The following is a 132,429-nucleotide window of genomic DNA, read 5'->3' as shown; positions in this document are numbered from 1 at the left end:
GGTGGGGGGGTGGGGGAGGGCGAGTGGGGGGGTGGGGGAGGGCGAGTGGGGGGGAGGGGGGGTGGGGGGTGGGGGTGGGGGAGGGCGAGTGGGGGGGGGAGGGGGGGTGGGGGTGGGGGGGTGGGGGAGGGCGAGTGGGGGGGTGGGGGGGGTGGGGGAGGGCGAGTGGGGGGGAGGGGGGGTGGGGGAGGGCGAGTGTGGGGGAGGGGGGGTGGGGGAGGGCGAGTGTGGGGGAGGGCGAGTGGGCGGGAGGGGGGGGTGGGGGAGGGCGAGTGGGCGGGAGGGGGGGGTGGGGGGGTGGGGGAGGGGGAGGTGGGGGGGTGGGGGAGGGCGGGTGGGGGAGTGGGGGGTGGGGGGGTGGGCGAGGGCGAGTGGGGGGGTGGAGGTGGGAAGGGGGGTGGGGGGGTGGAGTGGAGGTGGGGGCGGGGGGTGGGGGTGGGGGCGGGGGGTGGGGGTGGAGGTGGGGGCGGGGGGTGGGGAGGTGGGGGGTGTGGAGGTGGGTTTGTGGGGGGTGGAGGTGGGGGTGGTGGGGGAGGGGGAGTGTGGAGAGTGTTAATAGACAGAGCCTAGTTCTTGGTCTCTTGGAGCTGTCTGTGCCGGTGGTGTCTTTACTGACTGGCCTGCCCAGATCAGTGACGTTGTAAAGAAGAGGAAATGCTTTATTTCTCTGGCACCTTTACGACTGCAGGACATCCCAAAGAGTTCTACCTCCGCCCCCGTGTTTATTTGAAGTCACTATAATGTTGTAGGAAAGCAGCTGATAAATTGTGCACAGCAAATTCTCACAAGCACCATTGCAGTAATGTTATCGTGTTTCTTGAGCCATTAAGTGTAAACGTTCTCGAGGACTTTTCCCCTGTTCTCCGAATTCGTTCCATGAGATCTTTTATGCACACATGACCTTGGTATGTCATCTCTTCCAGTGCAGTAGTTAGCCTCAGGTTGTGCTCGATTCCGTGTCTCTGAAGCTTGATCCCAGTCTTCTGAATTAGAGACAAGTTGCAAGTGATCTGCATACACTTGTGCTTTCATCCCCACGTTTCAAAGCCATGCCCACGCACACAATGTGACTCCTTCCTGCACAAGTTCCGGAGCAAGTAAATTGTTCATTGCCATTCATCAATCTTGAATGTTGGTTAAATTATGTTTTCCTCGTTTACAATATATTTTATAATCAATAAACAAAAGTGTTCAAAGAAAACCATTTAAAATGTGTCTTTAGAAGACTAATCTGTTGACCATAATGATACTGTGGTAAAGATGCATCCAAGACTGCCAGGGCAGGTAACATCTTTTCACTGACTTTCTGTTCAAAACGAGCGTAGAGGGTGTTGAGCTCACCGTGGAGGGATGCACTGTTGAGTAGAATCGCTTACAACATTGCTTTGTAGCCTGAGCAAGTGTGAAATACGTTTGGGCAATAAATACTGGCTAACTAGAGATGACCTCATCCTGTAAATGAACTTTTAAAAAAGGACTGAACAGTGGTAAATGAAATTCATTCAGGGCAACTGAGGTGATACACTTGCAGGACAGATAAGGCAAGGGAATACGTGAATGGTGGCACACTGGATAGCACCAAGGATGAGAGGGTCCTTGATAAGTATGTCCAAAGATCCCTTAACATAGTGGGACAATTAGACAAAGTGGTAAAGCAGACATATGGGATACAGTTAGAGTAATGTGTGCAGTCCTGAAATCCATATTATGGGAGAGAAATGACAGCACTGGAGAGAATGTAGAGGAAATTTAGCAGGATTTTGCCTGGGCTGGAGAGTTTCAGTTATGAAGAGAAATTAGACTGGGTTTTTATCCTTCCTTGGCACCGAGAAATCTGCGGGAGTACATGATTGATGTGTAAAATAAGTCAGGCCATCTACACAGTAGACAAGAAGGATGGTAGAGCAGAAACCCTTGTAGCTTTGAAGAAGTATTTAAATGTGCACCTGCAATGCCAAGGTATACAAGGCTATGGGCCAAGTGGTGGAAAATGGGGTTAGCATAGCTAGGTAACAAAGTGTGGAGCTGGATGAACATAGCAGGCCAAGCAGCATCTCGGGAGCACAAAAGCTGACGTTTCGGGCCTAGACCCTTCATCAGACCCTCTCTGATGAAGGGTCTAGGCCCGAAAGGTCAGCTTTTGTGCTCCTGAGATGCTGCTTGGCCTGCTGTGTTCATCCAGCTCCACACTTTGTTATCTTGGATTCTCCAGCATCTGCAGTTCCCATTATCTCTGATACAATTAACATAGTTAGGTGGTTGTTTTTAACTGGCACAGACTCAGCGGGCCAAACAGCCTTATGAGGAAAGATTGGACAGTTTGGGCCTGTTTCTACGGAAGTTTGGAAGAGTGTGGGGTGACTTGAAGTATTTAAGGTCCTGTATGGTCTTGACATGGTAGACGTAGAAAGGTGAGTCCAGAACTAGAGCACTATTTGAAAATTAAGTGTCAATGTTATAGGATGGAGATGAAGAGAAATCCTCTTCTGAGGGTTGTGCAAGTTCGGAACTGCCTCGGATGTTAGTGGGGCTTTGGGCTTTGAATATTTTTAATGTGGAGATAGTTATAGTTACTTTCTACACAAGGGAATCAAACATTATCATGAGTAGATGGAAGTGTGGGGTTCAAAACACAAACAGGTCAGTAGTGGTCTCATTGAATGGGGAGAACATGCTTGAGGGGGCTGAATGGCCTAATTGCTCTTAATTCTTTTCTTAGATTTGCTCTGCTTGTTCCACCACAGAACGTTACAGAAGACCTGGATAAAGAACGTCCTATTGAATGCCCTTTAGACCGTGAGGAACTCGGGAGGAGTACTTGGTCTTTTCTACATACAATGGCGGCATATTACCCAGACAAGCCCACCAATAATCAAGAAGAAGACATGAAGCAGTTCATTTCTTTGTTCTCAAAATTCTTTCCATGTGAGGAATGTGCCGAAGACTTGAGACACAGGTCAGTGTTGCATAATTAATTTTGCATTTTGTTTTCACAGTTATTGGGAGAATCCCTTCACCACCTTTTCCATGCTCATTTCTCCCCGGGCTAATCTGGAATAAAATAGCATTAAAGCTAATTAAAAGGTAAAAGTTAATCTGGTACTGTAACCTCAATCTCAACATACTAACATAAATACTCAAAATAATTTGTGATAACTGGGGCAGTGGTTAGCATTGCTGTCTCACAGTGCCAGGGACCCGGGTTCAACTCACGCAGACGGTCACCAAGGGTGGAATTTGCACGTTCTCCCATGTCTGTATCAGTTTCCTCTCTGTGCGTGGTGTGCAGTTTAGGTGGATTGACCATGCTAAATTGCCTGTGGCGTCCAGGAATGTCTATACTAGGTGGATTAGCCTTGGGAAATGCAGGATTACGAGGATAGGGTAGGAGTCTCGGGGTGCTCTTTAGTAGGCTGGTGTGGACGCGATGGGCTAAATGGCCTGTTTCTACACTGTTGGGATTCTGTGAGGTGATCCCTATTTTAATTTGCTCTGTTATTTAATTTATCCTCTCAGCTATTTAATGGTTTTATCTGCGCAATTTTTATGAAGGATTACCTCCCTGTCTTTTTACCTAAGTTTGTAGTAGGCTCATTTGGCTTTTTGTTTATATTTTGCTTCCACTGTCTAATATAATTTGCAAAAATTCACATCACTAGAACCTGATCCAGTTTATTAAATCAAAAAGCAAACATTTGACAGGGTCGTTTGGTGAATGTAAATCTCTTGAGCCAAGCAATCACTGCCTCGTTTGCTGAGTTCAAGGTGATTAGCCAAAAGATGGGACACTCCTCCAGGATGTGCAGCATTTTTTTGCATCTCTTTGCAAGTGTACAAAGGGTTTGTACTGAAATCCCAGCTGTGCAGTTGGCTGGACAGAGGCCACGAGCTGTCTTTAATCAAGGACTACGCTCTCCATGGTAGTTCAAAGCCTGCCATTCAACAAATGTGGTTTGTCAGAAGGAACTTGTTAATGTAGAATTACAGGCTTCCCATGTTCCCAAACACTGGTAGATCTTGTTCAGGGAGGCTACTCCATACGGGGTGTTGAAATGGAACCTGGACACTGAGGTAGGTTGAACAGGTCACCACAAAGGAGCAATTAAGGTGCAGCAGGTATCATCACTCCTTGTGGAGAAGGGTCCCAACCCGAAACATCAGATTTCCTGCTCCTCTGCTGCCTGGCCTGCTGTGATCCTCCAGCTCCACACTGTGTTACCTCTGATCCCAGCATCGGCAGTTCTTACTATCTCAAGGTACAGCAGGGCTGGCTTTAACAAACTTGAGATTTTTGCAGCCAGTGGACGTGTGGGCGAGTGATGTCTGCCAAGACAGGAAGCCAGGGGTTTGTTTTTATTCTTTCGCAGAGTGCGGGCATTGCAATTGCCCATTAGGAGTCAATCATTTACTGTGTGGACTGAAGTCACATTTACATCGCACCCAGGTGAGGATGGCAGGTTCCTTCCATAAGATCATAAGACATAGGGGTGGAAGTAAGGCCATTCGGCCCAACGAGTCCGCTCCGCCGTTTAAATCATGGCTGATGGCCATTTCAACTCCCCGTAGCCCTTGATTCCTTGTGAGATCAAGAACTTATCGATCTCTGCTTTGAGGGCGTTGAATGCCCTGGCCTCCGCTGCACTCCATGGCCTGGTTCCCTAAAGGACTTTAGGGTACCAGGCAATCAACTCTTAATTCCAGATTTGTTATTGAATTCACATTCTGCTCTCTGCTGTGGCAGGGTTTCCTCGGAATGTGACCTGAGTGTCTCGATTAGTACTTCCCTGGTAACATCACTAGGCTAGCACCAACCCTACTAAGCGGAGGGTTCCAGTAAGGATGTACATTGTAGTGCTCGATTGAGTGAGATGGATGTCATGTCAGCTTTTTCCAGCTATCTTGCAGTTCAGTTTTCACTCACTCCCTCTTTTCCTGAAGGGCAGTGACCATTGTTGCAAAATGCTAAATGATGCTTTGTTCCACCAGAGGGCCAAACACAGTTCAGCTCATTTAATCTTCCCTGATAACAACACAGGTCTGCTCAGCAGTAATTAGAGTCATTGAGTTCCACAACACAAGATGAGACCCTTGGGACACATTGAGTCTGTCTGGTCAAAAAAACCCATCTAACTACTCTAATTCTGTTTTCCAGCACTTGGCCCACAGCCTTGTATGCCTTTACATTGCAAGTGCACATCTAAATATTCTTCAATGTTATGAGGATTTCTGCCTTTCCTGCCCTTCTAGGTTCCCAGCATCCTGGGGGTGAAAAAGTTGTTCCTCACATCCCCCTAAACCCTCTGTAGCCCTTCTCTCAAATCTGTTACCCCCAGACATTGATCCCTCTGCCAAGGGGAAAAGTTGCTTCCTGTCTCTGCCCTCCCTAATGTTATACATCTCAATCATGTCACCCTTCAGCCTCTTCTGCTATAAGGGAAATAACCAGTCTGCCCAATCGCTCATGACTGAAACTCTGCAGCCCAGACAATAACCTGGTAAATCTCTGCATCCTCTCCAGTTCATTCATGCCCCTCTTATAATGTAGATTTCAGAACTGCACACAATAATCTAGCTATGGTCCGCCCAACATTTTATACAGTTCTGGCATAATTTTTCCACTCTTAAACTCTTGGCTAACAAAGGCAAGTATCTCAAGCTTTCATAGCCACTTTATCTATGGTCTGCTTCCTTAAGTGACTGATAGACATGAATGCCAAGGTCTGGCTGATCCTGGGTGCTAGATGGCAAAAATAATCCCGTTCCTGGCTGTTTCTCTCCCCACCCCTCCCTCCATCCCTCCCTCCCTCTCTCTCTCTCTCCCTGCAATGTAAATGGCAGTGAAAACAAATGGAAAATACTGCTGCTATGGTTCAGCATGCCCACCCCCTTGAGTCCAGAATCCTTTGCACCTGTGTGATGGGATTGCTGCGTGCCTGAAACAGTTACATTTATAAAATGCACACAAATAACTTGTGGGTGATGTGGTTTGTTGGAGGCTGACGCTTGAGAGGTAATTGAGTGGTTGTGAGGTGAACGCTGTTTGATATAGCCTGATGGCTGACGTTTGGCCAATAGAGGTTGTGTTTTATATAAATGGAAAAGCTGGTGGCTCAGAATTTGGTGGTGGCAGGAAGGGAGCTGCATGATACAGTGTGACTGCTTTTCGTTTGATTATTGATTTGATTGACCAGTACTGTTCTTCTGGGAAAAAAAGTGATGTGGTTCTCTGGTTCATATTAGCAAGCTCTGCAGGATTGCTTCTATGCAGTGTAGCGGTGTCAAGGCCAATTGACATAAAGACTTTGCACAGTGAAACATTTAGCAAACCTTATTTTGGAATCCTTGCATGATGCTAGTCTTGTTCTTCCACTATGATAGACTGAAGACAATGCCTCCAGACACCAGCAACAGATACAAACTTTCGCAGTGGATGTGCCTTCTCCATAATGACATTAGCAAACGAATAGGAAAACCAGAATTTGACTGCTCCAAGGTGGATGAGCGATGGAGGGATGGATGGAAAGATGGTTCATGTGATTGATTTTCAAAAGTTCTCATTTTATTTTGACTCTGACCTACTTGATATTTTTCTCCCTGATCTTGAAAACATGCTGTTTACTCGGTTCGATTCTGTTGAAATTACAGAATATGTTACCTTAATTTTCCCCACTTATTTCTACATTCTTGCCTCACTAGTCTCAAATTACCCAGATGATCGCTCAACGTGCTCCCTGATCTGGAAACATGGGAGACCAGTAATGGAATAATTTCACTTTAAATATTTGCTGTTATCTCTTTATCCTCTAGGGGGTGCAGTTGCTTCAGGATAGTGATTTGTTTCTGTGGGAAAGTCTTGCTTCCTGATATTTGAAAATGCCATCCAAATGAAGTGATAATTTCGAATGTTTGTTTAATTTTGATGTTAAACAGGTAATACCGAGTTAGATTGGCACAGGGAGAATCACAAATATCTTTGATTGGCTGAGCACTAATAAACCAAGCATTGGGTAATTAGCTTTCGGAATACCTGTCAAAGGATATTTATAAAATGCCAATTCATTAGTAAATCTGAAATAGTTGGGATGAAGTAATTCTGATCTCTGTGAAATGACACCAACAGCAAACAGAAACAAATTGCATCAATTGAATAAGGTTTCTTTCTCCACAAAAGAATGACATTTTGTGCAACTATTTTACATCTGTACTAATATATTTTCAAGCCTAGTCTTGGACTCCATGGATTATATGTGACAGTTAATGTTGGTGTTACAATTAGATATGTTTGTGATTGCAATGAAAAGCAATTTTAAGACATTGCAATATGTGAATTGTGCAATTTATGCACCACCTATCATCTATCGCAGCGACTTCACATTGCCTGTCGTTGCATTAACAGTTCTAAACTATCAAAGACATTTTTAGATTCATTCCAAGATTTTGAATAATTATACGACTTGGAGAATATATGTCTGAAATATGCCTTATGATGAAACAGTAGATGATCCTTATTGACAGGCTACACTTCCAGAGGCTTTCATCTGAATATTATACCTTATCTTAACAGCTGAACGACAGTACAGATATAATGGGATAATGTTAAAACAAAGGAATGGAGGACTTGTATAAAGCTCAGATAAGTTGCAATAAGGTATTTGCACTAAATTTATACAAATGCAACTTAACTGGGCTGGTAGTAGAGTATCTGCTAGGATTGGGAGTTTGAAAAACTCAGCTATCAATCATTATCAAAAGATTATTTCTTTAAATGATCATACTTAATGTGTCTCTAAGGTCTGTATGTAGCATCCTGTTGGCGTAAAGTTTCATTTCTGGGAGGAAGTACACTCTGCAACACACTGGATGTTAAAAATCAGTCATTTTGAATCCCCAGCTGTGGGTGCAGGAAATTAATAAAATTTAAAATTATTTTGTAAAAATATGCAAAGCTGTGTATGCTGCAGCTTGTAGTTATTTACTGGTAATTACGCATAGCATGTTGTTTTCAACTGCTAAAAGGCTTCTAATGATTTGTAATTATTTTGTGAATTTGTTTGTCATGAGTTACGTTGTGTTGAGTCTAGGTATGTGCACATTATCTTGATGGATTAGCTGAATTGACCTCTGTGTTAAATATGACAACTGAGCACCACCTCAGTCGGTACCTGAAGCACACTGAGAGTGGAACTGTGCTGTTTGATAATATTGTGTATACCTTTTTAGGTGATAGTCTGCCTATGTTTTATATATTCACTAATATATAAGCAGGAAAGTGTAGGAGGGTTGGTCATTTACCATAAGGCGTTGACTGGCTTAGACAGTACACCTTATGAGATTGCCACTGGACTTGGTGGTAGAGAAGGCATTTAAATGTTCTAAGCAAAATGGGGGACCTGAAGAACTGTTGCCATTGATATATTGACGAGACCCTAAAATGTGCAGTTAAAAATACATGCCCCTCCATTTTAAATCAAATGAGTAGATTGTGGGAACTCAATGTTCATTGACGTTCACTATAATGCCCAATTTAGGACATGAGAGAAAAGCTGTCAGTCTCCATTTTGAATGCTGGTCCATCATTTAAGGGAATTCACTATTGCTGAGTTCAAAGTTGCTAAAGTTCTGAAAGGTTTGGCATTCTGCACTCCATACTATGGCATTCTTGAGTACTAGGCTTCAGTCACTGCATTACCTTGTTCTTATTGCAGCAACTTAAAAGTACTTTTTTAATCTTGGTGTACCTTCTATGTTGATCATAAGCCTACAATTGGAATTTGTTAGAGTTTTGAATAGTCAATGTGTTTAAGAAAGACCGAAGTAAGATATTCAATATTGCGCTAATTTTGAAGAAGAGAGCACAAAATCTAAATGATAGAAGCAGTTGCACGCAAACAAAATTCTTGTTACTGCTGTGATACTTGAACATACTGTAATATTTGGACGGAATGTTTACTTTTTTGCAAAAAGTCCTTGTATGTGTTCTGAATTTGTCATATAAAAAAACAAGGGTAGCCCATCTGTAAATGACTAACTTTATTTATGAACAATATAATTATTAATGTACCTGTCACATCAGATTCTGTACAGTGTGATGTGAGAGAAACCCAGTGCATAAAAGCCAATACATTCTCAATTTCTTCTTCTGTTTCCATTCTAAAATCTATCTTAGCAAATGAGAGTTCTTTCAAAAAAATAGAATTACAGGTTTTATTTATTCAAATAACAGCTACTTACAATGAGACCATTGTTCCAAGATTTTGATTTGAGGTGTAAACAATTGAAATAATGCTGTTTAAATTTAGTATGCTAGATTATGAATTTAAGATTAACAGATGGACAGTTTTATTTGATTTTCCTCTTTTGGAAAACCAACTCTTTTCCTGACTTAGCTGATTTTTAAATAAGCCCCAATATCTGTGCCTCAAACATACAGCCATTGACTGCTCTCTTTAAATTCTTCATAACCCCATCACTTCCCTTGGGTGTATCTGGATATCTCTCTTTGAGGTTTATTTACGTGGCCTATATAGCTGTATTGTATATATCCTAAGACCATGTCTGGGACATATTTTGAAGCTGAATGTCACCAGCTCTTTGTTCTGAGTTGGGAGATCAGTCTTTTTTTCCCTTCTGGATTGCTGTATTAAGTTGTGCCAAATAGGAAAGGTAAATGCTCAACTGTGAAATGGGGTTTTCAACTGAATAAACTCGACAACATAACCCAGAACAAGTTCAGCGCTCTACAGCTTTCTGGACTCAACGTTGAGTTCAACAGCCTTCAATTACATTTGATTCCATTTTGTTCTTTTTGTTTAATCCTCCAATTTTTGTTTTGCAGGGTTTGTCTTGCCTAGTTTCTTTTTTCATTCCTACAATATACATTTCAGAAGGTTTTTATATCTTAAAAAAAGGTCATGCTTCGTGTAATGTAATACTTACACCCAAGTCTTCCTGACAAGGGTGTTGTTTGGCCATCCCACATTGCAGACTGTTGGACAGTTTCACCCAGAGTACTATTAGTCATGATTTTGATGCAACAATGGTAATGGAATATTTTATATCTAAAACTATGTATTTATTTCTGCATTCCTGTTTTGGGTTGGCATTTGCTCATCTTTATAGGAAACTGGGAGACAGCTCACATAACATTAAAAATCCTTTCTTTGTCATATTTAATTCATAGTAATCACAATTAAAAATGAAATCTCCACCAGAGGAAACAATGGTTGTATTGGTTGGTAGTAGCTTTTACAGCAACAGGAAAACAGAATTTATTCGTTAGGCAGATTGACAATGATGATTTGAAGACTCAAAGAGGAAGACCATGTTGGAAATTTAATCAGAGTCAATTGTTCACTCAAAGTATTGCAGATTAAATAAATTTTCTGCTGAGCAGTTTCTATTTCATGAATGATCGTAACAATAGGCTGTGTGATGTAGTTATTGTAATAATTTTGTTTCACCTATGCAGATGGTTCCTTAGTAACCAAACTACCACCAATGAACAGGAGACCTACCTTAAATAATTAAAAGGGATGAGAAATTACAACTGTTGAAATAATGACAGAAGTGCTTTCATTTCTGCTCCTTTTTGAACAAGTCCTATGTCACCTTAATTGTGAGCACATTTTTGGATTGTTTATTGAGTGTGAAAATGAATAAGAATATTTCTTCATATCCCATGTCATTAGCAGATGTCTTGGAAATTATTGAATGTGTCAGTGTCGCTTATGATTATATTTATTTATTAGCTGGAAACAAATAAATAATGTTCAACAAGTCCTTGGCATTTGACTCATCTCTGTCAGAAGGAGATAGGTAAAATTCCGGTCAACGACAATAGTCTGAGGTCTTCTCCCATTGCTATTAGGCAGCAAGTTGCAAAATTTTGATCCTGTGATAATAGAAACTTTGCAACAATCAAGTAATTAAAACTACCAGAGATAGTAGGAACTACAGATGCTGGATAATCTGAGATAACAAGGTGTGTAGAGCTGGATGAACACAGCAGGCCAAGCAGCATCCACTTCCCCGGTGCACATTCACTCCTCACCAGTCAGTCCTGCCAGTGGAACCTGCTGAAGTAGCAGAGGGCGCCCACAGTCTGCAAGGAACTTAATGCTGCTACTCAGTCAATAAGCAAATGGCTCTTTTATTTTATGAAATGAAATATAACTACTTGACCTGCTAATGTATACTTGCCCAAGGATTTTTAATATTCTGTTGGCCTTTCTCTCCACTTTTCCCCCTCTCACTCTGCTGGCAGCCTGTGATAATTCAGGCCATGATCTGAACAGCTGTCAACTGGGGACTGTTTATTGCCTGCCTGACAGTGTACTTTGTGGGACAGGCTGTTTTTTAATAGATAAATCTCCCCTGCTTTTAAAGAACTGCTTGCTATTCTGATGACACCTATTCTATCACTGTTGTGGGCAGACAGCTGTCTAGGCCCAGAGTGATACACAGACTGAGGCAGTGGTTGGGGGGGTAAACACTGCCAACTTACATCTCCATTGGATGGAATTAAGTCTTATGCATCAAGTGGAAACTTTTATCAGTGTCTAGAACATAGAACATCACAGCACAGTACAGGCCCTTTGACCCTCTATGTTGTGCCAATCTGTCATACCAATCTCAAGCCCATCTAACCTACACTATTACATGTACGTCCATATGCTTATCCAATGATGACTTAAATGTACCTAAAGTTGGCGAATCTACTACCGTTGCAGGCAAAGCGTTCCATTCCCTTACTACTCTCCGAGTAAAGAAACTACCTCTGACATCTGTCCTATATCTTTCACCCCTCAATTTAAAGCTATGCCCCCTCGTGCTCGCCGTCACCATCCTAGGAAAAAGGCTCTCCCTATCCACCCTATCTCAGCCTTTTGATTATTTTATATGTTTCAATTAAGTCATCTCTCAACCTTCTTCTCTCTAATGAAAACAGCCTCAAGTCCCTCAGCCTTTCCTCATAATACCTTCCCCCATACCAGGCAACATCCTAGTAAATCTCCTCGGCACCCTTTCCAAAGCTTCCACATCCTTCTTATAATGCGGTGACCAGAACTGTACACAATACTCCAAGTGCGGCTGCACCAGAGTTTTGTACAGCTTCACCATAACCTCTTGGTTCTGGAACTCGATCCCTCTATTAATAAAAGCTAAAACGCTGTATGCCTTCTTAACTGCCCTGTCAACCTGGGTGGCAACTTTCAAGGATCTGTGTACATGTACACCGAGATCTCTCCGCTCATCTACACTACTAAGAATCTTACCGTTAGCCCAGTACTTTGCCTTCCGGTTACTCCTACCAAAGTGCATCACCTCACACTTGTCTGCATTAAACTCCATTTGCCACCTCTCAGCCCACCTCTGCAGCTTATCTATGTCTCTCTGCAACCTACAGCATCCTTCATCACGTTCCATAACTCCATCGACCTTAGTGTCGTATGCAAACTTACTAACCCATCCTTCTACGCCCTCATCCAGGTCACTTATAAAAATGACAAACAGCAGTGGACCCAACGCTGACCCTCGTGGTACACCACTAGTAACTGGTCTCCAGGATGAACATTTCCCATCAACTACCACCCTCTCTTCTTTCAGCAAGCCAATTTCCGATCCAATTTGCTATATCTCCCACAATTCCATTCCTCCGCATTTTGTACAAAAGCCTATTGTGGGAAACCTTATTGAACGCCTTGCTGACCTCTCATCTACGTGTTTGGTCACCTTCTCAAAGAACTCAATAAGGTTTGTGAGGCATGACCTTCCCTTCACAAAACGGTGCTGACTATCCCTAATCAATTTATTCTTTTCCAGATGATTATAAATCCTATCCCTTATAACCTTTTCCAACACTTTACCAACAACTGAGGTAAGGCTCACTGGTTTATAATTCCCAGGTTTGTCTCTACTCCCCTTCTTGAACAGGGGAACCACATTTGCTATCCTCTAGTCGTCTGGCACTATTCCCGTAGACAATGACGAGTTAAAGATCAATGCCAAAGGCTCGGCAGTCTCCTCCTTGGTTTCCCAGAGGATCCGAGGATAAATCCCATCCGGCCCAGGGGACTTACCTATCTTCACCCTCTGTAGGATTTCTAATACCTCTTCCTGTGAACCTCAATCCCACCTAGTCTAATAGCCTGTATCTCAGTATTCTCCTCGACAACATTGTCGTTTTCTAGAGTGAATACTGTTGAAAAATATTCATTTAGCACTTCCCCTATCTCATCTGACTTCACACAACTTACCACTACTATCCTTGATTGGGCCTAATCTTACTTTTGTCATTCTTTTATTCCTTAAATACCTATAAAAAGCCTGAGGGTTTACCCTGATCCTATCCGCCAACAACTTCTCATGTCTCCTCCTGGCTCTTCTGAGCTCTCTCTTTAGGTCTTTCCTGGCTACCTCGTAGCCCTCAACCGCCCTAACTGAGCCTTCACATCTCATCCTACCATAAGCCGCCTTCTTCCTCTTGAAGAGAGATTCCACCTCCTTCGTAAACCACAGCTCCCGTGCTCTACAGCTTCCTCCCTGCCTGACAGGTACATACTTATCTAGAACACACAGGAGCTTTTCCTTGAATAAGCTCCACATTTCTAATGTGCCCATCGCCTGCAGTTTCCTTCCCCATCCTATGTTCTCTAAATCTTGCCTAATCTCATTGTAATTGCCTTTCCCCCAGCTATAACTCTTGCCCAGTGATATACACCTATCCCTTTCCATCACTAAAGTAAACATAACAGAATTGTGATCGCTGTCGCCAAAGTGCTCACCTACCTCCAAGTCTAACACCTGGCCAGGCTCATTACCCAGTACCAAATCTAATGTGGTTTCGCCCCTTGTTGGCCTATCTACATACTGTGTCAGGAAGCCCTCCTGCACACACTGGACAAAAACTGACCCATCTATCGTACTCGAACTATAGCGTTCCCAATCAATATTTGGAAAGTTAAAGTTCCCCGTGACAACTACCCTGTCTCTCTCACTTCTATCGAGAATCATCTTTGCTATCGATGTCTGTCTAGAAAACAACAGATTCGCGATGAGAACAGATTGGCAATGGTTGTTTAAAACTACAAAGGAGGAGGCCAAGTCTGAGGTCATTAGTGAGTTTATTATTGATGAAGGTACAGTTACAAGAAAATTTTCAAAGTCGTTTGATAAAATGCCACATAATAGACTTAGTCATACAACTCAGAAACAGACCCTTCGGTCCAACTCCTCAATGCTGACCAAGCTTCCCAAATCAAACTAGCCCCATTTGCCTGTGTTTGGCTCATATCCCTCCAAACTTCTCATAATCATAAGCCTATTCAAATGACTTGCAAATGTTGTAACTGTACCTGACCCTACCACTTCCTCTGAAAGTTTCCACACAGCGTGGTTTGTATGTGGAGTGAAAACTTGCCTCTCGGGTCTCTTTTAAATCTTTCTCCTGTCACTTAAAAAATTAGTCATGCAGTTTTGAACTACTCCATCCTAGAGAAAAGACCTTTGCTTTTCACCTTATCTATGCCCCTCATAATTTTATAAACCTCTATAAGGACACCCCTACACTCCAGTGGAAAGAGTCCCAACCTATCCAGGCTCCCCTTATAACTCTCACCCTCCATTCCTGTTCACATCCTGGTGAATCTTTTCTGAACCCTTTCCAATTTAATATCCTTCCTACAGCAAAATTTGGATTAAAGGAGCAATGACTGTGAATACAATTTTTTTAAGGGACTGAGAGAATGTAATAGTTGCTCATCAGGCTGGAAGGAGTAATGATGCCTCCAGGGATAGGTATTAGAATCACTGCCCTTTATTTTGATATTGTTGATCTAGATATGGATGTGGGCCAGCAGTTTGGAGAAGAGACAAGTTTTCACTGGTGCTCAGCAACAAGGATGCTCATAGTGGATTAACAGAAAACATAGACTTATGAAAAAGAAACAATTAGCAGATGTAATTCAGTGTTGGGTAGTCTGATGCATTTTTATAGGAAAATTTAAATTGTACTATCTTAAAGCCTGCTCTGTTAATAGATCCAGGGAATCTCGTACATAAATTCTTGAAGATTGGGGGACAAATTGATATGGCAGTTTTAAAAAAGTGCATACAGAATTGTTGTTCTGATTAAACCTCAGCTGGAGAATTGTTTGTTTTCTTGTTCATGAGATATGACCATCACTAGCAAGGCCAACACTTATTGTTCATTCCTAATTGCCTTTGTGCCTGTGGTAATGTACAGTGCAGGTACATTATCAGCACTACTAGTGATGCTGAAAGAATGGTGGTGTTCTCCTCCCACTTGTAGAGATATGGATTTGGAAATTGATGTTGAAGATGTTCTGGCAAGTCTCCTACTTTGAATATCACGCCTTGGTCCATCTCTTTCACATCTCCTACAAAATCATCATTCCCTGCTGTGCTCCCAAGTTCAATGAAAATGTTTAAAAACTAAAGGTATCTGCATTGCTTTCCAGCCTTGGCCCTTAACAAATTGCTTCTTCTGCAATTTCAAATTCATCTCAACTCATTGTGCTCTTTCTCCTTGGAGTTCATTGCCCCTAAATCTCTCCGTCTACCCAAATTCCCCAAGCCAAATACGTTGTCATGCTCCTTGACCTTGCTATGTCACATAGCCTCCCATCCATTGTGGATCATTTTAATCAGCCTATTCAGGCATATTACATCACATATCTGGGAGAGGTAGGATTTGAACCTGGGCTTCCAGGCCCTGAGCTGTGGAAATGACTGCAAGATTCTAATCTCCTTCCGTGCGATCAGTCTGAAAAGACCACCTCATTACTTTCTTGTTTCACGTGTTACTTTCCACCTACACCTTCCCTCCTCTTTAATGCTCCAAACCTACATTTGTTATTGTTCTGACCCTGGAAAAAGACTACTGTCCAATTCACTTTACTTTTCAAATTCATTTTCAAATTCCCAGTTGTCTAGTATTTGACCTTTCACTTTTCGCTGCATCTCTCCAGTTAAATTTGCTCATTTGTATCCTCTGACATTTTCCCCTTGCTGTGCTGTATGGTTCTGTACACGTCAATCATTGTCAGCACGCCAATCGCAGTATTGACTTCCAATTCTGGAACTGGCTGCCATACATAGAGTCCCATGTGGCTCGGATCAAAATTAAGAGTGAACGGTGACCTGACTCTCCCCTCCACCTCACCTTCACTAAAATGTCACAAACATTGTCACTTCTCCTAACATTTTCCTTTTAAGCACAAGCTGCTCGGATATATGGGGATGTGGCAGACAACTGGTTTATTCATCCACTGTTGGACCACATAAAGAACAATCTGATTCTGTTCTCATACGAAACTACTCAATATTCCAGGACCATCCTGGCACACACAACAACCCTGGGCTTTGTTTCCCAATTGCAAACCTCTTGCCTCAGCCCCCTCCTACACCTCCGTTAGCCAGTGTAAGAAGCTTGTGACTCTGTCACTAAGATTGGGGCCGCCCGTCCATCTGCTGCTGCTGCTGCCATCCTGGAGGAGAGTGGGAAAGAAAATAATACTTGATAATGAACACATTTGTAATACTGTAGCTCAATTTTGAGCTTTGCAAGCTGCGCCAGTACGTCACTTGCAGGTTGTTTTTTTCCTTCGGGGAACCCTAGATCACTGTTACCCTACATCACTGGACCAAACGTCCTGTAAAGTTCTTGCCTTAAACTTGCATCTTTCTCTAGTTTCTTTCCTAATCCTGCTTACAAGCTCTTTAGGTCCATGAGACTCAGATCCTGCACTGTCTCCACTTCCAATGTATTCCAAGGTTCCTTCAACACCAACCCAAGGAAACCTAACCAGATAAATAGAAAGTGGGACATAACACCAGCGCTTCGTCGGAGGCTCACTAATGATGTTACCTAGAATGGTGATGAAACGTCTGAAAACTAACCTTCCAGGTCAGCGAGCAAACTCACACCCAGAACCTCAACCTGAGCTACCAATCTTCTCAAAACTCCTTCAACACCAACTTACAAATCCCCAATCTCTAATATCCAGAAGAAGAAAGGCAGTAGACACGTGGGAACATGCGCATATATATTCCACTTCAAGCGAAACAGCATTCCTAACTTGGAATTATGTCCCTTGTTCCTTCATTGTTGCTGGATCAAGAATCTGCAGTGCACTCCACAGTAGCTGTCTTTACACTGCATAGACTGCAATAGTTCAAGAAGGCAGCTCAGTATAACTTGTGAAGGGCAACCAGTGATAGATGACAAATGCTGGCCTTATCAGTGACAATCCCATCCAGGAATGAATATCATCAGATCTTCTCTACTTCTCTGTCAGCTTCTGGTGACAGGAATCTTATCTGGCCAACTGGTTTTCATTGATCATTTCAAACAGCTTAGGTGAGAGTACTTCTGGGTTTTTTTTAAATCTGTGGAGTGCCTGTTGTCTGGGTTTTACAAACATAAAACAGGGTCATCAAAACAACACACCTGTATACATTGATGGATAAGGAAAGATTACCAATCAGGGTGTTCTTAGAGCAGTCAAACATATTTATAAGGTAATTGCATTCTAATTGACATACAACAAATGTATGTTTACCAGTAACTGCGAAACTTGTTTCTGCAGCACATGGACATGCTTTTTTCAATCCGTTATTTGGAAGTGGATTCATATGGAGATCCTCTTGCCTGCCTGAGCCAATATAAGTCTCCCCAAAAGCTAATATACCTGGTAATTCCTACCTCACCCATCATGTGAAATGTTCACCATGTTTATAGCCAAAACTACTCCAGCATCTCTTTCATAAATTCTGTTTCTGCAGACTATCAAATTGTCATTCATTAAATTTAACCTCATGAAACACACTGTTTCAAGCAATTGTGGGTTACAATTCAGGGCAGGCAAGACATTTCACACCATGTTAACAGATATTTCCTAAAAAGCACTAATGAGTCATGTTGAGATATTTTTGTCAAGGTCTTCATAAAAAAATTGTCTTCATTTGCTGGGGATTGGACACGTCAGCTGTGCAGTAATTTCTGGTGTTGCTGGGATTGTTATTCCTATGTCAAGGAGGCGAAGAGGAAATTTAATAGAGATGTTGGAAATTATGAAGGACTTTGTTGAGTAAATGTTTGCAGGTGCATCAGTAAACAGAAATGGGTCCCGACCCGAAATGTCAACTTTCCTGCACCTCTGGTGCTGCCTGGCTTGCTGAGTTCCTCCAGCTCCACACTCTGTTGTCTTCCATCAACATATTCCTGTTTACCATGATCTACAAAAGCTGATCTTGTATAAGAAAAATCTGGAGTATTAGGTGACTTGCTACTATATATTTCCAGTGTTTGAATTTTCATGGAGTTCTAAATACCCATCTCTCAGCCTAGACCTTTGATCAAGGTAATGACTGAATTTACTAGTTAGTGAGCATTTCCTGGCTACAACAACAAAGACATGACTATCAGTGAAAATTCTGTAAACAATATGAATGGCCTTCAGGATGAGAATTCTATGGCGTGTCATGCACTCCTGAATCCCTGAAGCATGTCCACCATTTACAAGATGCAAGTGAGGAGTATGATGGAACACTCCCACTTGTCTGGATGACTGCAGCTCTTACAACACTCGAGATGTTTGAAACCATTTTGGGCACTTGATATACACCCCATCCACCTTCAATGTTCATCTCTTCATCACCAGCACTGCAGATATTGCTAAGGCTCCTGATTCAGCACCCGTGACCTCTGCCATTTAAAAGGACAAAGACAGAAGATTCATGGGAGCACGATCACTTGCAAATTCTTCTCCAAGTTACACACCACACTAACTTGGACATATAGAGTCATTGAGTTGTATTGCACTGAAACAGACCCTTCGATCCAACATGTCCATGCCGACCAGGTATCCTAAATTAATTAGCACCATTTGCCAGCATTTGGCCCATATCCCTCTAACCCCTTCCTATTCATGTACCCATCCAGATGCCTTTTAAATGCTGTAATTGTACTTCCTCTGGAATCTCATTCCATACACACACCACCCTCTGTGTGAAAAAGCTGCCTCTTAGGTCCTTTTAAATCTTTCTCCTCTCACCTTAAACCTATGCCCTCTGTTTTTGGACTCCCCCACCACAGAGAAAAGACCTTAGCTCTTCACCCTATCCATGACCCTCACGATTTTATAAATGCCTATTTGGTCATCCCCTCAGCCTCTGATACTCCAGCGAAAATAGTCCCAACCCTGGCAACATCCTTGTAAATCTTTGCTGAACCCTTCCAAGTTTCACAACATATTTTCTATAGGAGGGAAACCAGGATTACACACAGTATTCTGAAAGTGGCCTAATCAATGTCCTGTACAGCCGCAACATGACATCCCAACTCCTACACTCAAAGCATTGATCTAAAAAGACGAGCATACCGAGCACCTTCTTCACTATCCTGTCTGACTGACACTCCACTTTCAAAGAACTATGAACCTGAACTCCAAGGTCTCTGTTTTCAAAAACACTCCCCAGAACCTTACCGTTAAGTGTATAAGTCCTGCCCTGATTTGCCTTTCCAAAATGCAGCACCTCACGTTTACCTAAATTAAACTCTGTCTGCCACTCCTTGGCCTGTTGGCCCACCATCCCTCCCCCTTTGTAGTCTGAGGTAACCTTCTTCACTGTCCACTACACCTGCAAGTTAGGGGTCATCTGCAAACTTACCACCTATATGCACATCCAAATCATTTATATAAATGATGAAAAGCAGTGGATCCAGTACTGATCCTTGAGGCACAGCGCCAGTTACAGGCCTCCAGTTAGAAAACATTGCTAACTGGTCTACCGTGAATGCCTTACTGAAGGCCATTATAGATCACGTCCACTGCTCTGCCCTCATCAATCCTCTTTGTTACTTCTTCAAAAAACTAAATCAAATTAGTGAAATACAATTTCCCATGCTCAAAGCTAGGTTGACCATCTCTAATCAGTCCTTGCCTTTCCAAATACGCGTAAATCATGTCCCTCAGGATTCTCTCCAACAACTTACCCACCACCGATGTCCGGCTCAACAGTCTATAGTTCCCTGGATTTTCCTTAAATTGCGGTACCACATTAGCCAACGTCCATACAACTAGCACCTCACCTGTGGTTATTGTTGATACAAATATCACCCCCCCTACTTCTCACAGAGTTCTAAGATACACCTGATCAAGTCCCGGGGATTTATCCATGTTTGTGCGTTTTAAGACATCGAGCACCTCCTCCTCCGTAATATAGACATTTTTCAAGATGTCGCTGTTTAATGCCCCACATTCTCTGTCTTCCCTATCCTTCTCCACAGGAAACACTGATGCAAAATATTCATTTAGTATCTCCCCCTGCCATTCTATGCATAGACGGCCTTGCTGATCAGTAAAGGACCCTATTATCTCTCTTATTACTCTCTTGTCCTTAATATATTTTGTAGAATCGCTTTGAATTCTCCCTAACCCTATTTGTCCAAGCTCTCTGATGTCCCCTTTCTGCCCTCCGGATTTCCCTCTTAAGTGTACTCCTACTACCTTTATCTTCTTCCAGGGATTCATTTGATCCCTGTTGTCTGTACCTGACGTGTGCTTCCTTCTTATTGACCAAAACCTCAATTTCTTCAGTCATCCAGCATCCCCTACACCTACCAGCCTCGCCCTTCACCCTAAGACGAACTTATGCTACCTCATTTTTGAAGGCTTCCCGTTTTCCAGCCATCACTTTACCTGCGAACATCCACCCCCATCAACTTTTGAAAGTTCTTGCCTTGTTTGGTCAAAATTGGCCTTCCTCCGATTTAAAACTTGAACTTTTAGATCCAGTCTATCTTTTTCCATCACTATTTTAAAACTAATAGAATTATGGTCATTGGGCCCAAAGTGCTCCCCCACTGACACCTTAGTCATCTGTCCTGCCTTAGTTCCCAAGAGTAGGTAAAGTTTTACACCTCTAGTAAGTACATCCACATACGGAAGCAGAAGACTTTGTTGCGCACATTTTACAAATTCCTCTCCGTCCAAGCCTTTAACACCATGGCAGTCCCATATTATTGTCATTCCTTATCGTTGCAGGATCAAAATCCTGGAACTCCCTTCGCAGTGGCAATGGCTGTTAAGGAATTTTTAAAACAATCTCTCTTTGTGCTTTAGTTACCTCAACCCTTCCTTTAATGACCTTTTTTAATTATATTACAAAATATTTCCGGCTTCTCTTTTATGTCAGCTCCTAATGCAGCCTCATACTCTGTTCTAGTCCCACCTTATTTGTTTTTACATTCTATCATCTGTCGTACGTCTCCACTTATTGTGAAACTCCACAACTGTCACAGCCTCCTTATTGACTGTCTAATTTTAACCTCCCCAGATCTTCAGTCAGCCAATTTGGCAGGTCTGCAAGGTTTGACACTCATTCCATTGCAAGCAACAGCCAAAATAAGAAATGACACTCGTCTTGGCGCTCAAGTTCGTGTTTCACAGAAATATTTTTTTTAAGAAAAAGAAAACATACTGTTTCACTCTTGCTGTTGATAAACACCAACCGAACCCCTGCCCTACCTCCCCAAGAACACATGCTGGAGTCTCGCTCAGCTGCTTGTGGCGGTGACGCGCTCGTGTCCGTGCACGCGCGCTGGGAGTGCGCGTCCCTGAGAGACGGACGAACACACACACAGACAGACAGAGAAGAGCTCAAGATGGAAGGAGGTGCATACGGAGCTGGCAAGGCAGGCTCTGATTTGGATCTCGTCTCATTCCTCAAGCAACCCCAAACCATCCTCCGCATCCTCAGTTGGGTAAGGCAAGGCGCTTCAGAAATGCAAATCCTGCGTTTTTTTTTAAAGAAAGAAATGTATTGCTTTTACTTGAGATAAATGTCAGTGCAATGTGTAGAGCATGAGAATTGTAGACATCACTTGTCTGTCTGGTGGGGATGACAAGCCCAGGTACTGTAGTTAGATCCACTCAAAAAAATATAATCCCCAAGGTAAAATTTAACCTCCTCCTCCTCTGTCGTTCAGATAACAGCAAAGGGATGTGAGATGTCGAGATAATTGTTATTAAAAACGTATATCTGCTCAGCCAGAAGCATATTGCCGTACCCTTCATTCCTCGTTCAATGTGGGGGGAAATGTACCCACAGCTCATTTTTTCTTAAATTTCTTGCAGTTTCCATTCGTCTCGGGGATTAATCTCTCAGGTTATTGACATGTACAGTTTCTTGCACGAGATTCATCAGTCTTCCGGATGTGAATTACACCGTGTGTTATTTTTTAAATATTATAATTAAAACGATGTTTATTCTTAACTCCACAGACGCTGGGGAAAATTCAGTTTCACTTCTGTATATTTCAGTGGTTGGGGTCTCGGGGGAGTTTTAGGTTACCAGAGTTAATTTTTTTTCTCTTCTTTTATAGTGAAAGGGGAAACCGCTTCTGTCAGCTGCTTGTACTCCCTGTTGCTGGATGTGTTCACATTTCACGGTGCTCGGTGCATGTGTGAATTCCCCTTTCTCTTTTCGCATTCCCCAGACCAATGCCCATTACTGTTAGCTCTGCAATAGCCGGGAATTCCTTATTTATTAGTCAGTACAGAGAGTTGTCAACCCCTCAATTTAAAACAGATTGGCAGCTTCCAGCCAGTGGATTACAAGATTGCAATCGTATAGTTCAGACAGTGTGGTGAAATCCCTACAGCGTGGAATTAGGCCAATCAGCCCATCGAGCCCATACCGAATCTCCCAGCGGCAATCCACTCAGAACCACTGCCTTACCCTATCCCTGTAACCCTGCATTTCCCATGGCCAACCCACCTAGCCTGCACATCCCTGGACACTATGACCATTCCACCCAAACCGCACATAGAGCAATGCAGCATAGAAACAGACCCTTTGGTCCAACTTGGACATGCCAATGTCCTAAATTAATCTCGTCCCATTTGCTAGCATATCTCTCTGAAGCCTTCTTATTCACATCTTTGGACCGTGAGGGAGAAACTGGAGCACCCAGTGGAAACACACACAGACATGGGGAGAATGTATAAGCTCCACACAAACGGTTGCCCAAGGGTGGGATCAAACCCAGGTCCCTGGCACTGTGAGGCAGCAGTGCTAACCACTGAGCCACTGTGTTCACATAAACAGTGAACGTAACTGAGCAGAGTCTTCATAGCCATCTCTGTGTCTGTAATTTCTCTCACCACATCTCCCTCAGCATGCTTCTTAAGCACGGGGGCTTCTAGATACTTTTTTAGTCAACCTGTTTGAAGATTTTGTTATGTACCTCTGAAGTAGGTGGGACTCAAACCTGGCTCTCCTAGTTCTGATTGTGCCTGGGTGCTGCTCCCTCTCTGGAGTAGGAGGTCCAGTTTCAACTCCCACTTGTGCCAGAGCTGGGTTATAGAATATCCAAATAGATTAATTAAAAATAATTTGAGTGTGTTGTGGCATAGTGGTAGTGTCTCTGGGCTCGAAGGTCCAGGTTCATGTTCCAGCTGCCCCAGAGGTGTGTGTAATGACTTGTGTGGACAGGTTGATTTTAAAAAAAGTCTCATTTTTAATGGTGTCCATTGATTTGTTCTCCTTCTTGTAATATACTTTACAAGTTTCAACTGTGTCCATGCTGTTCTGTTTTTACCCGGAGCCCAATTATTTTGTTTGTTCATTCAAGTGGGAAATGTTTCTTGAACGAGATAGGCAATTAGATACTACTGAAACTCCCTGTGTTACTAATTTATTGTTTCAGTTTTACACAAGTGGGAGTGTTGCCCAGTACATTCCTGAACAGGGTTTTGTGCATTGTTTCCCCATTGTGTTCTTAGTGGTTGATACAAAGTTTATAATATGTGACTGTTAATTGCATGTCACTGGTGCCAGGTTAGAATGTGCCCTGTATCCTGTACAGGATTGTATGTACTGTCAGCAAAGGATACACTCATGTCCTATACTTGCTCCTGCAATGTCTAAGCTTGCAGTCATCACAGCAACATGCACACAATTTACACACTTCTGCTGCTGAAATCAATCCATTACGATCAAAATCTGAATGTAAATCCTAGTTTTCATTTACATTGTAAAGCTATGCAGGAAATTTGACTCGACTGAACCAGACAGCAACAGCTTTCTAATAAGCAGAGCGTAGGATGGATAGGTGAAGTGTGGGTTGAACAAGTAATGGAATAGGAAATAGATTCTATTGACTGTGCAGCTTCCAAGCTCTGCACTCCTATTTGACTAATTATAAACCAAAAGAGCCAACAAAACGTTGCTGAATTGAGGTTTGTTTTATGTCACTGCCACTTGTACCTCTTGCTATTAGTTATAAATCCTTCCTCATAGAAAGATCTAGTACAGTATTTCACACCATTTGCATCAGATTAGACAAAACCAGCAAATAATGAGAACTACTCACAATGTCTGCTGATTACCCACAGCTTCTGCTCATGCATTAAGTTCTATATGTGAGGGCTAATTTTGGAGGTTTTTTCCCCCTATTCATTCACAGGACGAGGACTTCACGGGCTGGCCAGTGTTTATTGTCCATCCCTAATTGCCCTCTGGGGTCAATACCACATTGCTGTGGGTCTGGAGTCACATGTCGGCCAGACCAAGTAAAGATGGCAGTTTCCTTCCCTAACTGAAGGGCGTTAATGAGTCAGAAGTATTTTTCCTGACAATCAACAATGTTATCATTGGACTTTTAGATTTTTTTTCCTTTAATTGAATTTAAATTCCACTACCTGCTAAGGCAGGATTCGAACCCAGATCCCCAAGACATTCTCCAGGTCTCTGGAATAGTACCACTAGGCCATCACCTCCCATAAACAGTTTGTAACAATTGATGGGTTCAGCCAGCATTGTTGGAAAAGATTTCATTTTGGAGGAACCAAAATGATCAGTGTATTCTCAATCTGGGACTGCATTTAGACTCATCTTTTTTAACAGTGCCACCTGAATAATGATTTCTGATTTTGAACAGCATCCAGGAGAAGATGTTTTGCCACACTGTTCTGCTCTGTGAATGCACATTGTGTTGCCAAGATTGACAGTGATGTCAGCTAAGCGTGGCCGCTAATTCTGATCCTCTCTAGCAGCCTTACACTGTGATCGCAGGCATAGAAATCTGTCAGAGGTGCAAGAGGTTAAATGTTTTACATTGAAAATTCTCCCTTTTCACCATTACATTGTTCAGTGATTTGAACTAGAATTAGTCTACATAAAAGCAATATTGCGGAATGCCAAGGGAGGTCATGGAATGGCTACATGCTGGCAGAGTAGAATCCAAACAAATGTGAACCAAATACAATTTGATGACTCGTGTAATGCATGAAACGCCAGGAAAATATTTGATCGGCAGACCTTTTATTTTGCTTAAAATTCATTGGTATTAATGTTGGGAATTTTCACCTGGTGAGTAATTTATAGTTTGAAAACATGATGTTAAAGATTCCCAACAGAGCATCCCTGTCAGTCCAATATTTTGTGCTTGACATCTCTTTTTTTCCATTCCAGCCTCTCCTACTCTCTCTCCTTCAGTATATTTTTTCTGTTATTCAGCTTTTCAGTGATAAATCTTTTTAAACATTTTATCATTTAGTCATGTTATGTTAATAGTTAAATTTCATGTGTAATTCTGATTCTGGGAATTGTTTAAACTTTATTTGAATGCTTTATTTAGTTTTGTTCATACTCCGAGTGAACAAAAATTAACAATTTATGCCTTAGTTCCTGTTTTGTTTTACCTTGTTTTATTCCTGCCCTGTCGTTATGTGGCCCTGCTCCAAAGTCAGACAAAACGCAATAAATTATAAAGAGTGAAACTAGAAAGTCACAGGATAATGAAAGCTGTGTTTTTTCCCCCTTTGCGCAGAACAGCTCCTCTTGAGGTTGGAAATGAGCTTTTCAAATTAACAGAGACTAGCCCACTGTCTCGTGTCCGACTATTCTGTGACACTCAACTGCATTTCTCTGACACCCTTATCATAGCTGTACTGAGGTAATGAATGACACACTACATGACATCGTGTCATCCTTGGTGCAGTGATAGCACTTTTGCTTTTGAAATGGCTGTAAGTTTCAAGCCCTGTTCCAGGACAAGCGAATACAACTTACGCTGACAAGTCATTACCCAGTCCAACACACAAACCAGCCTTCCATCCATTGACCCTATCTACACTTCCTGCTGCCTCAGGAAAACAACCAGTACAATGAAAGACCCTTCCCACCCTGTTCATACTCTCTTCCACCCTCTTCTGTAGGGCAGAAGATATAAAAGTTTGAATATACATATGAACAGATTCAATGATAGCTTCTTCCCCGCTGTTTTCAGACTTTTGAACAGACCTCTCAAATTTTAATGTTAATCTGTCTCTCTGGCTGTCTTCTCTTTGGATGTAACACCATATTCTCACTCTCTTCTGTTACCCTGATGCACTTTGTATGACCGTCTCGCGCACACAAAACAGTATCCCAGTACATGTGACAGGAGTAAATCAATCTGCAGTGAAGGAGTGCTGGAGGCACCAATGAGATCTCTCAACTTCTCAAGTATGGATACAATAGCACTATTTGAAGAAGGGCAGTGAAATTCTTACAGGATCATAGCTAATATTTATTGTTGTTTTTAATTCACTCATGGGACAAGGGCGTCACTGGCTGGACCATTGTCCATCCTTAGTTGTCCTTGGGAAGGTGGGGGTGAGCCGCCTTCTTAAAGTGCTGCAGTCTGTGTGCTGTAGGTCGACCCACAATGTACTTAGGGAGGGAATTCCAGGATTGTGACCCTCTGCCAACATCATCTAAAATTGATTTTTTTAGAATCTGGTTTCCATTTGAAACATTAAAATGAACTACTACCTTTAGCTACAGAATGACTGTAAATAATTGACCATGACATGCTTTGGAACGTCTTGAGCTGGTGAAAGGCCCAATGAAAATGCAATTTATTTCTTAATTAAATTTCTCTGATCTACTGCATGTAGTAATGAGTGTAAAATTTGAGAAATGACCTGAAAACATACTTCAAACAGTTGTAGAATATTTGTATTGGCTCTCAACTGATCCGCAAGTGTGAATAGGAGTGTTCTGAATCAGTGATTCTCCTGTAGCAGTTATAGGTACTTTAGTCATCGTTAGTTAAACCTCTGGTTTCGTGCAACTGAAGTAATTGGCGACAGTTTACAATCAATCAGATAGTCAGTTCCAGGTCTGAATGATTCATGTCTGTGAAATGTGAAGCTAGGGAGCAAGGCCTGAAGCCTTGGAGTCCTGACTCCAGAGATTCTCAGAGAGTAATACCAGAGACAGATAGATAGCATTACGAAGTGGAACATCGTGTTTAGATTGAAAGGCGTTTGGAAGATATGAAGTTTGGGACATCAGTAGTGGGGGTAGTGAGAAACCTAGAGAAATATGACAGAAAGCATTGTACCGGGCATGAATGTGGGCCATAACTCGGAATAAGAAGCAATTGGAGTGAGGTAGAAAGCACTAAATATGGGCCTGAATATCCAGGACTGGCTGGGAGCCCTTGTCTGATTTCATAAGAAACTCCCCTTTGCTGTCCCCTCCTGACCTTCAGCTTGGAGTTTTTTTTTCTATTTGTTTTGTGGGAAGTGGCTGTTGCTGGCTGGGCCCAGCATTTCTTGCCCATCCCTAGTTGCCCTTGAGCAGGTGGTGTTGAGTTGCCTTCTTGAACCGCTGCAGTCCTCCTGCTGTGGGTTGACCCACAGTGCTGTTAGGGAGAGAATTCCAGGATTTTGACCCAGTGACAGTGAAGGAATGGCGATATATTTCCCAGTCAGGATGGTGAGTGGCTTGGAAGGGAACTTGCAGGCGTTGGAGTTCCCATATATCTGCTGCCCTTGTCCTTCTAAATGGAAGTGGTCGTGGGTTGGAAGGTGCAGTTTGAGGATCTTTGGTGAATTTCTGCAGGGCATCTTGTAGAGGGTACATACTGCTGCTACTAAGCACCGGTGGTGGAGGGAGTGAATGCTTGTGGAAGTAGTGCCAATCAAGCGGGCTGCTTTGCCCTGGATGATGTCAAGCTTCTTGACCTACTATTAGACAACAGTTTTAGGCCGCTCTTTGGGTAGGAACATGTCTGATTTCCTTTCCTGGCTTTGGGATCTCATTGGTCTCTGCTAGCCATGGTGTGTTAGAGTTCAGTGGAGGGAGCCTGAATTGCCATGGCAATGTGCACATTGTAGCCTGTATAGAGTGATGGTAGAGGCTCCAGCATGCTTTCTGTTACACAGCTAGTCAGGATCATCTCCTGCTGTGATTGCTTTCGTGGTGAATGCTGGAAGGATTTGCTGATTCGGACTCAACCTGCTTGCCTGCGTTGTAAACCCCTCTTCAGGTTTCCAGTAGGGACAGGTCGGCCAGATGGACCTCAACCAGTCTGAATTCCCTGATTAGGGCGGTTAATCTGGGTCAATCAGGGAGCCCTGGCTGACAGATTATAAACAGGAGTCTCTGGGATTGTATTCACTCGAGGGACTGCCTCTGAATTGGCTGGTCAGAGGCCATGTACTGTGCACTTATAAATAAAGGGTGACTTGGTGATGTGATACCAGTCTCTGAAACTACTCCACAGACTTGAGCCTGGAGCTTCTGGCTCAGAGGTACGGCCCCAGCCCTTACACTTGAAGACCTCCTTAGATGATGCAAAAAGCAAACCACTACATGATTAAACCTTCGTTATGCAACTGGCTTGATGCAGTTAGCATGCACCAGTCAGTAATGTTAGACAAATCTTGGTATGTAGAATTTTTAAAAAATATGTATTGATATTCAATAAACTGTCATCATGGCCACCTTGTGAGGAAGAGAGTCCCAAAGTCATGCACCCCTCTGAGATCGTAATCCTTATCGCCGTCCTTAAAGCCGTGCGCTAATTTTAAAAGTGCCCCTAGTTCTGGACTGACCCACCAGAGAAAATCATCCTTTCAACTCCAATCCGTGAGTAACATTCTTTGAGTTGTGTTGCTTGTTAGTTCAATAAATTAAGTAACAACTTTTAGTAACTATCTTTACAATATTATAGAGAAAGTGGAAAGGTTCTGTGCATACATTAGATAGAAGCAAATGGCTCCCTTCCAGATTGAATTAATTAAAGTCTTCATACCCACTTCCAGTAACCTCAAGGGTGAATTATCTGTTGTCAGATTCGCCTGAAGCCTCGCTGTTATGCCGCCAAATAGTGAAACAAACAAAATCTAGCCGAGCTATCTGTCAGATTCTAAAAGGAACTATCAGCTCAGAACATTCCCTTTCGTTAGAAAGATATTTTTAATGTACGCTGAAGAGAATTGGAAATTGGATAGTGAGAGGTCGTTTGAATGGATTCAGACTGGGCGAACAAAACAGAGAAGTGCGGATGTTGGAAATCTGAAACAAAACCAGAAATTCCTGGAGAAGCTCAGCAGAACTGGCAACACAGAAAGCAGAGTTAATGTTTTGAGTTTGGTGAGAACTCAGAATGTTCTGCAGATGGGTCCTAGACGTAGAGTCACAGAGATAAACAGGACGGAAACAGACTCTTTGGGCCAACTCATCTGAGCTGTTAACCCTGCTTTTTGTCTTCACACCTGCTGCTGCCAGGCCTGTTGAGATACTGTACCCATTTCTGTTTTTGTTAGGGGAACCAGAAGTTAGAATGAATTAAAGACATCACAACAGATTGGAACATGTGGAAATCAGCAGAAGATTTTTCTTTGTTTTATTCCCTGAGTTACAGGACTTGTTACCATACTTTATGGATTAATGCATTAAAAGGAGTTTAGGGAGGGTTTACTAGTCTGGACTGAGCAGATTACCTCGCTAACAGGTTGGGAATGCATCCTCTGGAGTATTGAGGTGAATTAATTGAAATGTAAGATTTTGAGGGGACTTGACCCGGTAGATGTTGAAAGGATATTTACTCTTGCGGGAGAATCTAGGGCTAGGGATCATAGTTTAAACGTAAGGAGGTGCCCATTTAAAACAGAGATGAGGAAACATGTCTTTTCTGCCTGGCATTTGTGAGTCTTTGGAATTCCCTTCCTCAAAAGGCAATGGACGCAGAATCTTTAAAGCAGAGCTAAATAGATTCTTGATGTCCATGGGGATGAAAGATTATGAGGAATAAGCAGGAAGTAGAGTTGAGGTTAAAATCAGATCATCCCTGACTTCACTGAATAGTGTAGCAGTCTCCAAGTGCTGAGAGGCCCACTCTTGCTCCTGATCATATGTAGGCTTGCTTTATTTCTGGTTGTAAAACAAAGGGAAAATTGACAGCAGCTGGAATTCTGCCTTCTTCATGCTAACCATTCATTCCTGACAATTTTGCTTTAATGTGGCATAGAGAGAGATGCTCTGGGATAGAGAGAAATGTGGTAGTAAGAGAATAGTGGCCTCACTTCTCTGACTTACTGGAGGCTCAATACAGTTGTACAGGTAACAGTCAGCCTTTGCATTTGCCAGGCTTCCTTCAAGTTCCTTCTGCTTAGGTGCCAACTTTTTCCTGTGCTGTGGGATGTCAGTGCCATTGTAATGAGCTGAATTTGAAGCATAGTTAAGTTTGGGTCACCTTGAATTGAGTACACTCTCAGTGACCCATCTTGCAATCTAGTGGAGCAATGGAATAAAATCAATCCTAAATTCACACACTTAATTTAGATGAACTTACAGACCTGTCTGTTATGGAAAACAGTGAATGTGATGAAGATTGATTTACTATTGTCACATATACATAGGTGCAGTACAGACAGACCATGCCATACAAAGTAAATTAAGGTAATCAAACAGAGCGAAGAATATACAGCGTTACGGCTGCGGAGAAGGTGCACAAAGAGCGAGGTCAACATTTAAAATTGATATTTGAGAGGCCCCTTCAGAAGCCTAATAACAGTGAGGAAGAAGCTATTCTTTAATCTGTTGGTACATGTGTTTAAGTTTTTGTATCTTCTGCTTAATTAAGAGTATAACAATGTTGGCTGCCTTCCTGAGGCAGCGAGAAGTGTAGATGGAGTCAATGGATGGAAGATAACAAGGTGTAGAGCTGGATGAACACAGCAGGCCCAGCAGCATCTTAGGAGCAGGAAAGCTGACGTTTTGGGCCTAGACCCTTCATCAGAAATGGAAGGTTGGCTTGTGTAATAGACTGGGCTGTGTTCACAACTCCCTGTAGTTTGTTATGGCCCTGGGCAGAGCAGTTGCCGTACGAAGCTGTCATGTATCCAGATAAGAATGCTTTCTATGGCACACAGCTTGTAGATACTCCAAATATTTGATCATTCTCATTTTGGATCTTTTGATGGGGACTCATAAATTCATCACTGTATGTAGTCCTTGTGTTTTTGGATCCTCATCACTAAATGGTATTTTTTTTTGCAATTGTTGACCAACTGCTAGAAATTACATTTGTGAATGTTTTTTAAAAATATGATAGAAATTTTAATTCAAATTTTTTATCAGAGCTCTTTGAAATTTGAATTCGATTTTATTGTGTTCATCTACCAGTTAACAATTCTTAGCCCACCTGATAGTCACACACAAACGTAGTGATGGAGAATATTGTATTTGGTCACCTCATTGAAAACCAAGTAAAATTAAGTTGTAAAATTCTAGCTGCATTAGTCAATAGGAGAGCTCTGAAGGGATTATTCTTCTTCACTTCAGCACCTGCAGACATGTCTGACCCACTGCAACATGACCTGAATCATAGGTAAGGCAAGGAAGTAGGTTACAGCTCTGTCCTAGCCAGAATCAAAACCCATGCTTTAACTACACTCCCTAGCCTTCCAAGGAATCCAAGTTACTGTAGCAATGCTCATTTGGGGCTATGGATAAAGATGATAGAGGCTCCAATTACTTACCAGCACATGGCTGACCAGGAATCTTTCACTCTTAGCATTGGTGTATGATTTAAGGAACTACTAATTGACACTGAAGCTGTTTGGCTGCATTATGAACAGCCATACAGTCCTGGAGGGGGATTCAAAGCCAGAGCATCTAGCTCAGAGGCAGGAAAACACTGCCTCCTGCATCACAAGATCTTTGAGTGTTGGATAGAATTATGTAGACAATACAATGTAGATTGCTTGCCCTAATGGATCTGTGCTGGAGTTTATACATCGCATGTAAATTCTCCCACTCTATCTCATCTACCCTTAAAATTCTTCAAATTATTTTGCCCTAGTGTGGCTTTTCTAATGCACATATTATATTCACCCCAACCTTGTAGTGAATTCCATGTTCTTGCCATTTTCTGTACCAAGACATTCCCCCTCATGTTCAATCTTCCTGATTTTGAGTGAAAGAGCTTCAGGAAGTCTAACCTTATATAACCTCAGTGTTGGTGTCGTATTTATGAATTGTATTTCCACATTCTTGAGTGCCCCTCTGTCCTTCCCGATAATATTGCAACTTACTTTGTACCACAAAAGTCATTAGTTTTGACAACCTGTTTCTATTCATCATGTATAAATATCGGGTTCGGTAAATTTTACTGCAATGAATTTTATTTAAAACAGTGAAAATAGTGATGGCCTTACTGTAAAGTGTTAGTTTTGGATAAGTCACAGAATATTCTGGAACTTTTATAATCATTAATATACCTTAAAATTGCTATACAAATGATGGAACAATCTCTGAGTCAGAAATAATTTCAAGCCATGCCACAGAAACTGGGCCGCTACAATCAATTCTGACATTTCAGTGCAAATTTGAGGGATTGGGTTATTTAAAGAAGAGTAAAGAAGTTCTTCCGGTGTCCAACCTTTGTCCCTCAGTCAAGATGTCAAACACAGATGAAATGGCAAGGTATCTCATTGTTGTTTAAAGCACTTGGTTGTGTTCAGAATGACTGCTAGGCTAGTCCTGAAAAGTGCTGTTTGAATGCAAATCTTTTCCTTCTGTGTTAAATTGCTACATAATCTGTGTGGCAGTGTCAGATTAACACAAAATCCCCCGAGTTTAGGGAATGTTGCCTGAGCTCAATATTGACAGTTAACACTCCATTAGAGTATAAAAAAGCACAGAGTGAGGTAAATACATTCAAACGTTATACAATCTGCCCAATCTTATTGTTACAACTGATAAGGGAAGAATGCATTGTCTCCTTCGATTCCCACTCCTCCATGGGCTACAACATTAATCTAATTGTTATACCCAGTTCCTGATATGGGCAAACTGTGTATGCCTTTTCTATATCAGACTGAGAATGAAAAGACCCCTCAACCAGGCTTTCTTTAATAAACACAAACTTTTGGATTTGATTTGAAACCAAAACCTGTTCAATGAAAATGCTGAACGATTACACTCACAGTTTGTAATATGAAACTACAAGTATTTACCCTGCTAAATAACCCAAAACGCCCCAATACCGATACACATTCACAAAAGGAGAACGTAAGTGGCTTGTCTCTGCAGAGACTAACTTGGGCAGGAACAGAAAAAATAATGGTTAGTTACTGAGAGAAAAAAGAAGTGATAGTGTGAGATGTTAGGGGGCTGGTGTTGTGGCACACAAGGATGGGTCACCAGGCGCATGCAGTTGTTTGAGATTTTGGCAAATACGGCTCCTTCAGGCAACACATTATCGAGAAGTCTTCCCATCACTCTTCAAAAGCACAGTGAGCTTTCACAATGGATTCGCAACAAGGTTGTTCCAGAAACTGGAGAGATGAGCTGGGCAGCTTTTCCTCAGTAACCTTCTCTCTCTACCCTCCAAATGAAAACCAAGCAGAACACTATCCCTACAAGCCAACCATAAAATGTAGTCAGTTGGTTTCTAAGAAGAAAGTGCAAGCAAGAGATTGATGTCATAATTCCCCACATGTCCTTCATCTTCTTTAAAATCAGACAATCTAGGTAACTCCAGAGAACCTGAGATTAGTTAATGTTTCCATAATCCTTCAAAACATAACGACTCAAAAATAATTAGAAACGAAGCCTTCATAATAACGTCTTAATTTAATATACAGGTATTTAGTATCATAATGGATGATTGTGCTGAAATTTCTGCCCGTCCTACCCAAACTTAATTGTCTTTCACTCTGTTGCTGCCAATTTCCACTAGCCAAAAGAAATGACCATCCAATGTGATGCTTACAATGGTTTATGGCAGATTGTTTGTAAATTCTACTTTGTTGTTCTGCAGCAGCAAGAAGAATTGCACTTGAACATCACAATTACCTGTTGCATTGCTTTGTAATTCACTAATTGGACCTACATGAAATGAACAGATAGCCATTAGTAAACTTTGTTTGAGAGCAAAACAACTCATCTGAGGCTGGGATAGTAGGAACTGCAGATGCTGGAGAGTCTGAGATAACAAGGTGTAGAGCTGGATGAACACAGCAGGCCAACCAGCAGCAGAGGAGCAGGAACGTTGACGTTACGGGCCAGGACCCTTCTTCAGAAGAAATTTCTTTTTCTGAAGAAGGATCTCGGCCTGAAACATCAGCCTTCCTGCTCCTCTGATGCTGCTTGGCCTGCTGTGTTCATCCAGCTCAACACCTTGTTATTTCGTCCAAGGCTGATTCTCCTTTTACAGTCCTTCATCAGTGTCAAATCAATTCTTTTTCTCATAAAGGTGAGGATAAAATATGGCATTGGTTAATGACCATGAATTATGATTGGGTTTTAATATTAAGTTGGTTATTTTCCTGGCCGCTCCACTTTGAATTTCTGGATTCATTCTTGAATAGGCTATGGTGTACCTGTGATTTGTACCAAATAAATTGTAAGTGGATGCATTATAAGCCCTGAATTTAAAAGGACCTTCTACTGATTCTAGGTTACATGAGTATGCAGACGAATTAGGTCAGACCTGACAGTGCGAGCTTCTAAACATCACAACCAGTTTTTGCAAGGTTCACTGTCTGCTGCCATTGAGAAAGAAAAGTCCAGGCAGCCTAAGTGACATTTTAGCGAAAATGTCAGGAAGCAGCACTAAATGAGGTGTAGTCAGTGCAAATAGTTAAGCACCTTATTGTAAAAGGCACATGGGAAATGAGAATATCATGTGTGGAGGTTTCTCCTGTAATGTGTGTTCTGCCAATGCAATTTGGCTGTTACACGATTGACGAATAGGGAAATGGTATTTGTAAAACGCAAACTTGTGTTGGCTATGACACGCTTCAATTGAGTATGGATTGTACGTCATAAACCTCAAATATAACATCTCACAGAGAACAACTATCTTATTAGGAAAATATGCGAAGTCTTACTTTGAAGAGTTTATGCTGAAGAGTTTGAAGAGTTTATTTAAAAATGCAGCTCATTTAAGTAGAAGAATGGACTCCAATGCTAAATTAATGGTATAAGTTATTCAAAAAAATGTATACTTTAAAGTAATATGAGTGCTGTTAAAACATGCACCATTGTGTGTAGTAGTTTTGCCTAGATTTCATTACATATTTAATATCAGAATTTTTGAACGTGCTAATGGAAATCATTTATACCAAAAGTTGCCTGTGTTACAACCTGCTGTTTTCCAGCACTATTTTGAATGCAATGTTACTCACCACTGCTCACCTCTTTTGGATCATGCTCCCACTATCATGCAGTACTGACCATTGCTGGGATTTCCAGTGGCAGAACTCAGATATTTAAATCCCAGCTGTCACTTCATAGCAAATACCAGGTCAGATTCGTAAATGTATTGCCCCTTTGCAGCATCACCCGTCCGAAAAACTGCCATTGTAACTGCAGCTATAAGAATGAAGCTACACAGGCAAGGAAGAATTTTGGGAAATATAATTGTTGTGTGTCCTTTGTGCCCCAACCCCTGCTTTTCCCATAGGCCCTATTATTTATTTCTTTATTATTTATTTCTATAGTGCTATGTTGCACTGAAACACAACTATTGTGTAATAGTAGACCCCCCCTGTACAAAGAAAAATAATTTTCTGCTGCAATTTAAAGAAATACTTCAATGTTTGGTGTAATGTTGCTTCAAAGTCAACGAAGTTCAGGATAGTAAAACATGCATGATGATAATAGTGGAGAACTTTGAGTCAGGATTTTGGCAGCATTGACGTTAGCCTCTGGTAGCTCTCACTCCTTTAGTTCAGAATTTGAGCAATCAGATTTTTTTCACAGATGCCTGTGTGGGAATCTGTATTATTTCGAATTCATAATTATCGCTAATTTCAATCTGAAGATGATTCTACAAGGCTTGTAATCTTATATAGTATCCTTACTCTTTCAGTACCTCTTTCAGTTGGACTAGACTCTCTCATTTTGTGTCACGCATCGAAAATACATAGGACATTCAGCACAAAAAACAGGCCATTCAGTCCAACCACTTCATCTTGAATTTATGCTCCTTTCAAGACTCCTCCCATCTTTCCTCACCCAAATCCACTGTTGCCACCACCACCTAATCCCTTTGCCGTCATTTGTTTGGCTCGTAAACCCTTGTACTGTTAAATAAAAACTGAAAGAACTGCGGATGCTGTAAATCAGGAACAGAAAGAGAAGTTGCTGGAAAAGCTCAGCAGGTCTGGCAGCATCTGTGAAGGAGAAAACAGAGTTAATATTTTGGGTCAGGCTCTGAGGAAGGGTAACTGGACCCGAAACTTTAACTCTGTTTTCTCCTTGTACTGTTTACTTCGTCCCCTCCATGTTATTGGTGAGTTCAGTCTCTGGGTGAAGAAGTTGTGCACCAAAATATTTAATTCACAACATTCTGAACTTTTGTATTCCACCAATTAATACTTGCATTTCTTAGGGATGTAATAAGGACCGAAAATTTCAGTGTTACTCCAAACCACCCAGCCTTGTTGGGGATGGGACATGTGTTGGATTGGTCAGTGCATTGAGTGCAGGAGTTAGGAGGTCATGTTGCAGCTGTACAGGGCATTGTTGAGGTCACTTTTGGAATATGGCCTTCATTTCTACTCCCCCTGCTGTAGGAAATATGTTGTAAAACTTGAAAGGGTTCAGAAAAGATTTACAATGATGTTGCTGTGGTTGGAAGGTTTGAGCTATAGGGAGAGGCTGAATAGGCTGGGGCTGTTTTCTCTGGAGCATCGGAGGCTGAGGGATGATCTTAGAGGCTTATGAAATCATGAGGGGCATGGATAGGGTGAATATCCAAGGTCTTTTCCCTGAAGTGGGGGAGGCCCAAAACTGGAGGGTATAGATTTAAGGTGAGAGGGGAAAGATTTTAAAGGGACCGAAGGGGCGACTTTTTCATGCTGAGGGTGATGTGTGTATGGAATGAGCTGCCAGAGGAAGTGGTGAAGACTGGTACAATTACAGCATTTAAAAGGCTTTTGGATGTGAAAATGTGGATAGGAGGGGTTTAGAGGGATATGGACCAAACGCTGGCAAGCGGGACTTGTTTTAGGATATCTGGTCGGCATGGAGGCATTAGATCAAATGGTCTGTTTCAGTGCTGTAAACCTCTGCAACTTTGTGACTCTATGCATGTCAGGACCATGCCAACAAGTTCTGACTGTGAATATACTCAGGACTTGCCTGGGAAGTTTAAGTTTCTGATGAGCTGGTTCCCTGTAAGCCTCCGTGTGTGTCTCCAACTCTGAACTGAGGGTGGAGACATGCATCTGATATGTGAGACCTGCCTATGTTAAAGTATTCAGACATTTAACTTCTTGTTAACCCGACTTAGCTTCACAACAGACTCCCCATCCAAATCCCTGACCCAACCACTGGAAACCTACCAACCACACACCCACAACCTCCCAAATGCTCACTGTTTGACCACCCTTTACCACACCCGATCCCAGAGGACCAAGAATCCATAGGGTTACAGACAAATGTGGTGTATGGGTCTAAGCATGATGGTAGTTTCAAAAACCTAGCACAGCCACAATAGGTTGAATGGTCCCTCCCTCTGCAGTGGGTCTCTACTTTAACTCACTAATTGGTCTGGTGTGTTGAGGTTTAAGGTGCAGATATTGCAACAAATAGGTTTCAATTGGATTTGCAAGGTTTTGATTTGATTTGATTTATTGTTGTCACATGTGCCTACGTACAGTGAAAAGCTTTGTTTTGTGAGCAGAATGGGCAGATGGTAGCAAACAGGGATGTACAGAGCAAGGCAATACAAGGTTACACTGCTCAGGAGGTGCACAAAGCAAGATGAACATTAGGAAGATCAGCATTATTTGAAGTCAGAGAGATTCATTCAGCAGCCTAATGACAGCAGGGTAGAAGATGTTCTTGAACGTGTTGGTGCATTTGTTCAAGCTTCTGTATCTTCTGCCTGAAAATGATCAATGCCAGCGATTGGCTGGGGTTCATTCACACATGCTTGTGCAATCAGTCACCTGCTCAGGGGATTGTCGAGTAAGCTCAGCTGTAGCAGGTTCCTGCTCTGAACTATCTGTTTATGAGTGTTGTTGTGGTGCCTGTGGAGAGGGCTTATGTTGCAATAGATGTGTTATGCTCTTTTGGGATACGGTTTTGTACGGCGATGCCAATTTTTAAAAATAAGCTGAGCGTCACTCAGTGGCATAAACGACAGACTTTAATCACATGTGCATTGACCCACACTGAAGCAATATGATCAAAATATGTTTTCTTGAGAGGGCATTGTCCATTTGGAGTTGTAATATTATCCTGTGTATGGTATCAGAGCAAGGTCAGCCCTGAGATTGGAAGTTCCGAAACATAACAGCCAGTTTTCGTGGAGTTCTCTGTTTGCTGCTATGGCGAAAGAAAAGTCCATGCTGTATCATTTTAGCATAAGCATCAGTAAGCAAAACTAAATGAGGGGTAGTCAGTGCAAATAGATAAGCACTTTATTGTAAGAGGCACACAAGAAATGGGAATATCATGTACAAAGAAAGAAAATTGCTTTTCAGCTGGAGTTTAAAGAAATACTTCAATGTTTGGTGTATTGTTGCTCCAAAGTCAACTAAATTCAGGATAATAAAACATGCATGAGGATAAAGTGACAACTTTCAGAAAAGAAAAGTTTATTTAAAGAATGTCCTGCCGCCAATAAATTGTCTTGCTATCGGTGGCTGAGTGGTTAGCACAGCAGCCTCACAGCGCCAGGGACCTCGATTCCAGCCTCGAGCGACTGTCTGTGCAGAGTTTGCACGTTCTCCCTGTGTCTGCGTGGGTTTCCTCCGGGCGCTCTGGCTTCCTCCCACAGTCCAAAGATGTGCAGGCTAGGTGGATTGGCCGTGCTAAATTGCCCGTAGTGTTCAGGGGTGTGTGGGTTACACGGAGGTGGGTCTGGGTGGGATGCTCCAAGGGGCGGTGTGGACTTGTTGGGCCGAAGGGCCTGTTTCCACACTGCAGGGAATCTAATCTAATCTAATCAATATTTCTGATTGCTTTCTATCAATGGCATTTTACAGTAAAATTGCTGCTCTGTTTCATTGTCATTCTTACCAGAGGTGAAAAACGTACACTAAGTGGATACTAGTGTGGGGTCTTTGGTTCTGTAGTGAAACACAGGCTATACTTCAAGGCGATATTTAAATAGTGTTTATTAACAAACTGTACAAGATGGTAATGCTTGTGGGCAGCTCTGTTTTGTTTAGATTCCAACCTTCTAGCACAAAACTAGCATATGACTACTGAGATCATACAATACAGCTTACCTCAGAGTCAAATCTGCATATTCATTAAACCCTATCTCTGCCAATTGTGCTATTTCTTGCAGCGCAGGTGGCATTAAATTTGAATGGTCTGGGAAAATAGACAGATATCAAGTCTGCAGTCAACAATTTTTATTTATGTCATGCAATAAAGAACTGCAGATGCTGAAAATCCAAAACAAGAACAGAAATTGCTGGAGAAACTCAGCAGGTCTGGCAGCATCTATGGACTGAAAACAGAGTTAAGGTTTCAAGGCCAGTGACCCTTCCTCCGATCTGATAGTTGAAAGGGATAGGTGATATATATGCTGAAGATGGGGTGGTGGGTTGAGGAGTGAGTGGGTAGGTCGGAATGGTATCCAGACAGAGAGAATGACAGCTCGGGAGCCAAAGGGGGGGTGATAGTCTGTCTGGGAGAACAAAAAGCTGCCAACGGGGATAGTGAGTGGTTGAAAATGGGTTGGCTGTGCTAAGAGCAGTTCATGTCATGACAGCATCTGGGGTGTGGCAGCGGGTAAAGGGCATGGAAGAAGGTGTTCAAGCTCTAAAATTTCAATAAACCTGCAAGGTTTCCAAGTGGAAAGTGAGATGCGGTTCTTTCAGCTTGTGCTAAGCCTCACTTGAGCACTGCAGTAGGCCTGAGACAGAGATGTTGGCTGGAGAACATAGCAGGGTGTCATGGTAGGCAGCTGGAAGCTCGGAGGTCATTCTTGCGAATAGATTGTAGGTGCTCCACAAAGTTGTTGTCCAATCTGTGTTTCGTCTCCCCAATGTCAAGGAGACTACATTGTGGGCAACGAACAGATTGTGTGAAGTGCCGGTAGAGCGCTGCTTCACCTGGAAGGTGTATTTGGGCAGTACTCAATTTGTGGACAGGATGCTCATTAGAATTTCATAGCTCATAGCTTCATTCAGAAGGTGCATGACAAGGTGCCATATCTGTGTCTGAGCCAATCACAAAGCCTGTTTATCCTTGAACACTTGTTGACATCCACTCTTAGCAAAGACAAGCTGAGCAAACATGCTGTGTGATATAGATGACAGTATGAGGCCTTTCTAAACTCTCATATACTTGAGTTAGTTTGAAGAGAGATTCCCAGGCGCAAACAGGGAACAATGATTTCCTTCTTGCCAAAACAGTTTTGAATAAGACCTAAGGTGCCTTTTAAAAACTGTTCATAATTTTTCGCACTTAAAATATTACACTAAGTTGATCTTTGTTATTTTTAATATTGTTACTTGGAGAACTAATGGAGTGATTTTTATCCTGCACATACCGTGTCTTGTAGGCTCTGAAAGGGTTAATGTCTGGAACTGTGTGAGTAAGCCATCCATTGCGAGGATGTCAGAGATCACATGGGAAGGAAGACAGTTGGGTAATTTTGTGACATTATTTACAAGTCTGTGATAAATTGGTTTCTGTTTACATGTAGGAGATCCTGCAATCTCCACCAAGACTTTAATGGGTCTCCACTGTACCACATACAACAACGACCAGGGCTTTTATACTCTTAGTTATGAGGATAGGCTCCAAGAGTTAGAGCTCATCAAGAAAATCCATGAGGATGCAATCCACAAAAAGCTGGGGCTTAGTTTGAAATGATTAGTAAAGAATCCAACCCTGGTCCTGCTTTTAGGACACTACGATGTCGTTCTCAAAGCCAAAGTCTCCGTTATCGGAAGGCCAGAAAAGCAGCCAGTGCTGCAGGCTGGGAATTATGAATAGTATTTGTGCCAATTTCCTATCAAATCCGAGATGAAGGCTTCCTGATTTATTGCTGCAGCTGGTGCCAATCACATTTACAGTGGATGCAGTACAGACTATTAACATGATGAGGGAATTGGACATGTTTCAATGGGGTTAGGTGGCCTGGGACAGTAAGAATACAGACAGAAATGCATAAACAAGGAGTTAGATCAGATACCAGTTGATAAATCTTATGACAGAAATTGCCTCTAGTATAAAATTGTTATTAATTCACTGTAAACCCTGAAAGGGGAATTTGGTATTTCCAGTTATAGAGTGTAACATCTGACTGTGTGGAGTCGTTACACCACAGAATCTTGGAAATGTAGCTGTTTACCGTAGGGGATTTTAACAAAAAATTCCAGTGTTGGCGGGGGATGCAGGATTATGTTTTAGGGTAATTCACTGAGGTTACTGGTTGTGTAAATGCCTAGGTTGATAGGTTTGAATTCTAAGTACTTTTTATAGGCTCATATATCTTTTTGTAAGTGCTATAACTACATGCCTAATTTATTTGGAAAGCGCGCTTAAAATGTTAGTTGAACATGATGTAATGTGTACTTCAGACAGACTGAAAGTCAGTGCCAGTATTGTTAGAGGACAAGCATTTCTTTTCATTGTGGCTTCATAATTGTTTGCAATTTTTTACCGAATCAGCCAGCGAGAGCAGGCTAGCCAATTAGGGCATATTCTTGGATCAGAAGTAGGCCAACTACAATGTAAAAGAAAGAAAGATGATGATATTATGAGAAACCTATCACAATAGTGGGAGATTTTCAGTGTGTGAAGCAGAGTCTAATGGATCGATCGCCTGCACTGAATATTGGGAAATTGCAGAAGAAATGTAGCACTGTGCCACAGTTTTCTGTCCATTTCAATTATTCCAAAACCATTTGTGGTTTCTATTAGCCCCCAAGCTCCTCTTCCCCTGAGTGTCTATTTGGCTATAACGCCAGGCCAGTCCAATATATCCAGTGCTAGTAATAGGAAAACCCACCACACTGCTCCCAAGAATTCTATTCCGATCAGTCTTCTGAGGGAAATTTTGCCAAACGGCTCAATCTGTGAAAGTGGCAGAATGATACTGGAGGGTTTGAGTTATAAGGAGAGGCTGGGGAGACTGGAACTTTCTTTGCCTGGAGCATAGGAGGTCAAAGGGTGACCTTGTAAAAGTTAATATAATCACGAGGAACGTAGCTAAGGTGAATAGCCATGGTCCTTTCCTTGGGGCGGGGGAGTCCAAACCTAGAGGGCATAGGTTCAACGTGAGAGGGGAAAGATTGAAAAAGGACGTAAGAGGCAACTTTTTCATGCAGAGGGTGGTGCGTGTATGGAATGAGCTGCCAGAGGAGGTGGTGGAGGCTGGTACAATTACAACATTTAAAAGGCATCTGGATGGTTACGTAAATGGGAAGGGTTTAGAGGGAAATGGGCTAAACACAGGCAAACGGGGTGTAATTCAGCTGAGGAAACCTGGTCGCACAGATGAGTTGCTCTAATGGGTCTGCTTCTGTGCTGTATTCCTCTATGACACATCAAATATTAATCCGTCCTCTCATCTCCACAGTTCAGCTCCTAACTTCTTGTTCCAGAGATTGTTTGCTTCTGCCTAAGCACTGTTGTGTGTTGGGTATCTCCGTGGAGGTCTGCTCTCTGTCAGCCACTTATCCAGTTCTTCTTTTAAAAGAAGCTGATAATTTATTCATCATTGAAAGGGAAATGAGAAACACATTGACACGTTCCTGTTTTTAAGTTATGACCTCAAATTTTGTCTGATAAGAGCACATTGTCCCTGGTAGTATGTTGTGTGTGGTAGAGGTAGGTTTCTGTATGATAAATAGAGGCTAACACAATGAGAGGAGTGTTTTTTGAGAAGTGGAGAGTGAAGAATTCTGAACTTGGATTCAAGAACAGTTGGCTGACTTTGACCGAAAATCGACAAATTTCAGGCAGTTTCATGGAGGGTTTCTCTCGTGGCTTCTGTAAAGTTACCTCGCACAACTCTCCTTTGCTCATTTCATTAGGTATGCCCACACCCTCTGTGGCATCACACTTATGCCATTGTGCGCTCACCAAACAATGTCCTCACGACTGCCAGGACCTCCCAGTAACCCTGGCACCAGCTGCATTTTTTAAAGGCCAGCTATTCACCAAATCAACACTCTATTGTCTCCCTCTTACATGTCAAGAAGCCTCCCTTCAGTATTATTTCCACTCTGCACCCCAGTATGCTCACAATTGACTCCCCCTACTTCCCTATCACCTTGGGACTGTGTTCAATTCTGGTCTCCCTGCTATTGAAAAGATGTTGTGAAAATTGAAAGGGTGCAGAAAAGATTTACAAGGATGTTGCCAGGGTCTGAGCTACAGGGACAGGCTGAATAGGCTGGAGCATCAGGGGCTGAGGGGGTGACTTTATAGAAGTGTATAAAATCATGAGGGGCATGGATAGGGTGAATAGCCAAGATCTTTTCGACGTGGCAGGGGGAGTGCAAAACTACAGTGCATAGGTTTAAGGTGACAGGGGAAAGAATTAAAAGGGACCCGAGGGGTAACCTTTTCCTGCAGAAGGTGGTGCATGTATAGGATGAGCGGCCAGAGGAAGTGGTGGAGGCTGGTGCAATTATATCGTTTAAAAGGCATCTGGGTGGGTATATAAATAGGAAGGGTTTGGTGGGATACGGGCCAAATGCTGGCAAGTAATTTAGGATATCTGGTTGGCATGGTGAGTTGGACTGAAGGGTCCATTTCCATGCTGCACATCTCTGATTCTTTGGTAGACTCTCAGTAAGCAGAACCCCCAGGAATGATCACAGCCCATCCTGTCTGATCAACCTGAACACACTGCTCTGACTGATCTTGGTGTAGCCCCCTGACTAACCTACTGTGAATTCCTGGTCTGCTTGCTGTGGACCCGGAGGACTAGGTATGGCCCACCTCCTGCTCTGTGATGATACAGACTGCCCCAGGTGGTTGACTGACTGTCAAAGCTCTGGGACAGAGATTGGAGGCCACTCTTGACCGACTGAAGTGGGACCCCACCGCCCGACTGACGTCTACTCCTGGGTCATGATCTCGAGTCCCATGGCAGAAAGAGGCTGTGGCGACAGTAACCATAGAAAGTAACAGTGGGAATAGGCCATTCAGCCCTTCAAGCTTACTGCACCATTCAACATGATCCTGATTGATCATCCAACTCAAACCCTTATTGCTGCTTTGTCCCCACACCCTTCGATCCCTTTAGCCCTAAGAACTATACCGCATCCCTCTTAGAAAGCATTCAATGTTTTGACCTCAACTGTGGTGAAGTATTCCACCGGCTCACCATTCTGTGCATGAAGTCATGTCTCCTCCTCTCAGTCCTAAATGGCCTACCCTGTGTCCTTAGACTATGATTCTTCGGCCTGCTCTCTCAGGGGCATCCATCCTGTGTTTACCCTGTTTAGAATTTAATAGGTTTCTGTGAGATTTCCTCCCCTCCTCATTCTTCTAAACTCCAATGAATATAGTTGTGACCAATCCAACCTCTTAGCACTATTCATATTTCGGTCATGCCAGGGTCTGCTGATCTGAATGTTTTGATGTCTGCAAACTCACGTTGTGTCTTAAGTCTTAAATTGAATACAGCTCTTGTTCCGTTGTGCTTTACTCGTAATATCCACAACAAAGTATATGTGCTCAGCTCCGTTCATCTATCTGCACAGAGGTATTCTGTTGGAGCTTGGTTCCGTGCATCCTGAAGCACACGGGTATCTAGAGGTCAGCGCAGTGCATTGTCATGGTGCAGTGCTATACTTGCACATCGTTCAGTTTAAAAGAAAATTCCGGAACGTCAACAATCCTTTACATATTATCCAATGCTACAAAATTTGCAATCGGTTGGAATGTGCAACAAAGACGGCAGATATGTTTCAGCCTCTCTCCTCCAGGAGATAAAACGTAGCTGACAAAAAATGTCACCGTGCTGTGTTTAAGATTCAGCAACAGTTTCACCTCTTGTCATTATCATTACACTGCTTCAATTCATTCTACTCCGTCTGTCACGTAAACGAGCTGGCATCTTCCTCTTTGGGGAGAGGGCAAATATCCTGCTCTGAGTTAAGGGGCAAGCACGTTTCTTGTAGGATTTTATTAGTGTTCAATCTTGGCATCCTGCAGCCGTATGTTTTTAGATTATATCATATTGTTCCCGCCTACTATTGACATTGCATCCCTATCTTTCTAACAGTTACTATGGAAACAAAGATCCTATATTGTACCTCTGCAGATATTCCAGGAACTTTTACTGAATCTTGTTCAGCGATTTTTTTTTTGGAAATTGGCGAATGAATTAATAGCTATTAAATCAATCTGATGGCTGATAGCCAACGTCCTCACATTTGGTTAGTCCTAGTGCCTTTTGCTAAAGCTTTGAATCCAACGTGGTGCGTTCATTTTAATGACGTGTGAAGGATACAATGCCATTACTGATAAGCGAAGTTTAAGTTTGCAGCATCCACAGTTCTTTCAGATTTTCTTCATAAAAATCGAATGTGTTTCTGGAGTGACTAATGTGTGCACTGCACAGAACCATTCAGTGTAACCTCACTGGATGTAGCAAATTGGTACAAATACGATTAAATCTAAAATTTAAAGTTTCTTTGCTAGTAGGAGAGTTTACAGCAGTCGTGGCATTCCCCAAAACCAAATGCCAATTTATTTCACTTTGCCCAGTGACCCCTCTTTTAAAATTTCTCTCGCTATTGAATTTGATTATTTAGAATGGGCACTCACGCTGTCTGTTAAAGGGTGTTCATTTTTAGCAATGGGTTTGATAAGGTTTTTTCTAAATTGTAATATTGTTGTTTCTGCATTGTTGCCTGCATGCTTGTAATTTTTCCTGTCGCTGTTGTTTTTCCACAGGAGGGAATTATAATGGTTTTGAAAGAGTTAATCTTCATTCTGTCGAAAGACGGGTGGTGAGGTAGGGTTCAACTGTAGTTCTGAGTGCGCAGATGTATCTATACCAGCTCCCTAAGGTCCTAGTAACGATACCTTATCAAATGGAGATAATGGGAACTGCAGATGCTGGAGAATTCCAAGATAATAAAATGTGAGGCTGGATGAACACAGCAGGCCAAGCAGCATCTCAGGAGCACAAAAGCTGACGTTTCGGGCCTAGACCCTTCATCGGAGAGGGGGATGGGGGGAGGGAGCTGGAATAAATAGGGAGAGAGGGGGAGGCGGACTGAAGATGGAGAGTAAAGAAGATAGGTGGAGAGAGTGTAGGTGGGGAAGTAGGGAGGGGATAGGTCAGTCCGGGGAAGACGGACAGGTCAAGGAGGTGGGATGAGGTTAGTAGGTAGCGGGGGGTGCGGCTTGGGGTGGGAGGAAGGGATGGGTGAGAGGAAGAACCGGTTAGGGAGGCAGAGACAGGTTGGACTGGTTTTGGGATGCAGTGGGTGGGGGGGAAGAGCTGGGCTGGTTGTGTGGTGCAGTGGGGGGAGGGATCGGACAGGGCTGGTTTAGGGATGCAGTAGGGGAAGGGGAGATTTTGAAACTGGTGAAGTCCACATTGATACCGTATGGCTGCAGGGTTCCCAGGCGGAATATGAGTTGCTGTTCCTGCAACCTTCGGGTGGCATCATTGTGGCACTGCAGGAGGCCCATGATGGACATGTCATCAAGAGAATGGGAGGGGGAGTGGAAATGGTTTGCGACTGGGAGGTGCGGTTGTTTTTTGCGAACTGAGCGGAGGTGTTCTGCAAAGCGGTCCCCAAGCCTCCGCTTGGTTTCCCCAATGTAGAGGAAGCCGCACCGGGTACAGTGGATGCAGTATACCACATTGGCAGATGTGCAGGTGAACCTCTGCTTGATGTGGAATGTCATCTTGGGGCCTGGGATGGGGGTGAGGGAGGAGGTGTGGGGACAAGTGTAGCATTTCCTGCGGTTGCAGGGGAAGGTGCCGGGTGTGGTGGGGTTGGAGGGCAGTGTGGAGCGAACAAGGGAGTCACGGAGAGAGTGGTCTCTCCGGAAAGCAGACAGGGGAGGGGATGGAAAAATGTCTTGGGTGGTGGGGTCGGATTGTAAATGGCGGAAGTGTCGGAGGATAATGCGTTGTATCCGGAGGTTGGTAGGGTGGTGTGTGAGAACGAGGGGGATCCTCTTGGGGTGGTTGTGGCGGGGGCGGGGTGTGAGGGATGTGTCGCGGGAAATGCGGGAGACGCGGTCAAGGCCGTTCTCGATCACTGTGGGGGGAAAGTTGCGGTCCTTAAAGAACTTGGACATCTGGGATGTGCGGGAGTGGAATGTCTTGTCGTGGGAGCAGATGCGGCGGAGGCGGAGGAATTGGGAATAGGGGATGGAATTTTTGCAGGAGGGTGGGTGGGAGGAGGTGTATTCTAGGTAGCTGTGGGAGTCGGTGGGCTTGAAATGGACATCAGTTACAAGCTGGTTGCCTGAGATGGAGACTGAGAGGTCCAGGAAGGTGAGGGATGTGCTGGAGATGGCCCAGGTGAACTGAAGGTTGGGGTGGAAGGTGTTGGTGAAGTGGATGAACTGTTCGAGCTCCTCTGGGGAGCAAGAGGCGGCGCCGATACAGTCATCAATGTACCGGAGGAAGAGGTGGGGTTTGGGGCCTGTGTAGGTGCGGAAGATGGACTGTTCCACGTAACCTACAAAGAGGCAGGCATAGCTGGGGCCCATGCGGGTGCCCATGGCCACCCCCTTAGTCTGTAGGAAGTGGGCACCCGCATGGGCCCCAGCTATGCCTGCCTCTTTGTAGGCAGCACAGTGGCTCAGTGGTTAGCACTGCAGCCTCACAGCGCCAGGGACCCGGGTTCAATTCCAGCCTCGGGCGACTGTCTGTGTGGAGTTTGCACATTCTCCCTGTGTTTGCGTGGGTTTCCTCCGGGTGCTCCGGTTTCCTCCCACAGTCCAAAGATGTGCAGGTTAGGTGGATTGGCCATGCTAAATTGCCCATAGTGTTCGAGGGGTGTGTGGGTTATAGGGAGATGGGACTGGGTGGGATTCTTCAAGGGGCGGTGTGGACTTGTTGGGCCGAAGGGCCTGTTTCCACACTGTAGGGAACCTAATCTCTAGGTGCGGAAGAGGGACTGTTCCACGTAACCTACAAAGAGGCAGGCATAGCTGGGGCCCATGCGGGTGCCCATGGCCACTCCCTTAGTCTGTAGGAAGTGGGAGGAGTCAAAAGAGAAGTTGTTGAGTGTGAGGACGAGTTCAGCTAGGCGGATGAGAGTGTTGGTGGAGGGGGACTGGTCGGGCCTGCGGGACAGGAAGAAGCGGAGGGCCTTGAGGCCATCTCCATGCGGAATGCAGGTGTACAGGGACTGGACGTCCATGGTGAATATGAGGTGTTGGGGGCCAGGGAATTGGAAGTCCTGGAGGAGGTGGAGGGCGTGGGTGGTGTCACGGACGTAGGTGGGGAGTTCCTGGACCAAAGGGGAGAAAATGGAGTCCAGATAGGTGGAGATGAGTTCGGTGGGGCAGGAGCAGGCTGAGACGATGGGTCGACCAGGGCAGGCAGGTTTGTGGATTTTGGGAAGGAGATAGAAACGGGCCGTGCGGGGTTGGGGAACAATGAGGTTGGAGGCTGTGGGTGGGAGGTCCCCTGAGGTGATGAGGTCGTGAATGGTGTTGGAGATGATGGTTTGGTGCTCGGGTGTGGGGTCATGATCGAGGAGGCGGTAGGAGGTGGTGTCGGAGAGTTGGCGTCTGGCCTCGGCGATGTAGAGGTCAGTGCGCCATACTACCACTGCGCCACCCTTGTCTGCGGGTTTGATGGTGAGGTTGGGGTTGGAGCGGAGGGAGTCATTCTCACACACCACCCTACCAACCTCCGGATACAACGCATTATCCTCCGACACTTCCGCCATTTACAATCCGACCCCACCACCCAAGACATTTTTCCATCCCCTCCCCTGTCTGCTTTCCGGAGAGACCACTCTCTCCGTGACTCCCTTGTTCGCTCCACACTGCCCTCCAACCCCACCACACCCGGCACCTTCCCCTGCAACCGCAGGAAATGCTACACTTGTCCCCACACCTCCTCCCTCACCCCCATCCCAGGCCCCAAGATGACATTCCACATCAAGCAGAGGTTCACCTGCACATCTGCCAATGTGGTATACTGCATCCACTGTACCCGGTGCGGCTTCCTCTACATTGGGGAAACCAAGCGGAGGCTTGGGGACCGCTTTGCAGAACACCTCCGCTCAGTTCGCAAAAAACAACTGCACCTCCCAGTCGCAAACCATTTCCACTCCCCCTCCCATTCTCTTGATGACATGTCCATCATGGGCCTCCTGCAGTGCCACAATGATGCCACCCGAAGGTTGCAGGAACAGCAACTCATATTCCGCCTGGGAACCCTGCAGCCATACGGTATCAATGTGGACTTCACCAGTTTCAAAATCTCCCCTTCCCCTACTGCATCCCTAAACCAGCCCAGTCCGACCCCTCCCCCCACTGCACCACACAACCAGCCCAGCTCTTCCCCCCCACCCACTGCATCCCAAAACCAGTCCAACCTGTCTCTGCCTCCCTAACCGGTTCTTCCTCTCACCCATCCCTTCCTCCCACCCCAAGCCGCACCCCCCGCTACCTACTAACCTCATCCCACCTCCTTGACCTGTCTGTCTTCCCCGGACTGACCTATCCCCTCCCTACCTCCCCACCTACACTCTCTCCACCTATCTTCTTTACTCTCCATCTTCGGTCCGCCTCCCCCTCTCTCCCTATTTATTCCAGCTCCCTCCCCCCATCCCCCTCTCTGATGAAGGGTCTAGGCCCGAAACGTCAGCTTTTGTGCTCCTGAGATGCTGCTTGGCCTGCTGTGTTCATCCAGCCTCACATTTTATTACCTTATCAAATGGAGTTGTACTTAATGCTAACCTGCAATCGATATTCCTGTTATCCAGGAACCATTCTCCCTTGTAACAACCCTGTAATGGTGTATCCTCAGTCACTAATTACTAGATAAGAAGAAAAGCAATCACAAAGGATGATTGGTAGAAGTGAATTATCATAAACAACTCTTACCCAGTGCCACATATTGATAGAGGTGGCAGATATTGCAATGTGCCCGCGGGGGTCATCAGGGAAAGTACCACACAGCTCCCTTTGCACAACTCACAGCTATTGCACTGCCTTCAGCTACCAACTAGCTCGACCCAAACAGTTTGGTAAAAAAGCTTATTTGACCTGGGGTAATGGCATTTAGAGGCTGCAACAAAATTCATTTGTACCACAGGCTTGGTGCACCGAAAGAAAGTAGACCACTCAGTCCCTTAAGTCTGCTTCCCCATTCTAGGTCATTCCAACTCACCACCAATTTCCTGCACTATCACAATTCCCTTGGTGTCAAAAGGAGCGAGAAATCTATCTGTCTTGAGCACACTCAATGATCGAGCTTCAAAAGCTGTCTGAAGTAGAGTATTCCAAAGATGGGGATGCAGTGGTAGTATCACTGGGCTACTAATCTAGAGGTCCAAAGGTAATGTTCTGGGATACAGGTTCAAGTCTCACCATGTCTAATGGTGAAATTAATGTTTAATTTTTAACAACCTTTAAATAAATGCTAGCCTATTGGCAGCGATGGAACAGTAGTCAATTGTTGTAAAAACCCATCTGATTCACAAATGCCTTTTGGGGAAAGACATCTGCCTTTTTTTTAACCAGTTCTGGCCTACATGTGTCTCCAAACCCACAGCAATGTGGTAGATCCTTAGCTGCCCTCAGAAAGGACTTAGAGTCAATCAAATCACGACAAGAAATACCAGCTTTGCCAGCAATGCCCACATTCCGGACAAGAATGTTTGTTTAAAATAAGTCATTGCTCCTTGAATTAGGAAATTCTGCCTCATCGCAATGCTACAGGACCCGCCCCTTTTTCTGATTCCGAGCCCCTTAGTTCCAGACCCTCCAGCCAGGGGAGTGGTCCTTCTTGTGCCTACCCTGAAAATCCTTTTAAACATTCTGTATCTTTGACTAGGGTTACCTCTCGCAAATCAATTCCTCTATCCCAGGAATTAGTTTACTGAGACAAAACAAAACACACACACGGCTGGTGAAACTCAGCAGGTCTGGCAGCATCTGTAGAAAGAAAACAGACAGAACTGCTCTGACGAAGAGGACGACCTAACAGAGCTGTTTAAAATTATGAAGGGTCTTGACAGAGTGGGTTCAGAGAAGATGCTTCTTCTGTTGGTGAAGAGGTGTCATAAAGTGCAGTAAAGAATTCAGGAGAAACACAGTGTAGTGAGGCTATGGAACTGTCTGCCTGTGGTTGAAGACAATGTGTTTGATCCGTTTGGAGGAAGAAAGAAATAAAGGATTACATTGGGAGCTGTTGACAAGAAATGGTGGGGGAGGAGGTTTGAATGGAGCATAGCAACAGTCTGAACAGGATGGGGCTGAATGACCTACTTCTGTGCTCTACTTCCCAGCAATCCTGTGTCTGTCATGCTGAAGGAAAGGATTGCCCTGATTCTGAGTGGGGAGATATTCCTGTTGTCACCTTCATGGTTGGCAGTGCGAGTCGCTCGAAGTTTTCAGGCCGTTAAAACAAGTGGAATTAATTTTGACTGTGTTTTATAACAGGTGTAAATAAAACTCAGTGACTAAATTCCAATCATTATTCCCTCTGAATGGACTTCTGGGCACTCGGAAGCCATGGCTGGGACTGAAGGTGGGGTGTAAAACTAATGTCGGTCCAGATCGAAGGCAAAGTGAGGCGTGTTTGAATCCGGTCTGAGAGCCGATGAGTAGCCCAGGCTTTCCTGTCAAAAAGCAAATTGGAGGGAGCAAAGAAAGGTGCAAAGCAATGAGATAAGAACAAAGCGTGGTGGAACCAACTGGGTAGATCTTCCTCAGACAAGATCAGCACAGTGGGCAAAATGAACTCTTTTGCTGCTCCCTCCTAAATGATTGGTCTATCCAGGGCCCAGCTCGGTGGCTCAATGGTCAGCTCAGCTGCCTCACAGCACCAGGGACCCAGGTTCGATTCCAGCCTCGGGTGACCCTGTGTGGAGTTTGCACATTCTCCCCATGTCTGTGTGGGCTCCTTCCGGGTGCTCCGGTTTCCTCCTACAGTCCAAGGACGTACAGGTTAAGGTGGATTGGCCATGCTAAGTAGCCCGTAATGTCTTGGGATGTGCACGCTAGATGGATTGGCCAGGGAAATGCAGGGACTGGGTGAGATGCTCTTTGGAGGGCCTGCAGGACTTCGTGGACTGAATGGCCTGCTCCTACACAGTAGGGATTCTATGATGAACATAGCTAGGCCGTTGAAGCCGGGCCTGTCCTTCAGTAACACGTGGTGGATCCATTTCTTTTCCATCTGCTTCTTTATTAATAAACAAGATGGAATCAGGAAAATAACTTCTATGGAATACCTGACGTTAAAAGTAACGTACGCCACATGAAAATGTTTGGAATTACTTCCAAAATAAGCAAAATATTGTGGTGAACAAGCCCGGAATGAAAAGCTGAGAAAAGTATATTTGAAGTTTATGTTCTTCCTTATCATTTCTGTACCTACTCTAAACTTTAGTTCATCCCTCACCCCCACTCCCAGTAATAACAACCGGTGAAACTTAAATCATGACAAGTTCAAATCCCGTTTTCCCTCCTTTGTCATGGATTCTTCCTTTCCACAGGTCATTGGGTTACATTCTTTGCAATAAAATAAACTGAAATGCAGAATGTGCTGGTAAGTTGCTCATAGACATGCTGAAATCCACATTAAGACAAAACAACGTAATTCATTGAGTCTCATGGAATCATTGCCTGTAGCTATGGGTCTTTATTGAGGGATACTATGTGTCTTTAAGTGGTAATCTTCACTTTTAAATCCACAATCTCTGTTGGCATTTGTAGATCTGAAATTGTTTGAAAAAAGCTGTTGCTACAGTGTCTCTCTCAAATTGGTGCCAGTAAAGATCCAACCCTTCACAAATAACAATATATTTATTATTGAATCATTGTTACAGCAGACACCATATGTTGCATTCAGTATTGACACTAAAGCAATAGATTGTTCTCAAAACCCTTGGTTGGTGGCTGCAGAGGGTGGTGAGATTCAGCAGCATGGCTATTCAAAGTGGGGTGGGGTTGAAGCGAGGAACACTCCCAACACCCTTATTACCTTGTTAACATTTAACACTCGACTAATACCAACATAAATACATAATTAGCGAATTGGTAGATATATAACTTTGATAATTGGCACTTGTCGGAGCTTCCTGTGTATAAATTTGTTGTGTCACCTACCTACATGACAGCTGTGACTATGGTTGAAGGGGTAATTAGTGCCTGAGCATTTTGGCATATCTTGAGGTCAGAAGGCACAGAATATCAGTGCTAGTTCTTTATTTTTGGTTTGAATTTGAGGTGAAGGTGACCAGCTGGGTGATTCGGTAAGGTTCTGGTGGCTTTGCAGGCAAAAGCTAATCAAAACCCTGCAAATAGGGCAGAACACTACAGACTAGGAAGTATTGGACAAGTGGCCGGTTTGGGATTCCCTTTCCTTGTGTTTTGTCTCAGATGCATGCCTGTTTTTCAAAGAGATCTTACCTTTTTTTTGGTTATTTGGTTGCACAAGCCACAGCGTTCCTGGACAAACTTCCCCCAGGACTTGCTTAATATCAAAGTGAAGTTTTACAGTGTTCTCGTAGTGCTTCCTTTGAATGCTATGTGAGTACGCTCCAGATGCAGGTTTGTCATAAGTGAGTGTTGGACATTTTGTTCATTTATTTATTCATTTTGTGGGATGTGCGTGTTGCTGGCTGGCCAGTGTTTCTTGCCCGTCCCTAGTTGCCCTTGAGGAGGCCATGAGGAGCTGCTGCCTTGAGCCGCTGCAGTCCTCCTGCCATGGGTTAACCCACAATGCCCTTGTGGGGGGGGGGTGGAATTCAAGCATTTTGCCCAACAATAGTTGAAGGAATTGTGACATATTTCCAAGTCAGGATGGTGAGTGACTTCGAGGGGAACATGAAGGTGGTGGCGTTCTTGGGTAGCTGCTGCGCCTGTCTTTATAGTTGGAAGTGGTCATGAGCTTGGAAGTTGCTGCCTGAGGATCTTTGGTGAATTTCTGCAGATAGTGCACACTACTGGTACTGAGCATCAGTGGCAGAGGGAGTAGATGCTTGTGGATGTAGCGGGCTGCTTTGTCCTGGATGGTATCAAGCTGCTTGAGTATCGGGGCTGCACCCATCCAGACAAATGGGGAGTATTCTATCACATTTCTGACTCGGGCCTTGTAGATGGTGGACAGGCTTTGGATGGGAGTCAGGTGGTAAGTTACTCACTGCATTATTCTCAGCCTCTGACCTGCTTATGTAGCCATTGTATTGATGCTGAGTGTCCAGGTGAGTTTCTGGACAATGACCTATTGGCTGCATTATCAGATTCATCACAGCAATGGCAGTGCAGAACAAGGCAGCTATCACTTCACCCCAGCTCTGGGTCTCCCTGCGAGTGAGGCGCAGGCCCGCTGACTCCCCGCGGGGCCGGGTCAGGGCTCCGGGTCCGTGGGGCCGGGCGCGACCGCCTGATGGTGTGGCAGGGTTAGCCGATACGCAGCGATGACTTGACCATGGCCAGGCTTTGCGACTGCTTCACGCTGGTGGACCGTGGTGTGGAGGTTAGCCCCAGGCCTATGGCTGGCTCTGGCTTGGGTGCATTGGCCACAAAGGCTTCAGCGTCTGTTTAGCGGAGCCTGAAGCCAGGCCCATGGCTTCAGCTTGGATGTGGCAGTCACATGAGCACCGGTGGAGGGTGAACTTCTAATTGAGACCCAGGAACCCATTACAGGTTGTAGGGGAGGGAAACGTAAAGATGACCTCTATTGCATTAATATCTTGCATTATGTTCTGTATTTCAGGGTGGCAACACTAAACATCACTTTTCGCTATTTGTACACACGTGATGGTAATAAACCTAATTTAATCTAATCTAAGATTCAGTTGTGACTGTCTCAGTGTTGTGCTGGGCCTGTCAGCTCAGTGAACACCTCAGGAACTGCTATTAGTCCTGACATTTGAAACCTCTGAAGGGAAGTAGTTGAATGTCTTGATATGACGCTGATACACAGCCTGTGTGGGCGTGGAGAAAGAGTACAGGGCTCTTGCTGATAAGACTTCCAGTTTGGTTGGCAGATGTACTCCTCCTTGTTCCTCCGCTCGGTATCTGCCAAAGGTTCCACTTGCGTAGGCAGTTCTTCCACTCAGCTCGTCATTGATATGGAGAGCTCTTGCTGCTGAGGGAAGTGAAATTTGCAGCTGCCTACAGTCTGAAGTGAGTGCACTGAAGCCTTGTTTGTGAGATAGGGCGTGACACATAAACATGGCGGTCAATGCCCTGTGTTGAGGAGGCACACATTTTGCTGGCTCTGCTTTTGTAAACCCTTTAGCCCATCAAGTCTGTGCCAGTCAAAAACAAGCCCACCTCACCCCTCACCCCCATCCCAAGCCCCAAGAAGACTTTGCACATTTGCTAATGTGGTATACTGCATCTGCTGTTCCCATTGTGTCTTCCTCTACATCCGGAAAACCAAGTGGAGGCTTGGCAACTGCTTTGCAGAACACCTACACTCGGTTTGTACGAAACAACTGCGCCTCCCAGTCATGAACCATTTCAACTCCCCCTCCCATTCCTCAGACGATATGTCCATCCTGGGCGTCCTTCAGTGCCACAACGATGCTACCCAAAGGTTGCAGGAACAGCACCACATATTCCACTTGAGAACCCTGCAGCCCAATAGTATCAATGTGGACTTCACAAGCTTCAAATTCTCCCCTCCCCGTACTGCATCCCAAAGCCAGCCCAGCTCATCCCCACTTCCCTAACCTGTCCCTCCTCCCACCTCCCACCTCAAACCCAACCTCCATCTCCTACCTACTAACCTCATCCCTCCCCCTTGACCTGTCCGTCCTCCCTGGATTGACCTATATCCTCCCTACCTCCCCACCCACATTCACCGTTACTGGCTCCATCCCCACCTCTTTGACTGGTCTGTCTCCTCTCCACCTATCTTCTCCTCTCTCCATCTTCTATCCACCTACCCACTCTCCCTATTTATTTCAGAAACCCCTACCCCTCCCCCATTTCTGAAGAAGGGTCCAGGCCCGAAATGTCAGAGGAAGGTACTTGTTTCTCAGTTGGGGAAATTAGGGGTTACGGGGAAAATGCAGAAAAGTGGATGTGAGGAATGTTGGATCAGCCATGATCTTATTGAATGGAGGAGCAGGTTTGAGGAGCCAAATGGCCTACTCCTGCTGCTTGTTCTCATGGCTCTGCTCCTCTGATGCTGCTTGGCCTGCTGTGTTCATCCAGCTCTACACCTCATTATCTCAGATTCTCCAGCATCTGCAGTTCCTACTACCCCTAACTATTATCTCATTTTCCAGCACTTGATCCATAGCCTTATATGCCTGGGTTTCACAAATACCCATTTAAATGCTTCTTAAATGTTATAAGGGTTTCTGTTTCCATCCTTACAAACAGTGAGTTCCAGATTCCCACTACCATCGGGGTGAAAGTGTTTTTCCTCACATCTCCTCTTAAACCTTCTATCCATTTTACCTTAAACCTATACCCCTGGTCATTGATCCCTCCTCCAAGGGGAAATGTTCCTTCTGACTACCCTGTCTGCACCCCCGATGAATTTTATGCAGCTCCACCATGAGAACCAGCAGCAGAAGTAGGCCATTTGGCTCCTCAAACCTGCTCCTCCATTCAATAAGATCATGGCTGATCCAACATTCCTCACATCCACTTTCCTGCATTTTCCCTGTAACCCCTAATTTCGCCAACTGTTCGAGAATCAAATACCTTCCTCCGTCTCCTCTGCTCTGTGGAAAAATGTTTTTTGTAAAGTCAACACCCCCAAACACCGATTATATTGAGCTTTGGATCTTGCCTGCAGTAAGCAACTGCCCTAAGGATTCTCTTGCGACAAATACAGTTTTATAGCAAAGCCAATCGATGAGCTGAAGTACCTATAAACACTCATGAGCCGTCAATCCTTTGCTTTAGGCTAGCTCTGAATAAGTTTGTTTAAACACCACTAACATCGTAACTCACGAGAAACACAGTTTCAGATGTCACTTGATTTCTTGCCTTATTTAAGTCTGTGACTCATTTCCAGCCTGCTCCTTCTGCCTGTCAATGAGTTAGAAGCTGTGTAGAAGTCTCCCTGCCTTGGCCTCAGTGCATTACAGCAATCGCATCATTTCTACACCTCAGCAGAAGTGTTGGGTGGAAATTTCCCCCTAATCCTGATGGCGAATGTGCTGGTGAGAAGGGGAAATGAGTGAATTGGCCCTGGTAAGAATGAATTGAATAATTTATTGTCATGAGTATTCAGTATAAAACCCTCTGAAAAGTTTATACTGCCAGTATGCGTCGGCACAGCTCTCATTAACTCAAAATAAAATAAAGGAAGAAAACTTAGAGAGCACACCTTTTCCTTCTCCGTCACTCTGGGCTTCACAGGCAGGCCAAACAACTCTGTAGCCAAACTGCCACTCTGAACCTCAATGAAACTGACGTTCCTACTGAAGAGCTCTCTTTGGAAGATAACTTTAAGCAAAATCTAAAAAACCAACTGCAAAATGAAGAGGAGGGAGAAAGGAAAAGAATAGACAAAACAGGACGAGCCCAGGCACAGGGGCCCGGACGCTGCCTTCTCCGTTGCCGCCATGTTGATGTGGTGATACTCATAATTCCTGCATACCCAGAGCCACCTTGGTGCCATGTCATCTCACCAGTGTTGGCAGATTGTCTTCCTTGCTCATTGCTGGATTGAATCACTAAGGAGCTCAATGATAGGCCTCTTCCCAACTCTGGTCTGCCAACAATGAGGGAAGGTTCCCGCTCACATTTGGGATTCTGGGGCAGCCTCCATGGTTGGGCGTGGGGGGGAAGGTTACCTGTCTTTCTGGAGACCCCACAGTGGCATTGGCAGCCCAATGACAATGGTGCTTCCTGCCATCAGTGAGAACCCACCCCCCCAGCACCCTCAGACTCCAGTCCTTAGGGCACCCATCCATAGCAGCACCCTCACCCTTTTTGATGCAACTATCATCCGGATCTGTGGTGTGGCTGAGAGGGTGGCCTTCTGATTGGTCCTGATCAGAGCAGGCTGCGATCTTTCATGAGACAGTCATCACTTGAATGCATTCCAAGGTCCCACTGTCTGCTAAAATGGGATTTCAGTCCCATCAGTGGGTTCCCTGCTGACTTTGAGAACTCCCAGTCTATATTTCAGGAATGCTGTACTGGTTGTAAAATGACTTTGAACTTGGAGTCATGCAGCATAGAAATAGACTGTTCAATCTAAATCATCCATGCTGACCAGACATCCTGAATTTATCTAGTCCCATTTTGTCTGCATTTGATCCATATCCCTCAACCCTTCCTATTCATACACCCATCCAGATGGCTTTTAAATATCATAATTGTACCAGCCTCCACCACTTCCTTGGACAGCTCATTCCATACACACACCACCCTCTGTGTGAAAAAGTTACCCCTCAGGTCCCTTTTTATATATTTTCTCTCTCACCTTAATCACATGCCGTCTACTTTTGGACTCCCCTACCCTGAGGGAAAAGACCTCAGACGTTCACCCTATCCACGCCCCTCATGATTTTATTAACTTCTATAGAGTCATCCCTCAGTCTCTGACGCTCCAGGGAAAATAGCCCCAGTCGATACAGCTTCTCCCTATAGCTCAAATGCTCCAGCCTTGGCAACATCCTTGTAAATCTTTTCCGAACTCTTTCAAGTTGGTCATCAAAAGTGGTAGGGAAATTCATGTTCTATTTGTGCATTGGAGTTCTTCCTTTGCTTTCTTGATTGTGAACACCCTACTTCTGTGAGTAGCTCAAGTGTCTCACAAAGAAAATTGTAAATGGATCGTATAAATTAGAGCTATTATTGTGTATTGTTCTTTAAACAAAATTTGGATGACTTTTAACATGGATAAGTATGAGGTTATTTACTTTGGCTGGAGGATTGGAAAGGCAACTTATCAATGAAACGGAGAGAAACTTCAGAGTGCTTCAGTGCAGAGGGATCTGGGAGGTCCTTGTACAGGAGTCACTGAAAGCTAATATGCAGGTATAGCACGTAATAAGGAGGGCAGATGGAATTTGGATGTTTTTGCTATTGGACACAAGCATGAAAGTAGGAAGTGTTGCTGCAAGTGCTTTTATTTGAGGAGAGATGTAATTGCATTGGAGGAAGTTCAGAGAAGGTGCACTCAATTTTAGAGATGAAAGGACTTGTTTTATGAGGAAGAGCTTAGCAGTTTAGGCCTGTACTTGCTGGAGTTTACAAAGATGAAAGGAGATGTAATTGAGGGATATAAGATGCTAAAGGGCATTGACAAAGTATACACTGAGAGGATGTTTCCTCCAGTGGGGCAATCTAGAATGAGGGTTTTAGGCAAAGAAGTGGCAGATTTAAAACAGTTATGTACTGAAATTACTTCTCTCAAAGGGTGGAGAATCAGTGGAATTCACTATTCCAGACTGCGGTGGAATCAGGGACACTGAGTAAATCTAAAGAGGAGATAGATTTTTAATTAGTGATGGATCAAAGGGTTATGAAGAGCAGACAGGAAAGTGGGATTGAGACCGAGATGAGATCAGCTGTGATCATATGAAATGGCAAGGTAGGAACAAGGGGCTGAATGGCCTACTGTTACTCCTAGTTCTTATGCTGTATTGTGACATCTGAACGGTCAGGAGTGTAAATGGAACCTTTCTTCAGTTTTGTTTTCTCGTTAAATCATGGCTGACTTGTAAATTCCGCTGTCCTGTAAGTGTTTGATTTTCACAATAAGCTGATAACATTTTGAGAAAGGTAAAACCTTTGCCAGACTGCATTCACTGAACCAACATGGAAACAGTTTATTCCTGCAGTTTTATATTTGTACTTTTGATGACTTTTCTTTGCATCCACATTTTCCTCTTTCCGTATTTAACCTCAAGAAAAATCTCAGATGATATGTCATTGCAAACAAATGGAGAGATTGAAAGCAATAGAATTAACTTGGGGGTTGTTTTTGACTGGCATGGAGGTGATGGACTGAAGGGCCTTTTGCTGTTTTGATCTCCTACGAATCTAATCGTGTCCTTGAAAATGAGCAGCGAAAATATAATTATTTTGTTGGATTACGGGGCGGAATGGATTTGACATGTTCAACATTAAAGCATAAAGCGTCATTTTAAGGGAGTTCTTTCATGCAGTGGTTAAAGTTTTAAGCTTTGACTATCACTTTCTTATTTTGCCATTATGTAACATTGGTTATCATAACGAATATCATGCAATTAACCACCACTGCGCAGAAAGAGCCCATTCATTTTGAGGCTGGACAATCCCTCCAAACACCATCCCTTCCAGACCTCCATCCCCACCCAATCCTTGTAATCTGACATTTCCCATGGCCAATCCACCCTAAACTGCAGTTTTCCTGAAGGAAGATGACACATATGGGGGGAGGGGGGGCACGGCGCTGGGGAGAGAATGTGCAAACTCCACATAGATGCTGGAATCAAACCCAGGCCCCTGGTGGGGAGGCAGCAAGGTGAATCAACCGAGCCACTGTACTGCCCAATTCAACCCCAAGGAAAGGCATCATGTCCTGTTAGCAGGGAACCAATAGGAAAAATAGTTGTGGAAGAAAAGCAAATCGGACAGAAACTGTAGCCTCGAGATAACAAGGTGTAGAGCTGGATGAACACAGCAGGCCAAGCAGCATCTTAGGAGCAGGAATGTTGACGTTTCAGGCCTAGGCGCTTCTTCAGAAGGGGTTTTCTGGTGAATGGTCTAGGCCCAAAATGTCAGCTTTCCTGCTTCCCTGATGCTGCTTGGCCTGCTGTGCTCATCCAGCTCTACACCTTGTTATCTCGGATTCTCCAGCATCTGCAGTTCCTATGATCTCAGAAACTGTAGCCTCACTTTTCTGTTGCCAGCCCCTGCTTGGCTTGTGATTTTTCTTTATTCCATCCCATGATGTACCCACTTTCTCAGATCCTGCGCGTCCGGGGGAGATTGGTGAGATCTCTGAAGCCACAGCCTCATTTGCCAAAGCATTGGAACACAATCCAGACAGGAATCTTGGAAAACCGCTTTGGAATCTGTCTGACTATTGTCCCTGTATTATCGATACATGTCCATGTATACTATACCTGGGATTAACCTGGGAGTTTGATTGAAACATCCCAAGCCTTGGATCAATGCAGAATAACCGATCTCCATCCTTTGGACAATATGTATTGTCCATACACTAATTTGAGGATGCTTGATGTCAGATCACATGGGAATCAGGGAGAACTAGCCAACTGATACAAAATTGGCGTGGTGGTAGGGACATGTTATTTGGAAAATAAATTGATGGTATAGTGGACAATGAAGACAGTTATCTAAAGGTACAATGGAATCTTGATCAGCTTGGCCAGTAGCCCAAGGAATGGCAGATTGTGATTAATTCAGATAAATGTGAGATGTTGCATTTTGGTGGGCCAAACCAGGTCAGGACTTACACAGTTAATGGTAGGGCCCTGGGGAGGTGTTGTCGATCAGAGGCCTGGGTGCAGGTACATGGTTCGTTGAAGGTGTAGTCTCGGGTAGACAAGGTGGTGAAGAAGGTGTTTGGCATGCTTGCCTTCATCAATCAGCGCATTGAGTACAGGAGTTAGGGAGTTGTGCTACCCTGTATAACAATTGGTAAGGCCACATTTGGAGCACTGTGTACAGTTCTGGTCACCCTGCTATAGGAAAACTTGAAAGGGTTCAAAGAAGATTTACAAGGATGTTACCGAGTCTGGAGGGTTTGCATTATGAGGCCAGGCTGTACAGGCAGTGACTCCTTTCACCCTGGAGCATCAGAGGCTGAGAAGTAATCTTAGAGGTTTATAAAATCACAAGAGACGTAGATAAGGTGAATAGCCAAGCTCTTTTCCCCAGGGCAGGAGAGTCTAAAACTAGAGGGCATAGGTTTAACGTGAGAGGAGAAAGATTTAAAAGGGACCTGAGGGGCAACTTTTTCACATAGATAGTGTGCGTGTATGGAATGAGCTGCCAGAGGAAGTAATAAAGGCAGGCACAGTTAGAACATTTAGAAGACATTTGGACGGGTACATGAATAGGAAAGGTTTAAAGGGATATGGGCCAAAAGCAGGCAAATGGGACTTGTTCAGTTTAGGAAAATTGGTCAACATGGATGAGTTGGACTGACAAGTCAGTTTCTGTGCTGTGTGACTCTGACTGTGTACTTAATTGCTGAGGGGGTGAGTAGAGAGTTACGTTTCTCTCCAAGGTAAATTTACTCCATTACTACTACTTCATTCCACATCCACGGAGGGGAAAATCCTGCCCTATTTCTTTTAAATGCAATGGGAAAGGAACTTCTTTTTTAAATCCCTCCTTTAAGACATAAGGCTAGTTTACAAAACACAGTGCACCATTTGCAAGTCTCATTGAGATTCGAGGCTTCATAGGAATCTGAGTTTTCTTTCAGTACTCATTAGTTTGGACATAAGTGGTCCACAGAAACAATTTATAATTACAAGCTAAAGAACAGGACCTTGCAGAAAGTTAACTGTATATTGATGGTTGCAATAGCAAGCACTCTAAGGATTCTGGTTTTCACAAAGTATCACTGTTTTCTGGGAAAAATACTTAATTGTTTTAATGGCTGTTTCTTTCTTGTTGGTAAAGTATGAAGGATTGCATGGTTGCTGGAGTTATAGCTTCTCTGTTTCAATGTGAGTATGAGTTAGGCTAGTTTCTGCAAGTGAGGAATTTTAACTCAACCTTTTAGATGCTCACACTTGCCAACCATATTGATGACTTCCTAAACGAACTTTATCCCTTACCTAACTGACGCAGCCTGTCCTTTAGCATTATGTGGGAGAGAATGCAGTGCGGCTGAGCTGTTGATTTATTAACTTCACAACAAGCCAGCAGACATGTCAGACAACTTGAGAATGCAAGCTTCTCTACAAATTAAAAGACATTGTGTTAATATTGGGTCATAGATAACAGGAATTGCAGATGCTGGAGAATCCCAGATAACAAGGTGTAGAGCTGGATGAGCACAGCAGGCCAAGCAGCGTTTTCGGAGCAGAAAAGCTGACATTTCGGGCCTACACCCTTTATCTGGTGAAGGGTCTAGGCCCGAAACACCAGCTTTTGTGCTCCTAAGATGCTGCTTGGCCTGCTGTGTTCATCCAGCTCTATACTTTGTTATCGCGTGTTAATATTTGGAATCAGTTGCCTTATATGGATGGCCGCATGTACCTTCCCTTGTCCCTGGATGTGTTCAGTGAGAAACCTGGCTTATTTTAATTGAACTCCCAAATTGCTATGCTTTATCAGTGTCATCAAGGCAGAAATTCACATTATGAATATCCTTTCCACTCCCCCCAGCTTATCAATCTCAAGCACCAGACAGAGTTCTTATAGTTTGGACATTTTGTTTGTTTAATGATGCATTAATTTGAGTTGTCGTGCTACACTTTTAATCAATCACCAGATGTCTTTACCTCACTCAGATTAGAAACTGTGCAGCACTCAGGATAGGGCAGACATCTGCCATTCTTCTAGGGGCAGCTCAGGAAATATGTTGCAAGGAAATGAAGATGTGAAACTAGCTGACTTCATGCAGTACTTTGTGGGATATGACCATTTATTGCCCATCCCTAATTGCCCCTTGCGAAATTAATGGTGAACTGCTTTCTTGAACTATTGCATGTTGTGGGTGCGGTGCAGTGAGCTAAAACTGAGCGGTCTGCTGGGCTGTTTCACAGGGCCATCAAGAACCAACCACATTGGCTGGAGTCACATGTAGGCTGGACAGGGTAAGGACATTAGTGAACTGGATAGGTTGTTTGGCCAGTTCAGGAGTTCCATGGTCATGGAAGTTTGGCATGTTATTCATAGAATGTAGAATTCCCACAGTGTGGAAGCAAGTCATTCGGCCCATCAAGTCCACGCCGACCCTCCAAAGAGCGTCCCATTCAGATCCACACCCTATCCTATCCCTGTAATCCTGCATTTTCCATGACACTACAGGCAATTTAGCATGGCCAGTCCCCCTAACCTGCGCATCTTTGGACTGTGGGAGGAAACCGGAGCACCTAGGGGAAATCCACGCAGACACAGGGAGAATGTGCATACTCCACACAGACAGTCTCTTGTTGAGGCTGGACTTTGTTCCGTTCTGGCAGTTTGATCACATTGTGCAACGTGAAGGTAACTTCTCAGCGTCATTGGGAACCTTGTATGAGTGTAGCGACCCTACAGCACCTTGTGTCCAATGGGTCTAGCAGATTCACTCACATCTTACACCGCAGTGACTGTCCACTCTTGCCCAGATTGTCACTTAGCATCCATCGCTGCAGTGTGTAGACCAGGTGGACCAGCTGTGGCTTTGTTGTGGTGGCCCTGGAGTTAGCACCTCCACTGCTACTTGCAGCTCCATGAACCCACTCCATAGATATATTCAGATGTGCCTTTCAAATGACTTTGTCAACAAGCTTTCCAGGATGCTGTGTATTGATACAATAGATACTGACTCTGTTTAAAAAGGGTGCACTGTCTGAATCCCAAGATAGTGCAGCCAATAGGTTTCTGTAACTGCTTCTTACCTACACAGTCATCACATGCTTGCACTCAGCCATACCATGGTGATTAGAATAGAATAGTCTACAGTGTGGAAACAGGCCCTTCGGCCCAACAAGTCTACACTGACCCTCAGAGCATCCCACCCAGACCCATCCACCTATAACCCACCTAATCTACACCTCCCTGAACACTATGGGCAAGTTGGCACGGCCGATGCACCTAGCCTGCACATCCCTGGACTGTGGGAGGAAACCAGAGCACCCGAGGAAAACCCACGCAGACACGAGGAGAATGTGCAAACTCCATACAGACAGTCGCCCGAGGGCGGAATCAAACCCGGGTCCCTGGCGCTGTGCCACCCCTTAATGTTGCTGCCTCAAAAACTCACTGACTTACATCCCACTCCCACAGGAATAGATGTACCGGTTACAGCCGCAGCGAGTGAAGAAGGTTGTTAGGAGTTGATGTGTCCTTCTCTATCACTGATTCCTTTGGAAACTGAAGAAGACTATCTGGTAGAAACATGTCTGTGCTAGTCAATGTCAATATAGCTACAATATCTGTGGTGCAAGCTGGTTTTCACTATCTGTTATTGGCTGTACGTCTGTTTGAAGGCAGGGGCAGATCCCATGATGCTATTTAAAAAGTACCCTGCCCTCCTTTAAAACCTGCCTGGATGAGTACAACTCTAGCAAGACTCAGGAAACACCAACACCATCCAAGTCAAACCAGCCAGCTTGATCGGCACCCCAGTCACCACCTTCAGTATTCACTCCCTCCGCTGCTAATACAGTGACAGCAGTGTCTATCATCAATCAGATGCACTGTAGCAACTCACTGAAGATCCCCTGGCACCCGCACCGCCCAATCCCATGATCTCTGCCCCCTACCATTATGATGGCAGTAAGTGGCGCAAATTTGCAAGTTCCTTTCCAAGTCAGCCACTTTGTTGACCTGTGTGACTCGGTTAAAATCCTGCAGGTACCTTCCAAATCGCTGGGTCTGCCTCTACCCCATGTGGAACCCAGCAGTTGGAGATGCTAGCTCATCACCAGCTGCCCATAGGCACTAAAGCACGGGCAGTCGGGCATTACCATTAACACCCACAGACCGACCATAAACACATTTTTAATAACCAATGTTAGTGTATCTGTGTGCAGGTGCTTGACATCAGCTGTGCTCAGCTGGATGGACCCCCGTGGAATTGAGGTCTACAGTGGGCAGTGGGCCTGTTAGACATTGGTGTCTGAGGGATAATTGGACCTCCGTTCTGCTTGCAGAGTGAAGCTGAGAGCTTCCTGTTTAAAGTAAGGCTAATGTAGATCAGACACCAATCCCAGGTGATGAGCATTTTATCGATCTTTACAATTGTCCCATCATACTTCTGTGGAGTTCTAAGAGAGCAGCAGGCCTGTCAGGTTTCACCGCTTTGATGGAAGATATAGCCTGTTTCATTGCTCCTGATATTGGTACTGTAGAGCTGTCTTTCTTTGCACTCACACATTTCCATTCCTTCCTCCTCAGGTTTTCTCCATCGTTGTATTTGCTTCTATTGTGAACGAAGGCTACCTCAATAAAGACAGTGATATTCTTTACTGTGTTTTCAACAAAAACAACAACGCCTGCAACTATGGCATTACAATTGGTGTCATAGCGTTCTTCGCCTGCATCCTGTTCCTCACGCTGGATCTCTACTTCCCACAAATCAGCAGCGTAAAGGATAGGAAATACGTTGTACTTGGAGACCTGGGATTTTCAGGTAAATATGCTCAGAGGACAGCAAGGGGAAAGATGTGTGTTCATTCGCCTTTACAGCAAAATTGTGAACAGTTTCTTTTGAATCCAGTTACATGCCTTAAGCATGTAAATTGTTCCTTGTTGTGCAAGCATTTACCTCCTATCAATACAAACTGCAGAAATCTTTCCCCAAAATGATTTAAACTAAAAGCATTTCTGGCAGCCAGTAAAACAGTTAACTTGTTTTTAGGGACAGGGTGGGGAAGAAAGCATTGGACTCGAAGTTCTGAGGTTGACAGTTCAAATCTCACTGTGTCAAACTGTGAAACTGAATTCAATACAGTTGGCTCTTAGCGGATCAGGGGAACAAGTTGTCAGACGGTCATGAGAACTCAACTGGTTTACTAATGTCTGTCAGCGATACAAAGACCCCACCCCTTCTTCATTTGGACTACAGGTGACTCCAAACCCATGCTGGTGAAATAACCCATTGCAATGTACAACACATGCTCAAACAGAGGATGGTCACCAGATTTCTCACAGTGGGTCCATTTGAAGTGACAAATTGGCCCATCGTACAGTGGCTCCCCCACTGAAACAAGGGAGGAAGTACAGCCTCATGACCTCTTGGCAGCCAAGGATAGGCAGGAAGTTGACTCTGAGTAAGGTTAGCCCGCTGCTCCTACCTGCCCCATCCAGCATTCATGATTATAATTCCTCTCCAAACTTAATGACAATAAAGCTTTCCAGGTGATCTATAGTAACAAATCATCTTGGGGGAGAATTTCAGCAGTTTATATTGATAGGAAGTAAATGTTTGCACGATAAAGCACAAGTTACCCAAGGTGTGTAACTGGATTTGAAAGAAACAGTTCACAGTTTTGTTGTAAAGTTGAGAGAATAAACATCATCCTTAATGGACAGGGGTTTTATCATTCTTGAATGTTATTTGGTATCCAATAAATTCTTTGTCCTGTTTGAGTGGGATGTTTTGGACCATGTTCTGACATGCTCCATCTCCGAAATGATGAAGCATATTTATTTTTTATCTTGATGCTTTGGCTGTGGGATGTGTAATATACACAATGACAGGACAAAATGGGCCTGGAGACGAAGATTCACGGCATGCTGTTTGGGATACAAAGCATGTTGCACTGCTTACTCATTATTTCTTCCAATCAGGCTCGTCATAAATTATAAGATTGCTAACCGTGTTTGATAAGACAGTTGGTCTAATATCAGAAGGATTGTGCCATTTAACACACATTGGCCTGAAGTACCAGCAGACATTGTGACAGGACTGGAGTTCAGATTGGAATAAATGTTGATCTGTTGCACTGTGTGAATGCCCAGTTGCCCTGTCAGACAATAACTCTGCTCAGGGACATATAGAAGGGGAGTAGCCCTGAACCAAAATTTCTATGTCTCCAACAAGTTCACAACTGGCAGTGATTGGATTTTGGTTCACTGGGATCAGGCCACTCAATGATGGAAGCTGAAGAACATCCCAGCATCGCGACCTAGAGATGGTGTAGATATGGGACCTATCTACATGAGAGAGGGGGATTTCTAATGTGCCCAGAGGCTGTACTTCATCCCTCATTTCGGAGGGGAAGCCACTGTACGGTGGGCCAGTTTGTCACTTTGAGAAACTTGGTGACCACCAGCTGGGATCTGAGGTGGATGCGCCTGAAAACTCATAACAGCGCTGTTATAGAATAATAGCTACCTTGAAATACAAAATCCAAATATAATCTTTGGGTGAGTGCGAGGGCGAAACACACTTTTTAAGAAGAACAGAAGCCACTGTAATTTGTGGGAATTTTGATCCAGCCAGGAGAGAGAGTGCTTAGGCATGTTTTTTTAAAAATAAATTTGTAAGTAAGTGTAATTATAACTGCTAATGAGCATGTAGCTATGTGAATGTTTCTTTGCTTTCAACAGTCGAACAACTTTATTAAATAAAGCAAAAGGACTGTGGATGCTGGAGGCCTGAAACAAACAGGAGCAGAAATTGCTGGAGCAGGCGTGGAGAGAAAGCAGAGTTAACGCCTTGAGTGGAGTGAGCATTCTTCCAAGCTCAACGTTTACTCTGTTTTCTCATCACAGATGCTGCCAGAATAACTTGTTTTGCTATTTATTGCAAGCGTCAGCCTTCACTGTCCAGTAGTTACTAAACCTTTCCATTCCATTGATCAGCTCCAGCCCGTACTCTCAGCCTATGCCCTAGTAGACTGTTTTTGCTTCACACCTTGCAGCTGCCTGCATTTGTTGTCATTGTTTGGAGTTAGGTTATGGAAAGTGCAGACAGGTTGATATGAATGGGAAGCTCTCCTCTCTAGTTAGCTTTAAGGCAGAGTGGATGATAATAGAGGGCGGTTTTTCTGACTGTTCAGCAAGCAATTCTTTGTACATTAGCGTACATTGTGAAAGCAGAGATTACTTTCATAATAACCGAGAGTCTGGAAAGATGCCAGGCATGGAACACTCAGTACTCTATTAAGTGGGCTGACTCATCATCTATTCTTCACTTTTAAAAATAGACTTGTAAATGTTAGGTATTCAATATCACTTTTCAGTTATTCGTTATATATAGGCTTTAATGACAGATAAAAAAGGATTTTCTGTACGCATTATTACTTTTGCTGTGAAGGTATAACTGTGGAAAGTAAGGGACTTGCATTTCTCTATAACTTACTGCAAATAAACCAACATTGCTGGAGAAACTCAGCAAGTCCGGCATCCTGTGTGGAAAGAAGGCAGAATTAAAGTTTCAGATTCAGTGACCCTTCCTTGGAGCATATATTTCAGAACCTGAGTTTTGAAAGGTTTACTCTGCTGCCAGGTCTGCTGAGTTTCTCCAGGAATTTATGATTTTTGTTTGAGATCTCCACATCCACAGATCTTAACTTTTTCAAACAAAAAAAACCAAATGAAACGGTGTTCATTTTTAACTCTACCACAGAGATATGGAAATGGACAGGTCTCGATTTAAACAGCCCAACAGGCTACGGTCCAGTGCTGACTCTCTTTCACTGTGCGCTAATGGGTCAGAAATAAGAAAAATATTTTGTCAAGCAAAACCATGATTCAATGCCAGATATAGGAAGAACTGCTGATGCTAGAGTCAGTGATAACATAGTGTGGATCTGGAGGAACACAGCAGAAAATTTCTAAAGAAGGGTCCAACTCGCAACGTCAGCTTTCCTGCTCCTCTTATGCTGCTTGGCCTGCTGTGCTCCTCCAGACGCACACCTTGATTCAACACCAGATCTGATGCAATCACTTTTTCCAATGTAACCTATCCACATTTACTGGAGAAAAATTATTGTGCACGTTTGAAATCTGCAGCTCATAACATGAGATCTGAGCCATAAAATATTTAATTTTAACATTTATTGGGAGAGATAATCCTTATGTAAATTGGGCTTACAAAAATTACACACTCACACACACCAAATTCAATCTTGTGCAGGCAATAAAACACAAATTTCAAGCTCCTGTACTCTACGTTGGGTTGATTGATTCCTGGTCATTGGTCTGTCCTGTTCTGGCTGCTCTTTACTCAATGCCTTGCCACCATTTGGTATCACCTTTTCATCTTCACTTAAAATTTCTGCCAGAGGTACAGGATACCTGTGGACATCCCAAAGAAGCAACAGCCACTTGCTGCACTTCTGCTTTTGTCCTGGCTCTGATCCTGCCTTACTTAAATTTTCAATTTGGTGGTGGTGATCAGCAGCAAAATATATACTGTATTTACAGAATAAAAACCAGGGGAACTGGAGATGCTGTAAATCAGAAGTAAAAAACACACATTGCTGGTAAGGCTCAACAGGTCCAGCAGCATGCGTGGAGAGAAATCCCAGTTAACGTTCCAGATCGAGTGACCCTTCCTCAGAGGAAATTTGCTGTGTCGTGATTTACCCTGGACTTTTCGAATATTCTACCATCCCACCATCTCTGAGGGAAAACTGGAAATGCCAGTCATGTTTCTGATGTTAAGAAGGAAAGTATCTGCAACAGTGCATGCACCCTCATTGTCTGCAGGCTAAGACTGTTAGCAAGAAATGTTTACCTTTTGAAACAAAGCCTGCGATGTGCAGAGCAGGAAGAACCAAGGTTTGAATCCAGCCATGGGCTGTGCCAGTTGATCATAGCTGAGTGACCGGCCATTAGTGAGCAGTGGAATGTTTACCCAAGTTTCTACCCTCGACTTTATTTGCAGTAGGTGCTGCTGGAAGTGTGGCCCAGAGGTAAATTTAGCACTGAGGGGCTCGGATGAGAGAGCTTCCATGATCCAACAGCGTCAGCACACTCATTGTAAAGATTTATATCTGAAGAGTGATCAGAACATGTACAGTTAAATCCCAGCACACACGAATTTGGACAGAAGGGAGTTTGGGAAAGCTAACGTTTTCCCAGCTACCATCAGTTCTGAGGAAGGGTCACCTTTAACCTTAAAGGTTAACTCTGACTTTTTTATTTATTTCATGCTGCCAGACTTGCTGCGCTTTCCCAGCAACTTATGTTTTTCTCTACCCCCTGATTTACAGCAGCCTGGCTGCTTTCCATGTTCTGCTTGTGCCTAAATCCAATTCTTCTTGCAGTAAATGTGTAGTGCCAATGTTGCTTTACCACCAGCTATTCACGGAGAGAGCTGTCCCACTCTCCTGAGTGGTATCATGGCCTTCCGAATTAGATTGCATGTTAATTATGCACAATTACTGTAAAAGTTCAAACTTGCATTTCACAGGTTGCTGTAAATGGCATTTGCGAAGAACTTGCAACTTCATTGACGCACAAAGAATTGTTAATTAACACCAACTACATATCGAATAAGAGCGAATGACAATAATGTAAGCCATTTGGAAGTCTCCATTTTGATTATTCACATTAGTGAATTGAATTTGAATATTAATATTATTGTACAGCTTTGAAATCAAATTTGATTCCTCATTAAAGTGTAAACTGCAAAACATTTGATCAAAGATTTAACTGTTTAAACTTTCTAGATTTGCAAATTAAATTGACATTGGAATATGTTTTGACATTTACTCTAACCCTGTGGGTACCAAAAATAATGAAGCTTGGCACATGAATCATATTGTACTTATAGATGACCTATAGCACTGACATTGTAACTCTCTAAAGACAGAGCTATAACATTGAGTAGTCTGTGACTTGTCACATTCCCAGACTGTTGTGAGTTTGGGTTATAAACTGACTAGAAACCACACACACTTACTGTAACAAAGAGAGAGACGTTTGCTTAAGGGAAGCTCTCGTTTGTTGCTTTATTGTATTGGCGTGGTGTGGAATGAATGAAACTTACAAGAAAGTTTAGAGTCAAAAGAGACAGCTAGGGCAGAGGAATCCCAGGTGCGATGCAACTACTGGCGTGGATGTGTGAGGCCTGTTTCTGGGCTTTCTAATGTATTCAGTTAGAATTTATTGCATTAAAAGGAGAAGTCAATATGCATCAGAGATAATGGGAACTGCAGATGCTGAAGAATCCAAGATAACAAAGTGTGGAGCTGGATGAACACAGCAGGCCAAGCAGCATCTCAGGAGCACAAAAGCTGACGTTTCCGGCCTAGACCCTTCATCAGAGAGGGGGCTGGGGAGAGGGAACCGGAATATATAGGGAGAGAGGGGGAGGCGGACTGAAGATGGAGAGAAAAGAAGATAGATGGAGAGGAGAGTATAGGTGAGGAGGTAGGGAGGGGATAGGTCAGTCCAGGGAAGATGGACAGGTCAAGGAGGTGGGATGAGGTGGTAGATAGGAAATGGAGGTGCGGCTTGAGGTGGGAGGAAAGGATGGGTGAGAGGAAGAACAGGTTAGGGGAGCAGAGACAGGCTGGGCTGGTTTTGGGATGCAGTGGGGGGAGGGGAGATTTTGAAGCTTGTGAAGTCCACATTGATACCATTGAGCTGCAGGGTTCCCAAGCGGAATATGAGTTGCTGTTCCTGCAACCTTCGGGTGGCATCATTGTGGCACTGCAGGAGGCCCATGATGGACATGTCGTCTGAGGAATGGGAGGGGGAGTTGAAATGGTTTGTGACTGGGAGGTGCAGTTGTTTGTTGCGAACCGAGCGGAGGTGTTCTGCAAAGCGGTCCCCAAGCCTCCGCTTGGTTTCCCCAATGTAGAGGAAGCCACACCGGGTGCAATGGATACAATATACCACATTGGCAGATGTGCAGGTGAACATCCGCTTGATATGGAAGGTCATCTTGGGGCCTGGGATGGGGTTGAGGGAGGAGGTGTGGGGGCAAGTGTAGCACTTGCTGCGGTTGCCATTGAAGCGGAAGGTGCCGGGTGTGGTGGGGTTGGAGGGGAGTGTGGATCGGACAAGGGAGTCGCGGAGAGAGTGGTCTCCCCGGAAGGCAGACAAGGGTGGGGAAGGGAGAATAGCTTGGGTGGTGGGGTCAGATTGTAGATGGCGGAAGTGCCGGAGGATGATACGTTGTATCCGGAGGTTGGTGGGGTGGTATGTGAGAACGAGGTGGATCCCCTGGGGGTGGTTGTGGCGGGGGCGGGTGTGAGAGATGTGTTGCGGGAAACGCGGGAGACGCGGTCAAGGGTGTTCTCGACCACTGCGGGGGGAAAGTTGCGGTCCTTGAAGAACGTGGACATCTGGGATGTGCGGGAGTGGAACGCCTCATCGTGGGAGCAGATGTGGCGGAGCCGGAGAAATTGGGAATACGGGATGGAATTTTTGCAGGTACATTGGGGAAACCAAGCGGAGGCTTGGGGACCGCTTTGCAGAACACCTCCGCTCGGTTCGCAACAACCAACTGCACCTCCCAGTCGCAAACCATTTCAACTCCCCCTCCCATTCCTCAGACGACATGTCCATCATGGGCCTCCTGCAGTGCCACAATGATGCCACCCGAAGGTTGCAGGAACAGCAACTCTTATTCCGCTTGGGAACCCTGCAGCCCAATGGTATCAATGTGGACTTCACCAGCTTCAAAATCTCCCCTTCCCCCACAGCAGCCCAAAACCAGCCCAGTTCTTCCCCGCCCCCCACTGCATCCCAAAACCAGCCCAGCCTGTCTCTGCTCCCCTAACCTGTTCTTCCTCTCACCCATCCTTTCCTCCCACCTCAAGCTGCACCTCCATTTCCTATCTACCACCTCATCCCGCCTCCTTGACCTGTCCGTCTTCCCTGGACTGACCTATCCCCTCCCTTCCTCCTCACCTACCTACCTCTCCTCTCCACCTATCTTCTCTTCATCTTCAGTCCACCTCCCCCTCTCTCCCTATTTATTCCAGTTCCCTCTCCCCATCCCCCTCTCTGATGAAGGGTCTAGGCCCGAAACGTCAGCTTTTCTGCTCATTGAGATGCTGCTTGGCCTGCTGTGTTCATCCAGCTCCACACTTTGTTATCTTGAAGTCAATATGCATTTTCTTTTACGTTTCAATTTCTATGTTTATTATTTGCATCTAACTGCATTTTAGATTTTGTTGTGATGTTGCTACTGTAGCCCTCAAAACCGATCAATGGAGACATAATTTGGAACAAATTACAGGGTAGCCCTTTAATTTATCCATCTGACAACGAATTAGAATTACCTTGCTGAGATGTGCATTATTGGAAGTGTTGATAGAAGTAACAGTTCTCCAGCATGTTCTTTGGAAGTTGTGGAAGAAGTGAGAACCTCACAAGTGGGACCACAGAAATGAGGGTAAGGACATTGTTGGCCCTGATGGAGCTGTGCTGTACCTGTTGACTCAGCAATAAAGAATGTTTGGTCTGGAAATTTCGGCTCAATTTTTGGTGTAGAGAGAGCAATTCTTCAGTAGGTGCTGCTGCCAGGAGCCAATTAGAACTCTCATTCAGAAAGAAAACCAGAGGTGTGAAGTCTCAGGGATGTGATTACTGATTGGCTTTTGTGTATACCTGTTATTGAAGCTTGGGAATTTGACTCAGAGTAAATAAAACAATTGAACCAATAAGAATATTTGCACAGGCAAGATTGAGGTGTGAATAAAGATACAATTAGTAAACTAAAGTTCTGAAAAAAAGGGAAAATATGTGATATGTTGCAGCTCCTGGCCTCCTGTGTGATTTGACATCAATAGATCTGCAGAAAAGGTAGAGTCACCATTGGGTTTGAGGACTGTAGGGTTGCTGTCTCATTAGAGGGAGCATGCTGGTGGTGAGTTTAATTTGAAGGTAGCCACACAAGGTTGAGAAGATGAGATCTTCACGGTAACCTCAGCCAGTGCAGGAATTGAACCCACCCTGTCGGCGACATACTGCTTCGCAAAGCAGCCATTTGGCCAACTGAGCTAACTGAATGTCCTGTTCCACCCACTATTGATTTTTTATGTATAAGCAAACTTCGTGAGTTGATCAGTAGCACCTTTGGTCTGAACTCAAACTGTCTCACTGTTAACTTAGTGTAATATTAATCAGTTTTCCATTTGGAATACATGTCAGTTTCTATCCTAGGATCTAATGAAGTTTCACTTCCCTTAAAGTAAACGGTACTTCAATGCACTTCTTTAATTTAGAATCAGATTATTATAAAGTGGAAAGTCCCTGCTTTGATAACTCTCTCTAATCATTACTCCCATTTTGCTTTGACTGGAAATCTTAAAGCACCAGTAAAATGCCTCACAGATAATAGGAACAGCAGATGCTGGAGAATCTGAGATAACAAGGTGTAGAGCTGGATGAACACAGCAGGCCAAGCAGCATCAGAGGAGCAGGAAAGCTGACGTTCCGGGCCTAGACCCATCTTCAGAAGAAACTTTTTTCTGAAGAAGGGTCCAGGCCCGAAACGTCAGCTTTCCTGCTCCTCTGATGCTGCTTGGCCTGCTGTGTTCATCCACCTCTACATCTTGTTATCTCAGTAAAATGACTCAGTTCTCTGCTCTAAGTGAAAAGGCACATGCAGTGCAAAAAGTAGGCTAATCCAAATGTAACTCTCAGAGAGAAGATGAGAAATAAGGGCAGAAGGAGATTCTTTGACTCCTCGAGCCTGCTTTGCCACCCAACAAAATCATCGGTGCTCTGATTAGACCTGATTGTGACCTCGATTCCACAAATCCTGCTTGTCCCCATAACCTTTGTCTCTGTCTGTAAAGTTCAATGCCCAGCAAGAGCAGGGTATCCAAATGGCGAGCAGAAAAATAAAACAAATAGATTCCTTTTAAACAAAATGTCTGGATTGGTTTTTCACAGGGTTGTGCCTGCCCCTCTATTTCACTGCAATCTTCATTGATATTCCATACGTCATTTCCATTGGGAGCAGGTTCTTCCCTGGTGCCACAGATGAGGCTCTGCATTACCTCCCACAGCTTAGGCTTGCACGATGCAGATGCTGAGCTATCAGGGTGGTGTCAAGGGGAATATTTGTTGTTTAATGATTTTTAAAATGTTAACGTACCATTTTAATATCCTTTCCCTGTGCCCTTGTCTTTTCTTTCCCTGAAAAAAGCTTTGGTTTTGTGGATACCAAGTAAAGGGAGGTGATCGCTTCTGGTCTGCAAAGTGTGCAGGCAGAGAGGGAATAGGCAGCCTATGAAAACCAGGCAGGTCGAGCAGGAGTCCCCTGAGTGTGCTGTGTTTGCTAATGGGTATCCCAGTTTGGAAACTGGTGAGGGTTCACTATTTCTCAGGGGAATGGAACCAGAGCCAAGCTCAGAACGATGGGAGTGTACAGGGGGGGAGAAAGAATGGAAGAGCAATAGCTAGAGGGGATTCTAGAGGCAGGGCATCAAATAAATGTTGCTGCGGCAATAAATATGACTCCAGGATTGCATATTGCCTCCCCGGTGCCAGGGTCAAGGATGTCATGGAGCAGCTTTCTGGGGGAGAGGGGGAATCAGCCAGAAGCCGTGGACCACCTTAGTGGCAACAACATCAGTAGGAAGAGGGGTGAGGTCCCAAAGGCAGATTTCAGGGAGTTAGAAAGGAGATGAAAAAGTAGGACCTCAAGAGCAGTGATCTCAGGCTTGCTCCCAGAGCAACATGCTTATGAGCATGCGAACAGGAGGATTGGTTGATCCAGTGGCTGGAGAACTGATGTCGGAGGGAGGATGTTGGATTTCTAAATTATTGGGACTGGTTCTGGGGCAGCACATGTTGGATGGGTTACACCTTAATGGGACTGGGATCTTCACAGAGATATTTGCTAAATGCTGATGGGCTGGAATTGAATTAGCTTGACAGGGAGCCTGAGGGATCACACAAGCAGAATGGAGGTAAAGTTATTAACAGGAAGTCAGAAAGTTGCAAGGGACACTGGATGACAGGTGAAACAAAGGCGAGCATCTTGTGCGCTTCAAAAGTGAAATGATGTCAAAATACAAAGTAAAGGGCTCTCTAGCTGTATGTATGTAGCATTTACAACAAGGTAGACGATCTAAACACACAAATGGAGATACGTGGCTGTGATCCAATTGCCATTACAGAAAAATGTGACCAGAACTGGAATATTCAAGGATACTCCATGTTTAGGAAAGACAGACAAGAAGGTAAAGGACGGGCTGGTGCACTGATAAGAGGAGGTGGGATGAGTACTTTAATAAGACTGGTCAAAAAGTGTGTGGAGTATGTTCATGTGGAGCTAAGAAACAGCAAAGAATAGCAGACATTGTTTGGAGTTATTTATAGTCGTAGTGGCCCTGTGAGGCATGGGATTGTTCACGAGAAGCATGTCACGTGGGTAACATAGTTATCATGGGTATCTTCAATCTGCACTTAAACTCAGTAAACACTGAACATAGAAGCTGTGGAGGATAGGTTTCTGGAATGTGTTAGGGATTATAATGATTTCATTGGGAACAGCATGGATTTGTGAATGGGAAATCAGGCTTGAACTTATAATATCTTCAAGAAAGCTCCTGGAAACAAAATTGATAAAAGAGAGCCAATGAATGTAGTAACTAGAATTTTCAGAAGTCTTTTATTAATATAACCCATAGGAGGCTGGTTAGAGAAACTGAAGCACATTGATAGGAGGTAATGTACTGACATGAATTAACTTTTGTTTTGTGTAGAATGAGTAAATTGATCACTCTTGCATTATCAGACTATGACCAGTGGGATACAAGCATCAGTACTTAGGTTGTATATGTATATAAATGATTTGAAAGTGGAGACCCAATGTAATATTTCGATAATTACAGATGGTACAAAGTTAGACGAGAATGTGTGTTGTGAAGAAGGTGTAAAGTGATTGTTGGAGGATTTGGATAGTCTTAGTGAATGGCCAAGAACTTGGAGGTGGAGCAGGTTGCAAGCAGACTCAGAGGTTTAACATCCCAAGTGCTGCTGCAGAAGTATTGGAGCGAATGTTTGAATTGTGTTGGAGGCTGGACCTGAGTATGGAGAGCTGGAAATTGGAATTTGAGAGTGTACCAGTTTATCAGCTTATTGTTGCTTCTTGGCCATTTTGTTGTTTGTTTTTGTGGAAGGAGTTGGTGTGAGTTAGGAGCCTGTTTTTTGGTGAAAGGAGTTGGCAGGTGTGGGCGGGGAGTAGTAGTTCCAGAGGGAGGAGTTGGTGGGGGTGGGTGAGGGGGCTGTTTTGGTGGGAGGGGTTGGCAGGGAGTGATGTTGGTGGGAGGAGTTGGCAGAGGTGGGTGAGGGGATTGTTTTGGTGGCAGGCGATAATGGGGTTGGGCGGGTGTGTGGGTGGCCTGATTCTGGTGGAAGGAGTTGGTGGGGAGGGTTGCGGTTTTGTTAGCAGGAAGTATTAGGGCTGGAGGGGGTTGTGTGTAGCCTATTTCTGGTGGGAGTTAGGGGGAGGTGGGTGCAGGGCGGCAGGCGGTTTTGGTGGTCAATCAGAGGGTGGCAAATGCCTGTTCACAGGTGATGGTGAGCCCATGTTAAAGTTAAAGGGCCTGTTATGGAATTTTGAGGCCTTCTGGAACTTTCCACTCACCTGGGGGCCACCCCCACAACAGGTAAAGCCTGGCCTCTGTCTGAAGGTACCATTTGGTGGCAGAGCTGAAGAGTGACAATGGTGTGGTGGTGAGTGCAGCAGGCCATCATTAATTTAAGTCCTCCCGCAGTCAACGTACTGAGCCATGGAATTGCTCTGAACAACAGCAGCAGGCAGCTGTGCTGTAAGGTTTTCCGAGGGCCGCCGCAACTTGAGGTGCAGTCTGTCTCTCTGGCCTGCCTCAGCAGATGCAGCCTGTGGGACTGCTGATGTGCCAGTAGATATCCAACCTCTCAAGCCCTTTAGAATCTTGCCTGTTTCAGTGAGATCACCGCTTGCCCTTCTAGCCCCAGAGAACATAGGCTCAATTCATTTGGCCTCCCATCATTTTGCACAACCAGAGCCTGTGCTTCCTCCCTGTCTCTGCATCCATTACTCTATGAACCCGAGGGTAGATGAAATAACTGCACAGAGGCTGGTATCCTGTCACCAAGTTGCCCGTTATTTACATGTGCACAGTACATTGGTGATAGCCAGCCAGCTTGGAGTCAGTCCCTGAATAGAAGGGATCCTAAATCCCCTGTTTATATCTGTCAGCCAGAGCTCCCTGATTTGGCTCAGGTTAACAACACCAATCAAAGATCTCAGTCAATAAGATCCACCTGGTTCCAATCACTACACTATCACCAGTCAACCAGTGGGGATTTGTTGGATTTTAGTCCCTTGAGTTTCTGTTTTCTCTTTGCTGAATATCTCAGCAATGCCACGTGTAATAGTCCCAACCAGCGCTGGCCTCATCCTAATGAGCCGACTGTCCGGGATTGAGCCCAGTTATGTCTACCCCCTGCTGGTTTGGTGCTGCTGTCTGAGGTAATGTGTGACATTGCGAGAGTGCGAGCGAAGAATATTTGTGAGCATGATGCATTACGTTTGGATCATGTGCCTTTTGAATAGGCAGAAGGACTTGGAAACTCTGCCATGTGAATGTGAGGCGAGCAGCATTGCCAAGTGTGCAGGGGTGGAGCACATCACCGTGAGACCTAACTCCTGATGGTTGAGTGAAGGGTGTGTGGTACATTGAGCAGTGAGTGGGTTATGTTAGAGGTTGGCCATTCAGTGGTCAGGGAACGTCTTACAGAGATACGTTCACCAACTTGACCGCAGGCTTAAGATCTGTGACCTCCCTCCGTCATTGTGGCTGGGTTGTCAGGGCCTGACTTTTGGAGTTAAGCTTCCTGGCCTCCTACCACTGTCCTTTTTGTTGGCTGCTTCTCGATAGCCTTCTTTGGGTCCCTTATGGAATCATGGGACCTGACCTTCCCTGAGGGCTTTTGAAGGTGAAATGAGTGCTCTGGTTGGGACACGGTCACTTTTTGTGATCTCCGCGCCCCCCTTTCCCCCCCCCCCCCGCCCAACCAACCCCCAGAATGAATGGCCAGAGGACAGGCCTTCCATCCACTTGGTCAGTTCTTGACACTGGAGAACCATCTAGAGATGTCCCAATTTGAAAGGAACAGTCATGAGCAATGGAGGGTAAGGAAGAGGGATCACCCTTCAAAATGGAAACATCTAAGATTATGAAGGGAATAGATAAAGTGAAGGCAGGAAGGTTGTTTCTGCTAGCAGGTGAAACTAGGACTAGAGGGCATCACCTCAAAATAAAGGCAAGCAGACTGACGTCAGGAGGAACAACTTCACCCAAAGGGTTGTGAATTTGTGGAATTCCCTGCCCAGTGAAGCGGTTGAAGCTACCTCACTGAATGTTTTTAAGGCAAGGCTGGATAAATTTTTGAACAGTAAAGGAATTAAGGGTTATGGTGAGCGGGCAGGTAGGTGGAGCTGAGTCTCAAAAATATCAGCCATGATCTTATTAAATGGCGGGTCAGGCTGGAGGGGCCAAATGGCCTACTCCTGCTCCTAGTTCTTACATTCTTAGGTAAAATGGGGGTTCAGTACTTCCAACCTGAAGTGAAACTGAGGGGTCGGGGAATCCCAATTACAAGGCACCTCAAGAGGTTGAACTGGCCTCCAGTGTCTGCTGGAGGCTGACACAAGAGAGATGGCTTGCTGCCCAGCTGTGCGAAGGTTCACAGAATCATTTCAGTGTAGAAGGAGTCCATTCAGCCCCAACAAACCTGCCCCAGTGTCCATCCCCAGCCTTTTCTCCAAATCCCTGCCTGCCAGTTCTGCCAGAATCACTGCCCCAAGATCACCTAATGAGGAGGAAGAGCATCTGGGAAGGTGTCGAGCACCTCGAGGCTTACTTTCGGGGAAAAATCAGAAGCCGGGGGAAAACAGCGAAACGAGCGCGCTGCCACACCAACTCTCCACCCATCCCCTTCCCATGACCACTCCTTGCCCCAAGTGTGACAGAGCCTGCGGTAGCTGCATTGGTCTATATAGCCAACTACAGACTCTTCCTGAGAGTCGTCCTCATCTGTGAGCGACTGCCGGTGATGATGCAGCATTTCAATCTGAATAATCATCCAGTACCTCAGTTGAACCAGTCTTCTCCACATTTCCAGGCAGGGCATTCCACTCTCTAACAGTTCGCTGTGTGACAAAGTGTTTTCTCATATCACCCTTGTTTCATTTGCACATCAGTTTAAATCAATGCCTTCATGTTCTTTTCCCTTTCATGACCAGGAATCGTTTCTCTCTATCCCTGCCCAGCCCAGTCACTGATATTGAAAACCTCAATCAAATCACCTCTGAGTCTTCCTTACTGCAAAGAGAACAACCCCAACTTCTTCAATCTATCCACATAATTGAGGTTTCTCATTCTTGGAAATATTCTTGCCATCTTGTCTCTATAAAACTTTGGTTAGACCACACTTGGAATACTGCGTCCAGTTCTGGTTGCCCTATTATAGGAAAGATGTGGATGCTTTGGAGAGGGTTCAGAGGAGGTTTACCAGGATGCTGCCAGGACTGGAGGGCTTATCTTATGACTGAGCTCGGACTTTTTTCATTGGAGAAAAGGAGGAGGAGAGGGGACCTAATTGAGGTATACAAGATAATGAGAGGCATAGATAGAGTTGATAGCCAGAGACTATTTCCCAGGGCAGAAATGGCTAACATGAGGGGTCATAGTTTTAAGCTGGTTGGAGGAAAGTATAGAGGGGATGTCAGAGGCGGGTTCTTTACACAGAGAGTTGTGAGAGCATGGAATGCGTTGCCAGCAGCAGTTGTGGAAGCAAGGTCATTGGGGTCATTTAAGAGACTGCTGGACATGCATATGGTCACAGAAATTTGAGGGTGCATACATGAGGATCAATGGTTGGCACAACATTGTGGGCTGAAGGGCCTGTTCTGTGCTGTACTGTTCTATGTTCTATGTCCTATCACTTCTGCGCTGTCTCCAATATATTCACATCTTCCCTATAATGTGCTGGCCACAACTGTACACAGTTACCCCAGCTGAGGTCGAACAAGCATCTTGTGCTTTTCATCCAGTTGTCTTTTGTGGAGGTAGGCGATGGCCTAGTGGTATTATCACTAGACAATTGATCTAGAGACCCAGGTAATGTTCTGTGGACCCAGGTTCGAATCCTGCCAAGGCAGAGGGTGGAATTTGAAATCAGTAATAATCTGAAATTAAGAGTCTAATGATGACCACGAAACCATCACCAATTGTCAGGAAAAGCCCATCTGGTTCACTAATGTCCTTCAGGGAAGGAAGCTGCTATCCTTACCTGGTCTGGCCTACATGTGACTCCAGACCCACAGCAATGTGGTTGACTCTTGAGTGCAAGAGTTGGCGGGTCATGTTGCAGTTGTGTAGGACTTTGGTTCGGCCACATTTGGAGTACTGTGTACAGTTCTGGTTGCCACATTACCAAAAGGATGTGGATGCTTCGGAGAGGGTACAGAGGAGGCTCACCAGGATGTTGCCTGGTATGGAGGGCACTAGCTATGAAGAGAGGTTGAGTAAATTAGGATTATTTACATTGGAAAGACAAGAGGTGAGGGGTGGCGGGGAGTGGACCTGATTGAAGCCTACAAAATCATGAGAGGTATAGTCAGGGTGGATAGCAAGAAGCTTTTTTCCCCCAGAGTGGGGGATTCAGTTACTAGGGGTCACAATTTCAAGGTGAGAGGGGAAAAATTTAAGGGAGATATACGTGGAAAGTTCTTTATGCAGAAGGTGGTGAGTGCCTGCAACGTTTTGCCAGCAGAGGTGGTAGAGGTGGGCACGATCGCACCGTTTAAGATGTATCTAGACAGATGCATGATTGGGCAGGGAGCAGAGGGATACAGATCCTTGGAAAATAGGCAACAGGTTTAGATAGAGGATCTGGATTGGCGCAGGCTTAGAGGGCCGAAGGGCCTATTTTCTTTGTTCTTTTGTTCTTTGTTCTTAGCTGCCCTCTGGGCAATTAAGTATGGGCAACAAATGCTGGCCCAGCCGGTAATGCTCACATCCCATGATTAATAAAACAAAATTCTAGCCCAATAGGGCCTAAAGATTCAGCAAGTAATCTCTCTTCTGACCTTCTGGACTCTTGCCTCCAATACGATGCTACTTGGAGCTTCAGTTGGTACCTTAATGGGACAGGAGTTACAGACTGTGACCCGTACACCCGCTATTGGACTCGGTCAGAAATTCCCCCAGTAGTGTGGATTCCCATTTGAATCGGTGCCAAAGCTTTTGCAGTTCAACAGAACTCGACCGTTTCTGGATTTAAGCAACATTGGTGTCAAAGCCAGCTGCTCTGGGGAATCTCCAGACTTTCTTGGACCTAACTGGGGTGACTCAGTAATTCAGAACAAAAACTGCAGAGCTGGAAATTTGAAATAAAAGTAAGAAATTGTTCAAAGTGCCAGGAACGCAGTCAATATGAGGTAAAATTTGGAATGTAGACCCACCTGATCAAAATTCTGGGAGACTCATGTTTTCTGAGAAACATAGAATAGAGGAGCTTGAGTAGACCATTCAGCCCCTCGAGGTAGCACCACCATTCAGTATGATTCTAGCTGGTCATCCAAATCAATACGCTGTTCTCCATGGCTTTCTCCCCATACCCTTTGATCCCTTTTGCCTTAAGAACCATATCTGATTGCTTCTTGAAAACATTCAGTGTTTTGGTTTCAATCGCTTTCAGTGGCAGAAAATTCCACAGGCTCACCACTCTCTGGGTGAAGAAATTTCCCTTCATCTCAGTCTGAACTAGCCCCTCCTGTATCCTTAGACTGTGATTCTCCAACACCACCCACCACCACCCCCCCCCCCCCGCCCCCCACCCCCGCCGACCTCTGGTTCTGAACTCCCTGGTCATTGGTAACATCCTTCCTGCTTTTATCATGATCGCTGGTTTGTTGCGTTCCTGACTGTAGTTCACAGATGCTTTACTAGACTAATACCTGGAATGAGTGGATTGCCTTCTGAGGAAAGGCAAGGCAGGCTAGGCCTGTATCCTCTGGAGTTTAGAAGAGTCAAAGGTGACTGATAGCAGATACAGTTGCAACGTTCAAAAGACATTTGGGGTAGATACATGAATAGGAAAGGTTTAGAGGGCTAAGGGCCAAATGCATGCTAGTTTAGTTTGGGAAAGTTGTACTGTATGACTCTAGCCAGACTGCATAAATGGGACTTGTTTAAGGTCCAACTCTGCGCAAGGATTTTTTTATTTTGTGTGTACTATTGCTTTGTTTTAAAGGGGGAAGGTGGGCACAGCTCCTTAACACTTTGGGTGTGGTGCTTGGGGTTGGCATGGGAATTTGTGCTAATGGTGTCTCAAATTGAACTTAGATTTTGATGGCTATGATTTACATTAGTGAGTGCTGTGTAGACGCTATTTACACTAATCCCCCAAGCAGAAATGCCTTTACAATCTGATCAAAGCCTTTCCTCCCCTTTCCAGGGAAATGATTGAGCTCTGGGAGTCTCTGACTGCAGGAAATCACAGGAAATGTTACATGTTCACATTGAGACCAAATGCTTCTCCAAAGGTGCCTGAGCCTCAATGAGGTCAACACTTAAACACTACTGTGGGCTCAGCTGCTCCTGACTTTTCCTGACTGTGATGTCTCCCACTGGACCCACAAATACCCGGGGCTATCTGTGATCTACGGCAAGCCCCAACTGATATTGAGGCCAGTGGCAAAATGCTGAGCAGCGAGGGGAGCTTTAGACAACAGGTTTCTACAGGACTGAAAAACCAATTAAACAAGAATATTTCCTCACCACAGGCAGACCATAAAGTACTTTGATATGGGACTACATCACTGCAAACATTTCTTTATAATCATAACTGATTCTAAGAGTCGCTGCCATTCCAGTGCCACGATAGCAATATTTCCCAGATTACTCTGTCTTCATGTACCAAGCACCGAAAGGGTGCAGTTCCATGGTAATTCTTAATGGTGTGCTGTTGTGGTTTAGTGTGGCTGACCTGGTTGCCTCTTACCATTGATGTTTATAGTGAGGATTTACAAGGTGATACCCAAACTGTTTTGCTACATCATAAATGCATTTACCTTGGCCACCAAGTCCTAGAGTGGGGCTTGAATCCAGAATTTTTGCTTGAGATGCAGGGACGTTACTGACTGTGCCACAAGGCTTCCACCTTACAATAAGGCATAAATATTGGAGTTACTTTCTTTGAAATGCTTGTTTATGAATGTCTACCGCATCTCATGCTGGTATTGCAGCCTTCAGGATGCAGAGGAGTTTTACCAGGATGTTGCCTAGCCTGGAGAGCTTCAGGGCCAAGTAAAATTGGACAGACTGGGGTTTTCCTTGGAGCAGAGGAGACTGAGGAGAGGGGTCATGATTAGATTCATGGTAAGGCACAGAGGGTTTGGAGGTTATGCGAGGAGAAGCGTTTTCACCGAGGGTGATGAGAATCTGGAACTCACTGCCTGTAAGGCTGGGAGGGGCAGAAACTCTCATGACTTTTAAGTGTGCACTTGCAGTGCTGGAAGGGTTGCATTTATTGCCTGCTGGTGCCTGCGTCTTGAGTCATCTCAGTCCATGTGGTCTGGGTACAGCCACAGTACCCTTAAGGAGAGAGTTCCAGGACTTTGGCCCAGCGACAGAGAAGGAACAGTGATATGTTTCCAAGCCTGGTGGTGAGTGCCTTGCAGGGGATCTAGTAGGTGGTGGTGTTTGCATATATCTGCTGCTATTGACCTTCTAGGTGCTGGAAGTAGTGGGTGAGGATCGTGATGAATTGTGCGCAGTGTATTTTGCTAGACACTGCCGCCACTGTTTACCAGTGATGGAGAGAGTAAGTGTTGAAGGTGTTAAAGGGAATGCTGATCAAGTTGGTGTTTTGTCCTGGATGGCATTGAGCTTCAAGTGATGCACCCAGTGGAGAGTATGCTGTCACATTCGTGACTAGTGCCTGGCCAGTGGTGGCCAGGTTTTGAAGTTGAACATAAGTTCCACACAGTAGACTTGCTCTTTCTCTTAGATGTACATGATTGATCCTGTTATCTTTACCCAGATGTTGATACAGCGATGGCCATGCCATTGAACGCCAAGAGCACCTCTGATCTTGTGATGAAAGGAAGCTGATAGGCAGAGTAGCTAAAGACGGTTTGGCCACTTTTAATGGAGAAAGACTACATGAGGCTCTTGTGTTGTAGTGGTTATGTCAGGCCAGAAGATCTAGGTTCATGTCCCACGTCTGCCTCAAAGGTGAGTAATAACTAACATCCCTGACCAGAGAGTGATTCAAAAATATCCAGAGGAAGAGTGCAGAAAGCTTGTAGAACTTAGGAACTTGGGGCGCCTTGTTCATGAATCACAAAAAGCTGGTATCCAAGTTCAGCAAGTAATAGGGAATGCAAATGGGATATTGACCTTTATTTTGAAGGGAATAGAGTATAAGAAAAAGAGGGAAGTTTTGCCTGAACTCTAAAAGGCACTAGTCAGGACATACCTGGAATACTCTGAACACTAAGGTTCAGAGTAGGTTTGTAGCTCGGATTGAGAGTGTTGTGGTTGGCTGGCTTGCCGATCTGGTTCTTTGTTGTTCCGCAGACATTTCATTACCCTGCTGGTAATGAATAATGAATGGCTCATCTAAGGCAGAGATGAGGAAGAATTTCTTCTTACAGAATGTAGTGAATCAGTGGAACTCTTTCCTGCAGAGCAGCGATAAGGCTGGGCTGTAAACTTATGCAAGGCTGACCTGATATCATCAGACTTCATGTTTTGTGGGGTCAAAATTGAGGTCTTCCAGGGTCACTGCCTCTGGACGGTTCCATCACCTCTGGTAGGTCTGTCTTGCAAGTGGAACAAATTATACCCAGGAATGGTAATGGAGGTGTCTGGAACGTTGTAGGGTAGGATTTGGTGAGTGTAGCTCTGTCAAGTAGCTGCTCAACTCGTCTGAACAGGTCTCCAGATTTGCTCACAAGTCGCCAGATTTTTGAGAAGAGGATTTTACAGCGTTGACTGGGCAATTGCTGTGGGTCAGGAGTCACACATAGGCCAGATCAGATAAGGAGGGCAGACTTTCTTCCTTGAAGAACATTGATGTACTTGATAGGTTTAATTCCATGATTATTATTTTAATCTTGCCCCAAGGTAATTCTCTTTGTGTTCCTTGCTTCTCTCAAACCCAAGCTGTGATCTTCTTTCAAGGGTGTGAGTGGCTGGGAGAAGTTCTTCAGTCAGATTATTCCCCTGCCCTTGTCTGGTGTGGCCTACACGTGATCCTAGAACCACAGTAATTGCCCAGTCAACCCTGCAAAATCCTCAAATTAATGGTAGTTGTCTTTCCCACAGGATGGGGGGTTTCAAGGCTAGGGGGCACATTTTGAGGCGAGAAGAGAGACAATTAAAAAACGATAAGAGGCAATTTTTTTTACATCAATGGTGGTCTTGTGTGTGGAATGAACTTCCAGAGGAAGTGGTGAATGTGGGTACAATTACTACATTTAAAAGACATTTAGATAAGTAGATGAATAGGAAAGGTTTGGAGGGATATGGACCAGGAGGAGTCAGGTGGGACTGGCTTAGTTTGGGATTGTGTTCAGCATGGACTCGTTGGACTGAAGGGTCTGTTTCTGTGCTGCATGACTCTATGAATGAGGAGCAGGAAGCACAACCCTGCTTCATAAAGCTGAAGAGAAAGTTTTCTCCATGTATATGCACTTTTCAATATGGGCAATATGAAAGTCTCACTTCTGCAGCAATAACCACACTGTTAGTGTAGGCAGTTAAGATCCAATAATGCTACAATTTAACATGAGCTTGTTATTTTTGTTTTGAACATAATTGTTGTTAAAATAATTCACTGTTTATTCTAAAACATATATCTGTGAGTAGGCTTATAATTACAGTTTGTCTCTGTGCTTGTTCTAACAGCATACGTGTACTGTATTTAGTCAGTCAAAGTCAATACAAGAACGCCTCATGAATGTATCACTGCTATAAATATTGGCAAGTGATTCCAGGATTTAAAGTATGCAGTGGTGATCATTAATGGGGGGAAAGGCTTGCTTTTTATGTTTTGATGAATGCTTAAGATGGTCACAATGTCATTTATGAGGGACTTCAGAAGTGAATTTCACACAAACCGGCCACTGACTCCATTCGGGGTCTAGGCCCAAAACGTCAGCTTTTGTGCTGCTGAGATGCTGCTTGGCCTGCTGTGTTCATCCAGCTCCACACTTTTTGTTATCTTGGATTCTCCAGCATCTGCAGTTCCCATTATCACTGACTCCATCTGTACTTCCCAATGCCTCAGGAAAGCAACCAACATCATCAAAGACCCCTCCCACCCCAGTTATACTCTCTTCCACCTTGTTTCCTCAAGCAGAGGATATGGAAGTTTATATAGATGTGCAGACGGATTCAAGAACAGCTTCTTCCCTGCTATTAATAGATTTCTGAATGGACCCCTCAAATTTTAAATCTAACGTTGATCTTGCTGTTTGTGCACCTTCTTTGCAGCTGCAACATTGTATTCCTCGCCCTGTTCTATTTCCCTAATTCACTTTGTATGGTATGGTCTGCCTGTACAGTACACAAAACAACACTTTTCACTGTACCCAGGAACATGTGACATTAATAAATCAATTCAAATCAACAGAACCTCTACCGATATTAATTCTGACACAAGGATATTGAAGAGAATTCAGGAGTGCGGTTTCAGATATCAGAGAAAGATACTTGCTCATTAAAGAAGAAATTTGACAGTTTCTGAATATTCCATTCATAATCTGAGTATTGGACAACTTAATGAATAGCTGACTGAGAGAATCAGATATAAAAAGGAATGCAGCAGTTTGTTTTTTAACTCTTTCGTGGAAAAGAGGGCATTGTTGACTAGCCCAGAAGTTGTCCTACACCTCTGATTGTCCCTAAACTGATTGGCTTCTTTGGCTGTTTTGAAGGGCAGTTTGGACATGACCACATTGCTATGGTTCTGCAGTTGTTGTGTTTAGGCCAGACCAGCCAGGTGATTGACCACATCACTGCCTCCCCTGCTCTCCTAATTAAGACATAAGGGGTAAATTGTGATACATTTTATCTTGACTCAGGACCTGAGTCCACAAACTTCCTGCACAGAGATAAAAATGACGACAGTGAGCTGCAGTGACACTGACACGTGTGTGCTGTTACTACACATCAGTCAATAACCTTTCTGTGGCTGCATTTGTCAAGACAGCCCCAACACCCATGAAATTGTGCCAGTAGCAAAACACTAAAGTGCTCGCTCCTCATTAACCTTTTCTGCTTTTAAAATCTGTTTCAGGACTGTGGACGTTCTTGTGGTTTGTAGGCTTCTGTTTTTTGGAAAATCAGTGGCAGCTCACTTCATTGAAGGACCTTCCCCTTAACCAAGGTGCTGATGCTGCTCGAGCTGCCATAGCCTTCTCCTTCTTTTCCATTCTGTCCTGGGTAAGTTCTACCAAGTGTTTCCAGTGTCATGTATTCTGCGTGCACGTGCATCTGGAGTTAAAATTGTGCTCCTGGTCATCCTGTCAAAATGCAGCAGGGAATCCCAAATTTGTGCTCTCAGTATTCTGGGTTTCATGTCCCTTTAAGTTCTGCAATTGTCTCTCAAAGTGTTTTAAATGTTGTTTCGGTTGATTTGGTTTTGAAGCACTCACAGGAGAAGTGAGTGAGAGTATGGTAATACGACACACACTGAACAGTAAAGAATATCACAAGAAGTAGCAGCAGGAGTCAGCAACTCAGCCCCTTGACCCTGCTGTGCCACTCAATACGACCATTGCCAATCTCATCCCAGCCTCAGCTCCACCTTCCTGCCTTTAATCCATTGCTGATTAAAAATATGCCTGTCTCCTCCTCAAATTTACCCAATGGCCCAGCACCCACTACATTCTGGGGTAGTAAACACTGCAGATTCATGACGCTTTGAGAGAAGTAATTTCTCCTCCTGTCTGCTTTAAATAAGCTGCCCCTTGTCTCAAAACTATGACTGCTTATTCTAGATTGCCCCACAAGGGGAAAAATCGTCCCTCCGTCCACTTTGTCAGCCAACTTTAGCATTTCATACACTTCAGTTAGATTGAGTGTAGGAGTTGGGAGGTCATGTTGTGGCTGTACAGGATATTCGTGAGGCCACTTTTCAAACATAGTCACCTTGCTTTAGGTAGTTATGTAGAAGATATGGTATTTAACTTGAAAGGGTTCAGAAAAAGATTTACATGGATGTTGCCAGGGTTGGAGGGTTTGAATCTATTTAGAATCCCTACAGTGTGGAAACAGGCCCTTTGGACAAACTAGTCCATCCCACCCAGACCCACCCTCCTGTAACCTACCTCGGCCACACATCCCTGAACACTATGGGCAATTCCCCATGTCCAACCCACATAACTTACACATCTTTGGACTGTGGGAGGAAACCAGAGCACCTGGTAGAAACCCACGCAGACGAGGGGAGAATGAGCAAACTCCACACAGACGGGCACCCGAGGCTAGAGTTGAACCTGGGTCCCTGGTTCTGTGAAGCTGCAGTGCTAACCACTGAGCCACCGTGCCACCCGCTGTATAGAGAGAGACTGAGTAGGCTGGGGCTATTTTCCCTGGAACGTTAGAGGCTGAGGGGTGACATTATAGAGGTTTATAAAATCATGAGGGGCAAGTATACGGTAAACAGTTAAGGTCTTTTCCCTGGGGTGGGGGAGTCCAAAACTAGAGGGCTGGGTTTAAGGTGAGAGGAGAAAGATTTAAAAGGGACCTAAGGGGCAACTTCTTCACGCAGAGGGCGATGTGTGTATGCAATGATCTGCCAGAGGAAGTGGTGGAGGCTGGTACAATTACAACATTTAAAAGCATCTGGATGGGTATATGAATAGGAAGGGTTTAGAGGGATATGGGCAATTGCCGGCAAATGGGATTAGATTAGTTTAGGATATCGGGTCGGCATGGACGCATTGGATTGAAGGGTGTGTTTCCATGCTGTACAACGCTGGCTCTGACTTCCCTCCTCCTTCCAGAGGTTATAGCCTAAACTGCTAAATCGCTCTCCTCAAAATAAATCCCTCTTCCACCCCTCAAAGTCTGAATCTTCAGAAGGTAGTATGTATTTAACCATATCTTCTACATAACGACCTCCTTCTCAAATCATCTCTCTGCTGCCACTAAAATGTAATATCCCACATTTTTATTTAATGTTTCTTTCAAAATAAATCTTACTTTAACACAAAAAAATGAGCTTGGCACAGCTTGCCTTGCTTTGTCAAAAGCAATCTCTCTGCACTCACCTTAGCTTAACACTGGTGATAGGTTTTTATTGTTCAGCGTGGCCTTTTTTAAAACTTGAATATTTGGTTTTTTTTTCTCTTTTTCCAAATTTTCCGTCTCTTCCTGATGGCAATGATTCTTTCATTGCATATTTTGGTGGGTATTGTCAGTTCTCCAATGTACTAAGTCGTCATGGGTGGCACAGTGGTTCAGCAGTTAGCGCTGCTGCCTCACAGCACCAGAGACCACTACACATCCATTCTCCAGTGACTGTCTGTGTGGAGTTTGCACGTTCTTCCTGCATCTGAGTGGGTTTCCCCTCAAAGTCCAAGGATGTGAATGTTAGGTGGATTGCCCAAGCTAAATTGTCCTGTCGTGTTCAGAGCTGTGTAGGCTCAGTGGATTAGCCATGGGAACTACAGGGTTACAGGGACAGAGTAGGGGATAAGTCTGGGTGGGATACCCTTTGAAGGTTCAGTGTAAGCTGGATGGGCCGAATGGTCTGCTTCCACAGTGTAAGGATGTTACGAGCATCAGCAGTGAGAGCACAGGTTGGGAAACAAAACTGCAATGACCCTCCAATCCATATAGCCATAAGTAACACAGTGAACAGTGCATGCATGGACTGAAGTTTTTACAGTTGTTAATGCTGTACCAGTCTGGAAAAGGGGGTACTATTACCCTCAGAGAAATGTAAGAGTCTTTAATAAATGATGCAATCATGGAGTATTTCGAAATACCTGACATAATTTAACAGGGTCAGCATGGCTTCACAAAGGAGAAATCATGCCTGAAATATTTAATAGAGTTCTTTGAGAAAGTAACAAGCAGGATAGATAAAGGGAAACCAGTAGATGTGAAATATTTGGATTTTCAAAAGGTGTTTCATAAGGTATCGCACATAAGGCTATTCATTAAGAGCCATGGCAATTGGGGTAGTATGTTTGCGTATATAGAGGATTGGCTGATCGATATAACACAGGGTGGCTCTCAGTTCCAGGGATCTGTGTTTGATTCCAGCCTTGGGCGACTGTCCGTGTGGAGTTTGCATGATCTCCCTATGTCTGTGTGGGATCCTCCAGGTGCTCCAGTTTCTTCCCCTAGTACAAAGATGTGCAGACTTGGTGGATTGGCCATGCTCAATTGCTCGTAGTATTCAGGGACATGCAGGCTAGGTAGCTTAGCCATGGGAACTGCAGGGTTACTTGGAGAAGGTAGGGGGATGGGGATGGGTCTGTGTGGAACTCTTTTCCGAGAATCAGTGTGGATGTGATGGGCCAAATGGCCTGTTTCCATACTGTAGGGATTCAATGATTATCACCAATTTTGTGAATGACACAAAAATAGATTGGAAGGCAAGTGTTGAGGATGACAGAGTCTGCAGAGAGGTATAGACAGGTTAAGTCCGTGGGCAAAGGCAGGGCAAGATGGCGTATCATGTGAGAAAATGTAAGATTATGCTTTTTGGCAGGAAGAATAGAAGAGCTGAATATTATTTAAATGAAGAAAGAATACTTAAGAATACAGCATAAAGAGATTTTTAGAGTCCTCATGAATGATACATTAAAAATTAACATACAGGTCACAGCGTCAGGGACCCGGGTTCAATTCCACCCTCGGTCGACTGTCTGTGTGGAGTTTGCATGTTCTGTCTGTGTCTGTGTGGGTTTCTTCTGGTTGCTCCAGTTTCTCCCACAGTCCGTAGAGACGCAGTTTAGGCGTCTTGGCCATGCTAAATTGCCGGTAGTGTTAAGGGATGTGTGGGTTACAGGGGGAAGCGTCAGGGTGGGATGCTCCAAGGGGCGGTGTGGATTTGTTAGGCCGAAGGGCCTGTTTCCACACTGTAGGGAATCTGTGATCAGCAGCTAATAGGGTAGACAATTGGAATGTTGGTCTTTATTTCAAAGGGAATAGAATATAAAAATAGGGGAGTCTTTCCAAAGCTAAACTAGTCACTAGTTGGACCACAGCTGGAAAATTGTAAACTATTTGGGTCCTTTTATCTAAGGAAAGAAATACTGGCATTGAACGCTGTCTACAGAAGGTTCAGTTGATTGATCCTGGGTATGGAGGCATTTTCTTTTGAGAGATTGAGCATTTGAGCCTGAATTCATTGAGTTTAGAAGAGTGAGAAACAACGTCATTAAAACATTTCAGGTTCTTGGAGAACATGGCAGTGTAGATGCAGAGAGGTTGTTTCTTCTTGTGGGACAGTCTAGGACCAGAGGCTATAACCTGGGAGTAAGGGATCACCAACTACGTCAGAGAGTGATGAATTGTGGAATTCTTTATTCCAGAGGCCTGTCAAGACTTGTTCACTAGTATGCCCAAGGCTGAGTTAGGCAGATTTTTAATAAGGAAGGGGAATCGAGGGTTGTAGGGAAAAGGCAGGAAGGTGAAATTGAGGATTATTAGATCAGCCATGATATCATTGACTGGGGGAGCAGGCTCATTGGGCTGTCTATTCTTTCTCTTTCTCCATCTTATGGGCTTATTGTACAAAAAAGAATCAAGCAAATTCAGCCCTTTAAAAATCTGGGTTATTCTCAGTCATTTTTCTTCGAGGCAGAGTCATTTCACACAATTTGCAATATATGGGCATTCTAAAAAACAGAACTTATGATCAAAACGGTCACAACAGATGCACGAGTGTACGTAACGTCTGGATATTTCTGTTGTTTGGAATTGATACCTGTTCTTCCATCATGTTTTGTTTTCAGGGTTACCTGACACTCTTTGCCTTCAACAAATTTAAAAATCTAGGATTTGTGGAAGATGCCGAAAGGCTTGTACCTCAGTCTTCAGCATCTGCACAAGTGTAGGCTTGTCTCTACAAACTGACGACTCTCTCTTCCTTACAGTATACTGTTTTAACATCATTAACACATGGGATGATCTTTAAATTATTAATAACGCTTTTTTTCAGACAGTCCTCTAATGAGACCAGGTAATGAGCTGCTCTGTGCCTGATATCCTACCTAACCCACACATTTAATTATGTTGACAGCTTGATTTTTTAAAAATACATTTTACAATTCTTTGACTTCATTTTTTGTGAGCTGAAGCACTAACTTAACCACATCAGACTTCCTCAAAATAATTTTGGAATTTGAAACGAACTTTAGCTTTTGAGGTGGAGGTGGGGGGGAACTGAGAAATCAAGACAATAAGGGAAATGTATTTGTTTTCACAGTTTTGTGTTAATAACCACCCACAAAAGTGGAAGAATGTAAGACACAATGGATTGTTGTAATTGAATCACGTACAAAAAAGATTCATGTTCTATAAATTATCCATTTGGGATGAGCTTATTACCTTGTGCTGGAATTAGAAATATTTGAATCGTCATTTTTTATTTTTAGCACTTTGCCGAAGCTCAACCTGTCCATCTGACCCCTTTCCCAGTTTTGGCACAAGTGTGCAGAGTTTGCTGAGGGGTATTCAGGCTGTCTTTGTCATGAATACGAAATCGTATATATTTTAATCTCGTAATTTCTACATGTCATTCTCTGGTTTCAAATCTTTCCCAGTTTCTTTTAAATAGTTTAAGCTTCAAACTGAAACAGCTTAGTTTAGGTTAGGTTGAGTATAGTTTGTTATTGAAAGAAGTCATTCACAGGGTATGTCTGTCATTGGACAAGCCAACATTGCCCAACACCAGTTACTCTTGACAGAGTGATGCTGGCCAATCCTCTTGAACCCTTGCAGTCCATACAGTGTAGGGCAGAAGTTCCAGATTTTGACCCAGCAACAGTGAATGAATGGTCACATATTTCCAAATCAGACAGGACTGAGGAGGTGATGCTATTCCTACACATTTGCTGCCTTCGTATTTTCAAGTCATAGAGGTCACAAGTCTAGGAGCTGGCATCAAAGATGCTCAGACAGTCAGCTCCAGTACATCTTGTTTATGGCTGCAATGTGTAATATAATGTTACTAGTAGCCGAGGGAGTGAATGCGTAATGTCAACAATGGATTGCCAATCAGGAGAGATTAGTGCCTAAGTACTGATTTGGAAAGTGGACAATATTCTGTCTAACCAGCCCAGTTCACCCCCTCCCCCCACTGCACCACACAACCAGCCCAGCTCTTCCCCCCCACCCACTGCATCCCAAAACCAGTCCAACCTGTCTCTGCCTCCCTAACCGGTTCTTCCTCTCACCCATCCCTTCCTCCCACCCCCAGCCGCACCCCCAGCTACCTACTAACCTCATCCCACCTCCTTGACCTGTCCGTCTTCCCTGGACTGACCTATCCCCTCCCTACCTCCCCACCTACACCCTCTCCACCTATCTTCTTTGCTCTCCATCTTCGGCCCGCCTCCCCCTCTCTCCCTATTTATTCCAGTTCCCTCCCCCCATCCCCCTCTCTGATGAAGGGTCTAGGCCCGAAACGTCAGCTTTTGTGCTCCTGAGATGCTGCTTGGCCTGCTGTGTTCATCCAGCCTCACATTTCATCATCTCAATATTCTGTCACACTCCTGACATGTGCCCCATAGGTAGTAGACAGGTTTTGGGAAGTCAGGAGGTGAGTTATTTATCAGAGAATTTACATCCTCCGACCAGCTCTTGTGGCCACATTTATCTGGCTGATCCAGTTCATTTTCTGGTCAATAGTCACCCTCACAATGTTGATTGCAGGGGATTTGGTGTTAAATGTCAAGAGAAGGTGTTCAAACTGTCACTCGTTGAAGGTAGCCTTTATCACTTGTGTGATAAAGACATTTATTTACCACTTATCAGCCCAGGTCTGAATGTTGTCCTGTCTCGCTGCATATAGAGTCAGAATTGAGTAAGTTCACGGAGGTTTTTGTTTGATGTTCAGCACCATTTATGACTCCTCAGATACTGAAGCATGCAACAAAACCTTCTCAATATTCAGGGCCTGGTTGATAAGTGAAGCAATTCCCCCTCATCATAGTCCTAAGTGGCTAAGGGCAGGGTCAATGGATGGTAATCAGCAGGTGGTTTCCTTGTCCCTGTTTAACCTGATGCACTGAAACTTCATGATGTCCAGAGTCAATGTTGTGAACTCCAGGAGTCATTGCCTCCTCACTGTACATCACTGTGCTCCCGTTTCTGGATGTTCTGTCCTTAGGGAAAACATAGCCAAGGATTGCACTGGCCAAGTCGAGGATGACAGAGTGAAAGATTAGATTTCTTTCTCAGATTGCTGCTCAACCTGTTTATCAGACACCTTTCCCAATTTTGGCGCAAGTTTGCAGGGTTTGGTGAGGAAGATGCAGGGTCAATTGGACAGGGTGCCTTTGTCTTTTTTTACAAAATTGTATGCATTTCAATCTAGTAATTTCCATGTCATTCCCTGATTGGTGTTGATCTGCCCTATGTTCTCCAGCTCTGGTAGACATGATGTGTATGTGCTGGCTTTGGACTGAGGTGGAGAAAGTCAGAAGTCACATGATACCAAGTTATAGTGCAACAGGTTTATTTGAAATCACAAGCTTTCATAGCACTGCTCCTTTGTTGGGCCACCCTATGATAGAATGATAGCTAACCAAGCATCCCAATAGATGTTTTATTCTAGTATTGTTTTCTATGAAGAATAAGCAATAATTTAAAAATGAGTTACTGCTGGAAAATTGAATTGGTTTTCAAACCAACATGGTTTAAATTTTTTTTTTAAGTTCACAAAATGTATTAAGTAAATGTGACATTTGAGCATGCTTCTAATGGTCTGTCTTGGCTAGATGTTGTGTAATTTCTGACCATGCCCACCCCAGTCGCACACCAGCACCTCCACATCTTGGTCAGATATAAGGTGTGATAAGAGTTTCCACAAAAGTCCAGAACTCAAATCCTCTTGTGTTTTGGATTATTCAATCCATCTCATTAACTTATTTTCAATGCAGCAGTGACCTATCATTCAACTTAGTGTCTGTGCAAAGAAATTATAATGATCCAATGGTGTTTTCCTTTATGAAATTGATAGCTAACATCTTGCTTGTCCAATGTGAGTTCCATGTCATGCAGACAATGCACGCCTAGACTGTGCAATCAATATCCTCAAATCAAAGTTGGCATGCACTGACAATACAATGGATCAGTGAAGTTAAAATATAAATATAATAGTTAATAATCAACATGTTTCAGTGTGTTTAGGTAGAAACCGAATTCCAGACATAGTTGTTGAAAATAAGAGATCAGCTGTTGCACTTTAGCTTGTAAATTTATCTAAGCTTCATTCGGACATTGCTACTGTGTGATGGCTGTACCTTATTGTCTGTGATTGCAGACTAATTTTTTCCAAGCCATTGTTACATGCATATACAAAACAAGATTGAAGTCCTAAACCAGAAGAAAACCATGAAGGAATTAGCAAACACTATAATCTCCACGTAATCAGCCCCTGTCGGATAATAATGAGCAACAACATGATTTAACTAACAGAATCATCCCTTTTGTATTAACTGCATAATGTTACAATGCTACGCCTTCTCAGTTCCAGCTACAGTACACTAACAAGCATTTCTTAGTCCTTATTTTAATTAATCTCATTAAAGGCTGGCCTAACCCTGAAGGCATGGCAGAGGTACCTCCTGGGGGCTGACTCATCCCTGTTCTCCCAAGATCAGTTGGACACTGGCCATCCTCCATACAGCACCGGAATTGAAAACGCAGACACCTTTCAGAGTCCACCGTTTGCTGAAAACCTGGATGCAGTCTCCTCGGGATATCAGATGCCCCCATATTAAAGGCTGAAGGCCTTGCTTGACGTTTTAAAAACACAGTGTCTCTTACATTGGCCTAGATAGTTTTCTGATCCAGACTATCAAATATCCGATCTGATCTCATTGCCTCAGCCTATCATGCGAGCCCTTTGCTCAAGCTGCGAGATGCGAAGTCAGCCAAAAAGCACCCAGTCGACTTTCTTGGTCAGTGATTGTGGGTGATTTTCACAAAGTTTAAGTAAAACGTTTCAATAGTCTTGAAGGATTTTATCAAGATGCATTGGAGATTTGATATTTAAACTGAAAGCTATGTGGGCCAATGAAAAAGGGATGCTGGAATACAGATACTTTATCTGTGGTGCAGTGTTGTTCACTGGTTGGTTAGCTGCAAGAGTGCTAAAGTGCTGTTGAAGATCATTAGGCTTTTTGTGTGCTAAACTGATGTAAGGTAACCTTTCTTTTAGATAATAGTGCAGTGTACTCACTATATTAGTGGTGTTGTCATTCCTGTGTTAATTGTAGTGTGCAATTTGGAAAAGCAGCCTCTCCCAACATCATTTATTTAGTGTTCTTAGAAACCTTCTTCAATTTATTTGCCGTACCTGTGAGTTCATGATGAGCTGTTCCACAACATGTGCCAGATTATCTAGTTGTCTGTAGCTGTATAAAGCTTTAACTTGTTAATCTTCAGAGCCAAGTGGGGATGTAGACTTAATCCTTACTCCTGCTTACGTTTAATTGCATTGGTGACAAACATATAAACATGAATAGAAGAACTTCAAAACACATCAGCTGAACTTTTCAATCGGTACCATCGGAAATATTTTCAGATACACTTTTATATGTGTGAGTGCAGATGTCTTATGATACAAATGAGCAGCATATTACTCAAAAGTGATATTGGTTGTAACTTAGTAAAACTTAGTGCCCCTCGCTATATAATCTAAGGTTCGTTGTGTGTCTTTTGTATAGTAATCTCATTCTTATTATAGGTTACTTTATGGAATTGAACATAAGCAAATTTAGAGTAAATTGTGGATAACCAGGGGGTTAAACTCACTGCATACCAAGGGACAGGGTCTTTCAGACCTCCCCGAGTGCGCCCAAATTATTCAGAAAATGTGACGTCAACGTGTGCTTGAGCCCTTCTAACTAGGAACATCTGAATGTAATAATGTACGAGACATCCTTTTGAGATGTGTGTGTATATATACTGCCAATCAGGTAAGTCTCAACTTACAAATTGAACTTTAGCCTTTTCACCAGCATGAAAGCTTTGTACAACAAAATAATGCAGAACAATAAAAAGTGCAATTTTGATTTTGTTACTATCCCTGTGAGGGAGCCATAAACCAAAATATAGAAATTGACCAAATGACACCCTCCCCTCATTCCCAAAAAAAACTGAAGAAGCTCTCAAAATAAAAACCAAAAGAACTGCGGATGCTGTAAGTCAAAGTCACTCAACCCAAAATGTTAACTCTAGTTTCTCTCCATTGATGCTGCCAGCCCTGCTGAATTTTTCCAGCAATTTCTGTTTTTGTTGTTGAAGAAATTATCAACAAGATTTCACTCACATGTAACTTTTACATTAATGTGATGCAAATTGCACAAGCTAATTACACTTCGAATAAGAAGGTAAATTTCACGTTAAATAGCTGATATAACAAGATATATTTTGCATGACCATAATCAATCACATCATCCCCACTCCCTGCAGCAGTGGAATGCTATTTACTTCTTGTTACACAAAATTCTATACTTTATCCATATAGAAGAGGTCAGGGAAACAATACAACAGGTTTCATCTTTGAATTTCACAGGTCTGCTTATCATCAGCAAGGCACACTTCTACAAGCCTCTTTTTCTTAGATCGTAACATTCCTGATGGTGTAAATTTCCAGAGTTCTTTTTCAACTGAGCCAATAGCACCCTAATTCGCAGTTTGTCTGCTTGTTGGAAAATGCCCTGTTCCTTTGTGTAACTGAGTTATTCCCAGCGCTCTCCGATCCTAACCCTTTTAGCCAGCTGACAGAGTACCTGCCAGAATCCCTGCCTCCTTTGCTACCAAACAGGAAAGACTCTTTCTTGTAGCATTGCTGCTTTGTTTTGTGATAAACAGCTTACTTTCCTTATTTCTACAAAGCCAAACTTAAGTAAATATTCTTTGATTGTATAAATGTTTTATAAAAGGTAATAAAAATTGCCACTCATCGAATAGATAAAACTTGATTTGTTTCTGTAAAAACATTGTTAAGGACATGTTTTGTCTGCATCGGCTGCAGTGGTATTTTAACACATCAGTCAAAATAACTCCTATCCATTAGAAACAGCAAATTGATGCATTATCTGCAATACAAGTCCCAAAGGCCAATAAAATGCAAGGAATATTTTAAAAAAAACAGCAATCTCAGGAAACATTCTTAGGAGATTTCGACCAGACTTCAAATGCTTTCAAGTGAATTTGTAGAGCTTTACGTTACAGATAACATAACCGTAAATAGCATAAAAAAAGTTCTTTCAGACATACCCTTTCACATTAGTCACTTGTTTGCATTAAGGGCTATGGAAGAGAGTGTCCCACCCTACCCAACGATCAGATTTCTTTCCTCTTGCAAATAGAGTGAGTAAACATATATTCCAAAAGTTTGTTCAGCGCTTTGCATCCATTGTAACCCTGGATAAGATATTCCACATGTTTATCAATTTCTACATGAATATATTTTAACTGTGTTTCTACCTTATTGTAATTGTGCATTCATGTTTTCTGACCTAATCTGAATACATGGCAAGTCTGAAAAACAATATCTTTTATAAAGGTGACGTTGCAGATTGAATTTGTGATAAATATCAACGCCTTCTTCCCCCCCACTCTCAAACATGGTTTGTGGTAGCAGTTTCCACTTTGCTAAACTTTCCATCTTTACGTTCCTTTCTCCTAATGTTGCCCCAGTTGGAAAGAAGCAACACCCCAGCAGTAATGCTATATTGCAGTTCATTTTTGTAGTTTCTGAGACAGGTGTCTCCAAAAGTGGTAGCGAGTACAATTAGTCAAACAGAATGTTAGTGGCCATGAAGTAGTGGAAAGTTTGCCAGGAAAACCAATATAGAAGCAGCTTCTCCCTGAAACTACTTTTAGGCTGCAGCTGGAAAGTGCCAGTAATAATTTTTAAGGTTTTATTTTAAACAAAGCTGCAAATTAACATCACAGTGAGATTTGAAATGAATAGTAGTTATTAACATGCCACCGAATTTATCCTTTAATTTCACTATCTTGTATAAATACATGTGAAGTTTTTCTTTTGGGACTATTTTATTCACACATGTGACTGTAGCTGATTGGTTAGGTATCACTATCCGTCAAACCTATTCCTGGAGCAATGTGACCTATGATTTTTACCCTGTAAATGATGATGTTTGTTGTCACAGTAATCCTGTTCTGAGCTTAATTCCAAAATTCTCTGGAAATTAATTTAAAGATACTGCAGTGAGTGTAATGACAGTTCAGAGACCCTGTGAAGCTAATTAGTCATATGACGTACCTCATCTGCATGAATTAAATATTGGGCATGACCTGAGTCATAGATATGAGTCTTAACCATGAGCACTTGATCAGAAAGTTAAGGAGGCAGTCAGCTGCTGTTTTCTGGAATATTCTGAGTCACAGTTTTGTTTTAACTAACTCACCTCAGTGCTGAAACTAGTAACTACCAAAAATTGCAGCAAACGCAGACATCTTTTTCCCTTTTCGTGGATGTGAAATGGGATGGAGAAAATGATCAAATTTCTGGAATTGTGTCCTACATTTCAGTGACATCTGAGGCCCATCTGCACTTCCAGCACTGCATTGGGTCATGGTCTGACCAGTTTCTGCAAAGCGGGTGTTTAAGACCAGTAATGTTAAGGCAAGTTTTTTTTATGGTATTACCTTTGTGTGTGGTGCAGAATGAGCAGGAGTGCTGCTGACAACACAGCTTATCTGCGGGACCATGAAGGGTTCTTGTGACATAGTGGTAGCGTCCCTACTTCTGCGCTAGGTGGTCGAATCCCACCTGCTCCAGACCAGTGTTATATAACATTGATAAATAATTCAAACCCAGAAGAGATTCCAATGAGGACAGAAATATCAATATGTGGGAATGTATCTCCTTAATCCTTTCTCTTCCCATGTACAAGCAGGTGCTTCCCAGGCCATCCCTGTGGCAACCCCAACAAGGTGTTAGCTAAGAATTGTTTTTCTTAAAAATCATGGAAGCGCAGAGCTATTAATTAACTTGAATTGATGACTTTGAAATTACATATTTGAATGCAGTCACCTGCACAATATTTTTTCAGTCTCGAGTGGTTACAATACCAACAAATGTGCAGTCACCACTGATTTAATAGGGACTGAACCTTACAATAAACACCTTTTCCTGGATTCTTTTTTGTTTATTCATAAACGGGATGAGGGCATCACTGGTTAGCCCAGCATTTCTTGCCCATCCCTAATTGCCCAGAGGACAGTTCAGAGTCAACCTCATTGCTGTGGGTCTGGAGTCACATGTGGGCCAGACCAGGTAAGGATGGCGGTTTCCTTCCCTAAAGGACATAGCGAACCAGATGAGTTTTTTTCCAAACAATCAACAAAGGATTCATGGTCATCTTGAATTCAAATTAAAAAAAATTGGAATGAACTTCCACCATCTGCCTTGCCAGGATTTGAACATGGGTCCCGGGAGCATGAACTGGCTTTCTGGACTAACAGTCTAGCAATAATACCACTAGCTATACTCGCCATTTTGGCATGTAGATTGTTGCAAATGTCCCAGGAAATTGCCGTGCAGCATGAGGATCGATGTAACTCGCTCACACCGTTATTTCCTGGTGCACTCCAAAAGCGACAACAGACATGCCATTTAGCATCATCAAATTCCTTTGCTCCAGAATAAAGGTGAAACTGTTTTCCCGTTTGGATCCTGTCCAGGGAGATTCTCTGAGTCACTGTTAACTTGATTGACTGTGAAATGAATTTAGGTGTCCTCCCGCCATTGACCCATTGTCTGCATATGCATTGAATTCAAAATCCATATTCTTGTTTTTAAATGCTGCAGGGCAAGCTCATGCCACTCTGTCCCTGTAATGTCCCCCATTGCTGCTTTCAGTTCTGACATTCTGTGTACTTATGCCTTTCCCCTACTGCAGTGTCAGTGACATATGTCTAAACTCTGAAACACTCCTTCAGATTGCCGCTATAGGAAGACTTCTCTCAAAATTGAACTCCTTGAGTCATTTCCCATTCCTTTACTTATACAGCCCAATGCCGCCTTCCCTGTTCTACTCTACAAAGCACCTGTTGAACATTTACTCTTAAGTGCTCGAAAAGTGAAAGCTCTTGATAGCTTCTCAAAGCTTTGTTAGTTTGCCTTTAAGTTTCTGTAAGCGGTTTACCATAGTGCCAAAACAAGAATGCACCAAGATTCATCTTTGAGTGAACATTAACATAAGCCATTTGTTGTAGTGAATGAATTCTCGTGGGTCAAATTCCACTGTGTGTCACACTTATGCCAAGAATACGGCCTTGTCTTTGGTGAGCTGGATGAGTAACTGCTTACTGGATAATTGTAAAGTTTTTGCTTAACCCTTCATGACCCCTTATTTGTACAGTCGTGCTTTTATTGGTGCACTGCATTTTCTGAACTTTCTGTTACTTTCCTTGTGTAGCTCGCTGATAACACCCACAAACTAATTGTTGCCAAACTCAAGCACTTGTGATATTTCATGGATAAGTGCAAATTCTGTTATTGTTTTGTTCTATATCGTTGCAGCATACCGAAGATGCTATGAAATGGTCACATTGTCAGAAACAACTTTGTAGTTTCATGTTTCACTTGTATTTTCTTCTTAATTTCAATTGTTTTCTCTGAGTTAAAGGTTTCCATTTTGAAATGATCAAGCTGAAGCCACAATTATGGTGGAGCACCACCCATCCAATAAAAAGTCCATTGAAACTCCACAATGTGTATGCCGACTGAGAATTCAGTGTAAGAAAAAATAACTTAGGCTTTTTGTTTAAAAAGAAATGTAACCAAATGGGTTGACTGATTAATGAGGAAAGGATAAATAATTCCAACCCAGAAGAGATTCCAAGCTGGTGCACTTTGCGGTTAAACCCCTCTTCACTGAAGATCACAGTCATAAAGTATGCTACAGTAACAGTGATGTTTATACTGTGTTAAAATGTACAAAATGAGTGATGTATGGAAAGCAAAGTACAAAAATTAAAAGTGAATAGACTGTATTTACATTTTTGTTTACTTGTTCTCAAAGAACGTTCTGTTATTGTGACGATCAGTGATCTTGTGCTGGTGTGCAATAAATTCTCAATAAAGACGTGTCAGTACACATGAGTAATGGCTACTGGACTGTCTTTTTTTTATTGTAGATCCCTCTTGTTTTTCCTCTGTAGACTCTGGTTTGGAACACAGTTGGGATCATGTGCAAGAGATCGTTATTCTAACTCCAAACTCCATGTGGTCGGAGCTTCTGGAAGCCCGCACTGAGATCAATGAGAGGACAGTTAGAATTGCGAGAAAGTATGCAGTTCGAGGTTGATGGCCTGCTCGCTCTTAAAATCCAAAAAGAACACAGATGGAGACCATTTGGCCCATTATGTGGCTGCTAGCCATTGGTTCGGCCCTGCAGAGTAGAATGTTTTTCGGATGGTTGGTGCACACTGGATGGGTCAATGGCCTCTTTCTGTACTGTGGAGATTCTATGATCTCCATAGCCGTTCCCTGATCACCCTGCACTCTTTGACTTTCCTGCTTGAAAGCTCAAATATAGATATTTAATTCCCTCTGAAGAAGGGTCCAGGCCTGAAACGTCAGCATTCCTGCTCCTCTGATGCTGCTTGGCCTGCTGTGTTCATCCAGCTCCACTCCTTGTTATCTCAGATTCTCCAACAACTGCAGTTCCTACTATATCTTAAAATGAATAAAACTTGGGATTTAAGTTTGCGTAACTAAATCCAAAAACCTACATACATCATACATCACAAAATTTAATTTAATTATTCTATTTATTTATCTTCGATCCTGACCTTCATATTTACCTTTGATACTGTGTTGAATTCTTTTGGGCTCAGTCTCTCTTTGCACCTCCACATTTACTACAGTTTCATTTCCACAACCCCTCTAGTGTTTTTTGCCTGTGCTTTGCTCATTCTGCTCTGCGCAAACCTCAAACTTCCCAAGACTTCAGATTGTTAGTCGCAAGATTGAGTTTGCGGCAGGTGCACACACTGGACTTCCATTTGCCCTGCTTTATCTCCATACATGCTAAATGATGGAACAGTGCACAAAAACCCTAGGAAGGTGATAGTCAATGCCTCTCTAGTACTGGTGTTTCTCTGTTATTCAGAAACTGTCTTTCACTTGTGACCCTGAACGGCAAGTATCAGATAGCCAGTCAATTGCGAGCAGTGGTCAAATTGTCATCTGCTTGACATCTTCCTGTGTTCCTTGAAAAGGCTGTGTGCCAACAGGAAACCATTACCACTTCCTTCCTGATAGCTATTCACCGCCTTCGAGTGGATTTTCAGTATTCTTTTCTTGCCCAACATGGGAAAATGTGAGTTGGTGTCACAATTCATTGCAAGTAGGGTTAGTTCTTTCCCCTTTGTGGGATAGTCTAAGGGAAAAGTTTCAGTTTGAGGTCACCCATTTAAGACCAAAATGAGTAATTTCTTCTCTCGGAGCATAGTGCGTCTGTGTATTCTTTACCGCAGAGGCTGGGTCGTTCAATATATTGAGGGCTGAGATAGATTTATAATCAGTAAGGGCTGTGAGGAAAGGCAGGAAGGTGGAGGTGAGGATTAATTGGATCAGCCATGATCTCAGCGAATGGAAGAACAGACTTGATGGGCTCCTTCTGCCCCTCAGTCTTATGATCTTAAAGTGTTGCTGAACGGTTGAAGCAACATACTATTTTGCCCAAATAGATAGCTATGATGGAACACCTTGTATTTACACCAGACAGACCAACAGGATGTCATTTACTGATGAAGCTTAAATTACTTTTGCCATCGTATCACCACATGCGTTTTAATGGTCAAAATCAGAGGCGACAAAAGTTCTACTTAATGCACTCTATCCATATGGGTAGATGGGTCAAGTTGAGATGGTTTAATCGGACGAAGGTCAGCTGAATTAGCCATAAAAGCAGGTCGGTGTGAAGAGCAGGTAACAACAAGTTTCTTCAGGTTTAAAATCTAGGTAATATTTAATTAAGATTTCAGTCCTTGCATATAGTTGAAGGATGCGATTTTTCACATACGTTCTGTATTTCATAGAATCCATATAGTGAGGGAGGAAGCCATTTGGCCCATCCAGTCCACACCGACTCTCCGAAGAGCATCTCACCCAAAACTCTCATCTCTGCATTTGAAAAGTTGCAAAATTTTGCAAATCACACCTCTGCTATGCAATTGTTGATGATTTTACTAAACTTTCTTTTGCTAAGGGCCAGTTGCTCAAGCAACACTGCAAGATAGCTTTTTTTTAATAGAAAAACTGGCATTGTCCGTGCATGTTAATAAAACACATAATGTTGTCTGGATTCTAACATATTGTATTACCTCTTGCGATGTCATCAAATGCTACAAAATGCTTCCCAAATTCTCAATCAAATAATTAGACATTTATGTAAATTATCAATTATTTTCAAATCGTAAAAATGGTTAATGAATAGGAGCAAAGTAAATTTAAATGTTTTTCTGAGGCTAACTTCACATGCAATTTATTCAATAATCAGATCATCTTTGATAATATTTGTCATCTGATTGAAACAAGCTGGTATTCAGAATATCAACAGACAGCTTCCATTTTCTGTTGTTGTACATTACATGAGGTATTTGACCCTTATTTATTACAAGATAGAGCAAAATTATAGATATTAAAAGTGTACTTTAATTTCTAACCAGATCTTTTAGAGTTGTCCCATTGCGAAAGTCTCTGCAAGAATGGCATACTTTATACAATATACTAAAGAATCTTATGAGTGCTCTTCCTACATACGTTAAGAAAAGCCCCAACATAAACGTGTCTGTTGTAATTAATATCTTTGGCTTGTTTTGGTTCTGACTGAGGAAGTCCATGATAGCAGACAGAAAATACAGTGGGAATGAATGGATCCTTTTTTGGGATGGCAGGGTGCAATTATGGAGAACAAGGCTCAGTGTTTGGACCTCTGCTCTCCTTTGAAAAGGGGTCATGAGATCTTATAGACCCATTCAAATAGGTGGGGCCCTGATTCAGCATCTCAAATGAAAGATGACACCTCATCCCTCTCTGTGCAACACTGCTACAGTACTCCATGTAAGTGTCAACCTTGATTTTTGTACATAACACTGGGAGTTAGGCTTAATTCACAACTTCATAACTTAGAGGCAAGAATGATGCCAACTGAGCCAATCTCATATTCTAGTTAAAGATTGAACAAACTGGCAACAATGAAATATGTATTTTGCAGCCTCACTGACAACACTTTTATGCATACTCAGCCTTATGGAGCCTCTCTGCTTCCCACCTCACCTTCTGACTTCACTTACACTCATTAAATGCCAACTGTTTACCTTCGCTATAGAAATGCTTCTTCCCTCTGTCTCACCCTAACTGTTATGCTGAAGACGAATGACTTTTATTTCCCTTAACCACCCATTCCCTAGTTCCTGGAGATTCCCCAACATGCATCAAACCTCACCTACATGCTCACTGGCCCAATCAGCAAGACTCCCCTAGTTCCTCCTAATCAATTTGCACTGCCCTCTGTCCCGTTCTTTCAAATGTCAACCTCTCTCTCTGAAACCCCTTCCCAACCTTGTAGCCAAAACTCCACCTCGGCAGACTAACGGAAACTGGGACTGTAGATTGTGTCTCAACTCCCCAGAAGAAGTCAGAGCTGTCTGCCTTCATGGTCTGCCAGATCCCTTCCACCTCAGCCTCTGCTCCACTCCCCACAGCCCACTGACCCAGCCCCTCCTCAACTTTCAACCCCTGAACTGTGTTCCACTCCTCCCAACTTTTCTTTGAAGACCTTATCCTCTAACCCTCCCCAGCTTCATGCCTATCTGACCAAATGCTCTACTGATTGGGACCCCACTATAACCTTTTCTAATACAACATAGAGCTAAGAGGTACACATATTGCATTCTAAGGTGGACTCCAAACTTCTTATTATGTAAATTACCCTGCCCCGCTACAAACTCAGCACTTTAAATACATGCTTTTATTTTTTTTGAATTTTTTTTATTTTACTTAGTACCCATTCTATTCATTCCTTTTGGAGCAGATTGACACAGATTCATGTATACGTTAGTTAGGCCACAGCTAGAGTATTGTGTGCGCTTCTGGAATCCACATTATAGGAAGGACATTGCACTGGAGAACGTGCGGAGGAGATTTACAAGGACGTCGCTTGGCCTGGAGAGTTTCAGTAATAAAGAGAGAGTGGACAGACTGGGGAAATTTTACTTAAAGGACATTGAGAGGAGACGTGATTGAGATGTATAAGATTGTGAGGGGCACCCATAGGGTAGACAGGAAGAAACTATTCCCCTTGATGGAGGGATGAGTGATCAGGGAACATAGAGTTAAGGTAAGTGGTAGCAGATATGAGGTAAACCATTTTCACCCAGAGGGTGGTGGGAATCTGGAACTTGCCGTCTGAAAGGGTGATAGAGGCAGAAACCCTCATCCCATTGAAGAAAGGTTTAGACGTACACTTCTAATGCCAAGACATACAAAACTGTGGGCTCAGTGCTGGAAAATGGGATTAGAATTGTTGGGTAGCAGTTTTTGAACTGCATGGAGATGATGAACTGAAGGGCCTTTTTCTATGTTAAGGATCTGTATGACCCCATAATTCTATTACTTTACACACATTATTGCAGTAGTGAAACCTAAGCTTCACAATGGAGGGCGCAAATAACTTGCCATTAATTGATGACAACGAGACTAAAGTAGGTCAGGACCTAGATATGATCATTGTCACGAAAGAGGTAATAGAGCTAAAAGTAAACAAGTCTCCTGGCCCTGATAGAATGCATTCCAGGATACTACAAGAGATGGTGGGAGTAATAGCAAATGCACTTGTGGTAATTTTCTAAAATTCGCTGGATTCTGGGGCAGTTCCAGCAGATTGGAAAACAGCCAATGTGACAACACTGTCCAAAAACAAAGGAGGTAGACAAAAGATGCTGAATTATAGACCAGTTAGTTTAACTTATGTAGTGAGGAAAATGCTTGAATTTATCATCAAGGAAGAAATAGCAAGACATCAAGACAGAAATCGTCCCATTGGGCAGATGCAACATGGGTTCATGAAGGGCAGGCTGATACTTTAATAATATGCTGGAATTCTACGAAGACATTATGAGTGCAGTGGCCAATGGGGACCCAACAGATGTCGTTCATCTGGATTTCCAAAAGGCTTTCATCAAGGTGCTGTACAAAAGTCTGCTGCATAAGATAAAGGTGCACAGTGTTGCAGGCAATGTATTAGCATGGCTAGAGGATTGGTTAACTAACAGGAAGCAAAGAGTGGGGATAAATGAGTGCTTTTCTGGTTGGCAATCAGTGACTGGTGGTGTGCCTCAGGGATCAGTGCTGGGACTGCAATTGTTTACAATTTACACAGATGATTTGGAGTTGGGGACCATGTGTAGTATGTGGATGTTTGTAGATGACACTAAGATGAGTGGTAGAGCAAAGTGTGCAGAGGGCTCTGAAAGTTTGTAGAGGTATATAAATAGTTTAAGTGAGTGGGCAAGGGTCTGGCAGGTGAAATGCAATGTCGTTAAATGTGAAATCATCCATTTTGGTAAGAATAACAGTAAAATGGACTATTACTTGAACAATCAAAAATTGCAGCATGCTGCGGTGCAGAGGGACCTGGGTGTCCTTGTGTGTGAATTACAGAAGGTTGGTTTGCAGGTGCAACAGTTAATTAAAGAAGGCAAATGGTATTTTGTCCTTCATTGTTAGAGGGGGTGAGTTTAAAAGCAGAGAGCTTATGTTATAGCTGTATAGGGGCTGGTGAGGCCACACCTGGAGTACTGCATTCAGTTTTGGTCTCCTTATTTGAGAAAGGATGGACTGGCACTGGAGGGATTGCAGAGGAGGTTCACTTGGTTGATACCTGAGTTGAGAAGGTTGACTCATAAGGAGAGGCTAAATACACTGGGACTATATTCATTGGAATTTAGAAGAATGAGGGGGCATCTTATAGAAACATGTCAATATATGAAGGAATTAGACAAGATAGAAGCAGGGAGGATGTTTCCACTGGCGGGTGAAACTAGAACAAGAGAGCATCGCCTCAAAATTAAGGGCAGCAGATTTAGTACTGAGCTGAGGAGGAATTTCTTCATCCAAAGGGTTGTGAATCTGTGGAATTCCCTGCCCAGTGAAGCAGTTGAGGCTTCCTCGCTGAATGTTTTCAAAGCAAAGATAGATAATGTTTTGAACAGTGAAGGAATTAAGGATTATGATGAGTTGGGGGGGGGGGGTGGTAAGTGGAGCTGAGTCTCAAAAAGATCAGTCATGATCATATTAAATGGTGGACCAGGCCCGAGGACCCAGATGGCCTACTCCTGCCCCTAGTTCTTACGCTCGAACAGCATCAGCTAAGAAATAATGCACTCATCTATAAACACAGACTTGAGATATGGACCCTGCATTATAACAATGGTCCCATTATGCAATGACTCATCTCCCTTAATCATTTCAAACCTGACCTGAATGCACATGGACCGCCCAGGACTGAATAACTTGCCATATCTGCCCCTCCAATGATAGACTATTTCTTTGACCATGCTATCACATGAAGATTACCCTTCTTCCATTCCCTCATGTATCGCCCAACCATTGTCTAGTGTCCCTGAAGAAAGTAAACCTCTGTGCTGCACACAAACCTTCTTGTACAATGAGCCACAGTCAATGGAATGACTATCTGAGGTATAAAGATTGAGTGATACAGACCACCGGGTCACTCAGGAGGTAAGGAGGAAAATGTCACCTTTGTAACTCAGAGAATGAAATAATGGATTGTTTCTATCCTTCTGTTGTAAACAATAGGATGGAAAGCACATCTATTTAGTAAATATATTTATATTTGTAGGGGTGGCATGTGGTTCAGCAGTTGGCATTTCTGTCTCTCAGCGCCAGGGACCCGGGTTCAATTCCCACCTCGGGTGACTGTCTGTGCGGAGTTTGCGCATTCTGCCCGTGTCTGTGTGGGTTTCCTCCGGGTGCTCCGGTTTCCTCCCGGAGGCCGCAGCTGCGCAGGTTAGGTGGATTGGCCGTGGGGAATTGTCCATAGCTGGGTTCAGGTATACGCAGGATAAGTGGATTAGCCGTGGGAAATGCAGGGTTACAGGGAAAGGAAAGAGGGGCGAGTGTGGCTGGCCTGCTCTTTGGCAGGTCAGTGTGGATTCAGTTGGCCAGCTTTCACACTGCAGGGATTCTATGAAAATAGATTTTCATTAATGATCAACAGCTTTTTCCCGAACACTAATTGGAGAATGATTGAATTCAAGAGAAGCGTTTAGGAACACTGGTAAACTCCAGTTTAACGAGGAAAAAAAATGTCAGTATTTGTCAATTTTGAGAATCATTTTAGGCCTGCAATTTGAATATTACTCAGCTTCTTTCTGAGTAATTCAACAAGTACCAGAGAATGCTCACACACACAGGCACTCAAAACCAATTCCAGTTTAAGATGTAACACTCCTGTCAAAAATATCACAGGCTAGTGCTGTTTCAGTTGAGAGCAAGCCAGCAGCTAAAATTAGGCACCAGGCATATATTATGGAGTAAAACTATTCAGAATCATTCGAGGGGCATGCAATACATGAAGGTGAGAAATGGCTTCATGATTCACGCTTTTTATACATTCTGTGGGTGTAGGTGTTGCCCTGACATTTATCTTTCCTCCTGCATTGTCTTAAGGAAGTCATGCTGTACCTTTATTACAAAGGATTTCTGCCGTGTCCTCTCATAATGATTCAACACAACTGAGTGGCCTCCCGTCCATGGCTGGAAAGTCCGAAATGTATAAAATAGGAGCAGCAGTAGGCTACTGGTCCTTTGAGCCTGCTCCGCCATTCGATATGATCACGACTGATTGTCCAACCCAGTTCCCTATTCCCACTTTCTCCCCAAGCTGTTTGACTCCTTTAGCCCTAAGAACAAATTCTATCACCTTCCTGAAAACATTTTGGCCTCACCTGCTTTCTGAGGCAGAAAATACCGCAGGGTCCCCACTCTCTGGGTGAAGATATTTCTCCTCATCTCAGTCCCCAAATGGCACATCCTGTTATCCATAAAACTGTGACCCCTGGATCTGGACTCCCCAGTCATCGGGAACATCCTTCCTGTAATTACCCTGTCATCCAGTTAGAATTTAATAGGTTTCGATGAATTATTCTGCTAAACTCCAGTGAATATAGACCTGACCAATCCAGTCGCTCCATATTAGTGTGGGACTGGAGTCACATGGAGATTAAGAAGATAGTGAACTTCCTTCTCTAGCGGGCATCAGTGAACCAGTCAAACTTACACGGAAATTCGACAAACCTTTGGCATCACTTTTACAGATGATGGCTTTCCATTCCAGATTCTTGGCCTCAACTGCTCTCTCTGGTTCTCGAAAGTTCGGGGTGGGATTTGAACCACTCGCAGAACGAAAATAAAAATTCCCAGATGGCAGTTGGAGGAAAGGATGACCTTCTGCACGTCTCTGTGGGGTCACAGAGCCAAAGTGTCATACAGCACAGAAACAGACCACTTGTCCAAGCTGAGCGTAATCCCAAACTAAAATAGTCCCACCTGCCTGCTCCTGGTCCATATCCTTCCAAACCTTTCCTACTCATGCACTTATCCAAATGTCTTTTAAATGTTGTAATTGCACCCACAGCCACCACTTTCTCAAGAAGTTCCTTCCACAGCGTCTGTGCAAAAAACTTTGCTCCTCATATCTTTTTTAAAACCTCTCTCCTCTCATGTTAAAAATGTGATCCTTAGTCATGAAATTCCCTGTCCTGGGGAAAAGACTCCCACCATTAACTCTACTACTGCCCTTGATGATTTCACAAATATATCTTTCATGGTCAAAATAATTCCAGCAGCCTGACTGAAACAATTAGAAACAGGAATTGTTTTGTGAGGGTTGTCCCAAAGCAGTTAATTAAATAGGCACAACACTGAAAATGAATTGCACATGACAGAAAGAAACATTCAGATAACTGTGCCTGGACTAGTTCATTGACAGAGTTTACACATTAGTCCTTCTACCTCTGCTCTTGTCCAGTTTGGTTTGGTTTATTGTATCTGATGAATATTAACCCAATAATCTGAGGGATTGACTCATACTGGGTGTGTGTGTGTGTGTACATCTCTGTGTGTGTTTGTGTGTCTGTGTGTGTGCGTGTGTGTGTCTGTGTGCGTGTGTGTATCTCTGTGTGTGTGCGTGTGTGTGTGTGTCTGTGTGTGTGTGTGTTTGTGTGTGTGTCTGTGTGCGTGCGTGCGCGTATGTGTGTGTGTGTGCCTGTGTGCGTGCGCGTGTGTGTGTGTGCCTGTGTGCGTGCGTGTGCGCGTATGTGTGTGTGTGTGTGTGTGTGTGTGTGTGTGTGTGCGCATGTGTGTGTGTGTGCCCTGACCACAGTTTACCCAAATTTAATGGGTCTGACAGGGCCCATTTGTACCCTGACCCCAAAAGGAGACACAGGCCAGAGATGGAGGTAAAATGCATGAGGGTCTGTGAGCAATAGGACCTCGCCATGATTTATGGTAGCTTGAGAAATGTAAGATAAAGCAGTCATCCTAGGTCACATTGAGCAGCTCCCATGAACATTTAGCTGCACCCTCTCTGGATGCAATTAAGATCTAACAGATACTGATTGATGTGATTATCCTTATAAATGACCTTTTTTAAATTCATTCACAGGATAAGGGTCTCACTGGTTAGCCCAGCATTTATTGCCCATCCCTAATTGCCCAGAGGGGTGTTAAGAGCCAACCATGGAGGCACATGTAGGCCAGACCAGGTAAGGATGGCAGCTTTCTTCCCGAAAGGATATGAGTGAACCAGAAGGGTTTCCTCTCCTTAACAACCAACATGGTCATCGTTAGACTCTTAATTCCAGACTTTTATTGAATTTACATTCCAACATGTGCCATGATGGGATTTGAATGCAGGTCCCCAGAACATTTGCTGTATTTCTGGATTAATAGTCTAGCAATAACACCACTAGGCCATTGCCTCCTTCTCTACTCCTACTCTCGACCTGTGGAGCCAAAGGCACTGGGCCTGCTAGAATGGGGAAGCCCTGAACTCCCTAGGCGACAGAAGGCAGATGAAAACCTGTTGCACCATATCTCCACCCTACATTCCGATGGCTTGGGCTGTGGGGGTCTGTTTGCCATGCATACACCAAGCATAAGAGGCTGGAAAATGGATTCCTTTGTTATCGCTGAAGAATGCGGCTATGATTGAGCTTCCTTGATTGGTGCCAGATTTCATTTTAAAGGCATTTAACACACTGATACCACTGTGAGACATGATTTGAAATGCACACACTTCATAAATATTATAAACTTTGAGGAATAACAGCATAACGTAAATAAATATTAGGGCAGGTGGGTCCTCTCATGTTCAATCCCTGGATAATATTGGGATTCAGAGGTTAGATGGTCAGTATTTAAGTAGCATTTTTACACGATATCAACTATAACTAGATTGAAGTTCTCATGCGATAGAAGGAACTGCAGATGCTGAAAAATCTGAGATAACAAGGTGTAGAGCTGGAGGAACACAGCAGGCCAAGCAGCATCGGAGGATCAGGAAGGCTGATGTTTCAGCCCGTTACTGAAGAAGGGCCCAGGCCTGAAACGTCAGCTTTCCTGCTCCTCTGATGCTGCTTGGCCTGCTGTGTTCATCCAGCTCTACACCTTGTTATCTCAGAAGTTCTAATGAGGACATTGAAATTCCACTGTATTTTCTGCATTGTACTTGCTGTATTTACTTATAGATAGTTTATGAATAAAATATATTTTTGAAACAAAAAAGGAAGTTTACAGAGAACTAGATTTATTAGAATTAAAATTAAAACTAAAACAATATTAAATTTAAACTTGCTTGTTCATTTTCTTGTGAAATAGGAGCAGAAATAGGAGCAAATCTGCTTCTCCATTCATCTGTCTGTGTTTCAAATTCTACGTTCTCATCTATTCAATCTCAGAGCCAGAACTCCAACCAAAGGTGGCGCTGAGCCTCAGAATGCTTTGTTGAACTGTAATAAGGAATAAGAGAATGGTCAAAGAAAGAGTAGGGCCGATCAGGGATAGCATAGGGAACTTGTGTGTGGAGCCTGAGGAGGTAGGGGAAGCCCTAAATGAGTTTTTTGCTTCTGTCTTTACGAAAGAAACGAACTTTGTAGTGAATGAAACCTTTGAAGAGCAGGCGTGCATGCTGGAATGGATAGAGATAGACGAAGCTGATGTGCTGAAAATTTTGTCAAACATTAAGATTGACAAGTCGCCAGGCCCGGATCAGATTTGTCCTCGGCTGCTTTGGGAAGCGAGAAATGCAATTGCTTCGCCACTTGCAAAGATCTTTGCATCCTCGCTCTCCACTGGAGTCGTACCTGAGGACTGGAGAGAGGCAAATGTAATTCCTCTCTTCAAGAAAGGAAATAGGGAAATCCCCGGCAATTATAGACCGGTAAGTCTCACGTCTGTCGTCTGCAAGGTGTTAGAAAGGATTCTGAGGGATAAGATTTATGACCATCTGGAAGAGCATGGCTTGATCAAATACAGTCAACACGGCTTTGTGAGGGGTAGGTCATGCCTTACAAACCTTATCGAGTTTTTTGAGGATGTGACTAGAAAAGTTGATGAGGGTCGAGCTGTGGATGTGGTGTATATGGACTTCAGTAAGGCATTTGATAAGGTTCCCCATGGTAGGCTCATTCAGAAGGTCAGGAGGAATGGGATACAGGGGAACTTAGCTGCTTGGATACAGAATTGGCTGGCCAACAGAAGACAGCGAGTGGTAGTAGAAGGAAAATATTCTGCCTGGAAGTCAGTGGTGAGTGGAGTTCCACAGGGCTCTGTCCTTGGGCCTCTACTGTTTGTAATTTTTATTACTGACTTGGACGAGGGGATTGAAGGATGGGTCAGCAAGTTTGCAGACGACACAAAGGTTGGAGGTGTCGTTGACAGTGTAGAGGGCTGTTGTAGGCTGCAGCGGGACATTGACAGGATGCAGAGATGGGCTGAGAGGTGGCAGATGGAGTTCAACCTGGATAAATGCGAGGTGATGCATTTTGGAAGGTCGAATTTGAAAGCTGAGTACAGGATTAAGGATAGGATTCTTGGCAGCGTGGAGGAACAGAGGGATCTTGGTGTGCAGATACATAGATCCCTTAAAATGGCCACCCAAGTGGACAGGGTTGTTAAGAAAGCATATGGTGTTTTGGCTTTCATTAACAGGGGGATTGAGTTTAAGAGTCGTGAGATCTTGTTGCAGCTCTATAAAACTTTGGTTAGACCACACTTGGAATACTGCGTCCAGTTCTGGGCGCCCTATTATAGGAAAGATGTGGATGCTTTGGAGAGGGTTCAGAGGAGGTTTACCAGGATGCTGCCTGGACTGGAGGGCTTATCTTATGAAGAGAGGTTGACTGAGCTCGGTCTCTTTTCATTGGAGAAAAGGAGGAGGAGAGGGGACCTAATTGAGGTATACAAGATAATGAGAGGCATAGATAGAGTTGATAGCCAGAGACTATTTCCCAGGGCAGAAATGGCTAGCACGAGGGGTCATAGTTTTAAGCTGGTTGGTGGAAAGTATAGAGGGGATGTCAGAGGCAGGTTCTTTACGCAGAGAGTTGTGAGAGCATGGAATGCGTTGCCAGCAGCAGTTGTGGAAGCAAGGTCATTGGGGTCATTTAAGAGACTGCTGGACATGTATATGGTCACAGAAATTTGAGGGTGCATACATGAGGATCAATGGTCGGCACAACATTGTGGGCTGAAGGGCCTGTTCTGTGCTGTACTGTTCTATGTTCTATGTTCTATGTTCTAAAAGTGAGTCTCAATAGGCCCTGGCGATGTGATGAGGCTGGAGCTTTTCCCAATTCCTATCCCTATGGATGGAGGGGTGAATGAGCAGGCAGTCATTGTCCATGGAGCGTGCCCTGAGAAGTGACCAAGACAGATACTCAGAGATGGAGACTGGAGCAGACTTTCACATTGAGAGTCCTCTTCATCTAGTTTCCCTCCGTGGTCTGGGAAAATAGGAAACTGTATGTAAACAAAGTGAGACCACTAAGAATGTGTATTAATACATGCAAAAAGACCTCTTGCTACTCACTTGCAAGGCTCTCGTCTCCCCATTAATCCCTTGAGTGGAAAATCAAGCATCTTTCTTGATAATGAGAATCTCACCTTTCTGATCTTGCCCTCTCTTGCATTGCCCGCAATTCTCGGGGAGTGGGAACGTAGGAGAATGGACACAGGAATATAGAATATAGGAGCAGGAGTAGGTCATTCAGCTCATTAAGCCTGTTCTGCCTATCAATGAGGTCATGGCTGATGTGACCTAATTCCATAACTTGCCTTTGGACTGTTTCCCTTCATGACTTTGCTTAGCAAAAATTTATCTACTTCCGATTTAAAATTAACAACTTGATCCAGTGTCCACCGCCATTTGTGCAAGAGAGTTCCAAACTCTTTGTGTTTGGAAGTGCTTCATAACATCTCTCCTGAACAGTTTGGCCCTAATTGTCAAGACTATATCTAGTTCTAGAATCCCAAACCAATGGTACTAGTTTATCTTTATCCAAGGTAACAAGGTGTAGAGCTGGATGAATGCAGCAGGCCAAGCAGCATCAGAGGAGCAGGAAGGCTGATGTTTTGGGCCTAGACCCTTTTCTGAAGAAAGGTCCAGGCCCGAAACATCAGCTTTCCTGCTCCTCTGATGCTGCTTGGCCTGCTGCGTTCATCCAGCTCTACACCTTGTTATCTCAGATTCTCCAGCATCTGCAGTTCCTATTATCTTTATCCAACCTGTTTTTTATCCTGTTAACATCTTGAAGACTTCAATCAGGTACCCCCATGATGAACCTTCTAAATTCTAGGAAAAAACAGGCCTCATTTGTACAATCTGTCTTCATATCTTCACTCCTGAACTCCAGGTATCATTCTTGTAAATCTACTCCCTCCAAGGCCAGTACATTCTTTCCTAAGATGTGAGGCCCTGATCTGCTCACAATACTTGAGGGTTTTGGATAACTGCAGCAGAGCATCAGCGTCCATATACTCGTCTATAAGTATAAAAAAACTGCATTCTATTAGTCTACTTCATTATTCTCTGCACCTGTCCGTGACATTTTAAAGAAATTTGCACCTGAATACCCAAGTCTCTTTGGACATTCACTGTATTTAGTTTCAAACAGAGAATGCACCTTGATCTATCCTTTTTTGATGTAGGAGTGCTGGTGTTGGACTGGGGTGGACAAGGTCAGAACTCACACGACAACAGGTTATGGTCCAACAGTTCTATCTGAAAACACCAGCTTTCAGAGTCTTACTCCAACTTCTGGTCGTAGAAGTAAGACTCTGAAAGCTTGAGTTTTCAAATAAACCTTTTGGATTTTGACCTGGTGTCTTGTGATTTCTGACTTCATCGTTTTTTTTGGACTAAAATGGACAATCTCACATTTGTTCACATTGAACTCCAAGCCACAGTATTGCCCATTCGCTTTGCCTATCCAGATTTTGCCCAATTGCTACAGAGATCCTGCTTTTGGATCTCTCATGAGATCCTAAACTGTTGTCTCCCATCAAGTCCGTATGACATTATCATAGGCATTGCTTGAAGAATTTCTGAGTGTTAACCCTTTCAGGCCCTGATATGACAAGGATGAAGTGCTGAGGACTGCACTGAAGCTTGGCACAGCCAAGCCACAAGGGGAAGACATTGCTGCCTAAGACCTTTCAGCTACAGAGAGGGATTGGAAGCTGTAGAACCCCTTATGCCATATGCTACACCAGGAATATACACTGTGAACGACACCTGCATCCTGCTGTTGCTCCCCGAGCGACCTGTTTCTAGGGTGGCAAAGTGGTACAGTGGTTAGCACTGCTGCCTCACAGCCTCAGGGATCTGGGTTTGATCCCAGCCTTGGGTTACTGTCTGCCTGGGTTCCCTTCCACAGTCTAAAGGAGTGCAGGTTAGGTGGATTGGCAATTTTGCATGACCCATCGAGTCCAGGGATGTGCAGGCTGGGTGGGTTAGCTATGCAAAAATTACAGTAATAGGATGGATCTGGGTGGGCTGCTTCCACACTGTAGAGATTCTTTCTGAAAGAAACCTATACACTCAGAGCCTCTGCATGGTTCTAATAGTACGTATAGTTATAACACTTAGAAGGTATTTGGATGATACATGGATAGGAAAAGTTTCGAGGGATATGGAGGCCAAACACAGGAAAATGGGACTAGTTTAGCTTGGGAACCCTGGTTGGCATGGACCAGTTGGACCTGATGTTCTGCTTCCATGTTTTATGACTCTATGAAGAATTTTGACATTATGTTGAGGCACGTCACAAGGGAATATCCTACAAGAAAGGAAAACTTAATTTCTAATGTATGCTGTCTGGGTCTTTTTTCTTAAGGATGAGTGAATTACGTTGGTTTGTTGACGGTTTTACTAGATTGATTCCCCGGAGTGAGTGGGTTGTCTAGTGCTGAACGGTTGGACAGGGAGAGCCTGTTTCCCACCAGAGTTTAGAAGAGATGGGGCTGATTTGCTTGAAGTTTATAAAGTCCTGGTCCTGACAAAGCAGATGTCGAAAGGATGTTTCCTCTTGCGGGTCAGCCCTGAACGAGGAGTTACCCCTTTATAAAATTAGCGGTCAGCTTTAGACTGAGATGAGGAAGTTATTTTCTCCCGTGAGGCTGTCTGGCTTTAGAGCTAGTTGCGTCAGAAGGTGGTGGAGGTCACATCATAGAGTCATATGAGCAGGGAAACAGACCCTTCGGCTCAACCAGTCCAGGCCAACCATAATCCCGACTAAACTAGTCCCACCTGCCTGTGCTTGGCCCAAATCCTCCAAACCTTTCTGATTCATGTACTTATCCAAATGTTTTTTGAATGCCCTCTAGTCTTGAAATCCCCCACTCTAGGGAAAAGACACCTCTCATTTACCTCATCTATACCCTCATGATTTTATAAACCTCAAGAAGGCTTTTCTACGCTTCAGTGAAAGATATACCAGTCTATACAACCTTTCCTGATAACTCAAACTCTCCATCCTCAGCAACTGGTAAATATTTTCCGAACCGTCTCCAGTTTAATAATGATCCTCCTATAACAGGGTGACCAGATCTACACACAGTACTCCAGAAGCACCCTCAACAATGCCCCCTACAATCGCAACATGACGTCCCAACTCCTATACTCGGAAGTCTGAGCAATGAAGGCCAGCAGGCTAAATGCATTCTCAACTACCCTGCCCACATGTGACTCAAACTTCAAAGATTATTTTTAAGGCAGATAGATTCTTGTTAAGTGAGGGATTCATAGGTTACAGGGGGCTGATGGGAATCCCAAACACAAACAGGTCAGCTGTAATCTCCCAGAATGGTGGAACAGGCTCAAGGGGCTGAACGGTTTACAACTACACCTACTGTGTACTTCATATGTGCTTATTGGACTCGTGTAATTTGCACTTTTAAATACTTTGCCCTTGGCTGTATGCCTGTTATCAAGCATATGTTTTCAATATTAAGACTATTATGATTGCGTTGATGCTCTGAAGAGTGGTTCCTGCACAGTGAGACAGTGGGTTTTATCACACCTTCCATATTTTGCAGATGATAGATGTTTTGTACGAGTCGATACAATGTGGGGCTGGAGGGAAGCAGCAGGTCAGGGGAGATCAGAGGAACAGGACATCTCAGGTCGGGACCCTTCATCGGGACTGTTCGAAACATACAAATTTTATAAATAAAATATATTCTTGGAGGAAAAAGTCAAAATTAACTATCAAAATATTTTCTCTGACAATTCAAATGACATTTAGAAAGTACACGACTGCCCCTTGGTGGTATGTAATTGGTACTGCAGCTAACTGACGGTTGGACATCCTCCAAACACTGCTAACACAGCGTGGAGCTGGAGGAACACAGCAGGCCAGGCAGCATCAGAGGAGCAGGAAAACTGATGTTTCGGGTTGGGACCCTTGTTCAGAAGGTTAGCTTTCCTGATCCTCTGATGCTGCCTGGCCTGCTGTGATCCTCCAACTCCACGCTGTGTTATCTCTGACTCCAGCATTTGTCCTCCTCACTACCTCTCAACACCGGTGTTGCGTTCTCACTAAACACTGAATAGCATTATATCTAGAACTAACTGGAAATTAACTTTAAAAGCAAGGGGCTCAACCTAGAAAAGAAACTTCTTGCAGATCCTTATGGGTACAAAGTTGCTTAGCAGTATACAAGATATAAACCCAAAGCAAAATGTTCAGAAACACCAGTGCAGCTGGGTAAGCTGAGGATTCTGAACAATAACTTTAGGAAGAATTCCTCAACATGAAAGAAATGAACAGCTTGTGCAGAATTGTTAGAAATAAATCCGTGGTTCTTGTGGAGAATCTACGACCAGTGGCTCCCTGTTAAAAGTAGCCATGTTGTGGATGTGTCAGTATTGGTCTGAGGCAGACAAAGTCAGATGTCACATGACACTGGCTATCTAAACCCGAAACATCAGCCTTGATGCTACTTGGCCTGCTGTGTTCATCCAGCTCCACACCTTGTTATACCAGTTATAGTCCAAAAGGTTTATTTGAAATCACAATCACGGGTGACTTCACCCGGTGAAGGAGCAGTGCTGCAATAGATTGTGATTTCAAATCAACCTGTTGGACTCTAACCTGGTGTTGTGTGACTTCCGACCCTGTTAAAAGTAAGACGGTGCCATTTAATGTTGACAGAAAGAGACTTTTTTTATGAGACACTCTTCTTCAAAATATGGTCCTTGTACATATTTAAGACGGAAGTGGATAGATTTCAGAGTAGAGTGGGTGCATTGTGATGATGTCAGCAGCATTGATTTAATATTCCCAGTGTGGGGTCGGTGCACAATGATGATGTCAGTGGTATCATCTTCCTGTTCCAGTGCCCTACTAAGAGACCCATGACCAAGGGAAGCAGAATTGTGACATCCTTGCTGTCTTTTTCTAGTGTTCTATTTCTTTTCAACTCGTTTTTTTTTGGATTTCCCTCTTTTGGCTTGTCATTCTTTTATAAAATGAGGCATTTCCACTCTACTTTTCCTGGTGCTGTTCGTGGGCTGTTGGTCTCACTTATCACACTTCCATTTCTGCCTATCACTGTGACCAGCTCTCACACATTTCTCAACCAATCCAAACTGATGCACTAAAATGAGAGGAATTAACTCATTTTGCTGCATTGCAAAGCTATCTCTAGGGAGTGAAGCCGGTTGCTGAGACCTTAGGGCCCATCTCAAGTATGAGATACAGCCAATGCCCCCTCAAAGCCCAGTGATCCATCAAAGCAAAAAGGGGAAAGAAAATTTGAAGCTGTTATGTCTGAAGCATGTGTCTGGGAGATTGGAAGCAATAAATTGGCCAAGAGTTACGAGCGCCTATAACAGGCAAGCAATACCTATCATTGAAAGTAAAAAATATTCTTCATTAAATTTCAGACCCTATTAGAGAAATGTTTCCAAGTGTAAGCATCAAAATAGTTTTATTGTTATACGATCAGATTTGGGCATTACTGTTAGGTCAGATTTATCTAGAATTTTGCATTCCAATAACCCAAACACCAGTATGGGTATTTCAAGGTAATGAATGAATTACCATGAAACAATGACGGCTTTAAATTTAATGAGAAACTAACTGAGACTGTTAAGGTTCCATGTGATATACCTCAAAAAGGACGTGGATGAGGTTGTTGACTTGCTCGTTGAGCTGGCTTGTTCTCTTTCAGACTTTTTGTCACCATGCTAGGTAACACCATCAGTGAGGCCTCCAAAGAACTGACGTTATTCTACCCTGCGTGGAATTTATACTGTCTGGTCTGTTATGGTGAATTGTATTATTTACGGTTTTGTTCTGTGTGGGTTTGTATGTGGGGTCCAATTCTAAATGTTTGTTGATTGCAAAACGGATGGAGAACCATGCCTTTTGGAATTCCCGTGCACGTCTATGTTTGGCTTGTGCTAATATGGTTACCTTGTCCGAGTGTAGTGATATTCAGGAAAGCTCAAGTTATTTTGCTGCCAGCTGACGTTTGTGTATTCTGATGGCTATTTTCCTTCCTGTCTGTCTGATGTAATGATTGTGACAGTATTTGAATGGGATCTTGTAGGCTACTTTGGTCCTGCATGTTGTGGGAATGTGGTCTTTAATCCTAATGAGTGTTTATTGTAGAGTGGCTTTGGACTGGTGGGCCACCATGATTTCTAGTGGTCTTAGGAGTCTTGTTGTCAGCTCCAATATGTTCCTGATGTAGGGCAATGTGGCCAGTATATTAGGGCACACTGTGTCCTGTTGCTGCTGTCTGTTTAGTAGACATCTGGAGATGAAGTTGCGGGGATATAAGTTTACAGCAAAGATTTTGTGTAGGTTCTCTTCTTCTTTGCGGTGTAGTTCCAGAGTGTTTCAGTGTGTCCTAGCCCGTTTGAATAGTGTCCTAATGTAGCTTTGTTTGTGGACGTTGGGGTGGTTGCTGTGGAAGTTGAGGATTTGATCCTTACGGGTTGCTTTTCTGGAAATTGAGGTTTGGAACTCCCTGTTTGTCAAATCGCTCCACTGTAACATACAGAAACGGAAGTTGACTGTTCTTTTCTTCTTCCCTCATGAATTTAATCCCTGCAAATACGCTGTTGATGAGGAGGTGAGGCTGTTCCAATTTGTTGTGTTTAATAATGACAAATGTGTCGTCTGTGTACCGGATCCACAGTTTAGGTTGAATGCAGGAAAGGGTGGTGTGTTCTAGTCTTTGTATGAATGCTTCTGCAATGAGCCCTGAGATGTGTGACGCTGTTGGTGTACCGTTAACCTGTTTGTATACCTGTCCATAAAAGACGAAGCATGTGGTGAGGCATGGGGCTGGTAGTTTAAGTATGTTGTCATTACTGATGGAGCTGCTGGACAGCGTTGCTGTTTCCTCTAGTATTGTGGCCAGTATTTCTTTTGCTTTTGGAATGTTGATTGATGTGGATAAAGCTGTGACGTCAAAGGATACCATAATCTCGTCGTTGCTGATTTTTATGTTCTCAAGGAAATCTCGGGCTGAGTGGGCAGAATGAGGTGACCCATCTACTAGGTGTATCAATCTCTGTTGTAGGTCTTTGGCCAGTTTATCACAGAATCCCCACAAGTGTGGAAACAGGCCCTTCGGCCTAACAAGTCCACTCCGACCCTCAGAGCATCCCACCCAGACCCATCCCCCTATAACCCACCTAATCTACACATTAGAGGCAATTTCCCATGGGTTTTGAGGAACGGTCACCAGACCTGAAACGTTAACTCTGTTTCCTCCTTCACAGATGCTGCCAAACCTGCTGAGCTTTTCCAGCAACTTTGTTTTTGTTCCCATAGCCAATCCATCCTAACCTGCACATCTTCGGACTGTGGGAGGAAACCGGAGCACCCGGAGGAAACCCACCCAGACTTGGGGAGAATGTGCAAACTCTGCACAGACAGACACCCATGGCTGGAACTGAACCTGGATTCCCGGTGCTGTGAGGCAGCAGTGCTAACCATGCCACCATGCTGCCCTAAGGTTGTACTTTCCATAGAATTTCCATGGAAAGCTTGTGCGACGGTGTGCCTGGTAGGGAAACAATGGGTCTGGAGAGGGATGTCAGGTTTATGTACTTTAGGCAGGCCATAGAAGTGGAGGGTGTTTGTGTCTTCCTGTTTCATTCTCATGAAGACTGTCTTGGTTAGCTGCCCTACATTCATTTGTCACTTCAGTGTTTGGGTGATCCTATTTCCTAGCTGCAGTGTTGGGTCTATCGCCACCTGTTGGTAAGCAGTTGTATCTGTGAGCAATGCCCGTGCTTTCTTAATGTAATAAAATGTGAGGCTGGATGAACACAGCAGGCCCAGCAGCATCTCAGGAGCACAAAAGCTGATGTTTCGGGCCTAGACCCTTCATCAGAGAGGGGGATGGGGTGAGGGTTCTGGAATAAATAGGGAGAGAGGGGGGGGGGGACCAAAGATGGAGAGAAAAAAAGATAGGTGGAGAGGAGAGCATAGGTGGGGAGGTAGGGAGGAGATAGGTCAGTCCAGGGAAGACGGACAGGTCAAGGAGGTGGGATGAGGTTAGTAGGTAGGAGATGGAGGTGCGGCTTGGGGTGGGAGGAAGGGATGGGTGAGAGGAAGAACAGGTTAGGGAGGCAGAGACAGGCTGGACTGGTTTTGGGATGCAGTGGGTGGAGGGGAAGAGCTGGGCTGGTTGTGTGGTGCAGTGGGGGGAGGGGACGAACTGGGCTGGTTTAGGGATGCGGTGGGGGAAGGGGAGATTTTGAAGCTGGTGAAGCCCACATTGATACCATTGGGCTGCAGTGTTCCCAAGTGGAATATGAGTTGCTGTTCCTGCAACCTTCGGGTGGCATCATTGTGGCACTGCAGGAGGCCCATGATGGACATGTCATCTAAAGAATGGGAGGGGGAGTGGAAATGGTTTGCGACTGGGAGGTGCAGTTGTTTATTGCGAACTGAGCGGAGGTGTTCTGCAAAGCGGTCCCCAAGCCTCCGCTTCGTTTCCCCAATGTAGAGGAAGCCACACCGGGTACAATGGATACAGTATACCACATTGGCAGATGTGCAGGTGAACCTCTGCTTAATATGGAAAGTCATCTTGGGGCCTGGGATAGGGGTGAGGGAGGAGGTGTGGGGGCAAGTGTAGCATTTCCTGTGGTTGCAGGGGAAGGTGCCGGGTGTGGTGGGGTTGGAGGGCAGTGTGGAGCAAACAAGGGAGTCACGGAGAGAGTGGTCTCTCTGGAAAGCAGACAGGGGTGGGGAAGGAAAAATGTCTTGGGTGGTGGGGTCGGATTGTAAATGGCGGAAGTGTCGGAGGATGATGCGTTGTATCCAGAGGTTGGTGGGGTGGTGTGTGAGAACGAGGGGGATCCTCTTGGGGCGGTTGTGGCGGGGGCGGGGTGTGAGGGATGTGTTGCGGGAAATGTGGGAGACGCGGTCAAGGGCGTTCTCGACCACTGTGGGGGGAAAGTTGCGGTCCTTGAAGAACTTGGACATCTGGGATGTGCGGGAGTGGAATGCCTCATCGTGGGAGCAGATGCGGCGGAGGTGGAGGAATTGGGAAGAGGGGATGGAATTTTTGCAGGAGGGTGGGTGGGAGGAGGTGTATTCTAGGTAGCTGTGGGAGTCGGTGGGCTTGAAATGGACATCAGTTACAAGCTGGTTGCCTGAGATGGAGACTGAGAGATCCAAGAAGGTGAGGGATGTGCTGGAGATGGCCCAGGTGAACTGAAGGTTGGGGTTGCAGGTGTTCCAACCTCCGGATACAATGCATCATCCTCCAACACTTCCGCCATCTACAATCCGACTCCACCACCCAAGACATTTTTCCATCCCCACCCCTGTCTGCTTTCCGGAGAGACCACTCTCTCCGTGGCTCCCTTGTTCGCTCCACACTGCCCTCCAACCCCACCAAACCCAGCACCTTCCCCTGCAACCGCAGGAAATGCTACACTTGCCCCCACACCTCCTCCCTCACCCCTATCCCAGGCCCCAAGATGACTTTCCACATTAAGCAGAGGTTCACCTGCACATCTGCCAATGTGGTATACTGTATCCATTGTACCCGGTGTGGCTCTCTCTACATTGGGGAAACGAAGCGGAGGCTTGGGGACCGCTTTGCAGAACACCTCCGCTCGGTTCGCAATAAACAACTGCACCTCCCAGTCGCAAACCATTTCCACTCCCCCTCCCATTCTTTAGATGACATGTCCATCATGGGCCTCCTGCAGTGCCACAATGATGCCACCCGAAGGTTGCAGGAACAGCAACTCATATTCCGCTTGGGAACCCTGCAGCCCAATGGTATCAATGTGGACTTCACCAGTTTCAAAATCTCCCCTTCCCCTACTGCATCCCTAAACCAGCCCAGTTCGTCCCCTCCCCCCACTGCACCACACAACCAGCCCAGCTCTTCCCCTCCACCCACTGCATCCCAAAACCAGCCCAACCTGTCTCTGCCTCCCTAACCTGTTCTTCCCCCCACCCCAAGCCACACCCCCATCTACCTACTAACCTCATCCCACCTCCTTGACCTGTCCGTCTTCCCTGGACTGACCTATCCCCTCCCTACCTCCCCACCTATACTCTCCTCTCCACCTATCTTCTTTTCTCTCCATCTTCGGTCCGCCTCCCCCTCTCTCCCTATTTATTCCAGAACCCTCACCCCGTCCCCCTCTCTGATGAAGGGTCTAGGCCCGAAACGTCAGCTTTTGTGCTCCTGAGATGCTGCTGGGCCTGCTGTGTTCATCCAGCCTCACGTTTTATTATCTTGGATTCTCCAGCATCTGCAGTTCCCATTATCACTTTCTTAACGTAGTCTGGTTTGTTCATGACGGTCATGCACTCTTTGTCTGCTGGTAGGATTATGATATCCTTGTCTTTCCTGAGTTAATCCACTGCTTTTTTCTCTGCTGTGTTCAGGCTGTCCTCTTTGTTCCTTCTGTGCAGTGTGGGGAATGTGGATGGTGGGATGGCTTTTTGTGTTACATCTGTGAGTTTGTTGTCTTTTAATACATTCTCCAAAGCAGCCATGAAGTCAGTTCTGTTTGCATCTTTGAGGTTACAGTTCAGTCCGTGTGATAGGACAGCTTTCTTGGTTCATGTGAGTTGTCTGTTGGGTAGGTTTCTTATCCATGTGTCCGGCTTGTTGTTGTCCTTGTCTTTGTGGTCGATCAGTTTGGCGAGTTGCTCCTGAGGTTCGTGTCTATTCTTAGTTTTGGTTTTGTGCTGATTGATGGTGATGGCCTATTCTGGGGTTGTAGTCCGTTGCAGGTCCATAATTTTCAGATACTGTAATTTTTGACGTGGAATTTCCCATTCAAAGTTGTAGAGTCAGTTATGGGCATCATTATTCGCTGCTCGTGGCATTCTGCATCCATTCTGTTCAGCTATTTTATATACCTGCCTGTTATTGAGTGGAGGTTTGTACGTCAGGCTGCAGGGCAGTACCTGGCTCCTGAGGCATTCATGGAGAAAGTGAAGCTGTTCGCAGGTATGGCTCAGTCAGTTGGTGAAGGTTTCCCATTGTCGAGCAAGCTTTAGCATGTTACGCCCATCGGTGTTTAAGGTTTTAGCAACAACCTATAGCTCGGGTTATGGGTGAGGTTGTTGACTTGCTCGCTGAGCTGGCTTGGTTTTGTTCAGATGTTTCGTCGCCATGCTCGGTAACATCATCAGTGGAGCCTCTGATGAAGCGATGTTATTCTACTCCACTTGGAATTTATACTGTCCGGTCTGTTATGGAGAGTAGTGTTATTTCCGGTTTTGATCTATATGGGTATGTATATGGGTCCAATTCTATATGCGTGTTGATTGAAGTATGGGTGGAGAACCATGCCTCTAGGAATTTCTGTGTGTGTCTATGTTTGGTTGGGGCTACTATGGTTACCATATCCCAGTTAAATTGATGGCCTTCATTGTCTGAGTGTACCAATATTGCAGATATGCAAACCCATACAGAACAGAAGAAAAAATGAAAATACAAACCATAATGGACCTGACAGTATAAATTCCAAGTGGAGTAGAATAACATGGCTAAAACCTTAAAGGACATGGTTAATTTTTTTTCTGGCAAGTAAAACATTACAATTCTAATTATTTATCACACGTACAAATGGTCTATGGAGCAAAAATGGCTCTTACCATCTTATACAGAATGGTTCTTTTCATTCTTTCATCGATGTAATCATGTGACTATTTGTTGCCAATCTCTAGGGAAAGAATTCCAGGATTTTGACCCAGCGACAGTTACGGAGCGGCAATAAATTTCCTAGTCAGGGAGGGGAGCGGCTTGGAGGGGCTTTCGCAGGTGGTGGTGTTAGAGACATAGAGATGTACTGCACAGATACAGGCCCTTCAGTCCAACATGTCCATGCCAGCCAGATATCCTAAATCAATCTAGTCACATCTGCCAGCATTTGGCCCATACCTCTCTGAACCCTTCCGATTCACATGCCCAAACAGATGCCCTTGTTTTGGACGATTATAGGGGCTAAGCTGCTATGTACCTGCAGTTTGGGTCCCTTGCCAGATAATCTCAATAAATTCTGGCAGCATGCATAGTTACTACAAAGCATCATGTTGAACTCATAACGTTAACTTTATTTCTCTCTCTATAGATTCTGCTGAATGTCTCCATTGATTGCTTTTATTTGTTCAGAGTGCTTTCAGTGGTGAACTTGACTCTTGAAGGATGTGCACCGAAAAAAAGTAGTATTTATAATGTAACATACATGTGAGAGGCTGCAGGGCTTAATTCTGAGGGGTACCATAAGCAATGATGTGCTATGGGCTCATGGGCAGAACAGTGCAGGAGTCAGGTCTAGCAGCCAGATCCTCCATGTCGTCTCTATAACAATATAAAATAGTGAGGGGTATGGATAGAGTTACGCTAATCGTCTTTTCCCTAGGATGGGAGACTTCCAGACTCATGGTTACAATTTTTAAGGTGAGAGGAGGGTGATTTTGAAAAGAGATACGAGGCGCATTTTTTTTTTACAGAGTGTGGCTCATGTGTGGGATGAATTTCCTGAGGAAGTTGTGAACGTGGGTTCAGTTAGAACATTTATAAAACATTTGGATAAGTACATGAATGGGAAAGGTTTGGAGGGATATGAGCCAGGAGCAGGCAGATGAGATCAGTTTAGTTTGGGATCATGTTCAGCATGGACTGGTTGGACCGAATGGTCTGTTTCCATGCCCCATGACTCTATGCCTACGACCTCAATGTAATATGTAGGTAACAAAGTGTTGGCCATGAGGGTGTGGCTGGATGATCATCTGCTGGGGAAGGAGGTCTGAGAGGTGGGATTGGGGGCCAGAAACTGTCTTTTGTCAAAGCGATATATGTTCATGTGGATCTGGGGTAGCATGGAGGGGAACGTAGGGAGAAGGAAAAAGCTCCATGAGGACGAGGCTGCAGGGAAGAGAGCTCAGTTTAAAATGTGTCACAAAGTAACACCCAACTAACTAGGAGTTGATTAATTGAAGTCTCTGAGGTAATGAGTAACTTGCAAATGGATTTGGAATCTCTAGTTTTAAGGCTGCATTTGATGTAGAGCTACAATATGGGGTAAATGCAGTGGCTGCTATGGTAACATACAATATGTCAACTAATAAATTTAAATTTGAGATTGAGTTCTGAGATGCAGTAAGAACTGCCTGGTTAAAATATTCCAGAGTTGAGCATAAACAATGGAAACACATTAATTGTGACCTCACCAATAAGGAGGGTGTGTTTCGGTTGTTCAGTTTCGGTGTTCGGGGTTTGTGTCAGTTTGTTTGGAGTTTGTTTTGAAATAAACCTTTGTTGTTACATTATACCTATGCATTCCTATATACTGAGGGGTCTAGGAAATCAATGCTTTCCTTATGTGCTGTTGTTTTAACTCTAATCAAATGTTGTTGATTATTGTGGATATTGTTGAATTCTTCTAATTCTGCTTCCATGGGTGTCCAAATACCTGATGTGTGAACACAAATACAGAGGGTAAATGTTACTCCTTGACTGCATCACCTTCAATACATCAGAATCCTTCTGAAGGTGAATTTGAATTAATCTGAAACTAAATGAGAATCATTCTGATTCTAAGTGTGAATTATTCTGAATTTGAATGACATTTTTTGAATTAGTTGCAATGATTCTGAATGAGACTCTGAATCATTTTGAATTTGACTCCAGTCAATTTGAATCTCTATCATTCCCAATATAAATATAATTTAGTATAAATTTAAATCTGGATTATTCTGAATGTGAAGCTGAATCAATCTGAACATGAAATAGAATCAAACGAAGTCTAAATCTGGATCAATCCGAATCCGAACATTTAAAACACTCCCATCTGTTGGACTTTGTCTGTCTCACAAGTGCACACCAGGCTCACAGGCATTGAGGACACTTTGAATCTGCATCACCGTCTCTGTGTATATTACACACACACACACACACACACACACACACACACACACACACGGAGATGTCATACACTCCCCTCTGCTGGACCCTCTCTGTAATTACATGCACACCCCCAATAGAACAGACTCCCATTTAACAACCTCACGACTCTGTATCTTTTGTATGCCTATTGAGACATTTTGCACAATGCTCTCTGCTGCGCATTCTCTCTATCTTGCACATTATCTATAGACATACCTTTAACAACAATCTCTCTGCTTGGCTGTCTTTGTATCTTGTAGACATACAAACATGTAGGTATTTAATGGAGTCCACTCTGCTGATGTCCCTCTCTATCAGGACACACACACACACAGACACAGGCACAAACACACAAGTGCACATACACACATTGACATGTAGAGGCACTCATATACCCAAGATGCACATGCACGTGCACATGCACACACGCACACACTGACATGAGCGAATGCACACAGACACACATGAGCACGTAAACAAATGCATACAGTGTCTAATAGTCTCTCCTCTGTTTATAGTTCAGTGAAGTTACCATTTGTGCCCATTGTAAAAGATTAGGACAGGGAAGGAAAATCCAGAGAAAGGGGTGAACGGGACATGCTGGTCTGTCTTATATACATTACATAGAAGGCCGCTACAATCAAGTATTACTGGCTTGATAAAACATTGGGGAGCTGGAGGAACTCGGCAGACCGGGCAGCATCAGACGAGCAGGGAAAATGACGTTTTGGGTCGGGACCCTTCTTCAGAAATGGGGGAGGGGGAAGGGAGCTGGGAAATAAATAGAGAGGAGGGGTGGGGCTGGGGAAGGTAGGTGGGATGGTGATAGGTGAGTGCAAGTAGGCAGTGCTAGGGATTGGTCAGTGAGGTGGGAGGAATGGATAGGTGGGAGAGAAGACGGGCAAGTTGTGATCAGAAATGAAGGGTCTAGGCCCGAAACGTCAGCTTTTGTGCTCCTGAGATGCTGCTTGGCCTGCTGTGTTCATCCAGCTACACACTTTGTTATCTTAGATGGACAGGTTGTGTCAGGTTAATGAGGCAGGGATGAGAGGGAGGCTTGGTCAAGGGATGAGGCTGGGATGGGGAGATGTTGAGACTGGTAAAATCCCTGTTTAGGCCATTGGGCTGTAGAGTTCCGAGGCAGAATATGAGGTGCTGCTCCTCCAGTTTGCGGGTGATGTCATTGTGACACTGGAGGAGGCCCGGGATGGA

The 132,429-nt window shown here is 43.9% G+C and overlaps 2 protein-coding genes across 2 annotated transcripts in view; both read left to right on the top strand.

Annotated features, from left to right (window-relative positions):
- gfer (growth factor, augmenter of liver regeneration (ERV1 homolog, S. cerevisiae)) overlaps positions 1-10,746 on the top strand; it is a 20,434-nt gene extending 9,688 nt beyond the window's left edge. The window contains exons 2-3 of the mRNA XM_048552696.2: positions 2,745-2,956; positions 6,379-10,746. Coding sequence (XP_048408653.2) covers positions 2,745-2,956; positions 6,379-6,541 — 375 coding nt within the window. The 3' untranslated portion in view covers positions 6,542-10,746. The remainder of the gene's footprint in view (positions 1-2,744; positions 2,957-6,378) is intronic.
- A 10,895-nt stretch (positions 10,747-21,641) lies between these two features.
- Positions 21,642-104,331, top strand: LOC125462407 (synaptogyrin-1-like). Its single transcript, XM_048552451.2, has 4 exons — positions 21,642-21,787; positions 66,466-66,700; positions 89,296-89,441; positions 97,775-104,331. Exons 1-4 carry the CDS (start codon positions 21,689-21,691, stop codon positions 97,964-97,966), a joined length of 672 nt encoding a protein of 223 aa, XP_048408408.1. The 5' UTR covers positions 21,642-21,688; the 3' UTR covers positions 97,967-104,331.
- Positions 104,332-132,429: the final 28,098 nt, after the last annotated feature.

Source organism: Stegostoma tigrinum, chromosome 23 (assembly GCF_030684315.1).
Source record: "Stegostoma tigrinum isolate sSteTig4 chromosome 23, sSteTig4.hap1, whole genome shotgun sequence".
Taxonomy (NCBI): Eukaryota; Metazoa; Chordata; class Chondrichthyes; order Orectolobiformes; family Stegostomatidae; genus Stegostoma; species Stegostoma tigrinum.
This window is presented reverse-complemented; position numbering and strand designations above follow the sequence as displayed.

Bases quoted from the DNA above. Each gene is read 5' to 3' on its own strand.
- LOC125462407 (XM_048552451.2), top strand. From the start codon at position 21,689: ATGGAAGGAGGTGCATACGGAGCTGGCAAGGCAGGCTCTGATTTGGAT. The intron at 66,701-89,295 runs GTAAATATGCTC...AATCTGTTTCAG, and splicing joins TGGAGACCTGGGATTTTCAG to GACTGTGGACGTTCTTGTGG. The intron at 89,442-97,774 runs GTAAGTTCTACC...ATCTCATTAAAG, and splicing joins TCTTTTCCATTCTGTCCTGG to GCTGGCCTAACCCTGAAGGC.